The 111,164-nt window shown below is 46.7% G+C and overlaps 4 protein-coding genes, 1 non-coding gene and 1 pseudogene across 7 annotated transcripts; 4 read left to right on the top strand and 2 right to left on the bottom strand.

The window, feature by feature from the left end:
* Positions 1-1,807: 1,807 nt before the first annotated feature.
* LOC136405804 (protein CD300H-like) lies at positions 1,808-12,491 on the top strand. The gene is made up of 4 exons (XM_066385329.1): positions 1,808-2,035; positions 5,945-6,301; positions 9,712-9,766; positions 11,596-12,491. Exons 1-4 carry the CDS (start codon positions 1,996-1,998, stop codon positions 11,726-11,728), a joined length of 585 nt encoding a protein of 194 aa, XP_066241426.1. The 5' UTR covers positions 1,808-1,995; the 3' UTR covers positions 11,729-12,491.
* A 17,336-nt stretch (positions 12,492-29,827) lies between these two features.
* Positions 29,828-35,361, top strand: CD300C (CD300c molecule). The gene is made up of 4 exons (XM_066385203.1): positions 29,828-30,232; positions 30,826-31,170; positions 33,441-33,555; positions 35,005-35,361. Exons 1-4 carry the CDS (start codon positions 30,172-30,174, stop codon positions 35,150-35,152), a joined length of 669 nt encoding a protein of 222 aa, XP_066241300.1. The 5' UTR covers positions 29,828-30,171; the 3' UTR covers positions 35,153-35,361.
* A 6,025-nt stretch (positions 35,362-41,386) lies between these two features.
* Positions 41,387-50,182, top strand: LOC136405833 (CMRF35-like molecule 7). Its single transcript, XM_066385382.1, has 4 exons — positions 41,387-41,517; positions 46,824-47,153; positions 48,309-48,387; positions 48,964-50,182. Exons 1-4 carry the CDS (start codon positions 41,478-41,480, stop codon positions 49,097-49,099), a joined length of 585 nt encoding a protein of 194 aa, XP_066241479.1. The 5' UTR covers positions 41,387-41,477; the 3' UTR covers positions 49,100-50,182.
* Positions 50,183-51,152: 970 nt separating this feature from the next.
* On the bottom strand, positions 51,153-54,834 carry LOC136406607 (pumilio homolog 3-like; annotated as a pseudogene).
* Positions 54,835-68,296: 13,462 nt separating this feature from the next.
* LOC136406725 (CMRF35-like molecule 8) lies at positions 68,297-97,021 on the bottom strand. Of its 3 annotated transcripts, XM_066386803.1 has the most exons (8): positions 96,855-97,021; positions 92,983-93,327; positions 92,151-92,313; positions 75,720-75,814; positions 71,550-71,587; positions 71,026-71,133; positions 69,553-69,716; positions 68,297-69,372 (listed from the first exon to the last, which is right to left on the bottom strand). In XM_066386803.1, exons 1-7 carry the CDS (start codon positions 96,910-96,912, stop codon positions 69,582-69,584), a joined length of 942 nt encoding a protein of 313 aa, XP_066242900.1. In that variant the 5' UTR covers positions 96,913-97,021; the 3' UTR covers positions 68,297-69,372; positions 69,553-69,581. The 3 variants fall into 3 exon arrangements, with proteins under 3 accessions (XP_066242900.1, XP_066242899.1, XP_066242901.1); XM_066386802.1 differs by having other exon boundaries at positions 68,297-69,716; XM_066386804.1 differs by having other exon boundaries at positions 68,297-69,716; positions 92,151-92,265.
* A 1,255-nt stretch (positions 97,022-98,276) lies between these two features.
* LOC136407385 (small Cajal body-specific RNA 16) lies at positions 98,277-98,462 on the top strand. The gene has a single exon (XR_010751926.1). It is a non-coding gene; the product is annotated as a small Cajal body-specific RNA 16 (non-coding RNA).
* Positions 98,463-111,164: the final 12,702 nt, after the last annotated feature.

The following is a 111,164-nucleotide window of genomic DNA, read 5'->3' as shown; positions in this document are numbered from 1 at the left end:
GTAGAAAAAAGACTGCGCAGAATATGGATATGATTTTCTTTTGTTCTTTTTTGTTTTTTAATTCATCTAATCTGGGAGAGAGAGAGAAGGGAGTGAAGAGCAGGAAGCATCAACTCCCATATATGCCATGACCAGGCAAGCCCAGGGTTTCAAACCGGTGAACTCAGCATTCCAGGTTGACGCTTTATTCACTGCGCCATCACAGGTCAGAATATGGATATGAAGTTTTATACTTTTTCATGTTCCAAACCTTAAAAAGTTTAAATTAGGGGGAACAGTCCAACATAAGTGACAGAAGCAAGTGGCCTGAAAGAGCCTCTGCTTCTAGCAAACTTCTTTCTTCCTGGAGCTGCCAGCTGTGTGCAATTGCTTAACACGCTGTGCAGGAAATGGCCCTATCACGGAGAAGAGGGGGTTGCATACACATGCGCACGCACATACACATGCACAAAACCCCAGAAAATATGAAACACATTTGTACTCATCGTGCAGCACAAAATGAACAAGCAAGAAATATGTTTACTGAGACATCCAACTAAGGGAAGCTGTTTGACAACAGAACCCCGGAGCTGAAGAGCTTTCTACTCACATGAATCGAAGTTCTGGGGTGAAGCATTTCAAATTTATGTCTGCCTGTATGCCACGGCTGTCTCAGGGCACTGGTTATATTCCTGGCCAGGGACACCTGAGTTATCATTCAATACACTGCAACATTGCCACCCACGAGACTCAGCTTCTCATTCTACCACCCGGGGTTAAAAGTGAGGTTTGTCAAGTTTTCTCTGATGCCAGAGCAGTGGAGACTGGTCAGGGGCATGTGACCGAGACGGAAAAGCACTCAAGGCCTCTGGGGTCTCATGAGGACAGACCAGGAGCTGGGGCCTCCGAAGGGCAGAGCCCCTCAGGGCTGACCCAGCCTCACTGACTGTCTCACCCAGAGACAGGGCTGCTCCTGGGGCACACCGCCTGCAGCACACTGGGCCCTGCACTTAGAAGGACCTCATGCTGGGTGTGACACTTGTCGCCACCTTGAAATTCTTAATATTCCAGAACAAGGGCATTTCCTTGTTTCAGAAAGTTCGCTTTCTCGGTTGTAAGGTATGTTGTGTGTAGTATAAAGTCAAGTCCAGCTTCATTAAGCTTGTCTGCGTCAGGGCCTTTGACGGCCATAGGTAAATCAAGCAGCCCCCAAAGTTCAAAACTACCATAGGCATGACAGCACAGTTATGTGTCGGCATGGGCTGAGTAGTCATTAATCCATCAGGAAGTCTTATTAAGAGCACTCTGTGGGCGATCTTAGTGCATGGCCCTGAGGTAAGGACCAAATGCCATTTACAACCCAGTTTAGAAACCCCCATTGTTTATGGGCTGGGGTGAGAAGAGTAGTACTGCTTGGAGGGTTGTTGGTTTCACAGAGGTAGGTAAGGAAACTTCTATTGAACAGGATTAGGCCTGTTGACTAGGACTTGTTGGACCTAATGGTGTATGTACGACCAATAATATTATTTCCTATGTCATATTAATAATAATATATACTGGCTTATTACTCACTGGGCCCTATAAATAGCTGGTCTTGACCAGAGAAGGCCCAGACACGCCTGTTCTGCACGGGACCGCTCACGTTGGCCACAGGAAATGAGCCACTCACTCATAAAGAGCAGGACTTGCTCAGAGACCATGGATGAACCCTGCCTGGTCGGGGCCCTGCTATGACTTAGAGGAAGGCAGCAGGCCTGCCAGCTTATTAGGGAAGAGAAACAGGAACTGCATATTCAAATTTTTAGCACTGTTTCCCACTGGCCACATGCTGTCCAGAACCCCTTGTTTCCCACATTTTCAGAGCAGGTGAGAGAACAGAACCAAGCAGAGGCCGAGGAAGGAAACAGAGGCACACAGAGAGAAGCCGAGGAGGGGGACGCGTGAGCAGACCCTCGGCGAGGAGCCTGCAGCCCCAGGCCGGCTGCGGCTGCAGAGGTCACCCAGAGGGACAGGGCCATGTGGCTGCTGTGGGCCCTGCTGCTTCTCTGGGTCCCAGGTGAGCAGGATGGGCCTGGACGTGGCAAGGCTGTTCTGGCGGGACAGGGCGAGAAGAGGGTGGTGATGGGAAGGGGAGAAACAAGAACATATGCGAAAGGGGAGGAGGTGTGCACATGAAAGTCTAGCACAACCTAATTCCTCCTGGGAGAGGATGAGGGCTAAAGGGACAATGCTTTCCACACCATGAGCATATACGGGGCCCAAAGGAAATCTAGGCATTTTCATCATGATGACCGTAACGATTAAAATTCGAATACTCCAGAGAATGGGGGCAGGGGAGCAGAGAACTTGTCCTTATCGTACTGATCACTGTATTATCTGATTCCCCATGATCTGATTCTTATTGCAATCATTATTAAAACAAGAGACTGAAACTCAGAGAGGCACAGCTGAGATTCAAACTGAAGTACTTTACTTCCAGGATTATTGATCTTTTTTTAATACGATGTCAATTTCTACTATGCCTGCCTATCTATGTGTCCCAAGATGCTGAGTCACCTCCACCATATGGCCCTATACCTCTCAGCAGGTCTGGGCTGGCCCCACAGGTTCTGCATGATGGGTCTTTGGAAGGAAGGTGAGATAGCTGGGAACTTGTGGCCAGTCCTGGTTTGAGAGTTTCCATAAATGATGGTGGAAGAGGAAAGTCAAGGTTTCTTTCTGAGGCCCTGGTGGGTAGGGAGCTTACTCTGGGGGTTGGGTGGGGTAGAAGCTTGTGCTTGCTCTGTGTCAGGGTCTGGAGGAGTGTCAGAATAGAGGAAGGCTGTGGCTGTGACTCAGAATGTCCCTCACAGTGTTTTGCCATCGAAACCAGAGAAAAAGGCTCCCAGATCTTCAAGGGTGAGACTTAAACAAATTAAAGAGTAGGCTGAGTCAGAGTTCTGTCCCGGAAGCCACAGCCTCCCCTTCAAGAAATGGAGAGAACAGCACCCCTAGAGGTAACCGAGCCTGGAAGAGCAGCAAATGCACTGAGGATTCAGAGCAGCTGCCCAGGCTCCCAAACACCCCCCCCCCCCCACTCTGCCCCAGGTTGAGCCATTTTGTTTCCTGGAGCAAGGCTCCTCCACCTCAGCACTGTTGACATCGGGGCTGTATGACTGTGTTGTGGGACCTATCCCATGCACTGTAGGATGTTTATTCAGCAGCATCCTTGGCCTCTGCTCACTAGATGCCAGTAACAAACCCCCCTCCCCCCACACACACACATTGTGACAACGAAAACTGTCTTCAAATATGTCAAATGTCCCCGGTGAGGGTGGTTCACCCCTGGTTGAGAACCACTGCTTTAAGGAATTATTGGTGGGAGGGGGGACAGCGTTCTGAGGTAGAATATAAGTGAGTGGGCCATTTGAGCTCTCTCGCCGAAAAATAAAGTGAGAAAATGCAAGATAATGAAAATGAAAAAGTAAAAGTTATGGCTTTTCTTTTTATTTTAGCATAAAATATAGCAAAAGTCTTACAATCTGTGGATGACAATATACAGGTGGTTCTTCGGTTACAACATAGTTCTGTTCTATTAAAGTGAGTAACCTAAATTTTGGTGTAAATCGAAACACACCCTAGCCCAGTGGTTCTCAAACTTTTTGAAGTCAGGGCGCATTTAAAATCCTACAAATAATTGGAGGCACACTATATACAAATTTCTGAGAAATATGTTATAATAATTAAGTCAAATATTAAAGAAAAAATATCAAGTCCAAGAGTGCTTTTATGGTAATTAAACAAAATAAATATGACAAAATTAAATTTATTCTGACATTAAAAAACATTTTTATGTTATATTTTTTAGTTATGCTTTTTAGAATTTGTAAAAAAAGAGGAGTTAAAAATTTTTAAATGACAAAAAGTTATCTTTTTATATATATAAATATATTCTTAGTAAGATTTAGTAAATTTGGCAGGTCCCAGCACAAATATGTTGTTTTTTCATTCTTGTGTTTATGAGAAACATGAGCCTGATGTGTCCTAGTGATTTCTTCAATGTTTGGGCATATATTTGAAAGGCAAACTCTCATTTCCTCGTCAATACATTGAAGAATTCCTCTTTTTATTCTTAATTGTGTTGAGTACTGAAAATCCCCACCACACATATCATCTTAACTTTACACCAAACAAAGGATAGAAGAAACTTGCCTCAAGTCTTTCCAGGGAACATGGGGGGTAGTATAAACAATCCAGCACCACAGCTTGACAGCCTTTTGCAACCTAATCAGGCAAGTGAGGTGGGGGTTGGGCAGACTGTCATCTTACAGCCAATTCCCCACACCTCTGTCTCCCAAAAATCTAAACTCCAAAAAACTCTGTTGGTTTTTTGGTCCCCAACAAGCACATATTTCTCTGGAATACCACAGGGTGGACCCGGAAATCTTCTAGGGAACGCCAGTGCGCCCTGGTGCACACTTTGAGAACCACTGCCCAAGCTTAACAGAAATGGAACATTTGTGTTTTTAATAGTCCAAAATGGCATAGGTAAGCACACTGGGGAATGCCAACTCCCTCACTCATATGCTGTGTTACTGCGTATTCTTCTGCTGCACACAACCAAACTAGTTTGCCCGTATAGTCAGTAAGTACGACGCTAATGATGTAAGCCAAAACACTCATGTCTCAATTTTTTTAAAGCTTTTATGAAGAGTGAGTGCCATAAACTTGAAACATTGTAAGTTGAGACGGTCATAACCGGAGGACCCTGTATTGATTGCCTGAATGGCTGGATGGGTGGATGGAGGGAGGAAAGAGAAAGGGAGGGAGGAAAGGATGGATGGATGTGTAGATAGATGATGAGATGGACAGATAGACAGATAGGTAGGTGATAGGTAGATAGGTTATATGCACAATTCTTTTTCAGAAGTTTGGTCTTTTGCCAAAACCATTCTTAATAGCTGTTTGCCTTGGGTTACCCCTCTTCTTGTCAGGAGCAGAGCACAACAACTGTTCCTCAGAGTAATAAGGACCCCTCAGGTGTCCAGAGCTAGTGTGACTCTCCAGGCAGGAAACAGAGATTTTAGGGGACTGGGTCCTAATAATTTGGAACTGGAGCCTCTAGAGAGATTGGAGAAGAAGGGGCAATGGCAAAGTCTTAGAGAAGGCAAAGGACCTGAAGGTGAGGTCCAGGGCATGGCAAGGTTGGTGCGGGCTGCTGAGGAGTAGGGGAAGGAAGGAACCACTGATGGGACACCAGTGTGGAGCAAGAGGACCCTAAAGATGTTAAATGATGGCAAGTGTTACTGTAGGATTCTGTCCCTACAGAGGAAAATTAAAGTATGAATGCCCTTGAATCATGGTCAAGAAGACCCCTTTCTTAAATGGCCTCTTTATACCCTGGCCAACTCTCATGTCCTGTGTGACCTACACCTATGAGCAGGAGGTCCTACCTATACAAGCAAGGATTATACACTTGGGGTCCACAGGTGAGTACTGGGGACAGAGACATAAGCAGAAGCTGAAGGTTTCCTTTTAGTTCTCCACCATGGGCTTTATTTAATTTTTCCTGGTTCTCATTCTTATTTTCTGTTTTCTAGTCCATCCATCCATCCATCCATCCATCCATCCATCCTTTTATTCAGATCATACTTGGTGGCTTCATTCAGTTCTTGGTGATGAATGGATGAGGACAGGTGTCTTCTCTCAAGACTGACACTTCTGGGGACCCAGAACCTGTCTAGTACTACCAGTCTTCTCCTCCCCTTCACACTGAGCACACACAGGCTGGGCATGGCCACTTAAGTCTCAGGATCCCACAACAGGTATCTCCTTAGATCTCTTTGTGTCTGCAAACAGCTCATCTCTTGCTGGTTCCAGACCCCTCCTTCCTCCAGCCTCAAGGTGACTTCCAGAAGACCTGACATCAAAGGCCTCTCTGGCCCAGGATCTTCAAGATAAAAACAAGACTGGTTGTGTCTTCCAGGCTCTTTGTCTCTGAGCGGCCCCCGCACAGTGAATGTCACCGTGGGTGGATCCCTGACAGTGCAATGTCAGTACAAGAAGGAATACAAGACATTAGACAAATACTGGTGCAGACAGCCATGCTTACCGCTCTTCTCTGACCCTGTGAAGACCAACAGCTCCCAGGGAAAGGTGACGAGAGGTCAAGTGTCCATTGTGGACCATCCTGGAAACCTCACCTTCACAGTGACCTTGGAGAACCTCACTGTAGCCGATGCAGGAAAATACAGGTGTGGGATCTCCACGCTACTGGAGGAACAGGGGTTTCCTGGCTTCCTCCCAGAACCCTTTTTCCAGGTTCAAGTCTTTGTTTTCCCAGGTAAGACCCCCCTTCCTTCTGGTACCAGTAATGAAGGAATCTGAGCTAATCCCTGCAGAGCATCCCAGGAAATCTCCACTCAGGAGAGAGGAATTGGGCCTAGTGTTTGTGCATTAGAGATTCGGGACCAAGTGTGTTGTGTGAATGTGAGTGTGTGGGAGATGTGTGTGAGTATGTGAGAGTGTGAGGGTGTGTGTGAGGAAAGTGTGTGTGAAAATGGGGGTCAAAGTACCAGTCTGTGTTTCAAGTGTGTGTGTGTGTGTGTGTGTGTGAGACATCCAAGTTTCCTGCCACCGCCTCAGGTCTTGACAATGTCTGTGAGCCTCAAGGTGTAGGTGGGAGGGCCCTCAGGCATCATTGGATCCATCAGGACTGAGGATTGCATGCTGCCTTCCTGTCCTCACAGGGTTTTGTGCGTGCATGGGGAAGAGGGGTCCCTTCCAAAGGGACCTTCTTCTCACTTTCCTGTGACTGAGCTCTCAGGGTTAAAACCGCTCAAGACCTCAGGGCCCAGGGCCTAACCCGGGGTTTAGGGAAAACCTGGAGATGGTCCAGGATCAGGGCTGGCCCAGATAGCTAGCCCCATCATTCTGACAGGTGATCCCTGCTCCGGAAATCCAAGGCCAGCCCCAACCCTTCCTCCGGCCTCTCTAGCATCCTCCCGTTGGGCCTTACCTCAGCCTCTAATATGTGTGCTGGCCTCGGGAAAAACCCATTTTCTGGAGACCCTGGCCACTGGGCTCAATGTCAGTGGGGTTTGCTTGTGAGCATGGGGAGGGCCCAAGAGGGAGCCTCCAACGCTGTCTGTCTGGCATCGTCACTGGCTCCCAGCCTCCCCTGCTTCTGCTCCTCCTCCTCTGACACTCCTGACCAGGCAGGAGAGAGCTCAGCCACTGGTGGGCCTAACAAGGCAAAGGGAGACGGGGAGAGTCAGATCATAATTCTGCTAACATATTTTTCTGTTCAAATTGTTTCTTTTAATAAACCTTTCCTCCCTCCCTCCTTCCCTCCCTCTGTCCCTCCCTCCCTCCCTCCCTCCCTCCTTCCCTCCCTCTGTCCCTCCCTCCCTCCCTCCTTCCCTCCCTCTGTCCCTCCCTCCCTCTCTCCCTCCATCTCTCCCTTCCTCCCTTCCTCCCTCCTTCCTCTCTCCTTTCCTCCCTCTCTCCCTCCCTCCTCCCTCTCTCCCTCCCTCCCTCCCTTCCTCCCTCTCTCCCTCCCTCCTCCCTCTCTCCCTCCCTCCCTCCCTCCCTCCCTCTCTCCCTCTCTCCCTCCCTCCCTCCCTCCCTCCTTCCCTTCCTCCCTCCTTTCCTTCCTCCCTCTGTCCCTCTGTCTCTCCCTCCCTCCCTCCCTCCCTCCCTCCCTCCTTCTCTTCCTCCCTCTGTCCCTCCCTCCCTCCATCCATCCATCCCTCCCTTCCTCCCTCCTTCCCTTCCTCCCTCTCTCCCTCCCTCTCTCCCTCCCTCCCTCCCTTCCTCCCTCCCTCCCTCCTTTCCTCCTTCTCTCCCTCCCTTCCTCCCTCCCTCCCTTCCTCCCTCCTTCCCTTCCTCCCTTTGTCCCTCTGTCCCTCCCTCCCTCCCTCCCTCCCTCCTTCCCTTCTTCCCTCTGTCCCTCCCTCCCTCCCTCCTTCCTTCCCTTCCTCCCTCTGTCCCTCTGTCCCTCCTTCCCTCCCTCTCTCCCTCCCTTCCTCCCTCCCTCTCTTCCTCCCTCCCTTCTTTCCTCCCTCCTTCCTTCCATAGCTTGCTTTTCTTTCATGAGAGCTACATCTTCCCTGATTCATGTAAGGGTGATTTTGGTTCTTTTCTCTTCTGCCTCCTGCATTGTCTCAGCTTCCTCTCATATTTTTTTCTCTTTTTGTTGGTTTCTTTCTCTCGTGTTGCATGCTTTCCTCAAAAGGTTTTGTCTATATACACTTAAGAATGCAGCCCTGAGAAACTGGTTGTGAGCTCAGTGGTGGGGTGTTTGGGGGAGCTGTATGAGGAACCTCACCTTGAAGTGACTGCCCAGAGATTCAGCTCTTTTTCACCGGGTCCCTAAGTGCCTGAGTCTGGAGGTTCTTCCTCTGAGTCAGCACTGACCCAGGGAGTCTCCTGCTTGAGGGAGGACAAGCGAGGCTGCCAATGTCTTTGGAGCTGGGTGGGCTGAGGGAGCGGGGTTCCACTTCCCAGAGTACAGATTCCACTCCTTCGAGGCTGGTAGCATTTCCCATCAGCCGTGTGAGGTGCCTCTGCTTTCAAACTACCCTGTATTAACCTCTAGAGCAGTGGTAGTCAGCCTGGTCCCTACCGCCCACTAGTGGGCGTTCCAGCTTTCAGGGTGGGCGGTAGCGGAGCAACCAAAGTATAAATAAAAAGATAGATTTAACTATAGTAAGTTGTTTTTATAAAGATTTATTCTGCCAAACTTAGCGAAAACCTGACAGAAAGTACTTGGTAAGTAATTATTATTATATGCTTTAACTTGCTGTAACTCTGCTTTATAAATCTTATAAAGTAAAGTTACTTCCCTACTTTATAAATCACCATTACTGTGGAACCAGTGGGCAGTTAGAAAATTTTACTACTAACAGAGATACAACAGTGGGTGGTAGGTATAAAAAGGTTGACTACCCCTGCTCTATAGTCTTCTTCCAGGAGTGGAGGTCATATGTGGATGCACTGGCTGGGTTGGGGGGTGGAACTGAAGTCTAACTCTTTTTTTTTTAAGTGAGAGGCGAGGAGGTAGGGAGGCAGAGAGACAGACTCCCGCATGTACCTCGAAGGGGAACCATCTGGCAACCCCCATATGGGGCGACACTCTGCCCATCTGGGGCCGCTGCTCTATTACTTGGCAACCAAGCTATTTCAGCACCTGAGGCAAGGCCATGGAGCCATCCTCAGTACCCAAGGCCAACTTGCTTGAACCATTCAAGCCATGGCTGCAGGAGGGGAAGGGAGAGAGAGAGAGAAGGAGAAAACAGAAGGGTGGAGAAGCAGATGGTCGCTTCTCCTGTGTGCCTTGACCAGGAATCATACACAGGACTTCCACATGCCGAGTCAACACTCTACCGCTGAGCCAACTGGCCAGGGCAAGGTCTAACTCTTGATCTGATCTTCACACACTCCTGTTTTCAGTGAGATGAGAAACACCTACATGCTCAATGGCAGAAGGCAATGTGTCTTTTGTCCTGGTTTATGAAGTGTCCAGGTGGCTGCAGAGCAAGTCAGGATGGGGATAGGTAGGGATACTCCTCTACTCCGGCCAGGCCTGGATCTGACTACAGGGACAGGATGGTCTCAGCACATCTCTCCAGCCCTTTCTCTGAGTTCCCTTCACTTTGTGAACTTAGGACCATTGAGGTGATAGGTACCTAGGTGGGGAGAGTCGTGGATGGGGCACTGGGACCTAGTCCTCACCCTTAACCTCCATCACAGACTCCAGCAGCAAGATCTCTGTAAGAGCACCTGGACCTCCCAGCCAAGACCCAGGGTAAGTTGCCTGTGATCCAGCATCTTCTGCCATCTGCATGGCTTCTTCCCTTGTGTAGGACTTCCTGGAAGTGGCTTTCCTCAATGAGTCATTGACTCAACAAATATTCACTTCTTATGTGTCAGGAACTGATCCAAATGTTAGGGATATGATGGTGAAAAAACAGGCAAGGCTGTGCTCTCAATGAAGTTTCTTTCAAACGGGTAGATATAGACAAGGGCCAAATGGAAAAGTAGATAGATACATAGCTAGATAGATACATAGTTATACGTGTAGATAGATGATAGATAGATAGATAGATAGATAGATAGATAGATAGATAGATAGATAGATAGATAATAGAGGAAATGTCAATTAATGATAATCACCCTGGAGAAAAATTAAGCAGGTAGGTATCAAAGCACAGAGTGATAGGGTATGTGTGAGAAGGCGGTAGGCATCATGAAGGTTATTGAGATGCTCAATGAAAACAAGTAACAAGGAGACTGTCTTAGTCTGGGTTTCCTCAAAATCGGAGCCTGAGACAAGAATTTCAGTGTAATTAGTTTGCAGAGAGGTGATCTCAGAAAGTCTAGTGACGGGGAGGGAAGTAGGGAAGGCTGATGAAGTGTTCGTTAATGAAAAGACATCCTTGTAGCACCTGGGCTTGATCCCAGGTGCTGGGCACCCTCGGAGAGGCTGCATTCCCCAGACTGTCCCACTGAGCAGAAAGCCGGGTGGTGACACACACACACCTGTCCTCATGGAGGGCAAGATGGCAGGTTTGCTATTTTTATAGAGTGGTGAGCAAAGGCCTCTTAAATAGTGACATTTGAGCAGAGACATGAGGGAGGTGGGAGAGTCAACCAAGCAATAATCTGGAGTAGGAATGTTCCTGGCAGATGGTCACTCCTGGGGCCAGAATTCTGTAGCACTTCTGGCCTGCTCTGCTCAGCAAAGCAAACCACACATGCAACAAGGGGCAGGAGCTTGAGGTGAGAAACCATTGGCCAGTCTCAGACTGTCCACAGCTGCCAGAAACTCAAGTGGACAAAGAGGACACAGAGCAGGACACCAACAAGGTTCACTATACGTACGTACGTGTGAGGGGCTGGAATGGGGCGGTGCATGGGACCTGGGGGGAGGGGACGGGCTGAAAACTGGGCTTGGAGAGGTTGCTCCTTGGGGTAGAGGTTGTTGGGTGGTTTAGGCAGAATATCTGCTCCCATGGTTATATTTAAGGATGAATCAAGACTCTGAGTGTGGAGGGGTTATAAGGGAATGTTCATCCTTAAAGTTGGTCCCAGCAAGAGCTGGGTTCCTGCGAGCGCTGATGGGAGCCCGGGCCTGAGAGGGTCCTGCATCTGACTCCCCGTCCTCATGCATCTGCTGTGTTTGTTCTGACACTCGAAGTCCATTCTTTTTTTTTTTTAACATGATTTTTAATTTATTTATTCATTTTTAGAAAGGAGAGGGAGAGACAGAGAGAGAGAGAGAGGAGAGACAGAGAGAGAGAAGGGGGGGGGGAGGAGCTGGAAGCATCAACTCCCATATGTGCCTTGACCAGGCAAGCCCAGGGTTTCGAACAAGTGACCTCAGCATTTCCAGGTCGACACTTTATCCACTGCGCCACCACAGGTCAGGCCGAAATCCATTCTTGAACTAAATAAAGGACAGGAGTCTGTGGTCTTCAGTATGGGGTTGTCTGGCCCTGTTACCAACCAGTTTCAACACTGACTTTGAGTTTTGGGGCCATAGGACCTGATCTGAAAAGAAAGTGTGGGAAAGGCAGAACCTGGGCCTCTGGTTGAGGAGGAAACTCATTGTCAGTCACCATGTCCCTCTCACAGGTCCCTGCTCAGCAGCGTCCACTTCCTGCTCTTCATATTCCTGAAGGTACCCCTGTTTCTGAGCATGCTCATTGCTGTCCTCTGGGTGAACAGGCCTCAGCAGGCAATTTGTGGGGAAACACAGCCTGACTAAGACAACCTGCACGTCCTGGCCCATCAATGTCCTGACCAGAGACATGCCCGAGAAGAAGGAACCTCTGACCCTGAACCTCACATCCCTTTGCAACTTATTGCCAGAGACTTGATAAACAAACTTTAAAAAATATTTTAATGAAATCTATCACCTACACAAAAGTGTGCATATAATGTTTGAGAACAGTTCAAAGACTAAAAATAAGCATCTGTGTACCCACCACTTAGCCTACGAAATCAACCATCAGTAAGATATTTAAAGCCTCCACATTCTTCTTTCTGAACTCACCCTCCTTCTCCGACTCCCAGTCAACAAAATTTTTTGTGTGTGCCAGTCATGTCTTTTTCTTCTGAGCTCTGATAGGCTCATTGTTGTTTCTGAATCTTGCACAACAGAAATCCTACTGCTTCTAGCTCACCCACCCATGACAAATTGAATTTTCCCTCTGCTGCTGACCAGCATGACATGTCCAAGTCCTGAGTGAGAATGGTGTGGAATTGAAGAAATAAACTCAAGAGAGAAAAAGTAGGCGATCAGGAGGTCTCTGCAGGCTGATGGCATGCAAGAGCAAAGCGAAACCCCTGGTTTGCTTTATTATCTAGTGTAGAGCTCTGTGCAAAATAAGGAAGTCTCTGATACAGTCACATATCTGAGGCATAAACAGGAATCTTCCCAAGGTATAAACAGGAATTCTCTTAAGGCATAAACAGAAATCCCCCACCATGCATAACTGAAATCAACCAACAGCAGAATAAACAAAGAGTGAGAGGAAAAGCATGTAAATTGCCTCTAGCAACTTTATCAAGCAGGTGAGGTGGGAGGGTGGGCAGCCATGACTGTCAGCTTACTGCCAGTCCCCACACCTCTGTCCCCCACAAATCTAAACTGCAAGGACTCTGTCAGCTTGGAATCTCCCACATCCCTTCTCATTAGTGGATTATAGAGAACTCCTTCCCAGGCCATAGGTGTGAGAGCTACGGGGCAGCACAGGACATCTAGGGACTATGTGACTGAGCTTCCTGCCACTGGCTGGGTAATGTCATTTATAGACCTTCGTTGTAAAGGGGCCCGGCACTTTGCCCTGAGGTCAGCACAGCAGTGAGCCAGAAGTGCCGTGCTGACTGTGAGTGGTTCTCTGTTGCACCTGGTTGCTGTGTTCCTGCTCCAGAATCCCAGGGCTCTGCAGTACATGTCTCCCATTGGGGCCTGCCAGAGATGCCACATGGCATACTTGTCTTCCTCAGAGACTCCTAGCACTGTGGAAACGACCAGGTCAGGTGGCTCAAATGACAATGGCCACTCCTGGAGAGACTTTTCTTGCTCTGGGCCACACTCAAACTTGAAAACTTTTTGATCACCCAGTGAGTCACAGCCGTATTCCCAAGTGTGGCATGTGCCAGACCTTAAATTCAAAGAGGGCCACCGAGCAGTATGCTTTTTCTTAGAAGTTTGAAACACAAGACAAAAGAACTCATTCCAGACTATGGACTCCTAAAGATTGAATCAGAGGCCAACCCTTGAAACTGTAGAGTTTCTCTTTCTTCTGCTGGAGATGTATCTTATCAGGGCACCTAGAGAACTTGCCTCTTCCTGCACTTCCAACCAGCGATAAAGTGAACCAGCCTGATGTCTCTGTAGTGTCAAACAAAGTCCCCTCCCACTGCATTGTGACAGAATGTGCCCTGTTATCTTCCCAGGTAAACTTGGGTAAACTGCTCCTGACTTTCCTTCTTCATAGGGATGAGAAAGAGTGAATTCACCATGTCAACAGCAGCATACCAAGCACCAGATGCCGTTCTCATAAAGATAGTGCATCAAGAAAACAATTGCAATTAGGCTATCAATTGGTCGAGTTTAAGTTGATCCACTGTTACATGACAGGACCCATCTGAGTTTATTAGGAATCAGATTAGTGAATTAAGTAAATGTAAGGCCAGTGGCCACCGCCATGCCATGCAGATTCACACTGGATTCAGGCAGATGGTAAAAGAACTATGGAGCCAGAAATTGGTGGACCATTCCATTTATAAGAGTCTTGTAACTGCGGATGAGCAAACAGGCAGAAAAAACTGCTTCCCTTTTTCTCAGGGATCCCAAGCCTCGACTTCATCTCCGGTTCCATACCCCAGACTCATTTTCTAGACTCACTCTCTGGACTGTGGGCCAGGACCCAACAGTAAATGTTTTAAAATGTACCCAGAATTTGGTCCTGGCCGGCTGACTCAGCAGTAGAGTGTTGGACCAGCATTTGTAAGTCCCAGTTCTATTCCCAGCCAGGGCACACAGAAGCGCCCATCTGCTTCTCCACTCTTCCCCTCTCCTTTCTCTCCATCTCTCTCTTCCCCTTCCGCAGCCAAGGCTCCATTGGAGCAAGGTTGCCCCCCCCCGGGCGCTAAGGATGGCTCCATGGCCTCTGCCTCAGGCGCTAGAGTGGCTCTGGTTGCCACGAAGCAATGCCCAGATGGGCAGAGCATCACCCCCTGGTGGGCTTTCTGGGTGGATCCTGGACAGGTGCATGTGGGAGTTTGTCCCACTGCTTCCCTGCTTCTCACTTCAGAAAAATACAAAAAAGAAAAACAAAATGTAACCAGGATTTGTTTTAAAAGGGTGTAGTGAGACACACAGCCCTAGAAATGACAGTTATGAAAAAGGTTATACTCATCAATCCCACCACATAAAGCCACAGGAGGAAACCAGGGCCTGGCAGGAGGCATACTTTCTCCTGTGGGGTTTTTGCAGGGGTGGCAGGGAGGAATGAGTGCAGCAAGGTAAGCCAAGCAGGTTTCTGGTGGAATAGTCTGAATAATTTTGGCAGCCTCTGGGCTATAGGAGTGGCCCCTAGTCATTAGATAGGGGAGCAATTTGTCCCAGGCTGCAGGAGCAGGATAAAAGTAGCTAAATGGAAGGATTTGGGGTTGGTTGCTTTGCATATCAAAAGAGGGCTTGGCCCTGGCAGGTTGGCTCAGCGGTAGAGCGTCGGCCTGGCGTGCGGGGGACCCGGGTTCGGTTCCCGGCCAGGGCACATAGGAGAAGCGCCCAATTGCTTCTCCACCCCCACCCCCTCCTTCCTCTCTGTCTCTCTCTTCCCCTCCCGCAGCCAAGGCTCCATTGGAGCGGAGATGGCCCGGGCGCTGGGGATGGCTCCTTGGCCTCTGCCCCAGGTGCTAGAGTGGCTCTGGTCGCGGCAGAGCGACGCCCTGGTGGGCGTGCCAGGTGGATCCCGTTCGTGCGCATGCGGGAGTCTATCTGACTGTCTCTCCCTGTTTCCAGCTTCAGAAAAATTCAAAAAAAAAAAAAAAAAAAAAAAGAGGGCTTGCAGCCAAGTCTTTTACTATCTTGAGGAATTAGTTAACCTGGGAGGGGCAGTTTCTCCCTCAATTCACAAGGCCTCAAGATGGTGAAGTTCCATAAAATTAAGGTGACCAACTCTTTTACAAGGACAAAAATAAGTTGAAGAAAATGATACTGTAAATAAAAGAAATATTTTATTAATTGCAACAATAATATACTATAATGTGATAAATGCATAATAAGAACATTTGTAATATTTTATATTGTAATTATGCTTACATGCTTATTAATTTTTAATAATAATTGAAATAAAAACGTACTCAGATAATATTATTTAAATGAGTACTTTTTCATTGAATGAATACTTTTTGTCAATGTATCATCTTGTAACAATATATTGGAAATATCTGAACAAGAAATATCCTTCATATTGAATTTTACAGCAAGTGCTGCAGCTAGAGTATCAACATTCAATCTCGATTTTTCACTTGTCCAAAAATCATTAGCAATTGAAAAAACTCTTTCAACTGCTGCATTAGTTCCAGGGCAGCACAATGTAAATTGAACAAGAATAAATAATTTTTCACATGGAATACGTTTATTTTTGAAATGGTTGAATATTTCCACCCACCTTTTATCAATTTTAACGTGTTCATTTTCCCATTGTATTAATTTTTCAGAATTTAAATATACATTCAGTCTTCTAATTTCTTCAAAAAGACAATGGTCGTCTATTTTGATGTGTCATTTCTTTAGATAAATACTCAAGACAAGATTCAATAGACTTACAATGAAGTCAAAAACACCATTGAAAACTGTTATTTCCGGCCCTGGCCGGTTGGCTCAGTGGTAGAGCGTTGGCCTGGCATGCGGAAGTCCCGGGTTCGATTCCCGGCCAGGGCACACAGGAGAGGCGCCCATCTGCTTCTCCACCCCTCCCCCTCTCCTTCTTCTCTGTCTCTCTCTTCCCCTCCCGCAGCCGAGGCTCCATTGGAGCAAAGATGGCCCGGGCGCTGGGGATGGCTCCTTGGCCTCTGCCCCAGGCACTAGAGTGGCTCTGGTCTCGACAGAGCAAAGTCCCAGATGGGCAGAGCATCGCCCCCTGGTGGGCGTGCCGGGTGGATCCCGGTCGGGCGCATGCGGGAGTCTGTCTGACTGCCTCCCCGTTACAGCTTCAGAAAAATACAAAAAAAAAAAAAAAAGAAAACTGTTATTTCCCATGATGTTTATTTCAGACCATTCTTTGATATATTGAAAACATGTCTGGTAAAAATTCTGCACTTCTTTGATAAACTTTTCTGTTATGCCCAGATTTGATTCCTCTAAGTCTGACAATTTTCTTTTTATAATTAAAGGAGGAAATTTTTCTTCAAAACGAGATTTATATTGAAGAATAAAGTTATTCAAAATAAAACTAACTTCCGTAGCTGAAATTGTTCTAAAGTACCTGTTGTAAGGTCAGTGGATAATGGGGGATGGTCACTTGGGGAACTCAGACCCGCGAACTTTGGCTAGGACCGCCCACAACCAAGCGCGCCAAAGGAGGCTTCACAGGAACCGTTTGGAAAAAAGCAACCGTCTACCAGCCAGTGGGATTTCACCACGTCATGTTAGCTCAACTTCCCTAGAGGGACCACTTTAAATATCTCCCACATGGTTTAATCTGTGCAACTTCCCTGGCCTCCATCTTACCTCGGGGCCAGGGAACCTTGCCGGGCAGGATGCGCGCTCTGTACTCAATAAAACCTTTTGTTATTCCACATTTTGCGGCTCCGAGCTCCGTTCCTTCCTTCTCGACGGGGAAAAATACCTTACATTTTGGTGCTGAAAACCCGGGAGGAGTAGAAGTCTGCAAGGACCGCTCCTCTTCCTCATCCCCTCTGAGAAAGAACCAGGATCTCCGACCTTCTACCCACTTCAGCGCACGGTGCGGTAAGTCCCCTGCCTCTGCCTTCCTCTCAGTTCTTTCCTCCGAGACTCCCTGTCCGAAACCGTAGCTACATCAGGGAACTCTTTTCCGTCCGTCCAAATGTGTGTGCTTCGGAGACGTCTGGAGCACATCCACTTTACCTTTTACGTCTGTGGCCAGACCTTGAGATTTAGGATGCTAACACTCAAATCTGACCACTCCGAGGACTGAGGGCGGCTGTGGGGGCACAGGAATCTCCCTCCCTAAAGAAGAAACTGTTCTTCTTCTCTGCTGTGGCCAGGCCACAGAACCCACTGAATTAGCCTCCTGAAGGGACTTTCGGTTTTAACACCCTCACCAATTTAATTATTGCCAAAAAAGCTGGAAACTGATTGGAGATCTTACATTTACGGCTTCTAATAATTTGCGCACCTGTCCTTAATCTCTGTGTTGCCTGTTTGACCATGCAGGCCTTTTTCTGGCCAGAGAAACCTCACCTAAAACCCCCACTCCTGATCTTTCCTTCTCTGTGGACTCCAAACTCTCTCTCCCTCCTGTCTGACCCCCGGGGACGCCCCTCTCTCAGGACTTTTCTCTGGTTCCTCTGCGGACCTCTTTTGTACTCGGGTCTCTTCCCTCTGAGAGCCCCCTCCCCTCCCTTTGCAAAAACCTGTTTCTTATCCACCACTACCATCTCTCTTTCTCCTCCCCTGCTGGCCAGGGGTCCCTCCCTTCTCCACTGTGTTCTTAAGTCCCTCCTCCATCAGGCCTTTCTTGGCCTGGCATTGGCTCTTACACTGGTTTTCAGGACGTCCAACCCCAATTTCCTTGCAGGAAGTTCTGGCCCTGTCCTGCCTTTGGCTCCAGCGTTTCCTGCAGGATCTGGGTGCCAGGCTCTGCAGGAGCCCTCCTCCTCTTATACTCAACCCCCCCAAACCCCTATCCAGAACCTGTGAACACGACATTTAAAGTTTTTAATGGTCCCAACTAGTAGAAACAGGCCAAGGCTGTTTGCCTGGCCCGCATGCAGCAGAAGCTAACACTCTAAACCCCAACTCTTGTGGCAACCCTGAGACCAGCAGAGCCACCAGCAGTTTGCTTTAAGTGTGGCAAGCAGGACCACTGGTCCCGGCAGAGCCCCTGCCGGCGGCTGCCCACTGAGCCCTGCCCTGACTGCAAGGAGCCCAGTCACTGGTGGAGTGATTGCCCCTTTGGGCAACAGGTTTTTCCTCGGCACTTCTACATTGAGGACAAGCCGCCCGAATGGGAAGTCCAATCCAGCCAGGTGGGCGCATCGCTCAAACTCCTAGGACACGGCCTGGACTCGGAGAACCCAGGGTATGCTGCAACTAGTGGGTAAGTCAGTCCACCTCATTTCTTGTGGACACGGGGGCTGCCTTCTCTGTTTTGCCATCACACTCTGGACCTCTAATTCCCTCACAGGTCTCGGTTATGGGAATGGATGGGATCCTCTTCCTTTCCCCTTTTTACGCCACTCCTGACATGCAGTTTTGCCTCAAGCTTGCCTCCTTACAGGACCACATCCGCGAAGTTTCTCAACTCACGGCCACACAGATGTTCCTCCTAACACCCCTCAAAGCCACCACCTTCCGATCTCCCCCTCCCCACGATGCCCCTATTTAGCAGGAAGTAGCCAGACGAATAAACGGTGCCCCTTTTCTATTTAACACAAAAGGTCAGAATGTAAGGTCAGTGGATAATGGGGGATAGTCACTTGGGGAACTCAGACCCGCGAACTATGGCTAGGATCGCCCACAACCAAGCGCGCCAAAGGAGGCTTCACAGGAACTGTTTGGAAAAAAGCGACCGTCTACCAGCCAGTGGGATTTCACCACGTCATGTTAGCTCAACTTCCCTAGAGGGACCCCTTTAAATATCTCCCACTCGGTTTAATCCGGGTGACTTCCCTGGCTTCCATCTTACCTCGGGGCCAGGGAACCTTGCCGGGCAGGATGTGCACTCTGTACTCAATAAAACCTTTTGTTATTCCACACTTTGCGGCTCTGAGCCCTCTTCCTTCCTTTTCGGCAGGGAAAAATACCTTACACCCATACCTCACTTCCACGGGTTTTTGTAGAGACACCAAGTCCAGATGAATTTTGAAGAGTTTAATAAAGGAGGAGATTTATTAAATATGCCAGCTGCATATGGCTGACACGGGGCATTTGCAGACCCAAATCGTGTGCGCCAAATACATTCCAGGGGCTGGTTATATACCCTTGATCACACAGGCTGGATGGGAAGCATGACATCATGACAAAATTGTTAACAAGCCCACAACATTTGTTTAGGGGATACACAAACATTAAGACTTTCAAGGTAACACAATCAAAGATGTTGACAATCATTCAGGGTTCATCTTTCCTCCTTTGCCTAGAGGTATGTTACTTTCCAGATTCCAGGAAGGGAGGTATATAAATTCTGTTTCTTATTGAAAGAGGAAAGAAGTTCCTCAGATAACCTTTAAAACTAAATGACCCATTGTTCTTGCAAGCCAGAAACTTCTACGTTTTTCTCCCTCCCCTCCGCAAATGAAGGACAGGACAGGAAAGTCTGACATTTCCTCCTAGAATATCGATATTAATTTTTCAGCTTTTTAGTACCTTACTACAAAATGTGTTCACCTTCTATTCAATCTTTTGAATTGTTTTGTGAAAAATAGATGCTTGATTATGTACAAAATACATTAGTATCTCAGATATTTTATTATTGAAAAATGATTCCAGGATTTTAGAACATTTGTCTAAACTTAAAAAATATGAACGGAGAGGCTCAAATAATTGTAGAACATGCTGTATAGCAGGTGTTAGAGCAAGCCATCTAACTTTTGAATATCCGAAAAGCTTTTTGTATTTAACATTTGCTTCTTCACAAAATTGTTTTAACGTAGCAATATGAACAGTAAAACAACTAAAATGCAAATAAATTGTAGTTATTATTACTTCTACACCAATTGGCATGGCACATGACGTTATGTTGATTGCATTTGACAAAATATGTGCATTACAACCTATTCCTAATTTTACATACACATTTTCACCCCTTTGCATCTTTGCCCACCAAAATTTGTATTTGTATTATCAGCTGTTAGTGCAACAACTTTAGATTTCAAATTGTTTTCATTTATTATTCTGATCAGGGGTCAGGAAGCTTTTTGGCCGAGAGAGCCATGAGCGCCACATATTTTAAAATGTAATTCCATGAGAGCCATACAACGACCCATGTCCACGTTACGCATTATCCAATAAAAATTTGGTGTTGTCCCGGAGGACAGCTGTGATTGGCTGCAGCCACCTGCCACCATGAACATGAGCAGTAGGAAATGAATGGATTGTAATACATGAGAATGTCTTATATTTTTAACGTTATTATTATTTTTTATTAAAGATTTGTCTGCGAGCCAGATGCAGCCATCAAAAGAGCCACATCTGGCTCGTGAGCCATAGGTTCCCAACTCCTGGTATAGATTGTTTGACAAAATTTCATAAGTTTCGCCCTCAATGGATTCTAAATTTAAAATTTTTACTTGAATGCCCTTGGTAATATTAAAATATCTTACTATTACTGGATACAATTTAATTTCACTATGATTTGATGCATCAGATAAAATCGTTAGAAATACTGCAGTTTCCAAGTCCTCTGTAAGTATTTTGTCACAGTAATATTTAAATACTGATTTCAAAATAGCCTCACATTTTGTCCTGGTACATGAAAATTTTGCATTGTGAAACTTTTTCAATAATTTAGTTGTACAACCCAGACTACAAAAACTTTGTGAATTATGGTATGAAAAGCAAATGTTCCCTCCATTGCAGCAAACTGTTTTTCATCTTCAGAATAATTTGAAGTTTTAAAAAATGTGTTACTTTACAACTGGAAGCTGATGCATCTAATGATTGCTTCTGTTTGTTGGTGGTCAAGTGTTTCGTTATCGCTGCTCTGCCTCCAACTGCAATACAAAATTCTCTGCCGCAAATATTGCAGAAAACAATGGTATCTTTCTTTGATATGAGGAATGGAAATTCCTTTTTCAACTTATCATTGAAATGGCATTTTCTCTTTTTTGATTTTTCCATCCCTTAAATGAAATTAAAAATTAAAAATAAAATATAAAGCTACACGAATGATGCAAGCACATTAGGAACTGAAAACGTTACATTATATTAGATGAATTTTCTGAAAGCTAAATTAACAAAACTAAATATCAAACAAAACCACTAATTTAGAGTGATATTTGGGTGTATTTATAATTTAAAAATGTCTGTTTTATGCAACTATTCAATCAAAATGCATTATTAATAGATATGGTTTGAGCTTAGATTTCTACTTTAAAACTCAAATTTTGGGAAAATAATTGTAAATAAAATTATACGTATTTGGAAATTTTAAAATAGATAATGAATTAAGAAAATGTGAATTGTGTTTACCATGTCTATGATTGAATATTCACTGAGAAAGAAATAATCGTGAGTCTACAATGTCGTATGTGCCGTGTCGTGTTTCAGTACCAAGTACACAAAGCCATTTGCGCTCTCGGTATATCGCGCGCTCTCTCAAGGTCTCCTGTGTGTGCAGAGCGCATGCATCTCATAACCGCGTCTCGCCACACTGTACTGATCCTTGATGAATCATCATGTCAAATACAAATACGTCACATCACACGCAATGGATCAACTCTGCATGGATAGAATACGGACATTTACAGATAGTCTTCCAATATCAAAAAGGAGGAGATGTAGGAGGACACTTTTTGAGGGAGGATGGAACTTACAAAAGGACTGTCCTCTCTAAAGGAGGACAATTGGTCACCTTAAAAAATACAAAAATTTTAAAAACAACACATTTATTGGATAGTAATAGTAACAATTAGTAGTAACTTGTAGTAATAATTAATAGACATTAATTAGTAGAGATACGAGGGAGCTCACCACTCCTGCATCCTTAGATCTTGGAGTAGGGCATTGGTCCCACCCTTGCACTCAGAATATGTCATTGCTCATAACTCCCTGTCTTGATGAGGAGAGCATGGCTTCAGGGCTTTTCTACCATTATAGCTTTTACTCCATAGGTTTTTGAGTAAATGTGAGGGTTCTATCAGCTCTTAAGAATATCTATTCTGATTATGCAACTGTGGATCTGGGATGTGGCCACAGGTAAATCCACAGAGATGGAAGCTTGGGTAGAGATGCAATATACTTTTTTTTTTTTTTCTGAAATGAGAAGTGGGGGAGAGGCAGACAGACAGACTCCGACATGCGCCTGACCAGGATCCATTCAGCATGCCCACCAGGGGGCGATGCTCGGCCCTTCTGGGATGTTGCTCTGCTGCAATCGGAGCCATTCTAGTGCCTGGGGCAGAGGCCATGGAGCCATCCTCAGTGCCCAGGTCAACTTTGCTCCAATGGAGCCTTGGCTGCAGGAGGGGAAGAGAGAGACAGAGAGAAAGGAGAGGGGGAGGGGTGGAGAAGCAGATGGGTGCTTCTCCTGTGTGCCCTGGCCGGGAATTGAACCCAGGACTTCCACATGTCAGGCTGATGTTCTATGCAATTTACTTTTTGTTAGGTTAAAGCTGCGGGTGGCTGGTCCACTGGGGAAAAGGAAAGCCTCCTTTCAGCTTCTCTTGGCAACTGGCAGGTCGGTATAAACCCCTGACTAGGTCTGACTTGGAAGGAACTCCAGGTCTGGACTGTCTTATCCTGTATGAGATAGCTGACAGGCTAGAGCCTTCCTGCATCTATGGGTGGAGGAGAGCCTAACTATCACCGGGGAGAGCCGAACTGAAAACACAAGGCTGGTGTGTTCCAAAAGGATTGTTTATTTAAAACGCGTGGGTGCAAGTGTGCTGAGATGGACCCAAATGCCATGTCGGCCCCAGGGAGGGTTGGAGTAGGGTATTTATAGGTTAGTCAGGGGTCTTGGAAAAAGTGGCTGTATAGGTACAAAGTAGTATATATTTTTTGTACGTGGATTGAAGAGGCGCCACAGTTTCTCCAAATGGTTTATCTCCAGGATCAACTGTCTAAAGGAGGCCTGTACTAGTTCACAAGGTCCCAGGCCAGCCTGCCAGGCCGAGGCTTCAAGCAGGCCAGTCCCCCCTCCCTCCTCCCACTGGTTTGCAGTGCCCTTGGAATGGGTTGGGGGGTGGGGGTGGGGTGGGGGGAGCTGATCCCTAAAAGACTGCCATGAGAGGATAGTGCCTCTGGACTGTAACTAGGCTTTTACAAACACTTACTGTGATTTAAAACTCCTCTAATTGTTAGGTCCCTTCCCGATGTAGGCTTCCCCTGACTTGCAAAGATAAACATTTTGTTACATTTCAAAATGAAAGCCAGGAAGCCATTGAGGAGAGAATAGCAAGCCAATTAACTACAACCTCACAGTGGGGGAGGAAAATGTGCTGTTTTGAGCCTGGGTAAGAAATTGGGTGAGGGGCAGTTTAGTTTTAAAGGGGAATCTGGTTTAAAAGCCACTCTGAACCCAAACCTTTACAGTTTGGACCTTCTCCCATGTCCAAGGCACATGTCAGTCAGAACTGTTGCTGGTGAGGGAGCACTGGCCCAGTCCCTTACCATGGGAGCTGGTGGGGTGTAGGAGAGGAGGAGGAACCCCACACTCAGGTTCCCTAAAGAATCTGCAGGTTCAGCATCACTCTGGCTCCAGAATCAGGAAGCAAAGCCTGTGAAGTTCTACCTGGACTGTTAGCACTCAAAGCTTTTCACTCAACCAAGCCAGCTGGGCATTTATGGGTCTCACCTTGTAAAGCCAGTAGCCGCGGCCACCATCACATTTGCCTGGCCCATGCAGGTTCACATTTGATTCGAACAGACAGTAATGAAACAATGGAGCCAAGAACTGGTGGGCCATTACCTTTAATCCTAGCTTGCACCTGGCGGGCAAGAAATACACACAGTGGGAAAACACTTCCCTTTCCATTTAGGGCTCCCAAAGCCACTGACTTATCCGAGTTTCCTAGAATCAAAGGTTTCTACCTCACCAGCCTTACTGACCTCTGTTCCCCATCTCCTTCTCTCTGCACAAACTCTGCACAAACTGGCTTCTCCTTCAGCATTCTGCCATCTTGGCTGCTTCTCCTCTCCTCCACGTGGCCTTCCTCTGCTCTCCTACAGCATGGGCTCCTCCTAGAATGTAATCACTCTTCCCCCGGAACAACGTGATCTCTCTTTTTTCTAAAACCTTTTGGTGTGAAAGCCCTCCCCCAACACATATTAACATAATCACGCCCATCCCAAGCAAGAAGGGCAACTAATATTATCACCTGGGCGATGGGCTTCCACGTGGGCAGCGCCATCTTTAACAAAGTGAGCATAATATATTTTATCTGCCCAACACAGCTCCAACAGGCCCCAGTGCCCTTGCATCTAGCATTCTTCAGTGTGGGAGACTGTAAGCTGACAGGGTCCTTGCAGTTTAGATTTGTGGGGGACAGAGGTGTGGGGACTGGCAGTAAGCTGACAGGGTCCTTGCTGCCCATCCTCCCACCTCACTTGCTTGATTAAGTTGCTAAAGGCTAAGCTCTTCCCCACAACCTCTGATTATTTAAGTTGGTAAAGGCAATTTATATGCCCTTCCCCACAGCTCCATGTTAGCCATGGTGCTGGTTGTTTCCACTAGTCCCAAAGAGACTGGAGGCAGTTTCTTTTTACCCTTTGTTTGTGAAGTTAAGATGTTATACAGGGTACAGGGTTTTCTGCACTTGGGAAAATTCTTGGTTTGCCTCAGAAATGTGACTTTGTATCAGAGATCTCTTTGTTTTGCTAATGACTTTGCTCTGCCCTATAAATAAAACATTTTGTGGGTGGAGACTCACTCTTGCAAGCCAATGTTGTAAAGTACGGTACCCCAGATGCTGAAAAGTACTGTACCTCACTTCTGCGGGTTTATGTAGAGACACCAAGTCCAGATGAGTTTTGAAGGGTTTTAATAAAGGAGGAGATTTATTAAATATACCGGCTGCATATGGCTGACACGGGGCATTTGCAGACCCAAATCGTGTGCGCCAAATACATTCCAGGGGCTGGTTATATACCCTTGATCACACAGGCTGGATGAGAAGGATGACATCATGACACAATTGTTAACAAGCCCACAACATTTGTTTAGGGGATACACAAACATTAAGACTTTCAAGGTAACACAATCAATGATATTGACAAATCTTTCAGGGTTCATCTTCCCTCCTTTGCCTAGAGGTATGTTACTTTCCAGATTCCAGGAAGGGGGTTATGTAAATTCTGTTTCTTATTGAAAGAGGAAAGAAGTTCCTCAGATAACCTTTAAAACTAAATGACCCATTGTTCTTGCAAGCCAGAAACTTCTACATTCTTCTCCTTCTCCTCCCCAAATGAAGGATGGGACAGGAAAGCCTGACCTTTCCTCCTAAAATATTAATATTAATTTTGCAGCTTCTTGGTACCTTACTACACCATCAGCTTGGCAATGGGCCCTCCCGATCCCATTCTTTTTCTTTCTGTGTTTATTTTATAATCCTCCACCATCCCCACCCAATATCTGCAAAATTATGAGTCACGTTGGTTTGTGACACTTAGATACCCTCATTGGGTGATATGTTGTTAGAGGACTTGTCTTATTTCTCTTTTTCTGTGGTGCAAGGCCAGTGGCCGCCATGTTGGGCAGATAAAATATATTATGCTCACTTTGTTAAAGATGGCGCTGCGCACGTGGAGGCCATTGCCTAGGTGATATTAATGTGTGTTGGGGGCAGGCTGTGGGCAGGCAGGATCATTGTAGCCTGGGACTTGGTTTTGGGATTAAGCCTTTCCCACCCTTTTTGATGTGGGGTGGTACAATCCAATCATGCCTCAGAGAAGTGACTTTGTATTAGAGACTTCCCTATTTTGTATATTGGATTAAAGGTTTGGAATCTACACTATAAAATGGGGGCAGAACGGGAGCTTGCCCTCTTGGTTCCTGAGATTATCATTAGAGGAGAGATCAGAGAGGAGAGCAGAAAGAGGCCATGTGGCCAGGAGAAGCAGCCAAGATGGTGGAGTGTTGAGTGAGAAGCCAGTTTGTGCAGAGTTTGTGCAGGGAGAAGGAAGGAGATGGGGAACAGAGGTGAATAAGTCTGGTGAGCTAGAAACCTTTGATTCTAGGAAACTCGGATAAGTCAGTAGCTTTGTGAGCACTGAATGTGAGTGGGTTTTGGAGCCCAGTATGTGTATTACTTGCCTGCCGGGTACAAGCTAGGATTAAAGGCGATGGCCCATCAGTTCTTGACTTCTTTGTTTCTTTACCAACTGTCCATATCCAATGCGAACCTGCATGGGCCAGGCTGCTGTGATAGTGGCCCTGGCTTCTGGCTTTACACCGCCGTCATGGCCATGCAGGTTCATATTGGATTTGGGCACACGGTAAAGCAACCGTGGAGCCAGAAAATGGTGGGCTATTCCATTTATTAGAGTCTCGTAACTGTGGATAAGCAAATGCAAACACGCATGGAAGACTGCTTCCCTTTCTCCCTCCGGACTCACCCAGACTCACAGGCCCCCACAAGCAAAACAGCATTCCCCAGCAAAACAGGCTCAGCCAAAATCTCAGGGTTCCCAAACCCCTCAGCACTCCCTCTCTCTCTCTCAACTCTCCAGCCAAAAGCTGCTGGAGAAAAAAAATGCCTCTCCAGCAAACAATTGCCCCTAAGCAGGAAGGCAATCCTGCAATTTGCAATCTGCTGCCCTGAGGGCAAGCACCCAAAGCCTTCCACACACACAGGGCGCTGCCCCAATACAAGCAAGCAAACCTAAGAAATACTTGTTACAAACTTGTTTGCCCAATATGTGGTTTTTATTTTCGCAAAGAAGTCCAAACCTGACCTCAAATCTACCACACTCAAGACCAAATATCCTTTTCACCAAGGTGCTGTAGACTTTCCTCAAGGTCTAGCCCTCTGCCTGAAGGGAACTGGAGCGGTTGGTGACACAGCCTGATACTGAAGTCCAGAAGCATTTCTATTCCCAACCTCATGGGTAAGAACCAAGCAAGGTAACAAGAGCACTCTTGTGGCAGTTCTAAAAGCTGCCAATGATGACGCAAGTGGCCATTTGCAGGGCTTCACTGTGAACATCTTCAAGGACTTAGAAATAGTTCTTCTCCAACAGGACTGCTTGTCAGGTGCTGGGTCCCACTGAGCTGAGTCCGATATCCTGACCCTGGCCACCACAGGTATTAGAATTAGACCCACTGTATCCTGCTGGCCTTTCCTCCAGGCTGAGTCCACTCCCTCAGTGCCACCCTGCTCATTGGCCTGGGTTATCTGAGGCGGGATTACTTTGTCGCCTTTGGGGCCAACCAGATGTGATCTCAGACATTCGGAGGCCTGGAGCAAGGGCTCAAGGTACAACCAGGGTTTGGATTCCAGTGAGCAGTTCAGACTAGGGTAGATTGAGGCCTTAAGGACTGAGAAATAGAACCAATAAGAGATACATAAAAAATGAGCCAATTTCTTATTTATAGAGGCAGAGGAGTGCCACTATCTGCTGTCTGCAGGCTGGAAACCCAGCAAAGCTAGTTGTGTAATTCAGTCCAAGCTTGAAGGTCTGAGAAACAGGGGTGTGAACGGCAGAAAAAGATCCATGTCCTGGCCAAAGCAATCCGGCAGGAAGCGGTGAATAAAGTTCCTTCTTCACTGCACCCCAAATTGGAGATTCTTGTTGGCACCAACGACCATTTGTTGCCACACACAAACAGAGAACTATACCAATTATAAATACACAGCTCAGTGAAATTTTAGGAAATGTGTAGTGTAGCCATCACCCAGATATTCACATCCTGTGTGAGTCCCTTCCACATGCATGTGTGTGTATAGACATGGCAGAAGCAGTGATAGGACTTCCAGAGATGGGTCATAAAATACGCTGTGGCTTGCTCTCTCTTGGATCATTCACTGTGGGAGAAGCTAGTCACCATGTATGAAGTCACTCAATCAGCTCTATTGAGCAAGGAGCTGAGGCTTCCTGTCAGCTAGTAGCTGTGTGAGGCTGCCATCTTGGAAACTGATCCTCCAGCCCCAGTCCAGCCGTCAGAGGAGAGCAGCCCTGGCTGACATCCAGACTACAAATTTGTGAAAGAGATACCCTGAGCCAAAAGTACCCGGATTAGCACTCCGATATTTGACTCTTGGGAAATACAAGATAATATTATAAATGTCTTCAGCCGCTAAGTTTTAGGGGATTTTGTTATGCAGATTATAACTAATATAGTGGGACCACACTTGCCTTGGTCCAGTCTGCACAGCCAATTCATACTCCATCATTCACTCAACCACTCATTCACCTAAAGTCAAATCAGCAAATACTTATCATTAGCTGACAATTTGTCACAAACTGTGGTTGGGCACAGGGTCATTTAGGGATAAATAAAACAGATGCCTAATGTCATTATGACATAAGCTATATCCTAGTGGGGGAGAGGGATTAAAACCACCAAAAGAAAACTTAATAATCATGTTTGATGAACTACAGAGGAAATAAACAGGGATCAGTGATCCAGACAAATGGAGCAATCCCTTGGAAAGGGGATCAGGGAGGTCTTTCTGAGGAGGTGACTTCCAAGTAGAATCTAAAGGGCAAGAAGGCATAAGCAGTAAGAGAACTGGGGAAGAGGTCCAGGGAGAGTGAAAAGCAGGCACTAAGGTCTGGGGAGGGATGGACACTGTGACTAAAACATAGAGTCACTTTGAGACAGAGGGAGTGAGACTCCAGTCAGATCCACTCGGGCCGTGTAGGCCAAGCAAAGAGAGTGGTCTTATTGGAAGGGCACGTGGCAATATCAGTTGACTACTATTGACTTCTGTTGACTCCTGCTGATGAGTAGAGAAGAGGGGAAGAGAGGGCATTAGGGGGTTAAAAAAGAGGGATGTCACCATAGTGTTGAAAGGACAGAGGAATCTTGGAATATCAGAGAAAAAAGAGGGAAAAGGGCAGATTGGAGAGAGAGTAAGGATTGATGGGGAATGAAGAGAGGACGATTCCATATTACATTTTGGGTTGCAACAACTCTGGGGTTATTATCGCCTTGCATTGTGAGCAGATAGTGTCAAAAGGGAACAGAATTGGGGAGAGAGTGTTTAGGGGGAATGGAGAGACCGGGATCGTACATGACAAGGTTGAGAAACCAACTGAACTCAGGAGAGACATTAACATAGACCCTGTATCTTGCCTGCCTCTCCACCATTTCCAGGGTAAATTGGCTAAACCCATTGTATCATGAGAACAAGCCTGTCTGAATTAAGGCAGACCTGCCTCCCCACCTCCTGGGAAGGACCAGCGTCATCTCTGCACCTTGAAGAGACCCCTGGTCCTCACTGTGAACCACCAGCAGCTGGTGCCTTTGGGCAGGTCACTCTCTCTATGCCACTGGGTGGAGAGGAAAGGCCAGTCTCAGCTTCACAGTATCCCCGACTTTCCATTCAGCATCTTCACACCTCCGAACTCTCCTTGTCCATTCTCGGTCCTCTGTCCTGAACCTCACAGTGGAGTTGACCTTCAGAAGACAAAAGAGTAAAAAGTGAAGTACTCAGAGGGTTGGTGACATCTGGGCCACATCCGTGTCTGCAGAACAGAGAAACACACAGGAAGGAAGTCGCAGTCTTGGATGAGACCCCAGAACCAAGATGGGACCTTTGAAGGCATCTGAGGTTGTAGTGCCAACCTGCATGAGAAGAAAAGTTGGGGACCCCACAGGGTCATAGCTCTCCATGGGTCCCTGGAGCTACATGTTGGGGGGTTATAACACCTCTGTGGTCCGCACCCAGGCCAGACAGGATGAAGGGGTGTGGCCTTCATCCCCAGGACTATCTATCCTGACCACAGGAAGTGACATATTGCAGAGAGGGTGGGGACGCCCCATCAAGGAGAAAATGTCCCGACTCAGCTCTGCTGTGTGGAGATGTGTTTGGCCTCGAGAGGAGTGTGGTGTGCTCTGAGAAGGGGCAGCATCCTCACTGAGGGACAGTGGCCCGGTTCAGTCACTGGAACTGAGAGAAGCCAAGGGGACCGAGAGCCCGGGATCTGCTGCAGCTGTGCAGCTTCGAACCCCAAGCTTCCTGCTCCCCGACCAGTTCCAGCATCAGGCTCAACACCAGAGAGGCCCAGAAAAGCAGAAGTGGGTACGGGGAAATCAAACCCTGGGAGAGTAGGCTCGGCCTTGTCCACACGTAGGGCTTGGCTGTGTCTGGGCCGGGGAAATGACTGCAAGGCATGGGGCCCCGTGGCTGCCTTCAGCTCTGTTTCTTCTCCAGGTCTCAGGTGAGTAGGGCTGGGCCTGCACAGGAGCTTGGCCTGTGTAAGGAAGAGGGAGGACAGGGGTGGGGTGGGGGAGGTGAGGAGCAGCCCAGCAGGGGGCAGGAAGTACATATGAGGGAAGATGGGAGGCAGAGAAGCTTCCAGAGCTGCCTCAGCAGCAACCACAAGGATTCAGTGCACAAAGGAGAGGAGTCTTGTCCATGCACCGGGCAGAGCAGTACTGGTGAGAGAGGGTCTGCAATTGTCACCTTAGCTGTCATAATCATAGATGTGGTCATGGGACATCACGCACACACACTTATATACACATATACACATGTGTGCACTCTCACACACACGCATGCACGTGTACACACTCAGTTTTTTCCCATCGTGGCCCTTCTTGTCTCCATGGATACCTCTCCCTGTGTTCCCTCTGGGAGGAGGGAGCTGCTCCCCTCTCAACCCCTCAACTGGTCTGAGGAAGGGCCTGTCTCCTGCCATGGCCTCCAGACCCTGAGGGCCCTAGAGGGACCTGCAGCCCAGGGTGGCTCTGGTCTTAGCCCACCTGGTGAGGAGCCCATCTAATGAGGAGCTGGACTGGCTGTGTCTTTCAGGCTGTTTGTCTCTGAGGGGCCCCAGCCACGTGATGGGCCTCGTGGGGGGATCCCTGAGCGTGCAGTGTCGGTACAATGAGGAGTTCACAGAAAATAAAAAATACTGGTACAAATACTCATATTTGCGACTGGTGAAGGAGAAGATTGTGGAGACCACAGAGTCACAGAGAGAAGTGAGGCGTGGCCGTGTGTCCATCAGGGACCATCCAGCAAACCACACCTTCACAGTGACCTTGGAGAGCCTCACAGAGGATGATGAAGGCACATACGGGTGTGGGATCGATTTACCGTGGCACAATGAAGGATGGGACCCCTCCTTGAAGGTTGTGGTGACTGTGATCCCAGGTGAGCCGCACACACCCTCCCCCGTCCCAGCTCCGGGATGCCTGATCTGTACTTGGTCACCCTGTTGGTCAGGAAAGACATGGAATTGAAGAGTTAGGTGTGTGTGTGGGGGGGGGGGGGCAGTGATCAGGACACAATGTGTATGTGTGTTATGTTGTCTGTGCATGTGTGTGCACAGCTCTGCCTGTTCCAGAGCCCGCTGTATGCCCCACACTGACAGCCTCAGGCCTGGATCTCTCCTGGGTGGGGCTGGGTCAGAATGACCTTGACTCTGGGGCATGCTGCCTTCCTGTCCTCACAAGAGCCAGGCTCACTCTGGGAGACCCCTTGTCTCTCCCTGCACTTATTTTAATTGTCCCTATGGGAATGAGACGACTGGGACATTTTCTCTCTCACCCACAGGCTATCCTTGATCTGGTCCATTATAGGACATCACTGTGGATGCTTCCTGAAGCATCAGCCTCACAGCGTGGTCCTGGGGGTCTGCAGCAGCCATGAGAGGGGCCCAGGAGGAGCCCTCAGGTCCCCATATGGAGCTCCTGTGATGTTTTGGGGACCACCCTGCTCCTGCAGACTGCCCTTGTTTCTGTCCTTTCTCTGATGCCTTGTATCCATGGGAGGGAACCCAGAGAAACCCCTGAAATACCTACCTCAGACAAAAGAGAAGAAAGATCATCAAATGGACTCTCAGGGGTCATGGCCCCAAACTTTCCTCCATGTTCTCCAAACGATTCTTCTTGAACAGATCACTGCTTTTGTTTCCTAAGACCCGAATTAAGACCATATATTGCCTGACCAGGTGGTGGTGCAGTGGATAGAGCATCAGACTGGATGCAGAGGACCCAGGTTCGAAACCCCGAGGTCACCGGCTTGAGTGCAGGGTCACTGGCTTAAGCGTGGGGTCATAGACATGATCCCATGGTTGCTGGCTTGAGCCCAAAGTTGCTGGTGTAAGCAAGAGGTCACTCACTCTGCTGTAACCCCCCCCCCACTGGTCAAGGCACATATGAGAAAGCAATCAATGAACAACTAAGGTGCCGCAATGAAGAATTGATGCTTTTCATCTCTCTCCCTTCTTCTCTGTCCCTATCTGTCCCTCTATCTCACTCTCTGTCATAAAACAAAACAAAAATCAAAAAAAGAAACACAACTATCTGAGTGCATGGGTTTCTCCCTCGTGTTCCTGTTCTGATGTTGTCTCTGGGTCCTCTCACTTCCTGCTAGTGGTTCTTCCTTTCTCATTCTCACAGGGGGTTCTCCTCACATGCCCTTCCTGGGCTCTTATTTAGGAGTGAGGGACTGAAAAGCCACTGAGGCTTCCGGCTGTGGGAGGGGAGGGGTTTGTCCTGTGCCTTCCAGACCAGCCATGCTGTGTGTCTCTAGGTCTTACTTTCTGCTGATTTTCTCCCCCAGAGAGGTGTCCAGTGTCTGTCTGGCGCCATAGGCCCGGCTGATGGTTTGGGGCACTGAGTGCACATTCTTAGTGCACTGCTCTACCAAAATATCACAGACTGTAGCTCACAAACAACAGAAATGCATTGCTCGCCATTCCTGAGGCTGGAAGCCAGAGGTCAGGAAGCTAGCATGTGGGTCAGGGCCCCCTCCCGGTGGCAGACTTTTGTTGTAGCCTCATGTGGTGGAGAGGCCTCTCTTGTCAGGCCACCAATCCCATTGATGAGGCTCCACCCTCATGTCCTAACCACCTCCAAATGCCTTACACCCTGATACCATCCCATTGGGCTTCAGGTTTTCAACAGAAGAAATTGGGGACGCAGACATTCAGACCATAACATGTCCTAAGGGACCGTGTGTCCCGTCATTCAGTGCAGACTCTGCTGTGTGTTTTTGTTCCCCGTGAGTCTCACTCGAGCCAATAGCCCTGCCTAGGGGCCCTGGCCACCCGTCACTCTGGTCAGTTGCTACAGAGTAAATGTCACCCTGTCCCCTGCAGGGTTGACAAGAAAGAGAAAGATGTAGCTGTGGCCAGAATGTGACCTTACGCCAAGTGCTCTCCCCACGGACTCTCTAATCCTCTGTTGAGCAGGATGACTCTGCATCAGAATGTGCCCATCAGGCCACAGAGTTCCTGAGAGGAGCCTGGAGAGGGGGCCCAGGGGCAGGTCTTACCTAGCTGTGGCCATGGGGGTAGGTTGGAATAGCGGATCTATCCAGATGCCTGAGTGGCCTTGACTGGTTGAGTCAGAGTCACACTGCTGACAGAGTGGGGGACCCAAGGGGAGGACACGGGCCTGACATGTGTTCTCCTATAGCCCCCAACCACCTGAAGAACTCCACAAGCACCCTGGGCCCTCCCTCCTCCCTGCCAACAATCACCTGGACCAGTCTGACCGGGCAGAAGACCCCTGATCTCAGCCACCACCCTCGGTAAGGGGCTTGCATTCTGAGACTTTGACACCTGGTGGATTCTTCTCTACATAGTGGGTGGAGACGGGGAGGGGAGTTTCATTTCCTTTCTGGTCCCTCTTATGCATCAATCTCTCACCTGATTATGAAGCTCCTACTGCATGCCAGGCACTCTTCTCAGCTTTGGGATATAGGATGAACCACCCAGACAGCATCCTGCTCTGATAGAAGTTGTGTTCTTTTTTTTTTTTTAATTCAGTGAGGGGAGGGGAGGCAGAAACAGTCTCCTGAATGTGCCCCAATTGGGATCCACCTGGAAAGACCACTAGGGGGCAATGCTCTGCCCATCTGGGGTATTGATTCATTGCTCAGCAACCAAGCTCTTCTTAGTGCCTGAGGCAGAGGCCATGGAGCCATCTTTAGCACCTGGGGCCAACTTGCTCCAATCAAGCCATGGCTGCAGGAGGCAAAGAGAAAGAGAGAGAGAGTGGTGAGAGGGAGAGGGGTGGAGAAGCAAATGGTTGCTTCTCCTGTGTGCCCTGATTTGGAATCAAACCCGGGACATCCACATGCAGGGCCGATGCTCTACCACTGAGCCAACCAGCCAGGACCTACAAGTTGTGTTGTAAGGGGTGAATTCAACAATGAACAGATCGACACGTGTTAATATGTAAATATGCCATCTTGTGATGAATGCTTGTGGAAAATACGGTAATAAGCTTTGTGGAAGTTGGACATTAGGTTTACTACTTAATACACAATAATCAGGGAGGCCTTGCTGATTAGAAGCCATCTGTTAGAGACCTGCAGGACTTGGGGAGCTGGGCACTTATGCATCTGCAGACATAGGGTTCCAGCAGAAGGAGTAGTAAGTGCAAAGTCCTTCAAAGGAGCCTTCAAGGACCTCGGCCTAAACCAGGTCAGGAGCTCTGGTTTGTTGGCTTCCCCAAGCCGTGGTCACAATGCCATCCTGTTGAAGAAGCTAGGCCTCTCTAAGGGAAGTGAGAGCTGAGTGGGGTCATTCGTTCCTGCCATCAGCATCCACTAAATTACTGTAAGTGCTGACAATCTGGCCAGGCACCAATTACTTGTTTATTGTGCAGGCTATAGGAGAGCAGATATCCAACCAATAGCCACATTATTGATTCCTATATCTCAGATGGAATGACCTGCAAATGTGGAGGGCTTAGGACAAATCCTTCTCCTGGGCCCAGAGTCCACCTGAATCCTTGGGTCCTTCACATTATTCTGATGGCAGCCATTCCCTATGTCTGCAGTCCCAATTCTCAAGGGTAATTGTAGCCAGAGAGGCAAGGGGCAGTGGTTTTCACATGGGACTGCCCTGTCCATGGTTGATCTTTATGTGGATGTGTGGCCTTAGGACCTGGGCTGAGGGCAGGGAGGCAGTGGAGGTTACCTGGGCCTTCCCCTGAAGATGTGGCTCACTGTGTGTCACTGTGTCCCCTGCAGGTCCTTGCTCAGTAGCATCCACTTCCTTCTACTGGTCTTTCTGAAGCTGCCCCTGCTCCTGAGCATGCTTGGTGCTGTCCTCTGGGTGAACAGGCCTCAGAGGAGTTCCGGGGGAAGACGGAGTGCCCTTAGTTATGAGAACCAGTAACACCTGTTCCCGCCAATGCCCTATCCAAGCACACAGCCCCTCTGGTATATGGAATGACCTTTTGACTAATAAATCCTGTGTCATTGTCCATGTTTCTGTCAGAATATTCTGTAAACTTACTAGAAAGTTTTTTTTTCTTGCAATGTTGTAAGACAAACACACAAAACATACCTAATAAATGCATGCTCATTAAGCCAGGAACACTCTCCAACACTTGTGTGCCTACCTTGCCGCTTAAACAATACACATCATTAATACTTCTATAGCCCTAAGCTTCTCCTCTGAGGGACCAGCTCTGAATTTTACATCCATCATCTCTTCATTTTCTTCAGGGTTTTGCCATATATATCCAGATGTATTTCCAGAATATACATATATTTTTTAACAGTCCCCAAAGTTACTTTATTTATATTTTTTTCAGCTTTATTCAGATATAATTGGCTATAGCACTGTGTAAGTTTAAAGTATACAATGTTTTTAGTTGATACACTTATTTATTTTAAATGCAAAAGGATGACCACTAGGGTTAGTTAACCTCTCCATCATGTCACAATTTTTTGTGTGTGTGTGGAGAAAACAGTTAAGATCTATTCTCTTAGCAACTTTCCAGTATATGATATAGTATTAGTAGCTATTGTTACCATGCAGTACATTAGATCCCAGAATTCATCTTATAACTGGAAGTCCGTGCCCTTTGACTAATGTCTTCCCATTTCCCCAACCCCTGGCCCCTGCCAACCACAACTCCACTCCATTTCTCTGAGTTAGTCTTTTTCAGATTCCACATATAAGTGAGAGCATACAGTATTTTCCCTTCTCAGTCTGACTTATGTCACATAGCAAAATGCCCGCTGGGCCCATCCATGTTGTCACAAACGGCAGACTTCCTTCTTACTTGTGGCTGAATAATAAACAAACAAATAAATAAATAGGATTGTTTGGGTTTTGTGGTGTTGTTATTGAGTTGTATGAGTTCTTTATCTATTATGGATGTTAACCTCTTATCTGAGACATGATTTGCAAATATTTTCTCTCATTCTGTAGGTTGTCTTTTCATTTTCTTAATTGTTTCTTCTGCTGTGCACAATGCTTTAAGTTTGATATAATCCTGCCTATTAATTTTGCCTTTTGCTGCTTGTGTTTTTGGTGTCATATCCAAAGATTGTTGCCATGATCAATGTCAAGAAACTTTTCCCCTGTGTTTTCTTCTAGGAGTTTCATGGCTTATGATCTCATTGTGAAGTCTTTGATTTATTTCAACTTAATTTTTGTGAGTGGTTTTCTGCATGTGGTTGTCCAGTTTTCCCAACACCATTTCTTCAAGAGACTACCCTAGTTGTCTATATATGTGGGGGGTTATCTGTGGGCTTTCAATTCTGTTGCGTTGGTCTAGGCATCTATTTTTATGCCAGTACCGCACTATTTTGATTACTATATATTTATAATGTGGTTTGAAATCAGGACGTAGGACGCCCTCCAGCTTTGTTCTTTTGTCTCAGGATTGACTTGATTCTTTGAAGTCTTTTCCAGTTCCATACAAATTTTAGGACTGTTCTTCTATTTCTATGAAAAATGTCAGTGGCATTTTGATAGGGGTTGAATTTTGTAATTAGATGGCTTAGAGTGGTATGGACATTTCAACAATATTAATTCTTCTGATCCATGAACACAAATGTCTTTCCATTTATTTGTGTCTTAAATTTCTTTCATCAATATCTTATAGTTTTCAATGCACAGATCTTTCACCTCTTTGGTTAAATTTATTCCTGAGTATTTTATTGTTTTTGGTGCTTTGTAAATTAATTTGTCTTCTCTAGATTTTTTTTTTTACAATACTTTATTGTTAGTGTATAGAAATGCAACTGATTTTTGTATGTTGACTTTGTATAGAAAATTTACTGAATTTGTTTATTGTTTCTAACAGATTTTTGGTCTAGACTTTAGGGTTTTCTTTTCTTTTCTTTTTTTTTGTTTTTTTTGTTGTTGTTGTTTTAAGTATTGTAATTGTTTATTTTACTAATTGAAACTTCATGTGTGTCTTGTACCAAACACTAACTAGTCTTCTCTGGCATTTACTTTGGAGCAAAGATTAACTTCTGACTTTCCACATTAGACTCTGATTTTTTTTTTTTTTTTTTTGTCTGTTTCTTTCCCTCGAGCCTTATTAGTTTTCTCAGAGAGAAAACCTTTATGTACTCTCTTTATGTACTCTTTATTTTTTATTTTTTTATTTTTATTTTTTGGTATTTTTCTGAAGTTGGAAACAGGGAGGCAGTCAGACAGACTCCCGCATGTGCCCGACCGGGATCCACCTGGCACGCCCACCAGGGGGCGATGCTCTGCCCCTCTGGGGTGCTGCTCTGCCGCAACCAGAGCCATTCTAGCACCTGAGGCAGAGGCCACAGAGCCATCCCCAGCACCTGGGCCAGCTTTGCTCCAATGAAGCCTTGGCTGTGGGAGGGGAAGAGAGAGACAGAGAGGAAGGAGAGGGGGAGGGGTGGAGAAGCAAATGGGCGCTTCTCCTGTGTGCCCTGTCTGGGAATTGAACCCGGGACTCCTGCGTACCAGGCTGACGCTCTACCATTGAGCCAACTGGCCAGGGCCTGATTTCTTTTCTTTTTTTTTAATTGATTTTAATTTATTGTGCTTACATAGATTCAAGTGTCCCACCGAATATATCTCCCTCCCTCTGTCCTCTGTGTTCCCCTTGATTTCCCCTTTGTCCTCTCCCCCCAATGCCCTCCCCCTTTCCCTTCAGGATTTGCTGTCCTGCTCTCTATTAGGCTGTGTTTAGTACATATAATTTCACTAATCTCTTTTCCTTCTCTGATCCCATCCTCTCCTCCCCTTTCCCTCTGGTCCCTTTGATCCCACCTCTGCCTCTATTCTGTTCCTTAGTTCACATTGTTCATTAAATTCCTCGTATGAGTAAGGTCATATAATATTTTTCTTTCTCTGCCTGGCTTACTTCACTTAACCTAATAGTTTCCAGGTCCATCCATGTTGTCACAAAAGGTAAAATTTCATTCTTTTTCGTAACCATGTAGTATTCCATTGTGTATATGTACCACTGCTTTTTAATCCACTTGTCCACTGATGGACATTTGGGCTGTTTCCAGATCTTGGCTATTGTAAACAATGCTGCCATAAACATGGGGGTGCATTTCTTCTTTTGAATCAGTGATTTGGTGTTCTTAGGATATATTCCCAGAAGTGGGACAACTGGGTCAAAAGGCAGTTCCATTTTTAATTTTTTGAGGAATCTCCATACTGTTTTCCACAGTGGCTGCACCAGTCTGCATTCCCACCAGCAGTACAAGAGGGTTCCCTTTTCTCCACATCCTCTCCAGCACTTGTTATGTGTTGTTTTGTTAATGAGTGCCATTCTGACAGGTGTGAGGTGGTATCTTATTGTGGTTTTAATTTGCATTTCTCTAATGATTAGTGATGTTGGACATTTTTTCATATGCCCATTGGCCATCTGTATGTCTTCTTTGGAGAAGTGTCTATTCCATTCTTTTGCCCAATTTTTGATCAAATTGTTTACTTTCCTGGTGTTGAGTTTTACAAGTTCTTTGTAGATTTTGGTTATTAAACCTTTATCAGACATGTTGGTGAATATTTTCTCCCATCGTTTGGGTTGTCTTTTTATTTTGTTCATGTTGTCTTTTGCTCTGCAAAAGCTTTTTAGTTTGCTATAGTCCCATTTGTTCATCTTGTCCTTTATTTCACTTGCCCATGGAGTTAAATCAGCAAATATATTGCTGCGAGAGATGTCAGAGAGCTTACTGCCTATGTTTTCTTCCAAGATGATCATGGTTTCACGACTTACATTCAAGTCTTTTATCCATTTTGAGTTTATTTTTGTGAATGGTGTAAGTTGGTAGTCTAGTTTCATTTTTTACATCTATTTGTCCAATTTTCCCAGCACCATTTATTAAAAGGACTGTCTTTATTCCACTGTATGCTCTTACCTTCTTTGTCAAATGTCAATTGACCATAAAGGTGTGGGTTTATTTCTGGGTTCTCTGTTCTGTGTCATTGATCTGTATGCCTGTTCTTATGCCAGTACCAAGCTGTTTTGAGTACAATGAACTTGTAGTATAACTTGATATCAAGAAGTGTGATACCCCCAATTTATTTTTATTTTTCAAGATTGCTGAGGCTAGGCCCTGGCCGGTTGGCTCAGTGGTAGAGTGTCGGCCTGGCGTGCAGAAGTCCCGGGTTCGATTCCCAGCCAGGGCACATAGGAGAAGCGCCCATCTGCTTCTCCACCCCTCCCCTTCTCCTTCCTCTCTGTCTCTCTCTTCCCCTCCCACAGCCGAGGCTCCATTGGAGCAAAGATGGCTCGGGCGCTGGGGATGGCTCCTTGGCCTCTGCCCCAGGCGCTAGAGTGGCTCTGGTTGCGGCAGAGCGACACCCCAGAGGGGCAGAGCATCACCCCTGGTGGGCGTGCCGGGTGGATCCCGGTCGGGCGCATGTGGGAGTCTGTCTGACTGTCTCTCCCCATTTCTAGCTTCAGAAAAATACAAAAAAAAAAAAAAAAAAAAAAGATTGCTGAGGCTATTTGTGTTCTTTTTTGGTTCCATATAAATTTTTGGAATATTTGTTTTATATCTCTGAAGTATAACATTGGTATTTTAATAAGAATTGCATTGAATTTATATATTGCTTTGAGTAGTATAGACATTTTAATGGTATTTATTCTTCCTATCCATGAACACGGTATATGCTTCTACTTGTTTATATCTTCCTTGATTTCTTTTATCAAAATTTTATAATTTTCTGAGTACAGATCTTTAACCTCCTTGGTTAAATTTACTCCTAGGTACTTTATTTTATAGGTTGCAATAGTGAAGGGAATTGTTTCCTTAATTTCTCTTTCTGATAGTTCATTATTGATATATATAAATGCCACTGATTTCTGAATATTGATTTTATATTCTACCACCTTGCTGAATTCATTTGTTAGTTCCAGTAGTTGTTGTTGTTGTTGTTGTTGTTTGACTGAGACTTTAAGGTTTTCTATGTACAGTATCAAGTCATCAGCAAATAACAAAAGTTTTACTTCTTCTTTTCCAACTTGGATGCCTTTTATTTCTTCTTCTTATCTGATTGCTGTGGCTAGGACTTCCAGAGCTATGTTGAATAAGAGTGGTGAAAGAAAGTACCTCTGCCTTGTTCCTGATCTTAAGGGGATTGCTTTTCATTTTTGCCCATTGAGTATGATGTTAGCTGTGGGTTTGTCATAGATTAAACTTTAGGGTTTTCTACACATAAGATCATGTTGTCTTCAAACAGACACAATTTTTCATCCTGTTTTCTGAATGTATCCCGGGCAACTACTACCAAAGGACTTCCAGGGAGTGCACCTCCCTCTATGCTGACTCTAACACTTGAGAAGGTATACCCTCACCTGCTTCCTCAAACTGTTCTTCAAAAGTTTTAGCTACTGGGTGATAAATCGAGATCCTAGTTAAATTATATCAGATTAAGGATAAAATTTTTTCTTGTTACTTGTGAGGAAACCCAGCTTACCAATCTTTCCCTGGGTTGGTTTTATCTATTCTTTATATAGCATCTGAAGTTCTTCCTAGGGCACTAATAACCCAGTGTTAATCCTGGCCCAGGATTCTGTTCTCAGAACTGCATATACATTTTCTCATTTAATTCTTAGAACAACTTTCATGAGCTCAACCTACAGATGCAAAAACTGAGGCTCAGAAAGTTTGAATAAGTTGTCCTCAGTCATAAAGCTTGCAGGTGGTGCTTGAGGGGTTAGAACCTAACACTGTCTGTCCCACAACCTGCACTTAAGCACTTGGCTGTACCACCTGAACAAATGCACCTCTAGGTGTGCCAAGAAGACTCACTTGACACTTGAGTTGGGTCAGGGGGACAGTTCCCTGCTGCTGGGGACCCATTATTGTAGTGGGGAGCCATTTTGAAAGTTGCCATGCCTACTGTTGTGCCCTTTCAATCCAAGGTCCCATAGGCCAGATGACCCCTCCCTGACCCTTTTGCAGACATATCTCCCCTTGGCCCTCTCACCCTGCACAGTCCCCTTGCTTCCTCTTTTATACCTAGTGGGGACTCTAGTGTCCTCTGACACAGACCTACTAAGAAATGACTCTCCTTTTGCTGAATAATTAAGAGCAGGAAATACTCAGTCCTTAAAAGGAAGTAAATGAGTAAGAAACTCAAAGTTGGCGTGGACACGCAGAAAGGGCAAGCCTGGGCTCAGGCAGAGCTTCGGGCGCCTGGCTCGGACCTGAGCGTGCTCTCAGCTTGGAGGCCAGAGGGCGAACAGCCAGGGAGCAAGACCATGTGGCTGCCCCCAGCTCTACTCCTTCTCAGCCTCCCAGGTAAGTGCAGCGGGGGCCTCAGGAACTTAGCATGACAGGGGCAGGACAGGGAGCTGAGAGCATCTATCCCAGCTACAAGGAGAGGTGTCACGTCTGGGGAAGGGGAGGTGGTTTTGTTCATTCATTCAGCAAAAATGCATGGGGTTCCTACTTTGTGCCAGGCATACCTCAGGCCCTGATACATGAAGGGGAATGAGAAGTAAGACTGGTTGTCACAAAGAAGACCCTGAACAACTCGGTGGGTCACACACACAGGTGGATGACACTGGTGGCGGGACACAAGCAGGCACTGATGGAGGTGTGTTCAGAGGATGGGGCAGGTTTTTACAGGGACACCAAGTGACACAGACACTTGCAGTCACACACACTCACATACACACACGTAGTCTCTGTCATATGTACAATCTCCCACACAAACACGTCTCCCCCAGACGAAGGCTGAGCCCCACCGTGGTTGATCTGTGGCTCCGGAAGGGGAAAGTGCTACAGAGACAACACAGGGTGTCCCTCCTCCCTCCAACTCTGTGAGTAACTTGGAAAGGGGAAGAAGTGAGTCAAGGATGAAAGGAGAGCCAGCCTCCGAGTTTGCACTTACAGACTGCCATTCGCCACCCTGAGGTTACTTGTGTGGAATGAAGGAGAGAAGGTGGATGGCGTGAAGTGAGAATGGCCCAACTTCCGGTAGTACACTCTCTTATCTGCTGGGTTACAGGAGTCCCCAGCAGCCCTGAGAGGAAGGTAGGGCTCTGGCTTAGGGTAGGTGCTCGTAAATGTTTACAAGTGGAAGACCCTCCTTTCCCAACGAGGAAAGTGATGCAAGATGGCTAGGAACACAGACCTGTAACCTCAGACAGGACTTCAGAGCTTGGGCTGGAATGATGGCACAGGGACTTCAGCAGAGACACTTTGTCACTTGTCCCATGAGTGCAAATAAGACAGGCTCCAGCACCACTGCACATCCCATGCTCCACAGGCATCTCCGCGCTGAGCTCTCCCTGTGGCTGCTTCTGCCTTGTTTTGAGTGTCATTTGTCACCTACCATCAGCCCAGACACAAAGCTCAACCATTTCTCAATTTCGGGACAAGACGATTCACACAAGGATTTTGCACACATGGCAGACTTTCCTGAATGATTGACATGGGAGTAAGTTTACACCTGAGAGGTAAAAAAAAGAATGAACACTCAAAAGCCTGGTGCTTGTAATAAAGCCCATCAGCCTGCTTCCTCGAGTGCGGCTCCTCGCTGTTTGGCTGTTCCAGTGTTTCCACCTCTCTTTCTGCGAACAAACTTGGGAATTCACATTGACCTAATTGATGGTTCGATCCATTGCAATGGTATTTATAAAAAACCTCCTGCAATATATATATTTATATATTTAGACAGTGAGCCCAGTCCTACTGTGAGTGGCTCACTGTCAGATAAAATGAGCAAAGCTGGGTGGGTGAAGCTCTTGTTTTGAAGCGGGAACATCTCTTTTCTGTGGTCTATGGTTAAACCTCTGCTTTGCACTGCAGCCATGCTATTTTTCTTTTAGGAAAGAAAATGACCCTGCCAGCAGACGCTTGCCTTTGGTTTTAATTTACATCAATCACTGTCTCCTAATTGGCTCCTTTTTTATTTTTTTCAAAATTATCTTCATGGTTTTCTCAGTTAATAATATTGTAAATATTTTAACATAATAGAAATATGTGATTGAGAAAGTGAAACTTACTCCCCCACAAAACCCAATCTCAGCACTTACCACCATTAAAAGTTTAGAACATGTATTTTCTGGTTTTCTTCCCCCTTACATGGGCTATGAAAAAAGCCCCACAGAAATGGAATATATATACACTCTGTTAAGCAACTTTTGCTGACTGAGTAATAGTATATCTGGGACATCTTTCCCATCAGTATCTTATCTGTGATTGTCTTTTCCTTTTAGCCATGGTACAGAGGGACCCAAATAGGATATATTAACCTGATCTCCATTTCATGGCATTTGCATCCGTTCCAGTATTGACTATCACATTAGTACTGCAATTAGCCTCCTCATATTTGTTGTCCACAGGTGTGGAAATTATAAGTAATCCTAGAATGAAAACTGGTTATGTCCCAGATCTTTTCAAAAACAACCAAGATCTTTTCTTGACTGGTACCTACCAGGACCCAGGCACTGTGCAAGCCAGGGGGGCTGGGGGTGGGAAGAGAGAACAAACATGAGATCCTTGCTCTTCTGGACGAGCAACCTAGCCGGGAGACAGAGGGGGACTGCTAAGGGTCACAAGATACCACGTGACACTCAGGTTCCTATAAAGGGCCGTGGGTGCCATGGGAGGAAGCAGATCTGGTTGGGAAGGGCAGGAAGACTTTGCAAAGGAAACTGAGCCTTAAAGGGGTTGTCAAGGGTGATGAGTGGATGGGCAGGGATTGGAGAAGGAGTTTCCATGGAGAAGAAGGATGTGAGCAATAACACAGCCACCTGGGAGGACACATCGGAGTCAGGGGAAGAGAAAAGTAGCCATGGGTTATAGGGCAGAGTGGGAGGCAAGAGGGGCAGCGAGGGGCCAGATAGAGAACGTGAACCCAGCCTGGAAAAAGACGAATGCCAAACTCAGCACTTTAAATCGCTCTGAGACAGTGGAGTGGCTGCAGGAGAGGTCCTGAAAGATTTTTTTTTAATTTTTAAAATAATTTTATTGATTGATTTTAGTGAGAGAGGAAAGGAGATGGGGAGAAAGGGGGGGGGGAACAGATATACAGGAACAGATTGATCCTGTATATGCCCTAACAGGAATTGAACCAGCAACCTCTGTGCTTTGGGACAATACTCGAACCAACCGAGCTGTCCAGCCAGCGCTGAAAGATTTTTTTTTATCTTTGAAAAATTTACTTTTTAAATAAATTTTTAATTTTTCAATTACATGCAATATTATGTTAATCTCAGGTGTACGACATAGTTACTGTATTAGATATGACTTAGGAAGGGATGACCCTGATAAGTCTAGTGCTTTTCTGACCCCATACATACTTATAATATTACTGACTCTATTGCCTAAGCTGGACTTCACATTCCCATAGCTGTTCTGTAACTGCCAGTTTGTACTTCTTAATCCCTTCTCCTTTTCACACATCCCCTTGTCCCCCTTGCTAGCTGGCAACCATCAAAATACCTTCTGCATCTATAAATTTGTTTTTGTTTTATTTGCTCGTTTACTTCGTTTTTTCGATTCCATATTGAAATGAAATAATATAGTATTTGTCTTTCTCTGTTTGACTTATTTCACTCAAGATAATACCCTCTAGGTCCATGATGGCAAACCTTTTTATAAAAACCGCCCACTTTTGCAGTGCTGGTCAACCTGGTCCCTCCTGCCCACTAGTGGGCATTCTAGCTTTTATGGTGGGCCAATTGCAGCGTCCTTTGGTTGCTTTGCCACCACCCACCATGAAACCTGGAATACCCTCTAGTGGGCGGGAGGGACCAGGTTGACCAGCACTGCAAAAGTGGGCGGTTTTTATAAAAAGGTTCACCATCACGGCCTGAGGTTCATACATGTTGTCCCAAATGCAAGATTTCATTCATTTTAATGTCTGAGTGGTATTTTTGTCCATTTCAGATATCCATGTCTATCGATGGACACTTAGGTTGCTTCCTGAAAGATTTTTCAGTGCTCATGGTAATTGCAGATAAGGACTAGGTAGGGGCAATTTCAGGACATAAGTCTGGCCGCCATATGCAGAGGAGATTGGAGGAAGGGAGCAGCAGGAGTGGGAGAGCCTTCCCAGGTGCCGTTACTATAGTCCCTGCACCAGATGAGCAGCTGACCTGTTGACAGGCTATCACTGATGGAGCGGCCCCCGAATGGCTGGGGTTTGACACCTAGCCAAGTCACAGCAACCTGCAAGGCGGGATGCAGAACCACCATTGTACACACAAAGAAACGAGACTCTGAGGGCTCAGGTACCTCATCGCAGGTTTCCCAAGTAGTTTGTGGGACGTGTCTTTCTGTGTCCAACACTCCTTCTCTTTCTGCTCTGTCATGCTGTCCTCGTGGACAGCAGAGGAGGAAAGAAGATCATTTTGAGAAGCATTTTTCAGGGAGAGTTAATTAAGTCAGTTACCAGCCAGTCACGGAGGGAGAAGGAGGGATGGAATCAAGGAAGATGCCAAGTTCTGTGAGGAAGTGTGTTCATGCAGTTGTTGGTTTAAGAGCATTAGGTCAGTTTTGCTAATTGAATCCTACATTACTTTTTGTTATACATGACCGGGGTTATAATTCTGAAGTTCAGAAGTTCAACACGGTTCCTAGCTAAAATCAAGGTGTAGGTAGGTTTTATTTCTTCTAAAATAGAATGTTTTCTCACCTTTCTCAGACTCTAGGTCTGCCCATATCCTTGGTTCAAGGCCCCTTTCTCTGTCATTACTCCCTCTCTGACTCTGGCATTACCTCTCCATTGCTAGTTTGTCCACATGCTGCCTCCCCCCTCCCCCCGGAAGGAGGGAGAACTGAAGAGGAGAAAGTTCAGGGGGAGGGGGAGGGGCATTGAGTCTGTAACTATTGAATTTGGGGCGGAGGGATCGGCGTGTATTGTAAATGCTAGGCTGCAGCGGAGGGGAGAAGCTGGGCTACAGGGTCAGATTTGAGACTCATCAGCACAAAGACAAAACCTGGAGCCATGGAACTGGAGGGTCACTCCATGGGGGTGAAATAGAATGAGACAAGATGAAGGCTGGAGAGGGAGCCCTGAGTCCCACCCCCACCCCCACCTCGAGGTGTTCTGGAGCTGCTGGCACTGGTGCACAAGGACCAGTTCCAAATGGTTCTTCCCAACTCTGTGTCCAGTGACATCACACTGATCACCTGAAATCAGTCACTATAGAAAGAGGAAAATGCACAAACCAGAGAATTTTCCCTCCAGAGGGCTGACTGTTAAATTTTTTACCTTACATGCGGCTGGTTTCACTAAGATTTAAAGAAAGAAGAAGGGAAATCAGGAGAGGCCTCTGAGACAGTGTGGTCAGAGGGGTCAGATGAGAACAATTTTGAGGGGACAGTTAAGGATGTCAGAGGATCGCCGTGTCACCTGCTGTGAGCACATTTAGGGAGATGGAGATGAAAGAGGCCAGAGCATTGTCACTGAGGCAGCGAATGGGGAAGCTGGATGAAGGAGAAGATAGATCCGAGGGGTCAGCTAAGTGGCCGGGGCTCCCGGGGAACCTGGCGCAGCGCCTGATCATCAGCCTGGAGCCACCTGAGCCAGGGTCCTCCAGGTCAGGCCGGTTGAGGGGGCAGCGTCTGTATCTCGGAATTCTGTTTCCCAGGCTGTTTGTCCATCCAAGGCCCAGCGATCGTGAGAGGCCAGGAGCGGGGCTCGCTGACCGTGCAGTGTTCCTATAAACCAGGATGGGAGAGCCACAAGAAGTGGTGGTGTCGAGGAGCATACTGGCATAAGTGCAGGATCCTCGTTCAAACCACAGGGTCCCAGCAAACAGTGCAGAGAAACCGGGTGTCCATCACGGACAATCAGAGAGACCGCCTGATCACGGTGACCATGAAGGACCTCAGACGAAATGACCAAGATACCTACCACTGTGGGATTGAAAAGCCTGGAACTGACCGTGGGACATCAATAAAAATATTCATTAACCCAGGTGAGAACTTCCTCATCTCTACAATGAGAACCTGGTGCTCAGGACTAGAAGAGTGAGAACCCCGGCCACCCTCCTTCCCAGGGCGGAAGGGAAGTGACCGAGATCCTGAGAACCAGTGTGTGAGAGAGGGTTCAACAGACAGACGGACAGATGGGGAGGGGTGCAAGAGAAACTAGGGCAGAGTAGCCCGTGTGCTGTAAGGACTGGAACCCAAGACAGCAGGGCTGCCTCTGGGCGGAGCGAAGTCCAGTGAGGACCACCCAAGCAAAACGTCCCCAAGGCTGCCCAGTAGGGGAAGCCGAGATGTGTGGGGACACAAAAGGGATTGATTAAGACATGTGAGGGGACCCAGCCACATGTGGAGCTTCAGGGAGAAAGGTGTTTAGGTGTCTTGGGTGGGAAGCCGCGAGGCACCAGCCTGTAAGGCCAACAATGGCCTCCAGGGGAGCTGTTTTGACCGCAGTTACCTGGGGCTCAGCCAGGAGCTACCCCGTGTGACCACAGGTGGGGCCTTGCAGAGCAGGGTTTGCTAGACCCAGGACTCAGATACAAGGTAGATCATTAACACTCACCGCCAGGCTGGCCTCAGGAATCTATGACCAAGCTGTTCACCATAAACTATCTCATGGTTTCTCATAAAGATGTTTTATTCCTTATAGTCACTGTTCAGTATGGAACTGGCATGTACCCTCTTCTTCACCAGCCTTCTGGAGTGCTCCTCTCCTTTACCACCCCAATAAACAGAAGCTCCATTTCCAGAACTGTCTGTCCCTGAGCCTGGCTCAGGCCCTGCTTAAGCAAAAGGACCAGGGATTTTTTTTCCCCAAAACCAGCAGTCCCACTTAGAGGAGGAAGTAGAGAGGTTATGGAAACATTGATCTCTCTCCTCAGAATCCACCCTAGTGCCTACTCCTGTTTAATTTTTATTTCTTCTTGCCACACCTGAAAGTGATGAGAACAATGATTGTTTATTAGATTCAGATGACTCAATATGAAGGGGAGACGCCCAATAGACTTCTCCAAAGAGATGACTTTTCTGAATCCAGGGAAGTGGGCATCTTGTGGCAGGGCTGGCAGAACAGGGGTGGCAGCGTGAGCTATGTACCAACCCTTGGTCTGTGCCAATAACTCATGGCCAACTTTGCCTGTGTCTAGGTTCATCGACCCCAGAAAACCTGGTATCTGGGACAAATGGCAGCAACCACACAGGGGTGTCCTCCAGCTCCCAAACCCGGTGAGTGGCTTCAGTCCTTTCTCCTGCCCCTAGCTGGGGCCTCTTCCATGGGGCAGCCAAGCCTGGGAACCCCTCAGACCCTGTATAGTCACTGAGGCCAGAGCTCATCACAGCCAACATCAAGGCCCAAAGCCCCACCCCGTCTCACACCCCACCTGCCATCCTCCCATCCCAGCCCTCACCAGGAAACCGCTCTGCAGACCTCTCCACTATAAGCATTATCACCCCGTTCAGCTGTCAACAAAAAAAAAAACATCGCTGACCTGGTGGGTGCTGAGGGCAGATAAGACACAGGTCTCCACGATGCAAAGCATCAGGTGTCACAGAGCAGGAGAGTGACTTAGCGACTCAGAGCTGGCATGAGTGGAGCAGCAAGGGGACACAGGCCAACAGCCTGTCCTGGGTGACAGCAGGCACTCCTACTGGGCTGAGGAGGTCCATGGGGGTCTTCAGAGAAGGGCTGCTGGGCCGGGATCACAGGTTTGGCTGGGCTGACTAATGTCCCAGTGTCAGGGCACTGGGAGTGACAGGGCCTGGACAGGCCTAGGACTCTGACCGCTCTGTCCCCTCTGACAGGAACCACTACATGCTGCTGGTATTCGTGAAGGTACCCGTCTTACTCACCGTGGCTGGCGCTGTCCTCTGGTTGAAGGGGTCTCAGAGAGTCTCCAGGGAGCAATGGGAACAGCCTATCTACATCGAACTTGTCTGACCTGACCAAAGGCACAACCCAGTAGTCGACGGATGAAAAGACACTTGTGACTCTGGACCCCGTTTCCAGAGGAGACGTGGACTGTGGAAGGAACTCTTCTGAGACCTCTGGGGGCTGGCCAGGTGCCCTCCCTGCTCAGGGACACAGCTTGACTCCTCCTAAAGTGTCATCATCGCCGGGAGGGACAGCACCTCATTCCCACTTCTTTGAGTAGAAAATAGCTTCCCCAACAGCATAAGGGCTTGGGGCTTATGGTCAGGAGCAGTTGGTTTGGAGCCCAAATTCAGACCCTTGTGTCCTCAGTGCTGGAGGACTTTGGGCACAGAGTTGGACTGAGGACAGAGAGAAGCAGCAGAAATGTGAGAGAGACAGAGATGGAAATGGAGCAACTGGCCAGTGTCTGGTTCCTGAGACCAGCTCAACACCCTTTATGCCTGAGCTTCGGATATATGTAAAAGTTTTTAAAACTTTTTCTTTTCAGCTAATCAAGTTGGGTGTTGATGGCTCTTGCTCATTAAAACACTGACTGATACACACTGATAACCCACACACCACACCAAAGAGGGTAGTTCTGTGATGAGGTCCTGATTCTGGGGCCTGAGAGACTGAGAGACTGGATGTCCTGTCTGCCCAGGGAGGTCACTGCTCTGAGTCCATCGGGGCTCGCTGGGCCCAGCCCCGGGCCAGCCCTCTGCCCTGGCTCCCCCTGCATCCTGGCTCCCAAGCCCCTTGTAAGCATCCCCCATCTCGGGGCTGGGGCTTCTTCCCGGGGCCACGACTTGGGAGTCTGGCCTGTGCTTCTCTGCTCAGCTGATGTCCAGGCCTCCCCTGGGGCTGCTGACCTCAGAAACTACCTCAAGGCCAGGGAGGGCAGTCGTAAAACCTGAGGAAAATTTCTCTCTTTTAAGTCATGTTGTTTAAAAAAGGTTAACAGCCAGTTAGCTCAGTTAGATCACCATCCCGAAACCCCAAGGTCGTGGGTTTGATCAGGGTCAGGGCACATACAGGAAGCAACCAGTGAATGCATAGATAAATGGAACAACAAGTGAATGCTTCCCTCCCTCCCCCTTCTCTGTCTCTCTAAAGTCAGCCAATAAATTTAAAAAACTGTCTGAGGGAAGTACTATTGCCTGTCTTAAATGATGTCTTCAAAATAATCTTAATAATTAGAAATGTTGCCTGACCAGGTGGTGGTGCAGTGGATAGAGTGTCGGACTGGGATGCAGAGGACCCAGGTTTGAAACCCCAAGGTCGCCAGCTTGAGCGGAGGCTCACCAGCTTGAGCGAGGGTTGCTGGCTCTGCTGTAGCCCCCCCAATCAAGTCACATGTGGGAAAGCAATCAATGAACAACTAGGGAAACTAAGGAGCCGCAACAAAGAATTGATGCTTCTCATCTCTCTCCCTTCCTGCCTGTCTGTCCCTCTCTCTGTCACACAAAAAAATAAAATAAATAAAATAAGATTAGAAATGTCTGAGGGAAACGATCTGCCCCTTTCCAGCCCCTCACTCACAAAAACAACACTCTTGTACTTGTCACTTTGTGCCACATGGGTCGTGGGTCCTCACACCAAAGGGAGCGTCTCCTCACGTGAGGAGAAAGAGTCCCATTTGAGAGGCGCTCCTCAAACGGGCACCTATTTGGAATCTGTCTCTTTGGCTTCTCCTTTCCCCAGCTTTATTGAGGTATAATTGACACATAGAAATTACATACATTTAAGGTGTGCATGTGATTTTTAAAAGATGTGCAACAGGATGATTCAATATACATATACATCGCGAAATAATAACCACAATCAAGTTAATACTGCCATCAATATACAAAGTTACTTTTTGTTTGTTTGTTTGGTGTGGTGAGAAGCTAAGGTCTACCTTCTCAGCAAATTTCAAGTATCCACCAAAGTCTCTTTTTTTTCCTTTCACTTTTAGAAAGCTTTTATAAACAAATCCTTGTACAAAGAAGAAGCACATTCGCAGGGCACACAAGTCATCAGTAAGGCGGACCCGTCACCTTTGTTTCCCAAGCTGGGGAAACAGGTCAGAGGAGAAAAAAAATCATCCCATCTGGTAAATTGTTTCCATCAATAGTTTTTCAAGCAGTGTTTCTATTCCTTTACTGGTGTTTGATTGTGTGTTTGTTTTTCCTGAAAAGGGAATCAGGTTTTTCAGTCCAGCTTTGACTTGTTTGCAATGTCTTGATCAGAGCCCTTCGGCAGGCTAGAAAGATTGCTGGCACCTGAATTCACACCAGCCGGGGGCTTCAGGTTCCTCACACCAACACGCTCTGCAAGTGTTTTTGCAAAACAACCTTCTCTTCCTTTTTCTTTCATCTTTTTATCTCTCTATTAACCACGTCGGAGAACGACGTCCTGCAGGTTGTTCTGCAATGTGAAGCTCTCCATCCTTGCCACCTGGATGCAGTTCTGCTGCTGCCACGCTGGCGACGGCGTTCAGGACAGACAGACAGAACATCTGCAACAGCAGCTCCCAAAGGTCGGACTCCAACACACACGCACCCGTTCTTGGGTGCGACTTTGCAGGTAGCTTAACAGAGCTGGAGAGACAGATTCTAGGAGCACTTGACCACAAACCTTTGCATCTTTCTTACTGTGTGTGTTTCTGTCTCTGTTGAACTTCAGTGGTTTCTCTTACTGTCTGTGCAGGATCTCTGGGGCTTGATAGGTACCATGAGACCTTCCTTCCATATTTCTCATTTACTGTGTTAGACGAACTAATAATTTCTAATATGAGTGTCTGCTTCACAAGTATCATGAGTACAATCAAATGGCACCGGTAGAACCAAATAGGAGTGTTGGCTATTAGCCACCTTTTCCACATAAGTCTTTAATGTTTTCACAATCACTTTCCCATCCCGGCTATAGGCAGCACATGGTCACCCTGGTGCCATTGTGTGTGTATACCAGGCATCTCACCGCTTCACGGATGGTTTCAAACATTTCTGATCTTAGCTTTGAGGGTGCACAAAAAAGTCCAAGGGTAATACTTTATGCACCAGTAAGTGCTTAGTCACAGCTTCCTTTTGAGCCACTGGAGTGAGAATCTGTTTCATTTCATCCATGACAAGCTCGAGTGTTTCTGGCTGTTTCTCTAACACTTTGTCCAGAGTTGGGTGATCTGCCGACTTGTAAGGCTGAAACGTGCTCCCAGAGAGCTCCTCTGTCAACACGTTCCTGTGTTCCAAGGTGGCATTGTCATTGCACGAGTACTCCACGATGGCCCATGCTTCCACAGCTTGGAGCATCATCCTCACAGGGCCTTTAAAACTTCTTGTTATCTCTGCAATCTGTGGTTTACTCCCATACATGAGAGATTTCTTAACAATATTTCTGGAATATTTAGCTTTGATTAATTCAGACCCATTTGGGTTTCTTAGCTACTTATTCATCACTTTGACTGTCTGGCAAGAATTTCCTCTTTTTGTTGAGTTTATTTCCCTGCTGGAATGTGCTCTTTGGTATTTTATCCTCTTGCTGCTTGTTCGTGAACTGCTCCACACCTTTTTCCTTGGTTTTGCGGCACTTTTCTGAAAGTTCTTAGATTTTAAGGATGGTAGATTTTAGGTCCTTCGCTTGGGAATGTTTTTGAAGAATCAGAATCATTGTTTTTATAAAATCTGTTTTATTTTCTTGTGATGTCTCTGTACCTTTCCTTGTGAAAAAAAATTTTTTTTGTTTTGACTTCTATCATTAGCAACTCACACATATGCCCACCCCAGTCTTACTAATTTATAGTCACTATGTTGTACAAATTTATTCACCTTATAATGGGAAGTTTATGCTCTTTGATCAATATGATGCCAATTTCTCCACAGCTCTAGCCCTTGTTTCTCTGTGGAATGTTTCCCTTTGAACACTTGTGAAAACGTGTCCACCCTTCCCTTTGTCCTAATAGCTGGGCCCTGGTTTTCAGACTCAAGAGGCCACAGGAAGATGCCTCACCAGGTAGTGAGGAAGGTGGTCTGCCAGTTCCCATCACAGTAGCTGGAACCTTCCTCCCCACTGGGATGCTACAATCCCTTCTCTTTTCCCTTCAGCTAGTGACAAACTTTTTCCCACTTTACACTTGGTTTAGGGCTGTGGTCAATGAGTGGCCTGAAAATTCTACAGAGCCCAGAAAGGACAGAGTATGAGCCAGACCGAGACCTTTGAGTCACCTTGTTGGGGACCACGGCCCACAGCTCACCGCTCCAGAGACGCCCTGCGGTGAATACTTCTCTGGATCCAGTTTCCTGAAGATGCAGCCAGACTCAGATGACCAGCAGCTCTGTGGAAGGCAGAGCCAGTGCCCAGCTCATTACCAGCTGGTTCGAATGGGTGAGGTGCCAACCTCGGGCTCATGCTTTCCCCGCTATTTTTTAGTTAGTATTCAATGACCTCCCTGATCTCTTTGGAGACACTGTATTTGGGTTGTTACTCTTATAATGTAACAAGAGAATCCACTGGTGTGGACATCTATTGTCTATCTGTCCTGAACCCCACCACACACACACACACACACACACACACACACACACGCACACACACACCCCTAGAAACTGCCCTTTGGGTTCAGTGAAAACTGTTAAGCAAAGCTTGCCTAATATGTGTACTGTCTGTCTGGGGTCAGGAGAAAGGTAAGCATTAAGTAATTGGAGCTAGAGTAGCGTTTTCTAGCAACCATGTCTCCATTATGGAGCCTGATGCAGAGGCCCTAGTGCTCCTAAGCAACGGTAGGCTGGGACAGTTCTCGTGTGCTGAATTTAGCATGTGGTGTAACCAACAGCTGGTGGAGGTGGAGAAGTGGAGTGAGCAAGCACAGCTCACCCTCTTCAGAAGAGAGCGCGACTTCTGCTTCCCCGGGGGTTCCTCCTCACGGGCCTTCTGAGCAAACTGTGCCACCACAGAGGAAGTTCACTGGGGGCAGTGAGAAGGGTCCCCTTACCCAGACCTGGGATGTGGGGTTCTTTTCTTGAGGCTGGATACAACCTAAATGCTGTTTTCTTAATAAAGGAGGCTAACGGAATTAAGTTTCCAGCACTTTCCTCACCTATTCTCTGAAGCTTCTCTCCATGGCTCCCGTATCTGCCTGGCCTAGATCCGCATGCCTGGGTCAGCTTATGTCCCTACTTTAGACCCCTGTCCGCTATGAGTCAGGGAGTCAAGGCTCCACCTAAAATGAGGGTCCAGGTGCAGCTCTGGCGGCACTCCTGGGCTCCCCCTAAACTCATGCTGTGAAGGTTGACAGGGAAGAGGCCCAGGGCTCCCTCTGAGCACCACTCTGCATCCCCTGGCTGGAAGCTCACTACCATCTGTGGCCTGGTGTCATCTCCATCCCAGCTCCTCACCTGCTGGTCACTTTCCCTCAAACTTTTTTCTGAGCTTAGGAACCTGAAGTCCATGGCCAGGCCCCTGCCTACCTCCTGCTTTCCCCCAACCAGTCTCGTGAATCACCCTGTGTCAGCATAGCTCCATGACTGGGTTTAGCTCATCGTGGCCAGGACAGGAGGTGTCTGAGTAAGCATTAGTCCCGAACAGGTGGAGAGCTGTCCAGTGGAGAGCTCCAAGGATGAACTTTTGGGAGGTTAGGACTGAGGTTGCTGTTCCCATTGAAAACAGAAGATTGGGGCCAGGTCAGATCCTATTGCCTTATTCATTCATTTGTTCATTCATTCATTCATTCATTCAGCAAATATAACTTATAAAGTACTCACGAGGTCCAGGCACCATTTCTGGTGCATGTCGACTATTATATGAATGAGGAGAGCCTCTTACTGTCTGCTTCTATAATTTGGCTTGAAATGCAAGAGCCTGTTCTCACTCAACCACCCTCCTTTTATCACTGAAGAGGAAGGTTGAAGCTGAGGAGGGAGAGCACATGGTTCTGTGGCAGCCACCATTGGAAACTACTTAGAAAACATAGTTGGGAGAATTGCTTGTTGGCCTTTTGGCTAAGAAAGCATAGCTGGGATTAAAACAACACGCTACCACTACACACCCATTTAGAACGGCTAAAATCCAAACTTCAGTGTCCTCTGTAAATGAGAGATGACCACAGAACCTGTCTCTTGGAGCGATCGAGAGGATTGAAGAAGACTGCTGGTTAGCTCACAGCCCTCCATTTGCTCCCAGAAAGGTGTTTGTCTGCTTTGGCAGGTAAAACAGAAAGTACCTGAAAACAAAATATGCTTAGGAGCTAAGTGGGTCCCCAAGACAAAGCTAAACTCATAGGAGCTAGCTCCCAACCTGGTTTACACCTCAGTTCTGAGAAATAAGCCACCTTCTCTTTAGGACTTGGATGATTCACCAGGCATAAGTGGATGATAACCAAGCTGACATCAAAGAAGCTTCTAGATCCCTCAGGTGGAAGTGCTCAGTGGTGACAGCCCAGGGTGAGCCACCTGGGTCCACACTCAGAGCTGAGAACTGAGGGTTTCATGTGGTCTGCCTCTGGGCTTAGCAATGAGAAGGGGACAGAGAAGACAGCCTCTCTGGCAAATTCAAACTTCCCCACCACCAACCCTGAGTGCAGGAGAATTAAGGACATGTCTAATTGCACACTTATACTTAGTGAATTTCAGTTATTATAAATTATACCTCAATAGAGTTGATTGTTTTTAAACTTAACCAGTGTCGAGCCTAGCAGGGAAGAAAACTTATTGAGCCCATCTAATTCTGAGTCAGTAGCATCCTGCCCTGCACAACATCCCCCAAGTCTGACAACGGAAAACCCATCTCCCAACACTGTCTAGTGATTTTCCCTGGGGGCAAACACACCCTGGTGAAGAACCGCTGGACTGGACACACAGTAAGCCCTCTGCTCTGTCTTCCACATCTCACCTCCCTTCCATGTGTTCCATCCGCTTCTGGGGAATTTGTCCAGATCACAACTTATGTTTCCATCATTAACCTGCTCTTTAACACAAACATTCTATTTTTAATTTCAACTATTGTAGTGTTCTTTTCCCAATATTCTACATGATTATTTCTCAAACCTTCCTGGTTAATTTGAAATAGTCTCTGCTTGCTTTGTCATACTTTTCAATGGCCTCTTTTGCTTCTTTAAGCCTAGGAATCATACTTTATATTCTTCATCAAGTCATTTCAGCATCAGAAATCTTTGGAGAATTAAATCCATTATTTTGGTTCTACTGACTCTTCCTTATGGTGACTTATTTTTTTCTGCACTTGCTAATATTATGCTGGGAGCTTGCAGTTAGCTGAATTTAATCTGTGGGCTGAGGATACTTCCCTTTAGAAAGCATTTGTGTTTGCTTCTGCTGGTCACCAAGGAGTGATAGTCACGTGGCAGCATTGTAATTCCTCTTCCTGCTTAGGGTTTCCCTGACAATGTGTAAATATGAATCCCAGCCCCACGCTTAAAATTCTCAAAGAATACTATTAATATTATGATTGTTAATTTTGTAGGTGAAGCTGCAACAAAGACAGGTTTTTGTTATTTTTTTAATAATTATTTCCCTTTGCTCACAAGTAGGTAATTCCCTGTGTGCCATTGTGCTGAGGACATGGAAACTTGCGGAATTCTGATCTAAAGTGGCATTTCAGATACCACTCCTCAAGGTCAGTGTCTGTCTGTTGTTCTCCCAAAGTCTACAGCTCACCCTGAAACCCTGGCCTCCCTGCCAGGGCTGTGGCTCAGAGCAGCCACAGCTGCCCTCTGCTTTCACTGTTAGCAGTTCACTGGGGTTTTTGTTGATTTGTTTGGCCTGGGCAGCTGGTGCAAGTTCCTACTCTTTGCATCATCGTTGCAGTGTCATCTACACCCTGTGGCTGGTTCTGCCCCCCCTGGGGATCACATAGCAAACCGTTATCTCACTCGACCCAGGACTTCTGAGAAAGAATATCACACCAGCTCTCTCAAGTAACTTCCCAGATCCCCAACTACCAGGTCTCCCTTGAAACCTCATTGGCTGGTTAGACTCAGGCAACCACCTTTAAACCAATCACTGATAGGTGATGGGGACTATCTTACAGCTGGGGCATCCTCTCCTGATTCCAAGGGGAAGAGGGGAGATCCAGACAAGGGGCAGCTCCATCTTTGGGGAAGTGGGAGCTGGGTAGGTGGCAATCAAGACGTCTGCTGCAGAAGCCTTCCTGGAAGTCCTTTCTGTTCTCTGACTCCCCTCGCGTCTTCCTGGGTCCCTTGCCTTGGCTGATGCGAACACACAGGCTCCGTTCACCCATGCACCTCTCCAGCTCTCTGCAGCTGCAGCCTCGGGAACTCGACCTTTTTCCCGCTCCTCAGATTCCCAGGCCGGTCTCCATCAGGGCCGCAGCAGCTTCCTTTTGGCAAACAGAAGGCTCATGAGCATACAAGCCCCTCACAGCGCAAGTCTGGGATTAGCTGTGCCATTCAGGGATCAACCCAGGTGGCTGTGCCTCTGGCCCAAAAAACAAAACAAAAAAAACAAGTATTAAGACTTGATTCAGCCACCAATTTCTCTAGATTTATTGGGAAACAACAGACCCTCAAGCGCTGATGGTGCAGCTCTCCTTCCTGCTTTCGGGGAGGTATGTCCTAACCTCAGGGCATCCTCAGGGCAAAAATAGATGAGGCGCTGTGGGCACAGGCCTCAGAGCAGGAAGATGCAGAAATCCCACGCAGCACAGGCTGGAGGTCCCAATCTGGACGTGCTGGTGGAATCCATGTGACCCTTTGACAGTGACGCCTCGTTGAACCTCAGAGCCATCGCTGCTCACCCATGACAATCACATATTTATACAGAGTGGCCAAAGATGGCACAGATACCCTCTGGCTCCTGACTCTCCAGTTTATGCAGAAATTGGGAGGTTTCTGGATGTGTCTTCTGGTGTCTGATTTGGTGGTATGTACCTGTGTGGGCCCAGGATGTGCTATGATCTCCCACTTCCACCAACCAGCACTGGAAACCCCCGTAGATCGTGTTACCAGAGTAACAGAGAGTTGACAGCCTCTCTCCACCCCTGGTGCCACTGACTCTTCCCCAGAACCACACGTATCTCCACCACCCATCATATGACATCAGTGTTCCAAAGACAAGATGAACACTGATTAAATTGATCCTGACAAAGCAAAGATGAAGAGGGGGAAAAATCCAACATAACACATCCTGATCATCAGACAGGAAACAGGGGCAGAATCTTCACCTGGAAGGCTTGACCACAAAGAGGGAAAATTAGAACCTTGGAGTGGAGGGAGCTCTGACCACACATCAGGGATGACAGTGGAAGGCGAAGAATTACCGCATTCTATGGCCTTTACACCAGAACTTTGCATGCAATCTGCTTATTATGTTACCAAGTAAAGCTCAGCGTCAAGTTTACCACCCCTCTTTCAACCCTGCTTTGGAAGTTTTCTGTCATTCTTTCCTCTTTTTAACATTTCTGTCACCATTGCCTCTCCTAATCCTTGTAAGGAAGACACAGCCAGAGAGGGTGTGAAGGGAAGGCGGACGCCCAGGAGGTCCGAGCTGGAGCAGTGGGAGCCGGGTAATCTGCATCCGGACCAGCATGGTGGCCACAGCCAGACCTGGCTACTGAGCACCGGAAGATGGGCTGGTCCACATTGAGGTGTGGGGTAAGTATCAGATACACACTAGGTGTTAAATAATTATTAATAAAAATAAATAAAATATCTTCAATATTGTCGACATGATATTTGTATTGGGTTGAATCAAATATACTACTAAAATTAATTTCACATTTTATCCACCAGCAGACACAGAAGCTGGAGAGGGGGAATTCAGAAGCTGATGCCAACTCCGCTCCTCCTCAGCCTCCTGGAGCTGAGGGATAGGGCGGAGGGGCCCCGGCAGAGACAAAGGGCACTACAGTGGGATCTGAACGTGTGGATTCCAGTCCTTGTGCTGCTGTGACCTTCTCTGATTTCCCTGCTCCTGTCCTTCAGGCATCCTGCATTCAGTGAGAGTCTGGGCTGAAGGGCTTCTAACAGACTTTACACTGAAAATTTCTAGAGTGCTTGAGCCCTCTCTGTGTGTTTGTTGTTGTTGGTGGTGGTGAGCAGAAGGAGGAAGAGGAAAGCTACGAAGCAGGAAACTTGCTTATCTTGTTTACTTCCCCATCCCAGGCACAGACAGCACCTGTCTTTGAGATGCCTCTGCACCATCTAACTCCATCAACCTCAAAAGTACTTGGGGGATTGGTCCAACCCGACGAAACCAGGGTTCCTTGGCCACCGGAGGGGACAGGAGCATCTGAGCATCTGCAGGGCTCCGACCCCTCGTGCTGCTCAAGCACAGTCCCCTTTACTCCGTCCTTAGTGTCACCCCCATATGACTTCATTGACTTGCTGTGCTGAACCTAAAATTCACCAGAAAGGGGAAAAGCTCACAAGACAGAGGTCAGAGAGTCAGCCACACATAGGCAGATGCTCAGGGGAGAGAAGGAACTTACACCACAGTTTTAACAGCAACATTGCGAAATGTGTGCATACACTGAGCTTTAACAGCTCATGCCCTGCTTTCATGCCGGGGTCCAGCCCCGGGGGGGATCCAGGGGTCCCACAGGAGGAGACGGCGTCGGCGAAATTCGAGTGAGAGAGCCGAATTCTTTTCTTTCTCTTTATTCTCTAGTTAGCATTTACTGCCAGGCATCTCCACCAAATGCTAGTACAGCTCCTTTTTTATACCCACACACCAAGTTACAATTACATGGTATTAATCATTGCTTCTGTTTCACTATGTTTACATGTTTCCAGATAACAGTTAGTTTACATCTGTAAACTACAGATCAGGTGGCAAATCATTCAAAGTACAACTAAAAAAATAACTTGAATAGCGATAACATCGGTAAAAGCTTTCAAAGGATTAGTACTAACTAATAACTCAACTTTACTGTTGTTTGTGAGTCAAGGGGCAGAGAGAGATTAACAGACAAAATCATTAAGGACTAGCAAAGGACCACCGCTTGCTCAGGCAAATGGCCTGGAATTTATGCAGTGTCCTGGCTTTTCTCACAAGATAACAAAAGGCTTGCCCATTGAGAAACTGACTTAACATTAAGAGTAACTTTTACTTAAAGATATATAGAGTGCACTCGCAAGATAGCTTAGTAGCAACATAATTTCAGAAGACATTAATTGCTATTGCTTCTATGGATGCCTCCTGCCATACCTCTCATTATCAGAAGAAAGAATTTTTGGGAAAGTTTATAAATCTCATGAGTGTCTCACTGAGAAAGTCCAGCAACTGCCTTCAGTCATAAAACAATTCTCTTAGCAAAACATCCTTTTCTTGCTGACCATTCCTATCCCAGGCCATGCAACAGGCCATTCCATAACACCTTATCTAAGATTCTATTGTCTGGTTAAACTTTATTTATTTACTATATTCATACACTAGCTAAGTTCTGGCTATATTCTTTCTAACATGATTAATAATAAGAAATTCTCCTACAAACTTAACCCTTTACGAGGGATATCATAGCCAGCCTCTTATATCTATGAGCCCAGTTCAAGGGGCTTACAGGCTTTTCTGTGGAACTTACACCTTCTGTCTCATTTCCAAAGAAATTACTACAAATCTACAGGGAAAGTACGGTACTATTATCCCTGTGCCACAAATAATAGCACACACCCAGAAAAAGGGGGGATATAAGGCCAGATTAATTCAAAAGATTAAAGGGGGAAGTATCGTGCCTTTCCTTGCGGTGACTTTGTCAACCCGCAGCTGTTGGTCTTTACTGCGGTAACTCTATCTTCTTTTGCTGTGACTTTGTCAACCAGCAGTTGTGGATCTTCTTCTGCTGTGACCTAGTTAGCCAGCATTAGTGGATCGGCTCCCGACACTTTCACAATGTCCATCCCATCCATCCTTCCCAGGGGCTCCGGATGGTGGACAAGGCCAACCTCGAGCCCCATTCACAGGAATGCAGCTCAAGGAAGGTGACTCATGTCTATTTAAAGCCTGGTCCGGAACCCCAGCTCTGTACAAGTAGCACAGCCTTGGGCACATCCCCTCACCTCCTTGGGCCTCAGTTTTCCCATCTGTGAAATGGATGATGCCTGACCTCTTAGTCCCTTCCAATCCTCACTTTCTGTGACTCTGAGTTGGAACAGGATGCTAGTTTCCTGCCATCTGGGCCAGGCCTCCCTAATCACAGACCAGGTTGTGCTGCTTCTAACAGAGAATTTTTTTTCTTTTTTATTTTTCTGAAGGAAATGGGGAGGCAGTCAGACAGACTCCCGCATGTGCCCGACCGGGATCCACCCGGCATGCCCACCAGGGGGCAATGCTCTGCCCATCTGGGGTGTTGCTCTGTTGCGACCAGAGCCATTCTAGCACCTGACACAGAGGCCACAGAGCCATCCTCAGCGCCCGGGCCAACTTTGCTCCAATGGAGCCTCGGCTGCAGGAGGGGAAGAAAGAGACAGAGAGGAAGGAGAGGGGGAGGAGTGGAGAAGCAGATGGGTGCTTCTCCTGTGTGCCCTGGCTGGGAATCGAACCCGGGACTCCCGCACGCCAGGCCGACGCTCTACCACTGAGCTAACCAGCCAGGACCTTAACAGAGAATTTGAACTTGGAGGACTTGTTGCCTCAGATGATTGCAGATGGAGGGTGGTTTCTTCTGCAGTTAACCTCCTAAATCTCTGTCCCCAGCAAGAAAGATGCTTGCAATGAGCAGGGAGGGGGCAGGTGTTGGTCCTAAAGTCAGAGCCCCAAGAATGCAGGAAGTCCTGGATTTGCACACCTTCCAGGCCAGGTTCATAGGGGGTTCCTAATGTGGGCTCTGCTGGACTCTGCTGGTCTCTACTGGACTCTGCGGCCCCAGGGAAAGGGTGGGGGAAGGAGTTGCCTCTCTGACTTGCTTTCCCTGGGCTGTTTCTCATCTGGCTTCCAGAGCACTGAGCATCTCTGCTTGTCCATTAATAAGTATTAATAAGACACTTAAAAACAATTCCCAGAAGATAAAAGTGTGTGCTTCTGAGTTTGGCAAGAGAGAAAGCATTGAAGCTACTAGGCTACTAGTTGCCATGGATAAGGAAACTGCTGGTAAGGGCAGAGGTGGGACTTAGGAACTGTCCCATCTGACAAATGTGGTATGCCAACCACAGGTGGGGTGACTATGCTTTCCTTTGACACACTGAGCTCAGGGTGCAGAAATCCAGCAATTGCAGAGAGATAGTGGGTATAAAACAAGAGAACTCAAGGTTGGAGAGAAATTGAACTTTTTTCCGACACAACGACACGCACAGGGTGGATCAGTTGGGGTATTGGGAAGCCGAGGAGGAGTTTTTGAGTCCTTTCCCCTATTTCAGCCTTCCCCTTCTTAGTTGCATTGACCCTGAAAAAACAGAATTCCTTGGCACTGTCCAACCAGCTGATGGAGCAAATAAAACCAGTTTGGGGGTGTCCAGTATGCGTGATTCCAGACACAGCCACAGGGTGGAGACACACGTTGTCTAATGCCTACATGTTGCTCCAGGGCTGAACCATACCACCGGGTTTACCCAAACGGTAGACTTGCTGGGGTGTAAGGTTTAAAAACAAACAGACATAGTCTCGAGGTCATTTTCTAAACCTTAGTTAAGTCAGCGCTAGGTCATTTCTCTAAAGGATTTGGGCTAATTTAAAAATAACTTGCACTTTCTTGGACAAGTTGTGAATATACTGATGATCAAATAGCACCAGAACACACACAGCAAGATGCATAGCACCTCAGTGTATCAGGTTTATTCCAATAGAGATCATGCAAGTAAACTACCCACAGATGCTTCAGAAAAAAGGTTATACACATACACACACTCACAGAATAACAAATGTGGGAAAATATATTTTTTTTAATTAGGTGAATCTGAATAAAGGCTAAATGGGAGTTCTTTGTACTGTTTTCACAATTTTTCTGTAAGTCTGAAATTGTTTCAAAAGAAAGGATTTCAGAAAGCACTAAGATCCAGGAGTCCTGAAGACAAGATTCAGATTTCCATCACCCATCTGAGTGGCACTTGTCACTTCAAGGTACCTCTTTGACCCGCAGCTCTTCTTCTCCAAAACAAAGAAAGCAATCTGTTGTCATTCCTGGTCGGTATTCGACTGGGTGCATAAACCTCAGCTTATCCATTCTCCTAAAAAGAACAAGGAGAAAGAAAAGAAGTGAAATTGATTTTAAGAATAGATGTTATTATGCCTGACCAGGCGGTGGCGCAGTGGATAGAGCATCAGACTGGGATGCAGAGGACCCAGGTTAGAAACCCCCAGGTCGCCAGCTTGAGTGCGGGCTCATCCGGTTTGAGCAAAGCTCACCAGTTTGGACCCAAGGTCGCTGACTCGAACAAGGGGTTACTTGGTCTGCTGAAGGCCCTGTGGTCAAGGCACATATGAGAAAGCAATCAATGAACAACTAAGGTATCGCAATGAAAAACTGATGATTGATGCTTCTCATCTCTTTTCGTTCCTGTCTGTCTGTCCCTATATATCCCTCTCTCTGACTCTCTCTCCATCTCTGTAAAAAAAAAAAAAAAAAAAAAAGAATATATGTTATTTACCTCAATATATCCAAGATATTATCATTTCAACAGGCCATCACTGTGTTAACCTATCAAAAAGATATTTTATGTTCTCTTATTTGTGCCTAGTCTTCTCATACTCTCAGCCCATCTCAGTTGAGACTAGCACACTTCAAGAGCTAAAATACCCACTTGTGGCCAGTGTGGGTTGGTGCTGGTTCCCTAGGTCAGGGATTTTTAACCAGTGTGCTGCAAGAGTTTTTTTTTTTTTGGGGGGGGGGGGCGTTTCTGTATTTTTCTGAAGTTGGAAACGGGGAGGCAGGCAGACAGACTCATGCATGCGCCCGACCGAGATCCACCTGGCATGCCCACCAGGGGGCGATGCTCCACCCATCTGGGGCATCACTGTTGCAACCAGAGGGGGCGATGCTCTGCCCATCGGGGGCGTGGCTCTGTTGCAACCAGAGCCATTCTAGCACCTGAGGCAGAGACCATAGAGCCATCCTCAGCGCCTGGGCCAACTTTGCTCCAATGGAGCCTTGGCTGCGGGAGAAGAAGAGAGAGACAGAGCGGAAGGAGAGGGGGAGGGGTGGAGAAGCAGATGGGCGCTTCTCCTGTGTGCCTTGGCCGGGAATCGAACCTGGGACTCCTGCACGCCAGGCCGACACTTTACTACTGAGCCAACCGGCCAGGGCCCCACTGCAAGAGTTTTTAAAACATGCAGTACCTAACTATTTAGTCAGGGGCACAGACCTCTTTTCCTTAGATTGTCAAATTAAAAAAAAAAAATTACAACAGTGAACACAATAGCCGGCTGGTATGAATGCTGTCTTGAACCATAAATATATAGGCCATATAACAAGAGTTGTATCTTATTGGTCACATCACGTAACAAGGTTGTGTCTGATTGGTTAATTTTTGGTATCAAAAATTCTTATACACAAGAATAGGCATCTGATTTTTAAAAATAGATTTTATTTATTTATTTTAGAGGGGAGAAAAAGAGAGAAAGGGAGGAGAAGAGGGAAGCATCAACCCATGTCGTTTTTTGCATGGCCTTAACTGGGCAAGCCCGCAAGAGTGGGGTTTTGAACCAGTGACCTCAGTGCGCTGGGTCTATGCTCCATCTACTGCACCACCACAGGTCAGGGTAGGCATCTGATTTTTAAAAAGTCACTTTGGAGCAAAAAGGGTAGGTAATTACTATTATTATTATTTTTTGTAAACCAATCAAAATTATATCTAATTTTTTTGTCAAATTGGCAAAAAATATCTTTTTGGTGTGCCGCAGAATTTTAGTAATTAGTTTATGTGTGCCAAGAGATGGGAAAGGTTGAAAATTACCACTTCAGGCAACTCAACATCAAAGCCCAGCACTTTCTTTTTTTTTTTTTTTTTTTGTAACAGAGATGGAGAGAGACAGAGAGAGGAACAGGCAGACAGGAAGGGAGAGAGATGAGAAGCATCAGTTCTTCATTGTGGCACTTTAGTTGTTCATTGATTGCTTTCTCATATGTGCCTTGACCTGGGGGACTTCAGCAGACCGAGTGACCCCTTGCTCAAGCCAGCGACCTTGGGCTCAAGCTGTGATCCTTGCTCAAACTAGATGAGCCCGTGCTCAAGCTGGCAACCTCAGGGTTTTGAACCTGGGTCCTCCATGTCCCATTCTGATGCTCTATCCCAGGGGTCGGGAACCTATGGCTCGCAAGCCAGATGTGGCTCTTTTGATGGCTGCATCTGGCTCGCAGACAAATCTTTAATAAAAAATAATAACGTTAAAAATATAAAACATTCTCATGTATTACAATCCATTCATTTCCTACCACTCATGTTCATGGTTGCGGGTGGCTGGAGCCAATCACAGCTGTCCTCTGGGACAACACCAAATTTTTATTAGCGTAATGTACACGGGTTGTTGTATGGCTCTCACAGAATTACATTTTAAAATATGTGGCATTCGTGGCTCTCTCAGCCAAAAAGATTCCCAACCCCTGCTTTCTCCACTGTGCTACCGCCTGGTCAGGCTCAGCACTTCCTCTTGAAGAAGGCTTGGAGGCTTGGAAACCACAAAGGCAAGCAGCTTCCGTCCTCTTCTTTCTGTTGCTTCATGCTTACTCTGTAGCAATGAAGGAGTAGCCAGCAGTGTGAGTGGATTAGAGGAAGCACCAGGACAACAAAAAAAGCATCGGTCAGCATTTCACAACTACTTTCCCACAACAGAGTTCTTTCTCTTTCATTTTGTTTTCTTCTTTGTGTGTGCGTGTAGGTTGGGGGAGAAGGGGGAGGGGGAGGGGAGCAGTTTCTTCATAGAAGGATCCCACACTCCCTAACTCCTCTATTCCACCGGAGGCCATGATTCAGGGCTGATGGGTTCCCCTTCTCAGGTCAAGGCTCTGATCCTTCTGCATAACTCACTTGAATGCTTGAACATAAGAAGGATTTGCAGAGCTCAGTTTAGGGAACAATTGTTTGGCTTGGATTACAGGATATAGGACAATGGGGATACAGACTGCAATGTCTCCATGGGCAGAAGGAAGATTTTACAAATGTGGCATTTGTTATTATTGGGTTGTGTGATTTAAGTGTCTTGCCCTATTGGTTTATCCTCATATGAATAATTATATGTTATTGCCCCATGTTACAGTTGAGCAAACTGCAAGTTGGGTAATCTGAGACTCGTCTTATATTAAGGTGACCAACTTTTTTACAATGAAAAGGAGGACAAAAATAAATTGAAGAAAACAATACCATAAATAAAAGAAACATTTTATTCATTGCAACAATAAGACACTATAATATGATAATGCATAATAAAACATTTGTAATATTTTATATTTTAATTATGCTTACACGCCTATTAATTTTTAATAATAATTGTAAGAAAAAATACTCATTTAGATACAAATACATCTGTAAAGCCAGTAGCTATGGCCATCATCACAGCTGCATGGCCCGTGCAGGTTCACATTTGATTTGGACAGATGGTAATGAAACAACGGAGCCAAGAACTGGTGGGCCAGTTTTAATCCTAGCTCGCACCCAGCAGGCAAGAAATACACACAGTGGGAAAACACTTCCCTTTCCATTCAGGGCTCCCAAAGCCACTGACTTATCCGAGTTTCCTAGAATCAAAGATTTCTACCTCACCAGCCTTATTCACCTCTGTTACCCATCTCCTTCTCTCTGCACAAACTCTGCACAAACTGGCTTCTCCCTCAGCACTCTGCCATCTTGGCTGCCTCTCCTCTCATCCACGTGGCCTTTTTCTGCCCTCCTCTCCCTCCATGAGATCATAATCCCCCTTCCCCGGAACAACGTGATCTCTTCTTTTAAAACTTTTTGGTGCAAAAGCCCTCCCCCAACACACATTAATATAACCACGCCCATCCCAAGCAAGAAGGGCAACTAATATTACCACCTGGGCAATGGGCTTCCAAATGGGCAGTGCCATCTTTAACAAAATGAGCATAATATATTTTATCTGCCCAACAATGTCACATCATACAATGGATCGACTCTGCATAGATCGAATACGGACATTTACAGATTAGTCTTCCAATATCAAAAAGGAGGACATGGAGGAGGACACTTTTCAAGGAAGGACGGAACTTACAAAAGAAGGACTGTCCTCCCTAAAGGAGGACGATTGGTCACCTTACCTATATCACTTAATTTATAAGAGGCAAAAAGGAGCTCAAGCCCATGGGCACCTCCTAAGAAACCAAAGAAAAGGCTTCTCCCAATTTTTGCAAAGCAATACGGGTGCAGGTAAGATGGATCCCATCTGTCTTGGGACCCCCAGTGGTACCTACTTGGTCCACAGCATCCTGTATGTACAATACACAGCATGTTTTTAGATAACAGCAGAAAAAACAAGTGGGGCCACTTCATTTATTTCATACGCTCACCTTCATAAACTCACATTGTACATGAAATCTGTCATTTTTACAAAGTTCTGTGCCTCTTGTTCATGTGACCACAGATTCATTTTGATTTCCTATTTCAGTCTTCAATCTATCCAGGACCTCTGTGGGTGAGGGGAGGGAGGGCGGTGAGGAGGGGACCCAGGCTTGTTCATCTCCACGTAGGGAGCAGGATTTCTCAGGTCCATCCCCTCCCAGTGACCAGCGCGTTCAGGGTGGTACAGCCTTAGGCACCTTTACTGTCATACTTTAAGTTGCCCTCTGTGCAGTGGTCTGTCCTTGACCTTCCTGTTTTGCTGTTGATGTGCCACTCTGATCTCGTGCCAGTTACTCCACACCATGTTGATTGTGATAAGGTGCCAAGGAATTGTAAAACTTAGTATTAGCAATGCCATTTTAAAGAGGAAAAGTCAGGCTTCTTACCCCTACCTTTCTGTAGGAAAGGAAAGAGAAGAACGCAGGAGCTTTCTGGCTCACAAGGACAACTGGGTCATCTAGTCATAGTTTAGTTGATTCCTAGAATTCTCTGAAAGGGTGCCTGGGGCCACTTACCACACAGAGCAAAGAAGATAGAACTTATCTGAAAACCTTAGAAAACAATGTTTATGTACCTTAATCAAGAATTCCTGCCTGACCTGTGGTGGCGCAGTGGGATAAAGCGTCAACCTGGAACACTGAGGTTGCCGGTTCGAAACCTTGGGCTTGCCTGGTCAAGGCACATATGGGAGTTGATGCTTCCTGCTCCTCCCCCTTCCCTCTCTCTCTCTCTAAAAATCAATAAATAAAATATTTTAAAAAAATAATAATTCCTATACTTGGACTCACTCTCCCATCCTAAAATCATAAGAGTGACTTATACCTCTGGACAAAGGGTATAAGCCCCTCCTTACCCACTCCAACCAGTACTTGATTTTGTATAAAAGTATGCCCAGAACTGTATGAAGCCCTACATGACTTGGGACTGTGCCCCATGTAGCTAGCCAGCTAATTAATAAACTCAAAACGTCTTCTATAACCTGCCTTGGTGCCTCTATGTAACCCGCGGGTTAAAGCACACTACTTCACCACATGGTCACTCCGGCTTTCTGGTCCATCTTAACATCTGGTGGGACAATTGCTCCCTTTAATCTTTTTGAAAGGTGAAATGAGCGATTCACAGGGCTTTATTTTGTTATATAAATGTTGAAAAAATTTATTAAGTTCCTTTTTAAAAATCTAGTTGCCATGTTTACTGGTACTGCATTAAATTTATTGATTAATTTGGGAAGAATTGACATCTTTATGCTATTAACCAAAACCAGAGCCTAAATGGCCTTTCTTAGACTTCTGCTTTTCTGCACAGATGTCTTCTATATTCTTGGTAAAGTTGGTGCATTACTTTATGTTTAGAGAATCACTAGTGAGGTGGAGAGACTGAGCTGGCGGTTCCTTTCCCAGCAGTGATGACATCTGTCAGGCTGACCCCACCTGCTGGACCCTCCCAGCTTCTCTGTGCTTTTCCGGGGTCACAGGCAGGGCTTTTCTTAACACAGGATTGCAGATGCGTAGCAGGCATCATTTAATAACTTTTCTTCTCTCAAGATAGTTTAAACTTTATTGATATCTCTTCTGTTAAAATAATTCTATCTAAGAGTCCAGGGGAAGCAAGGACCCTGCCATTGCTGGTTCTGGTGCTGTAGGCAAGCGTCTCCTTGGACCTCTGTCTCCTCGTCTGGGAGATGCGGTGTCCTGAGCTCCGTGCCTCAGCGTCCTCCTGGCTCTCTGCCAGTTCTCCCACCCCAGCAAGCCCAGATACTTCCACGGGCTTTACAAAGCAATTTAGAGGTAACACTCTGTGCAAGTCACATCTTTCCCTGGCGTCCCATGGGACTGAGCTCCCAGCTCACACACAGCTGGAATGAGGCAGAGAAAAAGAGGAAAAGGTGACAACAGCCAGCGGGATGGGAGGGTATCCCACAGCTCCCCAGTGCAAGAGGGACAGCTCGCAGGAGCCCAGCCGGGGTTGGTCACCATGGAGGGGTGATGTGGTGAGGGTGGGGGCTGGCCCTGGGCTCCCCGTGGTCTGCAGAGACCTCCAGGTGGTGAGGCTGGAGACACGGGCTTATTTCTTCTTAATGACGCTGTACTCTGGTTCCTGCTGGGGGGGCTTCTGTGAGGGAATCATGCTGTCCTTAGAATCCTGATTCTGGACGTTGAATGCCACCGTGGTGTAGTGAAGGTCTTCCCTGGGGGCCTGCTGCAGAAAGAGACCCAAGACTCAGGGAGAGGTGAAGGAATCACAGACCCCCAGTCAAGGATGGGGAGCGGGGACACCCAAGGAGGTCATGGGGAAGCTTCATGGGGGGTGAGGCTCCAGCCTCCCTCACTGTCCTGCTTCTTTCTCCTAAAAGGACTGGGTTGCCAGATCCTGTCCACCTACCTGCTCCATCCCACCTGGTCCAGCCACAGAACAAAGTGCCTGTCATCAGAGCCGGGGGTCCCCAAGATCCACTTTAAGATCATTAGTCACCAAGTTAGAAAAACGAGGGTGTTGTAGTCTCAGGGCCATAAGTTTGAAGTTTAAATCTCTCCCCCATCTTCTCCACCAACTGTTCTTTAACCTCTGCTTGACCTCTTCCACGAAGCGGGAGAGGGTTAATTGGGGGGACCCTGGGAGACTTCTTCCACTATTTCACTTTTGAGTGACTCTGCTTAAGGATTGACCTGCAGCCAGTCATTGATAAAAACCTGAAAAGCAGACTTGATACCAAAGAGATGATGGAAACAGTAAGAAATCATAGGCTTTAACACTGGGTCCATGGTACATAGTAGGTGCTTCATAAAAGCTGTATTCTATTGGCTATCAGGTTCATAGCCGCTGACCATCTGAATAGCCCTCCATTCCCCAGCTCCCACCCCCACCCCCAGCCACAATTGTAGGGACTCACCCATCTAACCTTGAACCCTCTATGACTTGGATTGGGGAACTTTAGTTAAAAGCCCTGAGTGAATGTCTCTTGGATGCAAACACCAAGAAAGTGTGAGTGGGTGACCTTTGTGCAGACACAAAGGACTAAATGTGAACGGGCTTTAAGAAATTAGCCTAGAGGTTCTAGATTGCTCCTTCCTTTGTGCTTGTTAACTAGCAAAAGAAAAAGAATGTACTGACCCAAATTAGCCCTTTCTCCATGTCGCAAAATGGCCATTAGTCATTCTTTCCCCTTATCACCTGATTCCCTCCCTTGTAATCCTGTTACCTCCGTTCTGCTTCTGGTAATAAAAACTAAGAGAGGAGGAAATTCAGATCTTCTTTGCCTCCCTTGGCAAGCCTCCCCCTCTTCTTCTTGACATAAATTTGTGTCTTGAGTAGGTTTTTTCCATGAGACACTGGTAGTTCCCAGAGGACTGGAGTATTACAACAATGACATCAAGCTTTGGCAAAATCTACATCTGCCCTACTTTCTGTGTGGCTCTGTCCTAGAGAGACGCAAGATCACTGAGCCAGCCCCTCGCTTCCCTCTCCACCGCTGCCAGCCCTGTGCCGGGAGCTAGGTCCTTGCACTCACCACTGTGCTGTACTCCACCTCCACCTGCCTCGGGTGCACAGTCTCTTCCGGAAGGGGCCACATCGGCAGCTCCAAATTGGCATAGCAGGGCTCACTCTGCTGGGAAACCTGGGGTGGGCAGTAGGGACAGGGCTTGGCAACTGTCCACGAAGCCCCTCCATGGTCCATCCCAGAGAGCCCTTTGTCCCTCTTCTCTGCAGGCATCTCCCCTTTCGTCGATGCTCTGGGGGCCTGAGCCCCAGCCTTCCTGCCCTGCCTCTCCTTCCCCCACTCTGCTCCACTCTAGGCAATGTTTGAATGCTCTCCCATTTCACTTTCCCTGGAGGTGGGGGAAACAGACTGGCCAGAGCACAAGACAAGACCCAGTGGCCACATCTCCCAAGCATGTTGCTTCCTGCTCTGGGTGAGCAGCCCCCTCCTTTCACTGATGATCCACTCAGATCTCCACTAGCCAGTGGGACAGTCCAATCCCCACACCCCTATGCCCTGCCCAGTCACCCGACACTCCTGGTGGCCTCTCTTACCTGACTGGGGCCCTGGGGTGGCTCCGAATTCTCATCAGCTAAAGAGACAAGGGGAGAGTGAGGAGGTGCGTCCCAGGACAAGGCAGGATGGCGCCCCTTGCAATCCACCCAGAGAAAGGCCTTTCCCTAGAGACCTTAGTCCTGGGGACTTGTCACTGCAAATCTGCAGCAGGGCTGGGACTCAAGGCTTTGCTGAGCGGGTGGAATAGTGAGCAAGGGAATGAGTGAATGAATGAGTGAAGGAATAAGTGAGGGAGTCAACGAGCAGGCAGGCTCCAGCTTGGAGAGAGTGGCAAACAAAGCTGGTTTCAAAACAGTCACTCACAGAAAACACTCCCAGGAAAGGAGGAATGCGCATTTGAGAGGACCCACAGGCAAGATGAAAAGTTCTGGAGATCTCCTTGCCAACAATGTGAATATACTTAACCCTACTGAACTATAAAAGTGGTTAGCATGGTAAATGTTATGTCATGTGCAACAGCCACAATAAATTAAAAAAACAATGCAGCCCTGGCCAGATAGCTTAGTTGGTTAGAGCTTCATCCCAGAGCCCAGAGGTTTCTGGTTCTATCCTTGGTCAGGGCACATACAGGAACAGTTGTTCCTGCCTCTCTATATATATCCCTTCCTTTATCTATAAAAAAAATCAATAAAGTAAGAAAATTTTAAATAAAATAAAATAAAAGGAAACATCCTTACAAAGGCCTAGAGCTGCATCCAATTGTGTCTCCAGGGTCATCTGCTCTGCGACCCGGCTTTGGGGTCTGTCCCTCACACACAGGAGGCCCAGTGGTTCAGTGGGGTGGGATCACAGCTCAGGAGCACAGCCCATCACACTGCACCTGCAGTGGTGCTCGGCCAAGTCCTGCCTCTGAGCACAGCTCTGTGCGCCCTGGCCCTTCCAACCTGGGACACAGAACCTGGTGGGCCGCGGGTGACACACACACAGCCGAATGCCCTCGGGGTCAGGGCACGGCACCCCTGAGTTTGCAGCACTGGATGCCGCAGGTAGAGACACCGTTTGCCCCTCGGGGCTCAAGTCAAAGGTGCGATGCCCACAGTCAGAGATACAAGGTCATGTACAACCAAAGTGTTTGCTGAGCCAGCTCAGTAGACTTAACAGAACCTGCGACCATGTGCTCTGAAGTGTGAACACATTCTGTTTTCAGTGCTGCGTGCAGGCTCCATCCCACCCTCAGCGGGAAAGGGCAGGTATGGAAGACCCAGCCTAGCCCTGGTAAGGACAGTGACCCCAGCACCCAGCACGGGCCCGGCACACAGTAGGTGCTGGGAACAGCTCTGCTGTGTGTGAGAGAGATGTTACTCAGTTGTGTAAATGAGAGATGAGGGCGCTGAGGGCAGAACTGGAGGGGGTGTGCCAGGTCGGGTGTCAGGCTGAGGGGAGAGGAGCTGTGACAATGGGAAGGCAGTCCAGACATGGTCAGGGGACAGGAGCTGAGACTTGCAAAGCTGGGGAGGAAGAAGTGGTACTGGAACAGAAAGCCTGTCCACCATCACAGTTAAAAAGGTGGATTCCAACCACACACCGAGGAACTGTACAGTGCACGATTTCAAGAAGAACATCGGCAGCAGGGAAAATGATATCATATGTTAGGTGCAAAAAAAAAAGAGGCCCTGGCTGGTTTGCTCAGTGGTAGAGCGTTGGCCTGGCATGTGGAAGTCCCAGGTTCAATTCCTGGTCAGGGCACAGAGGAGAGGCACCCATCTGCTTCTCCACTCTTCTCCCTCTCCTTTCTCTCTCTTCCCCTCCCACAGCCAGGGCTCCATTAGAGCAAAATTGGCCCGGGCACTGAGGATGGCTCCAGTTGCAAAGGAGCAATGCCCTAGTTGGGCAGAGCAACACTCCCTACTGGGTGTGCTGGGTGGATCCCAGCCAGGCGCATATGGGAGTCTGTCTCTCTGCCTCCCTGCTTCTCACTTCAGAAACATTTAAAAAATAAAAATAAAAGAAGAATCATGGTATAAAGCTGTTGGGCAGATAAAATGTATTATGCTCACTTTGTTAAAGATAACACAAAGAGGCCGTTGCCCAGGTGATATTAATGTGTGTTGAGAATTGTTGTAGCCTGAGGCTTGGTTTTGGGATTAAGCCTTTCCTACCCTTTTTGATGTAGGGTGGTACAATCCAATCATGCCTCAGAGAAGTGACTTTGTATTAGAGACTACCCTATTTTGTATATTGGATTAAAGGTTGTGAAGCTACAGTATAAAGTGGGGGCAAAACGGGATTTTGGGCTCTTGGTTCCTGAGGTTAGCATGAGAGAGCGGAGAGAGTAGAGCCAGCAGCTAAAGGAGGCCACGTGGAGGAGGCCAGGAGAAGCAGCCAAGATGGCGGAGTGCTGAGTGAGATGCCAGTTTGTGTAGAGTTTGTATCTGGGATAAGGAAGGAGATGGGGAACTGAGGAGAATAAGGTTGGTGAGCTAGAAACCTTTGATTCTAGGAAACTCGGATAAGTCAGTGGCTTTGTGAGCACTGAGTGTGACTGGGTTTTGGAGCCCAGTGTGTATTTTTACTTGCCCGCCGGGTGCAAGGTAGGATTAAAGGTTATGGCCCACCAGTTTTTGGCTCCATGGTTTCTTTACCGACTGTCCGAATCCAATGCGAACCTGCATGGGCCAGGCTGCTCTGATGGTGGCCCTGGCCCTGCCTCCTGGCTTTACAAAAGCAAAGGTTTTAAGAAATATGTGTATACATAGGCATGAGGAAAGACTGGACCAACGTGGTTGGTTTTCTCTGGGTGATGGGAGTTCTAGTTTTTGTTTATTATGAGAAATTTATTCCTCCTTCGTGCTTCTACTTACTTTTGAATTTTCTACAACATGACGCCCATCCTTTTTCTATGCATCTTTTTTTAAAGGGGAACTTTTCTAGGTAAAAGGGAACTGTGGGAACCACTGAGACCCACAGATTTGAGGCAGGGCAGCCTGGGGAATGCAGCTCATGCAGAACGGAGCACCCAGTGTCGGCTCTTTGAGAAGAAGGTTCCGGGAAAGCTGTGGGACAGCAGATGGGGAAGAGAAAGTGGCTGACACCCATTCTTCTCCTAAAGGCCTGAGCCCTGCTGGGGGAGAGACTGGGCCTCATGGAGGAGTGGAGGGGAGGCTGGCAGTGAGAACACAAGGCAGTGGTCCCCCCCAAACTAACCCCCAGTATGGAGTGACTCCCGATTAGCACTGCAGCTGCGGAGAGTAACACTATTCCTGCTTGCCCCGACCTCACTGCAGCCTTAAAAAGGCTGGACGAAGACTCCCTGGAGAACCCCTCTGCTCTTCATACCAACAACTCCTAGCACAGGGAGCAAGCGTCAGACCCTCCAGGCTCCTGTGGGCCGCCTGCCAGCAGCGAGAAGGCCGCCTCACCTGTTCTCATTTCATTCTCGCCTAGTGTCTACTGAGCACCTGCTCCCTGAGAACCAGACCGGGTGCTGGGCACACCACATGTGCTCTCTTCTGATCTGAGCTCTGAGGGGGACGACTGGGCCGCAAGATGCCCGGAGCTTCCTGGGTGCCCATTGAGGCTGGAGATATTCAATAATACATTGATTCAACAAACGCTGATGGGTGGGAGGCAGGGAGGGAAGCAGGTGCTGATGATTTGGGGTAAAAAGGGCTATGATGGTGGAGATACAGAGGTACACCCAGGAGGCCCCCAGGCTATGCTTTGGAGGCCAGGAAACGGTCCCAGAGGAAAGGAGGTCAAAGGGCCACCCTAGGGCCCACCAGGAGTAAGGCAGGAGTGAGGCAGGTGCCCAGAGGGAACACAGAAAGTGAGCCTGAGGTCAGGGCCTTGGCAACTGACACGAACTTGGGAATGACTGACTTTAAGGGTGCAAGGATGGTGGGAGGGGTGGGCAGGGCCAGACTGTGGAGGGCCGTGACTGTCCTGTAGCGCCCTATGCATCTGAGGACAGAGGAGGTCATGGAAGGATTTTAAGCAGAAGAGGAACACTGCTTCGTGAGAGGACCCCCCAGGCCCTGTTGTGGGAAGGGCCTCCTTCTAGCGACCCACCTCCCACAGCCTGTATCCACCATACCAGGGTCACTTGCTCTGGGCCTACCCTGTACAGTCACCCAGGATATTCAGTCTGAGGGCATGCATTTGATGCCTACCCTGGGGTGGGGGGCAGAGGGGACAGGGTGCTGACTCACCTTTGATCCGCCTCCGAACCATTCTCCAGGCCAGCAGGGAGGTTCCCACCAAGAGAAGCAGCAACACGGCCGACAAGGAGAACAGCACTGGGACGCTGGAGGGAGACAGGGTGCTGGAGGGGGGCCGGGTGGTCCTGCCATCCCCTCTTTGTTTCAATAAGTAGATAAGTTCACATCGGAAAAAAAAGAAAAGCCAGTAGAACATCTCCCTACTATGCAATCCTCACCTAACCAATTCCCCGAGCCCAAACACACAGTATACTTAAGAATCTTTATTCAGACACAAGAAAATGTGAATGTTTGTTATTTTCCTCCTTCTTTCACACAAAGGAGGCAAAGTGTAAACACTAGCTTTTTGCTTAACAATATACCTTGAACTCTGAGAGGGTGGGGAAAACAAACAAACAAAGACAATACATCTTGGAGTTCTTTCCACATCAGTATGAATAGAAGTCCCTCACTCTTTTTTACAGCTGCATAGTATTCCATCCACTGCCTGGCTGGATCATCATTTATTTAATTTGTCCCATGTAGTGCACACTTCCCACCCACCGCCGTCTTCTGCAATCACAAGTATTGCTGCAAGAAAATCCCCTTGTAGCTCCACCACTGCACATGTGGGAAGCAGCAGCAGACTTACTAACATGAGTTAGAGTCCAGAACCCTCACTTGCTTGGGCCCGTTCTTTTATCTCTAGTTGACCTTCATACAGTTCTAGTGTTTTTCTTAAAGATCTATCTCCCCTCTCCCCAAATTGTCTAGGCTTCAAGTCCCACAAAGACTAACTCTGCCCCTCCATGTGCATACCTGCAGGGTCAATTTCTGGAAGTGGTGCATTTGGGGACTGAGTTTAACCTTGCCTGGTATTGAGTGGGCAGGAAGTTTGCAGAAGGGTTATCATGTAGTGAAGAATCTTTGCCAGCTGTTGGGGACTGAAAGCCAATGGGGTCTTTAAAGTTTAGATTTTTGGGGGACAGAGGTGTAGGGAACTGGCAGTAAGCTGACAGTCTGCCCAACCCCCTACCTCACTTGTTCTGTGAAGTTGTTAAAGGCTATTTTGCTATGGTGCTGGATTGTTTATACTCATCCTGCCCCCCATGTTCCCCAGAAAGACTGGAGGCAAGTTTCTTTTATCCTTTGTCTTGTGAAGTTAAGATGTTCTGTATAGTGGGGGTTTTTGGCACTTGGTTGAATTCTTGGGTTGCCTTGGAAATATGATCAGAGATCTCTTTGATTTGCTAATGGCCTTACTTTGCCTTATAGATAAAGCAGTAAGTGGGTGTTAAGTGTGCTTTGTTCTTGCCATCAGCATTGCAGAGGCCTCCTGAACTCATCCTTTTACTCTAAGCCTATTTTCTTAATTCTGCGCCGTTCCCACTCAGGACCTGGAATTACTAGCCATGCTGATTCGCAGCAAGTGGCGCCTAAACAGGGACCTGAGGAAGGAAAATAATAAACTAAAGGCAGGTGATGGAATTCCCCAAGTGCGTACAGTAAGTAAAGTTTTTGAATAGAGTTTTGAGAAAGAGTATAATCGGGAGTAATAAATTATGGGACATTTAGGGTCAAAAGTAAGGGATCTTTTTCTTTTTGTACAAATGTTTTTATCTAAGGAGAAGCTGTTGTCTAATCAGAGTGAGCTATAAATGGAGGGATATAAATTTGAGAACACCTTGAAGTCTGAGGATGACTGGGAGATAATGAAGATGTCGAGGCTGTGGCCGTTTTAACCTTTGCACCTCTGCTGCCCTCTGCTCTTTCTTATGCTTATTGGGTTGCTCCCAGGGTCTTTGTCTCAGACCTTTGGAGATTCTCGCTCCAACAAGCTTTAAATCAGGTTTGAGATATAGGGGATTACATCAGAATATATGCTGATATTGGGGCTTCATATATGCAAGGTCTGGCTATTGCCTCAGTGTTTCAGGGGAGGCCTCCAGGACAATACTTTGATAAACAGCAGAACAAACGAAAGAAGGAAGGTCAGGGAAGTACATCTGCCCATGGATCTTGTTTCCAATGCAGGGGTTTAAGATTTTTTGCTAGAAATTGCCCTGTTCCCACTGGATATCAGTCTTGGCCTCTCCTTCAAGGGCAGCCAGCTCCTAAAGCTCCAGACTTCTGCCTATGCTGTATGTAGGAAAGGGAAACATTGGGCGAATAAATGTAAATCTAAGTATACTGCTCACGGGCAGGTGATTCAGAGAAACAGACAATGGAGCCTGCCCCAGCCCTGTCAACTAAGTTTGCCACTCAGCTAAAATTGAGGTAGGGAAATCTCAGCATACCCAACCTGAACTGCCAGTTGCAGCAGCTATTGGAGTTTGATAATGAATAGAAGACTAAGGTGTTAGGAAAGTTACAGCTTTTCCTGTTATTGTCTAATTCTCTTCAATGTTTTAGCTACAATCCTCTGAACTATCATTTTGTTTCTTTCCTATTCTTTGCCTGGAAATTTGGACGGGGTACCCGAGGTGGATCTGCCTACAAAATTTTTTTGCAGCCGCCGAGATTTTTCTCAAGAAAGTTTTGATTAGTCTCATCCATCTTTTGTCCCTCTCACAAAATGCCCTAAGATCAGGCAGGCATCTTTCTAATCTGGTTGTGCTCTGAAATCCTGGGTTTCTCTCTGGTTCATCTGGTTCGTCTGATTCTTTTTTTTTTTTTTTTTTTTTTACGTTTTTCTGAAGCTGGAAACAGGGAGAGACAGTCAGACAGACTCCCGCATGCGCCCGACCGGGATCCACCCGGCACGCCCACCATGGGGCGACGCTCTGCCCACCAGGGGGCGATGCTCTGCCCATCCTGGGCGTCGCCATGTTGCGACCAGAGCCACTCTAGCGCCTGGGGCAGAGGCCACAGAGCCATCCCCAGCGCCCGGGCCATCTTTGCTCCAATGGAGCCTTGGCTGCGGGAGGGGAAGAGAGAGACAGAGAGGAAAGCGCGGCGGAGGGGTGGAGAAGCAAATGGGCGCTTCTCCTATGTGCCCTGGCCGGGAATCGAACCCGGGTCCTCCGCACGCTAGGCCGACGCTCTACCGCTGAGCCAACCGGCCAGGGCCTCGTCTGATTCTTGTTTCTGTTTAGTCTTTGTTTAATGTTGTCTAAAATGTGTCTCTTTTTAAGGCCTGAATTAAGTTCTTGCATGCAAAAATTAGAAATGCCAGCTCTGGAGAGAGACAAGATGACGCTGGAGTAGGCGGACGTACCAGCATCTACCTCCCAGAACCAAAGTGGATTACAAACTAATTTTATGAACTATCAGCTGGAAAAACCAACTTTGGACTAAACTAAAAGGACTCTTCAACCAAGGAACGCTGAAGAGGCCACACAGAGACTGGTAGGAAAAGCGGAAACATGGAAACGCGGAGAGGGCTGCCCAGCTTCTCGGAGCGAACGGCAGCAGGGAGAGACTCGCGTGGTGGGAAGTGAGTTTAGCAAAGAGGGGAAAGGGTCCTGAGCCCCAGGAACAAAGCCCCAGCCTGCAGCCCCAGAGCCCAGAAGAAGTGTAAGGACAGTATTTAGCTGGAAACAAGTCAGGATACTGTTTGTGAGAGAGTCTGATTTCTCAGACCCAGGATCCTTCTTAAAGGGACCACGCAGAACATCTCTCTCACAAACACTCACCCAGGGCTCCTGGGGACGGAGGGAGAGGGGAGAGAACCACAGTAACAGGAAGAGAGTGCAATCTAGGAGGCATAGGGAGAAACATTTTGGGAGATAGCCACCCTAACCCCTGGGACGAGTCACTCCCCAAAGCTGAAGTGAATATTTCCCCCGGAAACAGCAATACCAGCAAAGGGAAGCAGGAGAGCAGCCAAACAAGCTCCCTCGCAGCATTCAGAGCAGAGTCGCATAGAAGGAGGGAGCTTTTGGGTCTACAGTAGTGAGTCTTAGGGACCGAGCTGCAGCGCCCCCACCCACGCGGCTGAGGGCACGCCGGAGGGCGGGCGGCAGCCGGAGACAAAAGTGCAGTTCTGCTGGCAGGGTTGGAAGCCGGCTGGCCACCACTGGGCTCAGGTGTGAGCTCAATCTTGCCCAGCTAGGGAGAAGGGGGCGTGCAAAAGCGGCCAAGCTCAGCTGCCGGCATCCTGTAATCCAGCCTCCGGGAGAAGGGCGGGAAACCCAGAAAGAGTAGAAACCAGCCCCGGAGCAAGGGCAGAGGAGCACATCCCTGCCCCACCCGTGCAACCCAGGCTTGTGGTCTGACTTGGTAGCCGGCTCCTCCCGCGGGGGTGGAGCCAAAAGCCCAGAAGAGGCGGAGTTCTGCTACGGAGCTGAGCTTGGGCACGCAGCCCTGCCTGGTGGAAGAGCCAAGGCTAGCAGCTGTTCCTTGAGTGGGATCATCCTGCAAAGGCAGAGCGAAAGCTCGGAAACAGGCGGAGACCTGCAGCTGAGCAAAGGTGCTTGCTAGTGCCCTCAGGACCGAGCATAACGTCACACACGGGGACGGGGCAAAGGCCAAGGCCACCAACCCTTGTGCACCCGAGCACGTGATCACAGCCACTCCCGTGAAGAGAAAATGTGGAGGCAGAGAAATACAACACAAATAAAACAAGAGAAATCCCCAGAAAAGGACCTAAGTGAATCAGATATAACCAAATTACCAGATGCAGAGTTTAAAATAACGATTGTTAGGATGCTCAAAGATATTAGAACAACCATAGATGGCCATTATGAAAACCTAAATAAAGAGATAACAAATATAAAAGAGGACATTGAAATAATAAAAAAGAATCAGACAGAAATGACAAATACAATATCTTAAATAAAGAATACAATGGAAGGAATTAAAAGCAGGATGGATGAAGCAGAGAATCGAATCAGTGAGTTAGAGGACACAATAAATAAAGGCACGGAAGCAGAGCAGAAAAAAGAAAAGAGACTCAAAAAGTCTGAGGAAACTCTAAGAGAGCTCTGTGACAACATGAAGAGAAATAACATCCGCATCATAGGGGTTCCTGAAGAAGAAGAGAAAGAACAAGGGATAGAGACTGTGTTCAAACATATTATAGCAGAAAACTTTCCCCAATTAAGGCAGGAAAACATTTCACATGTTCAGGAAGCACAGAGAACTCCATTAAGGAGAAACCCAAAGAAACCAACACCAAGACACATCATAATTAAATTGCCAAAGCTAAATGATAAAGAGAAAATATTAAAAGCTGCTAGAGAAAAAAAGACTATCACCTACAAAGGAGCCCCCATAAGGATGACTTCTGACTTCTCAACAGAAACACTTGAGGCCAGAAGGGAATGGCAGGAAATATTCAAAGTAATGCAGAACAAGAACCTACAACCAAGACTACTTTATCCAGCAAGGCTATCATTTAAAATTGAAGGAGAAATAAAAAGCTTTACAGACAAAAAAAAAACTCAAGGATTTCATTGCAACCAAACCAAGGCTGCAAGAAATGCTAAGGGACCTGTTGTAAACAGATCAAAGGAAAAAAAGAATATAGCAAAAGAGAAAAACAGTTTTAAAGAAAAAAAATGGCAATAAACAATTACATATCAGTAATAACCTTAAATGTTAATGGATTAAATGATCCAATCAAGAGACATAGGGTAGCTGCGTGGATAAGAAAACAGGACCCATACATATGCTGTCTACAAGAGACACACCTTAAATCAAAAGATGCACACAGACTGAAGATAAAAGGATGGAAAAAAATATTTCACGCAAATGGAAATGAAAAAAAAGCTGGGGTAGCAATACTTATATCAGACTAAATGGACTTTAGAACAAAGACCATAGTTAGAGATAAAGAAGGTCACTACATAATGATAAAGGGAGCAATCCAAAAGGAAGATATAACCATTATAAATATCTACGCACCTAATATAGGAGCACCTAAATATATAAAGCAGACTTTGATAGACTTAAAGGGCGAGATCAACAGCAATACTATAATAGTAGGAGATTTCAATACCCCATTAACATCATTAGATAGATCCTCAAGAAAGAAAATTAACAAAGAAACAGCAGACTTAAAGGACATATTAGATCAACTCGATTTAATAGATATCTTCAGAACCTTTCACCCTAAAAGAGCAGAATATACATTCTTTTCAAGTGCTCATGGTACATTCTCTAGAATAGACCACATGTTAGGGCACAAAAGCGGGCTCAACAAATTTAAGAAGATTGAAATCATATCGAGCACTTTCTCTGATCACAATGGCATTAAACTAGAAATCAACCACAATAGAAAAATTTAAAAACATTCAAACACTTGGAAACTAAATAACATGTTATTAAACAGTGAATGGGTTAACATTGAGATCAAAGAAGAAATTTAAAAATTCCTAGAAACAAACGATAATGAGCATACATCAACTCAAAATTTATGGGACACAGCAAAAGCAGTCCTGAGAGGGAAGTTCATAGCATTACAGGCATACCTCAAGAAGCTAGAAAAAGCTCAAATAAACAACTTAACCCTGCATCTAAAAGAACTAGAAAAAGAACAGCAAGTAAAGCCCAGAGCTAGTAGAAGGAAGGAAATAATAAAGAACAGAGCAGAAATAAATGACATAGAGGCTAAAGAAACAATACAGAGGATCAATGAAACCAGGAGCTGGTTCTTTGAAAAGGTAAACAAGATCGATGAACCTTTAACAAGACTCACCAAGAAAAAAAGAGAGAGGACTCAAATAAATAAAATTAAAAATGAGAGTGGAGAAATAACAACTGACACAACAGAAATACAAAATATTGTAAGAAAATACTATGAAGAACTGTACGCCAAAAAACTAGACAACCTAGATGAAATGGACAAATTCCTTGAATCATATAATCTTCCAAAAATCAATCTGGAAGAATCAGAAAACCTAAACAGACCAATTACAACAAATGAGATTGAAACAGCTATCAAAAAACTCCCAAAAAAGAAAAGTCCTGGGCCTGATGGCTTCACAAGTGAATTCTACCAAATATTCAAAGAAGAACTAATGCCTATCCTTCTCAAGCTATTTCAAAAAATTCAAGAGGAAGGAAGACTTCCAAACTCCTTTTATGAGGCGAGCATAATTCTGATTCCAAAACCAGGCAAAGACAACACAAAAAAAGAAAATTATAGGCCAATATCCCTGATGAACTTAGATGCAAAAATCCTCAATAAAATATTAGCAAACCAGATCCAGCAATATATGGAAAAAATCATACACCATGATCAAGTAGGATTTATTCTTGGGAGGCAAGGCTGGTACAATATTCGCAAATCAATCAATGTGATTCATCACATAAACAAAAGAAAGGAGAAAAACCACATGATAATTTCAATAGATGCAGAAAAAGCATTTGATAAAATCCAGCACCCATTCATGATCAAAACTCTCAGCAAAGTGGGAATACAGGGAACATACCTCAACATGATAAAGGCCATCTATGACAAACCCACAGTCAACATCATACTCAATGGGCAAAAATTAAAAGCAATCCCCTTAAGATCAGGAACAAGGCAGGGGTGCCCCCTTTCACCACTCTTATTCAACATAGTCCTGGAAGTCCTCGCCACAGCAATCAGACAAGAAGAAGAAGTAAAAGGCATCCAAATTGGAAAAGAAGAAGTAAAACTATCATTATTTGCAGATGACATGATATTGTATATAGAAAACCCTATAGTCTCAGTCAAAAAACTACTAGACCTGATCAAAGAATTTGGCAAGGTGGCAGGATATAAAATCAATACTCATAAATCAGAGGCATTTTTATACACTAATAATGAACTGTCAGAAAGAGAAATCAGGGAATCAATCCCCTTTACCATTGTAACCAAAAAAATAAAGTACCTAGGAATAAATCTAACCAAGGAGATTAAAGACTTATACTCGGAAAATTATAAAACATTGATAAAAGAAATCAGGGAAGATATGAATAAGTGGAGGCATATACCGTGCTCATGGTTAGGAAGAATAAACATCATTAAAATGTCTATATTACCCAAAGCAATTTATAAATTCAATGCAATACCAATGAAAATACCAATGACTTACTTCAAAGACATAGAACACATATTCCAAAAATTTATATGGAACCAAAAAAGAACGCGAATAGCCTCAGCAATCCTGAAAAGGAAGAAAAAAGTGGGAGGTATCACACTTCCAGATATCAAATTATATTATAAGGCCATTGTACTCAAAACAGCATGGTACTGGCATAAGAACAGGCACATAGATCAATGGAACAGAACAGGGAACTCAGAAATAAACCCACAGCTCTATGGAAACTGATATTTGACAAAGGAGGTAAGACAATACAATGGAGTAAAGACAGCCTCTTCAACAAATGGTGTTGGGAAAACTGGACAGCTACCTGCAAAAAAATGAAACTAGACCACCAACTTACACCACTCACAAAAATAAACTCAAAATGGATAAAAGACTTGAATGTAAGCCGTGAAACCATAAGCATCTTAGAAGAAAACATAGGCAGTAAGCTCTCTGACATCTCTCGCAGCAATATATTTGCTGATTTGTCTCCACAGGCAAGTGAAATAAAAGATAGGATAAACAAACGGGACTTTATCAAACTAAAAAGCTTCTGCACAGCTAAAGACAATAAGAACAGAATAAAAAGACAAACTACACAATGGGAGAATATATTTGACAATACGTCTGACAAGGGGTTAATAACCAAAATTTATAAAGAACTTGTAAAACTTAATACCAGGAAGACAAACAATCCAATCCAAAAATGGGCAAAAGAAATGAATAGACACTTCTCCAAAGAGGACACACAGATGGCCAATAGGCATATGAAAAAATGTTCAACATCACTAATCATTAGAGAAATGCAAATTAAAACCACAATGAGATATCACCTCACACCAGTCAGAATGGCGCTCATCAATAAAACAACACAGAATAAGTGCTGGCGAGGATGTGGAGAAAAGGGAACCCTCCTGCACTGCTGGTGGGAATGCAGACTGGTGCAGCCACTGTGGAAAACAGTATGGAGATTCCTCAAGAAATTAAAAATCGAACTGCCTTTTGACCCAGCTATACCACTGTTAGGGATATACCCCAAGAACACCATAGCACTGTTTGAAAAGAAGAAATGCACCCCCATGTTTATGGCAGCATTGTTCACAATAGCAAAGATTTGGAAACAGCCCAAGTGTCCATCAGAGGACGAGTGGATTAAAAAGCTTTGGTATATATATACTATGGAATACTACTCAGCCATAAGAAATGATGACATAGGATCTTTTACAACAACATGGATGGGCCTTGATAACATTATACTGAGTGAAAGAAGTAAATCAGAAAAAACTAAGAACTATATGTTTCCATACATAGGTGGGACATAAAGATGAGACTCAGAGACATGAACAACAGTGTTGGGGTTACAGGGTGGGGGGAGGAGAGGAAGGGGGTTGGGGGAGGGGAGGGGCACAAAGATCATGGCTTTTCAGCATTTGCCATATTCCCCCCCTTAATCTATAGACAGACAGCAAATATTTACGTATGGTGTTCCCACTATAAAGACTGCTGTCTTAGGGACAAATGCTGATAAACTATTTCAGCAGTTCCTCCTTCTTCAAAGACTTATATGTAAACATAGAGCTCCATGTTTCATAGGACATACTCAAGCTCACTCCATGCTCCCTGGAGCTTTAGCACAAGGGAATGCCCCCCCCCTTTTTTTTTTAGTATTTTTTCTTTTCTTTATTTATTTTTTGTATATTTCTGAGGATGGGGATGGGGAGGCAGTCAGACAGACTCCTGCATGCACCTGACTGGGATCCACCTGGCATGCCTACCGGGGGGAATGCTCTGCCCATCTGGGATGTTGCTCTGTTACAACCGGAGCCATTCTAGCGACTGGGGCGGAGGCCATGGGGCCATCCTTAGTGCCCAGGGTGGATTTGCTCCGGTGGAGCCTTGGCTGCGGGCAGGAGGAGAGAGACAAAGAGGAAGGAGAGGGGGAGGAGTGGAGAGTTAGATGGGCGCTTCTCCTGTGTGCTCTGGCCAGGAATCGAACCCGGGAATCCTGCACACCAGGCCAATGACTCCGACGGGTCTACCATATCATGCTTTTTACTTAAAAAAAAAAAAATTTACATTTCTTTTGATTACTGATGAACAGGAGACACCAAATCTTTTCCACCTGCAAACTACTACCTTCTTTATTAGATCTAGCTAATAACACTGTTCTGTCTTTTTTCCAAATAGCTCCAGATATATGGAAAAGATTTATATAGGCAGATGGGGATCCTCAAACCCCTCAGCGAGATCTTCTGAGAATGGCTTTTAAGATACCTAGAGGCAGAAAAAGCCCAATAGAGATCAGGGGAACTACCAGCTTTTAGGATACACCCTTAAAGGCTCCAACACCCCAAAGGGGTCTCATAGGATGCCATCTGGGTCCTGCTTCAATAGTGGAAAGGAAGGTCATTGAGCTAAAGCCTGCCAGGCTTACATGCCTCTGCTGTGAGGAAACAGGGACACTGGAAGGTGGGCTTCCCCCTCGCACCTCTAAGGGAGGGTTCAGTCTCTTCCAGCCCTGCTCCAGCCACCTATGACCTAACCTTTCCCAGAAAGCTGGGGTTTGCCACTGAAGGCTGAAGGTGCCCAGGGCCGTCGGCCCCATCTACGACACTGTGGACGAGCCTAGGGTATTTCTTCCAAGAAGCAGGTAAACTGATCTCATTCGCACAAGGGCCACTTAACTATGTTTTGCCTGAATAGTCAGGTTTTTTATTCTTCCCTCAAAGATCTCTGTTGTGGGTGTTGATAGTCCTATTTTCTGCTGCTTTGCTTAATATATAGTGTTTCCTTTATCCCTCCTACCTCAATGCCCCACTCATATTTCAGGCTGGGACCTACTCCTAGTTTAGAGCTCTCTTTCCTCCTTTTGCCAACTTGTATTATGAATTTACCTTTGCCACCCAGCTTAGTGTATCCCAAGGTTCTCTTTCCCAGGCCACAGTCGCAGAGCTCCAGGGAAAAGCAACCTGGTCTCAACTCTCCAGGCAGAGGAGAACAGAAGCTCCATATCCACGCATGCTGTAAATGGCTTTTTCCAGTCTACCTGAATCATTACCAGCTAGAAGCAGCGGTCATTGGGACTTGGACATGAGCTGCAAAGTATAGAATGGTGACAACAATTCCAGTGCCATGTGGACTTTTCCTGTGGGTAACTTTCCTGGACTCCTGCTCCCTGTGACAGCTCCTAACAGACTGAACTGTGGTTGGGTTGCATTTTTCAGGGATTTGGCATGGTGATGGGGCCAACTTGGACTTGGGGAACATGTTAAGGACACTACTCTTTTAGGGATTCTTGCTGTATTGGCCAAGAGTTTGCTTAAAGGCTTTTAATCACTGTAAAAAAAATAGAGGACTGGATGAAGAAGATGGGACACATATACACCATGGTATATTATTCAGCTAGGAGAAATGGTGACATCGGATCACTTATAGAGGAATGGTGGAGTCTTGGTAGCATTGTGCGGGGTGAAATAAGCGAATCAGAAAAAAAAAAAGAACTGCAGGATTCCATACATTGGTGGGACATAAAAGCAAGACTAAGAGGCATGGACAGGAGTGTGGTGGCTATGGGGGTGGGGGGAGGGAAGGAGAGAGAGGGGGAGGGGGAGGGTACAGAGAGAACTGGATGGAGGGTGGCGGAGGATGATCTCTCTTCGGGTGATGGGTATGCAACAGAACTAAATGACAAGATAACCTGGAAATGTTTTCTTTGAATGTATGTATCCTGATTTATTGATGTCACCCCATTAAAATAAAAATTAAAAAAAAAAAAAAGAAATGCCAGCTCTAATATTGAAAAAATAAAATGATTTCATCCCTACTTTTTTTTTAAATTGGAACTTGTAAGGAGTGCTCATTTAAATTTAAATAAAATAGAATGTGGATCCTAAAGACTTGCTAATTTGGTTGAGCTGATGCATCTGTTATTGCTAAGTAACGTTGGGTTTTATTTTGTTTTCTTTTCTCTTGATTCACTCATGAAGCAGTCAATGAGGGGCAAGCTGTGAGACTTGGTGCAAGGTATATTTCCCTAACAAAGGTGTAAGTTTTTTTTTTTTACAATGAAAAGATAACAAAGGTCATACTGGATTTTTTCAGCCTTATGTGCTCTCTAGAATGCCTGTTAATTAATGGGGTAGAAATGTTTTGAAAAATATGGGAGTGTTACTTAGAAAAGTGTTTATTATATTTTGTCAGACTTTTGGAATTAACATGAGGATAGGTATTTCCTACAATCCTCAGAGTCAAGGCATTATAAAGTGTGTCCAGCAAATGCTTAAAGGTCAATTATAAAAAATAAAAAAGGAGGAGTCATATCCAGGAACTCCTGCAAATCTTCTTTGTCATGCTTTTTACTTTAAATTTTTTGTTGTTGTTGTATTTTTCCAAAGCTGGAAACGGGGAAGCAGTCAGACAGACTCCCGCATGCGCCCGACCGGGATCCACCTGGCATGCCCACCAGGGGGCGATGCTCTGCCCATCTTGGGGTGTCGCTCTGCGCAATCAGAGCCATTCTAGCGCCTGAGGCAGAGGCCATGGAGCCATCCTCAGCGCCCGGGCCAACTTTGCTCCAATGGAGCCTTGGCTGCGGGAGGGGAAGAGAGAGACAGAGAGGGAGGAGAGGGGGAGGGCTGGAGAAGCAGATGGGCGCTTCTCCTGTGTGCCTTGGCTGGGAATCAAACCCGGGATTCCTGCACGCCAGGCCGATGCTCTACCACTGAGCCTACTGGCCAGGGCTTTTAAATTTTTTAAATACTGATGTACAAGGCCATTCAGCAGCCAAGATACTCTGGAATCATTCAAGGAAAGCTTTCTCTGAAGTGCAATGAAGGGACCCACTCACAGGAATCTGGCAAGTGCCAGACCTTGTTCTCCTATGGGGCCGAGGATGTGTGTGTGTTTTTTCTAGGTCTGCTGAGGCTCCTAGGTGGGTTCCTGAATGATTGGTAAGACACCATGAGCCAGGATGAAACTCACTTCACAAGAGCTATTGTATAAGGCTTATTTTACTATGCTGTCATCCCTCTCTCTGTCAAACCTGTTCCCTCTATCAAATCCTCTTAGCACACTCCAAACTTTTTTCTCCTGCAAATTTCTACCTTCCTTCATTTGATCCAGCTGATAACACTGTCCTGTCTTTTTCCAATCAGCTCCAGATATACGGAAAAAGTTTATATAGGCAGAGGAAGATCCTCAAACTTCTCAATGAGATCTCCTGAGCATGGCTATTTTAAAGTCTATAATGACCAAGAGGAACAGGAAAAGGCAGACAAAGCCCAAAGAGATCAGGCAAAATACTAGCTCTTGACATATACCCTTAAAGGCTCCAATGCCCCTAATGGGCCTCATAAGACTCCATGAGGGCCCTGCTTCAAGAGTGGAAAGGAAGGTCATTGGGCTAAAGCTTGCCTGGCTTCTTGGCCCCCACCAGGGCCATGCCCTTGTTGTGGAAAAAAGGGACACTGGAAGGTAGGCTGCCTCCTAGCTCCTCTAAGGAGGGTTTAGTCTCTTCTAGCCCTACCCCAGCCACCTGAGACTTGCCACTGAAGACTGAAGGTGCCCACGGCCATCAGCCCAATCTCACGTCACCATGAACAAGCCTAGGGAAACCATCCAAATAGCAGGTAAGCTGATCTTATTTCTTATAAACATGAGGGCCACTTACTCTGCTTTGCCTGAATACTCAGGTTCTGTTCATCCCTCGAAGATCTCTGTTGTGGGTGTTGATGGTCTTATTTTCCTCCCTGTTTGTCATGAATCTGCTGCCTTGTTTAATACACAGTGTCTCCTTTACACACTCTTTTCTCCTCCTGCTTCAATGCTCCATACCTATTTTAGGCTGGGACTTACTCTCCAAATTCAGAGCCTCTCTCTCTCTTTCTCTCTCTCTCTCTCTCTCTCTTTTTGCCCACTTCTGTTATGAATTTACCTCTACCACCCAGCATAGTGAATCCCAAGTTTCTCCTCACCACCCCATGGCTGCAAAACTCCAGGAAAAGGCCCCCTGGTTTCATCTCTCCAGGTTAAAGAGAACAGAAGCTCCATCTCCCTACATGCTGCAGATGGCCCTTCCAGTCTATCTGAATCATTGCCAGAAATCCAATCTTGACACTAAGCTTGAAACAAAAGCTTAATGTGCTAGAAGCAGTGGTCATTGGGACCTGGACGCTAGCTGCAAAGTGTGGAAATGTGACAACAGTTCCAGTGCCTTGCAGACTTTTCCTGAATGTGTGTGACTCCTGCTCCTTGGGACAGTTCTCAGACTGAAGTGGGATTGGGTTACATTTACAAATAATGTGGAGCAGTGATGGTGTCAACATGGACCTGGTGAAATTATATAACATGTAAAGGACATTCAGAACTGCAAAAATTCTATTTTAGATCCATCTGTATTAGCTAAGAATTTGCTTGATAATCTAAAAGGCTTTAATCCCTTCATTGTATTAAGACACTTGTTTTGATATCTGTTAGTATTGGCTATTTTAATTTTGTGTTTATTTTATATTTTTCCAGTCTGCCTCCAAATCAGAACATGGGAAATAACATGAGTATGAATCACAGCACACGAAGTTAAAAAATAGAAAAGGGGGATATGCTGGGGACTGAAAGCCAATGGGCTCTTTGAAGTTTAGATTTTGGGGGGACAGAGGTGTGGGGAACTGGCAGTAAGCTGACAGTCTGCCCAACCCCCCACCTCACTTGTTCTGTGAAGTTGCTAAAGGCTATTTTGCTATGGTGCTGGATTGTTTATACTCATCCTGCCCCCATGTCCCCTGGAAAGACTGGAGGCAAGTTTCTTTTATCCTTTGTCTTGTGAAGATGTTATGTATGGTGGGGTTTTTCAGCACTTGGTAGAATTCTTGGGTTGCCTTGGAAATGTGATCAGAGATCTCTTTGATTTGCTAATGGCCTTACTTTGCCCTATAAATAAAGCAGTAAACGAGTGTTGAGTGTGCTTTGTTCTTGCCATCAGCATTGCAGAGGCCTCCTGAGCCCATTCTTTTTCACTCAGGACCTGGAATTACTAGCCTCGCTTTCGCAGCAGCTGGCTCCTGGGAGGGAGGCCCTAAACCCTCAGGATTTCTCATGGTATTCACAAACCCCTTGCATCACCCCTAAGATTATGGTAAGAGATGAGATGACTCAGGCTGCTCTGTCTGTGCAGTAGCCTACTCTTTGTCTCACTGTTTCACTACTAAACTCACTTCCACTTTAAACTAAAAAAAAAGAGAGAAAAAAGATAAGTCAGGAAGGTGTCTGGTCACCAGAAGGAACAGACATGTGATTAGAGATTTGGGCTCTGAGCCAGCCTGACCTTCAGGGAGTGCAGGGGGGCTGAGCATTGAGTTCAATCATGTGGTCAGTGATTCAACCAGTCAGTCTATGTCATGAAACCCAAATAAAAAATCTGGACATGAGACCTTGGAGGAACTTCCTGGTTGTTAAACACATGTTCCAGGAGGGTGATGCACCCCAACTCTACTGGGAGAGGGCAGGGAAGCTCTGCATTCAGAGCCCTCCCAGACCTCACTCTGTGTGTCTCTTCATTTGGCTGGTCCTGACTTTTATCCTTTACAGTAAAACTGTTATCATAACTATGGCACTTTCTTGTCTTCTGTCAGTGAGGTTACCAATAGTCAAAGCCAAGGAGGTTATGGAACCCCCAAATTTGTAGTGAGTTGGTCAGAAGTGCAGTGGCCTGGGGATCCCCAAGGTGCTCTGACATTTGAAGTCAGGCAGTCGTGTGGGACCAAGCCCTTTAGCCTGTGGGGTCTGTGTTAATCCAGGTGTCATCAGTGCTGGAAGGGAATCACAGGACACCAGGTGGTGTCTGTGAACCGCACAGTGGTTTGGAACAGCACGCATTTTTCTGGAAAGTCTATAAATGTTGTCAGATTCTCCTGGGGTTTGTGACCTCTTCCAAGAGTCAAGAATCACAAGTTTAGAAGAAAGAAACTAAGACTTCAGAATCATATAACCCTGTGTTAAAAGCCCAGCCTTCTTCTTGTAGCTACATGACCCAGAAATCACTTAACCAGTCCAGCCTCAGTTTACCCATCTGTAAAGTGAGAACAGTAGTGGTAGAGGGTTATGATGGGGAGCACATGAGAATGCTCACGGGAGGCAATTAGCCGAGCCTGGTGGGTGACGACAGCTCTAATTAAATGTTACTTCCCTTTCATCCACACTAGCTTCTCCTCAAGAAGTTTGTCTCCGACCCCAGGCAGGTCCAGCATGGACTCAGCAGCCCAAGCTTTCAGCCTGGGGCTGGTGCAAAGGGAGCCAGAAGCTCCAGCCAGCAGGGGCAGGACCCCCCCCCACACACACACACACACAACACCACCACCAGAGGACCACACGGCTGGGAGGGAGGTGGCCGCCCTGAGCTCCTCCTGATGACCAAGCCCACCTCCAGGACACGGGGACTAGGGTGCCTTGCCTGTGGTCCTGGGTCTTCTGGAAGTTATCCTGGCGGTTCGCACTGTAGGTGACATCCACTGTGACTGGAGTTGTGGACACAGTTGGAATTTTGGCTGTGACTGTCGTGGTCTTGGCTGTAGTAATAGTCGTGGGTAACACTATCAGTGGTGTTGATGGTGCGGCTGGTGCAGAAAACACAGATCAGACCCAGAGACCTCTCCTCCAACTCTCCTACCACTGGCCAACACCATTTTGGTTTGGTTTTACACAAAACACACTCTCAGGAAGGCCAAAGTCTGCCCAGGATTGTCTGGGGCCAAGTGAGCATTTCCTACTAGGACATGGGTACTGCCCCTGAGAGTCCTGATTCAGGCCTGGCTAGGAGGGTCATGGCCCTCCAGAGAGGCTCTAAGTCACCTCTGTACCCTGTCTTGTCCCCCTCCAGCGACTGCCACACGCTGCCTGCCAGAGATGTTGGTTCGCTGCAAACCAGACATGTCACTTAGAGCTACCACATGCTTAGCACCTTGTGCTCCTGACCTCCCCCATGCAGCTCAGGCTTCTGCAGGCTGACCCATTACAATGTCTCCTCTCCTCCACACACTGCCTTCTCCACCTCCCCTTCACCTGCCAAGCACCTTCTCATCCCTCAGGACTGAGAAGAGGTGCCAGCTCCTCCAGGAAGCTTCTCTCTCTCTCCTCTCTTCTCTCTCTCTCTCTCTCTCTCTCTCTCTCTCTCTCTCTCTCAGAGTTTGCTCTGAGTCTCTGATCTGATCCCTGCCCTGGCTATTTCAACCTGAGACTGTTTTGTCAGTCCGGAGCTAGGACGGGGGAGGGTGTGTGCGGCTCACCTGGAATCACAGTCACCACAACCTTCAAGGTGAGGTCCCATACTCTTTCGTGCCATGGTAAATCGATCCCACACCCGTATGTGCCTTCATCATCCTCTGTGAGGCTCTCCAAGGTCACTGTGAAGGTGTGGTTTGCTGGATGGTCCCTGATGGACACACGGCCACGCCTCACTTCTCTCTGTGACTCTGTGGTCTCCACAATCTTCTCCTTCACCAGTTGCAAATATGAGTCTTTGTACCAGTATTTCTTATTTTCTGTGTACTTCTCATTGTACTGACACTGCACGCTCAGGGATCCCCCCACGAGGCCCATCACGTGGCTGGGGCCACTCAGAGACAAACAGCCTGAAAAACACAGCCAGACCCAGCTCCTCATTAGATGGGCCAAGGTCAGGTTGCCCTGGGTCACCCCATAGGTCTCCCCATTTTACATCAGCCAGATCGTATCTTGAGTGTCCCCTCTTTCCTCTCTGTTACCCAGTGTTTTGATCCCACAGCCCCTTCCTCGAGACCCCAATTTCCTTTTGCTGCCCTCCCACCCCTCACTGACCAGGACCCCACTTGCAAACTTGTCAAGACCATAAGAACTCACTCCAGTGCCCTGTTCTCCCCGGAGGCCCTCAAGTACTATTTCAGTGTGCTCCCCTCACCCACCCCATCGCAGCCCCGTGTCCACGGTGCCATGACCACACGCGCCCCTCAGTCCCTCCACAGAGGCCGTCACCACCTCCTCTACTGGCCTGGGTGAGCACATGCCCTGCAGAGAAGGCCTTCCTGAGCCCTGTCACAGGTGTGACACTTACTGAGACGCTCACTAGTGATGGTGAAGGTGAAGTGAAAGAGCATGGAAGACGGGTTTATGTGTCAGCTCTATGACACAGCAGCTGTGTGTTCTGGGGCAGGTTACTTAACCTCTCTGAGCTTCAGGTGCCCATCTGTACAGTGGTGATCTGGTAGGCCTCATACTGCACTTGGGGCACTGAGTGAGATAATGGGTGTAAAATACCCGGTAAACAATATTAGGTTGAACTATACGAAACTGCTGATATCTAGCTGTTTTTGACCAAGAAACCAGGAATTCCATATGATTCAACCTAATAAAAATAGGTCATCCTCTGTCTAGCCAGATTAAGAAATAGCCACAGATAAAACCAGACCTGTGGTGACATAGTTGATAAGGCATCGACCTGAAATGCTGAGGTTGCTGGTTTGGGGCCCTGGGGTTGCCCAGTCAGGGCACAAATGAGAAGCAACTATGAGTTGATGTTTCCCTCTCCTCCCCCCACCTTTCTCCCTCTCTAAAAATCAATAAATAAAATCTTTAAAAAATAAATTACCACAGATACAGAGAAAATGAAGAGAATTAAGATGGAACTTTGCAGAAATTCTCTATAGATACATGTGAAAATCTGGAAGAATGTGTGATTTTCCAGAAAAACACAAATTACTAAAATCAACACAGACCAAGTAAGTGCTTAATAAACACATATCTGCTTTAGTCTTCCTTCATCACCCAAGACCCCTGTCCTGGTCCCATGTCCCGGATCTATACTCCACCTTTCTGCAGCTGTCCTCTCCTGTCAATCTTCTCTGCCAAGGCCCTGGCTCCCTCCCTGACCTTGGTTACCCCATCACCCCAACCCCAACCCCAACACCCAGTCCTGTCCATCTGTCCGTCTCTGGTGTCTGACTTCCCTTTGTGTTTGCTCTTATGTGTCCTCTCTCCTTCCCTCCCTCCCTCCCTCCTTCCCTCCCTCTCTCCCTCCTTCCCTCCCTCCCTCCCTCCTTTCCTCCCTCCCTCCCTCCCTCTCCTTTCTTTCCTCCCTCTCTCCATGTCTTCCCTCTCCCTCCCTCCCTCCTTCTCACTCCCACCCCTCTCCAGATTTGCTTTACTCCACTGTAAATCTGAACTCTTGGGTGAAAAAAAATGTCACCATTTCCCCTGAAACTTCTGCCCCGGGAGGGTGTTGAAAACCTGCAGTCTGTCCCCCACATACCTGGAGCCACGACACTATGCACAACCCTCCCAGTCTGGCGTCTTTATGCTTTGACTGGTCTAACACTTATCACCAACCCCTCCCTGCTAACCAGACACACAGGAACCTGGACCTGGGGCCAGGGTCCTCACCATTTCCCAAACTCTCCCACCAGAATGTTCCTCTGTTGTCCTAATGTTTACTTTAGGATCACAGTCTCCTCCCCTCAATCCCAGAGAGAGGAGTGAACCCTCCAACTCAGAAAGTCAGGAGAGGAGCACAGGCTGACACCTAGCCCAGGAGGAAGGAAAAAGTGAAAAGCCAAAGCAGAAGTTAGAGCATCAGGAAACAGAAAAACAGCGGATTTATTGTAAATTGAAAATGGACTTTTCTTTTGAAAGGGACAAACAATGAAACAGACATTCTAGTGGGCAGGCAAATCAAGAATAAAAGGGGAAAGATACATCCACAGACAACCACAAAGAAAATTAACCGGGGTCATTTGCAAGTCTCTACAAATAAGTCTGCAAACTTGGATGAAACTTGTAAATGCTCAATTTTGGCCCCCAATACATTTTTTAATGTAGACCAAGAATGATGAGTATTAGCATGGAGTCGTTTCCCAGTGGTGACTACATGAGATGATGTGGTGATCATTTTACAATGTATACTTATATCAAAGATCACATGTACACCATAAATGTGCACAAATTTTACTTTAATTATCCCTCAATGAGTAAGGGGGGAAGAGTTTTATCCTTTCAAAATAAAAAGGAGCGAAACCCAGATAGTGTCCCAAGTTAGTACCCTTAAACTTTCAAGCCACAAGCAATTCCAATTTCATTTCAGCATTTGCAGAAAAATACAGAAACAGGAAAACCTGCCTAATTCTATTTGTGTCATCAGCATGATATAGTGAGACTAAAATCTGGCCAAATCTCTTAATATAATTGACCACCTTAAGAATTCAGGGAGAGGAGTGTAATCATCTCCATAGATAATGAAAAAGCATCTGACCTCTGTTGCTGTTGATTTTAACAATGCTTCATAAACAGACACGTGTGGGCACCTTCTTCAGACTTAATGGGAAACACTGGACACCTGCCCCGGTCGCGGACAAGGCAGGAGTGACCATGCCACCTCGGTCCTGGGCATCAGCTCGTGGTCAGTGAGAGGGTGGTGAGGGAAGAGGCATCAGGAAGGTACCTGGGCTCTCCAGCCAGCAGGTCCCATGGAAATGCAGAACAGCGGGAGGGTCAGTAAACACACGGCCAGGATGAGATGACTGCTTCCAGTTAATTCACAAGTCATAGCTTTCTGATAGACAGCTAGTTCACAAATGAAATGGAAGAAATTCGTGGAGAGGAGCCTGGTCCTTCTCTCTGGTGAAAATCTCCTACCCCCCTTCCTCCCAACAGCCTTCCCTCTCTGTCCCCATCTCCCTGCTGGCTCTCAGCTCTGTCCCCTCAAGGGGCCCTCCCTACACACCTCCATGTCCCTGACACCATGGCCTGCTAACTCAGCTCCCAGGAGGGCGCCTCCCATCAAAACCCAGCCTCCCATGTGTGCTCAGGGCGACCACTCTCCCACACTCCCCACTGTGTCCTGCCTCCCTGCCTCTTCACCTCTGGAGAAGCCCTTCTCCGTGCCCACCCCTTTGCTCCAAGCCCCACTGTGGCTCATCGAGGGTCAGGCGGATGCCGAAGGAGTCAGACCCTCGCTCCTTGTGTTCCCAGAGCTCCTTGTGTTACCTGGTGGACAGAGCACCCCCATCCTGAGCTCAGTATAGAGCCCAGCCTGGGGTTGCTTCACTGACTGCCTCCCACAGCCCTACACCAGCCTTCCACTCTCCCTCCCACCCTTCCGCCCGCTGACCCTCCCCCAGCAGCCCCTCACCTGGGACCCAGAGAAGGAGCAAAGCTGCAGGCAGCCAAGCCGGGCCCTGCTGAGTCATCTCTGCGGCAGGCTGGTCCCTGGTTCACTGAAGGCTGGCAGCCAGCAGGCCACATGCCTCAGTCCTCCTTGAGGGGGCCGGCCAAAACGACAAGGCTCCTACTTCTGCTTTTCTCTGCTCCGCGGCTTCCTCTGTTAACTGCTTTTTTGGTTTTGTTTCTAGAGCTGGTCAGGAAATGGAGGGCGCTGAGGGAGCAGAGGCCGGGGGTGGGGGTGGGGTGGGGGGTGGCAGGGCTGGTTGAGAGCCCCCCCCTGCCGGAACCCAGCACAATCCTACTAAATCCCAGATAAGGCACAGTTCTGTTCACGTTTTCAGAGAGGAGACCTCTCCATTCCTCCACAGCTCACAGGCCTGTGTCCACCCTCTCTCTCATCCCCCAAGACCAGAGCTCAGGGCCGGGTTTCCTTCTGGTCGGGCCCAGCCACTCCTCCAACCCCTCTCCTCAAGGTCGGTGGTCAGGGTGAGACCTTGTGGAGAGGAGCCTTGAACAGCACCCACAGCTAGGCCACCCCAGGGAGCTCCCTTTCCATGAATATAAGCTCCCTTCCTCCAGCTCAAGGCCTGAACCCCCAAGTTGACACAATGACCTCAGAGTCCCTGAATGTTTTCTAGTCTTGGAAATGTGCCCTCAACTTGACCCAAAGTTCCTCAGGCTGTGACCTTGCTTTCTGTGTGGCTCAGGCTAGACCCAGCTCAGGGCAGGACACAGACCAGGGACTCAGCAAGCCCTACAGGCCACAGTAGCATCTTCCCCAGGAGAGTGCGAGGGAACCAAGGAGAGTCGCTGGCTGTCCTTCCGGAGGGCTCCACAAAGAGTTTGGTAGGAATCGGGAGGATTTCTATAGCAATATAGTCATAGATTGACCAACACTGTGAAGACCTAGATCAGGGGTCAGGAACCTATGGCTCGTGAGCCAGATGTGGCTCTTTTGATGGCTGCATCTGGCTTGCAGACAAATCTTTAATAAAAATAATAATAACATTAAAAATATAAAACATTCTCATGTATTACAATCCATTCATTTCCTACCGCTCATGTTCATGGTTGTGGATGGCTGGAGCCAATCACAACTGTCCTCCAGGACAACACCAAATTTTTATTGGATAATGCGTAACATACATGGGTCATTGTATGGCTCTCATGGAATTACATTTTAAAATATGTGGCGTTTATGACTTTCTCAGCCAAAAAGTTTCCCGACCCCTGACCTAGATCTTGACCTAGAGAGGAAAATGCAGAAGTGTCATACGAGGTGGTTTACTTGTCAAATACTAGTAGTTTCCCAGAACCTATACTTTACAATTAAACCACCAGAAGGCATGGCTATGGTCATGAATGTCATGGTTAAAAGGGAGACGCACCGATGGACAGGGGAAAGCCTCTAGTGTTACTCAACCTGCCCAGTTGTGGGTACAGCCTCACATCAGGCAGCCCTACCCTGACCCAAAGTAAATCCCAGAAGAAGTTCTTCCTGGGTTTTGAATTTGCAGTAACAGGTGCAAACATTCTTGCGGCACTTTGATTATCACATATGATACTACAAACAAGACCAAAAAGAAATACATAAATAAGAAAAAGAAAAGAGGAGCATACCAGACTGAGAGGCAGGAGTTGGGTTCTCCTGTGGCTCATCCACTTACCTCTGACGTGGCCTGAACAAAACCTGGGGCTCCTGTGAAATGTCAAGAATAATAGCTAATCCAAGGAATGAATAGTCTAGTAATTATGAAAATACTCAAATGTGAAGTAATAATATCTTTAGGCCATTCCTCCCTTCTCAGGATACATTTTTTAATTGATTTTAATTTATTGTGTTTACATAGATTCTAGTGTTGCCCCGAATGCATCCCTCCTCCCCCAAATTCCCCTCAACATTTCCCATTCCCCCCTCCCCATAGCGCCCTCCCCCCTTCCCTTCAGGTTTATCCCATCCTATCATCCCCTTTCCCTCTGTCCTCTTTTCCTCTGGTCCCTTTGATCTCTCCCCTGTCTCAATTCCGTTCCTCAATCCTCAAATGAGTGAGGTCATATGATATTTTTCTTTTTCTGCCTGGCTTATTTCACTCAACATAATAGTTTCCAGGTCCCTCCATATTGTTGCAAAAGGTAAGATTTCCTTCTTTTTCATGGCCCCATAGTATTCCATTGTGTATATGTACCACTGCTTTTTAATCCACTCGTCCACTGACGGACACTTGGGCTGTTTCCAGATCTTTGCTATTGTGAACAATGCTGCCATAAACATACGAGTGCATTTCTCCTTTTGAAACAGTGCTATGGTGTTCTTGAAGTATATTCCTAAAAGTGGGACAGCTGGGTCAAAAGGTAGTTCGATTTTTAATTTTGTGAGGAATCTCCATACTGTTTTCCACAGTGGCTGCACCAGTCTGCATTCCCACCAGCAGTGCAGGAGGGTTCCCTTTTCTTCACATCCTCGCCAGCACTTATTTTGTGTTGTTCTATTGATGAGCACCATTCTGACTGGTGTGAGGTGATATCTCATTGTGGTTTTAATTTGCATTTCTCTAATGATTAGTGATGTTGATCATTTTTTCATATGTCTATTGGCCATCTGTATGTCCTCTTTGGAGAAGTGTCTATTCATTTCTTTTGCCCATTTTTTGATTGGATTGTTTATCTTCCTGGTGTTGAGTTTTACAAGTTCTTTATAAATTTTGGTTATTAACCCATCAGACGTATTGTTGAATATGTTCTCCCATTGTGTGGTTTGTCTTTTTATTTTGTTCATATTGTCTTTAGCTGTGCAAAAGCTTTTTAGTTTGATATAGTCCCATTTGTTTATTCTGTCTTTTATTTCCCTTGCCCGTGGAGATAAATCAGCAAATGTATTGCTGCGAGAGATGTCGAAGAGCTTACTGCGTATGTTTTCTTCTAAAATGCTTATGGTTTCACAGCTTACATTTAAATCTTTTATCCATTTTGAGTTTATTTTTGTGAACGGTGTAAGATGGTGGTCTAGTTTTATTTTTTTTGCAGATAGCTGTCCAATTTTCTCAACACCATTTGTTAAAGAGGCTATCTTTACTCCATTGTATGCTCTTACCTCCTTTGTCAAATATCAGTTGTCCATAAAGGTGTGAGTTTATTTCTGGGTTCTCTGTTCTGTTCCATTGATCTATATGCCTGTTCTTATGCCAGTACCAGGCTGTTTTGAGTACAATGACCTTGTAGTATAACTTGATATCAGGAAGTGTGATACCACCCACTTTATTTTTCTTTTTCAAGATTGCTGAGGCTATTCATGTTCTTTTTTGGTTCCATATAAATTTTTGGAATATTTGTTCTAGATCTTTGAAGTATGTCATTGGTATTTTAATAGGAATTGCATTGAATTTATAAATTGTTTTGGGTAATATAGACATTTTAATGATGTTTATTCTTCCTATCCATGAACAGGGTATATGCTTCCACTTGTTTGTATCTTCCTTGATTTCTTTTATCAATGTTTTATAATTTTCTAAGTACAAGTCTTTAACCTCCTTGGTTAAATTTACTCCGAGGTACTTTATTTTTTTTGTTGCAATAGTGAAGGGGATTGTTTTTTTAATTTCTTTATCAGACAGTTCATTGTTGGTTTATAAAAATGCCTCTGATTTAGGGAATATTAATTTTATATCCTGCCACCTTGCTGAATTCATTTATCAGGTCCAGTAGTTTTTTGACTGAGACTTTAGGGTTTTCTATATACAATATCATATCATCTGCAAATAATGATAGTTTTACTTCTTCTTTTCCACTTTGGATGCCTTTTACTTCTTCTTCTTCTTGTCTGATTGCTGTGGCTACAACTTCCAGGACTATGTTGAATAAGAGTGGTGAAAGGTGGAACCTCTGCCTTGTTCCTGATCTTAAGGGGGTTGCTTTTAATTTTTGCCCATTGAGTATGATGTTGGCTGTGGGTTTGTCATAGATGGCCTTTATCATGTTGAGGTATGTTCCCTGTATTCCTACTTTGCTGAGAATTTTGATCATGAATGGGTGCTGGATATTATCAAATGCTTTTTCTGCATCTATTGAAATTATCATGTGGTTTTTCTCTTTCCTTTTGTTTATGTGATGAATCACATTGATTGATTTGTGAATATTGTACCAGCCTTGCCTCCCCAGAATAAATCCCACTTGATCATGGTGTATGATGTTTTTCAAATATTGCTGAATCCGGTTGGCTAATATTTTGTTGAGGATTTTAGCATCTAGATTCATCAGGGATATTGGCCTATAGTTTTCTTTTTTTGTGTTGTCTTTGACTTGTTTTGGAATCAGAATTATGCTCGCCTCATAAAAGGAATTTGGAAGTCTTTCTTCTTCTTGAATTTTTTGAAATAGCTTGAGAAGGATAGGAGTTAGTTCTTTTTTGAATATTTGGTAGAATTCACCTGTGAAGCCATCGGGCTCTGGGATTTTGTTTGTTGGTAGTTTTTTGTAACTGTTTTTATCTCATTTGTTGTAATTGATCTGTTTAGGTTTTCTGATTCTTCCAGATTGATTTTTAAAAGACTATATGTTTTAAGAAATTTGTCCATTTCATCTAGGTTGTCTAATTTTTTGGCATACGCTTCTTCATAGTATTTTCTTACAATCTTTTGATAACTGTTTCTATCTCATTTGTTGTAATCGGTCTGTTTAGGTTTTCTGATTTTTCCAGATTGATTTTTAAAAGATTATATGTTTCAAGAAATTTGTCCATTTCATCTAGGTTGTCTAATTTTTTGGCATACAGTTCTTCATAGTATTTTCTTACTGTTTTTGTATTTCTGTTGTGTCAGTTGTTATTTCTTCACTCTCATTTCTAATTTTATTTATTTGAGTCCTCTCACTTTTTTTCTTGGTAAATCTGGCTAAAGGTTCATCGATCTTGTTTACCTTTTCAAAGAACCAGCTCCTGGTTTCATTGATCCTCTGTATAGTTTTTTTACATGTGAACACAGCCCCTCCCATGGAGGAGAGGTGGAAACCAAAGTGACAGCCACAGCCTATGGCAACGCCTATGTCATTTATTTTCACTCTGATCTTTATTATTTCCTTCTTTCTACCTCTGGGCTTTACTTGCTGTTCATTTTCTAGTTCTTTAGATGCAGGGTTAAGTTGTTTATTAGAGCTTTTTCTAGCTTCGTAATGTATGCCTGTAATGCCATGAACTTCCCTCTCAGTACTGCTTTTGCTGTGTCCCATAAATTTTGAGTTGTTTTATGCTCATTATCATTTGTTTCTAAGGATTTTTTTTATTTCTTCTTTGATCTCATTGTTAACCCATTCGTTATTTAATAACATGCTATTTAGTTTCCAAGTGTTTGAGTATTTTTCAGTTTTTCTGTTGTGGTTGATTTCTAGTTTCATGCCACTGTGATCAGAGCAAATGCTTGATATGATTTTAATCTTCTTAAATTTGTTGAGACTTCTTTTGTGCCCTAACATGTGGTCTATCCTAGAGAATGTACCATGAGCACTTGAAAAGTATGTATATTTTGCTGCTTTAGGGTGAAAGGTTCTGAAGATATCTTTTAAATCGAGTTGATCTAGTGTGTCTTTTAAGTCTGCTTTTTTGTTGTTAATTTTCTTTCTTGAGGATCAATCCAGTGATGTTAATGGAGTAGTGAAATCCCCTACTATTATAGTATTGCTGTTGATCTTACCCTTTATATCCATCAAGGTCTGCTTTATATATTTAGATGCTCCTATATTAGGTGCATAGATATTTATGATGGTTATATCTTCCTGTTGGATTGCTCCCTTTATCATTATGTAGTAACCTTTTTATCTTTTACTATAGCCTTTGTTTTAAAGTCCATTTTGTCTGATATAAGTATTGCTACCTCAGCTTTTTATTCATTTCCATTTGCATGAAATATTTTTTTTCGATCCTTTGACCTTCAGTGTTTGTTCATCTTTTGTTTTAAGGTGTGTCTCTTGTAGACAGCATATGTATGGGTCCTGTTTTCTTATCCATGCAGCTACCCTATGTCTTTTGATTGAAGCATCTAATCCATTTACATTTAAGGTTATTATTGATATGTAGTTGTTTATTGTCATTTTATTCTTTAAAGATGTATTCCTGTTTTGCTATATTCTTTTTCCTCTTTGACCTGTTTACAACAGGCCCCTTAAAATTTCTTGCAGCCTTGGTTTGGTTGTAATGAATTCCTTGATTTATTATTATTATTTTTTTGGTCTGGGAAGCTTTTTATTTTTCCTTCAATTTTAAATGATAGCCTTGCTGGATAAAGTAGTCTTGGTTGTAGGCTCTTGTTCTGCATTACTTTGAATATTTCTTGCCATTCCCTTCTGGCCTCAAGTGTTTCTGTTGAGAAGTCGGATGTCATCCTTATGGGGGCTCCTTTGTAGATGATAGCCTTTTTTTCTCTAGCAGCTTTTAATATTTTCTCTTTATCACTTAGCTTTGGTATTTTAATTATGATGTGTCTTGGTGTATATATCTTTGGGTTTCTTTTTAATGGAATTCTCTGTGCTTCTTGAACTTGTGTGACTTTTTCCTGCATCAATTTAGGGAAATTTTCAGCTATGATTTGATTGAACAAAGTCTCTATCCCTTTTTCTTTCTTTTCTTCTTCAGGAACCCCTATGATGCAGATGTTATTTCTCTTCATGTTGTCACAGAGCTCTCTTAGAGTTTTGTCAGACTTTTTGAGTTGCTTTTTTTTTTTTTTTTTTTTTTTTTGCTGCTCTGCTTCTGTGTTGATCTCATCCTCTAACTCACTGATTCAATCCTCAGCTTCATCCATTCTGCTTTTAATTCCTTCTATTGTGGTCTTTATTTCTGATATTGTATTTGTCATTTCTGACTAATTCTTTTTTATTATGTCAATGGCCTTCTTTATACTTGCGATCTCTTTATTTCATTGTTCATTATGACCATCTATTAGTGTTCTAATAATTTGAGCATTCTAACAATTATTATTTTAAACTCTGCATCTGGTAATTTAGTTATATCTAACTCATTCAAGTCCTTTTCTGGGGATTTCTCTTGATTCAGTTGGGTTGCATTTCTCTGCCTTCCCATTTTGTCTGTGTATAAGAAGAGTGTGGCCTCTGTGTTCCCTAGGTGTGGTCTGTCTGCAGGCCCGCCACCCTCTCTGCTCCTGCCTTGGGCCTTGGGGTATGGGCGTTGCCATTGGCTGTGGCTGTCACTTCGGTTTCCGCCTCTCCTCCATGGGAGGGGCTGTGTTCACATGCCCAGGTCTACAAGCTTCATCCTTCACCCCGCCCCCGCACCTGGGCTGCAAACCTTGGCACCGTATGGGCAGGGGTGAGCACCTTTGCTCAGCTGCCGGTCTCTGCTTATACCTGGGCTTTGAACCAACCCCTGTAGGCAAAGCTGTGATAGTGCATTAGACTGCAAGCCTCAGCACTGTGGGCAGGTATGAGCACCTTTTCAGGATACATTTTTAATAAAAAGCAACAGAAAAATAGGATTTGAGCATATAAAGTAGGCTTTACATATAATCTATGGGACGCAATTTTCCTTGAAAACAGAGGCACACAATTGAACTTTGCAGAGAGAAAAGGGCCGAGGGGCCCACTTGCCTGAGCCTGTCCACAAACCCTAAGGAAGAAACAAAATGACATCAACTTACTACATGTTTTTAGAAAATTAAGGAAGTGGCATTTTTCCTGTTGCTACCTACCAACCACTAGCAGACAGGGAAAACCAGCCGTGGGTGCAGGACCTGGCCCCTTTCTCACGTGGGTCCTGAAACCATAAGGTCTGTCACTGGGTTGGGAGCCTCTTCCCAGTGTGAACGCAAAGGCTTGGGGTCCAGTGGGGAGGCCATTACTGGTGACAGGCTGGGGCTCCCTGGGCAGACTGGCAGCAGCTTTGAGTCTTGCAACCTGTTGGGGCCCCAGAAAAGATTTGGGGTGACTGAGTTGTGGGGCTTCTCAGCAGAACTTCCCCTGAAGGGTAGCACAAGTCAGAGCTGCCCTCTCTCCAAGGTAATTAATGGCTCCCTATTTTCTCTGCCTCTTCTTCCCCCTGAATGAGGGGCTCCAGTATGACCTAAGGGCCAAGGTTGCCCCCACCTGCAGCAGTAGAGTCGCAGTGGCCACATGACGTGGCTGCAGTGGGAGGAGCTTGACTGTGGGGTGAGCTGTGGCTGAGAACACCTACTACCAGCCAGGTGCTTTGGCTGTGGTTGGACAGATGTGACTCAGGGTCCATGAGGCAAACGGACTGACTGAGAAGCAGTTGGGGGAGGGGGAGGGAGGAAGGGGCCCCCACCCCTTTCTTTCTCAGAGAACTAGGAGCATCTGGTTTCCCTTCCCCAGGAGCCTGGGTGATCAAGATCAGCATCGATTGCCTGGCCCTGTCCTGATCTGGCCTGCCCGCCTCTCTGCAGGATGCTGGGGACTGCCCACAGCCCACTCTCTTGCCCACCTCTGGGGAAGCCTCCCTGCCAGTGTGGCTGGACTTTCCAGGCAGCTTGAAAAACCGATGTTCCAGTGCACCCCACCGTCCACAACCAGTTGGTCATGATGGCCCATCGCACGCTGTCCAGCCCATCCCAGTCCGGGTGCTCTGTGCTGCAGATGGAGAGGAAGAGGAAGCTGCGGGTGTGCAGATGGACGGCAGTCCCAGCCAGAGGCCTGAGAGCCCCACCACCCACAGAGCCAATGCCCCGGACAGGGGAACCAGGCCTGAGACTGGCTCTGGAGAGGGCCTGCGAGCTCAGCAGGGAACCTGTGGGCGTGGCTCAGGCGGGAGCACCCCACCCAGCAGAATCCTGTTCCTGGCTCTACCTGAAGAAGCAGTCTTGGGGCTCCTCAATGTCCCAGCCACAGGGATTGGGGCACCCACAGTGAAAGGGATGACTCTTCAGGCTATCCCCTCAGAAGACACCCCTCTTTCTCCAGGCCCCTCTGCACCCCAGCATCCCTCCCTGTCCCCTGCAATGTCTATTTCTGTATTTGACTACCTACACCGGGTGGTCACTGCCTGCCCTCCTTTTCATGGTTAGACTGTAAGACTTCACAAGGGAAGGGGTGGAGAGGGTACGGGGGGATAAATGGTGATGGATGGAGACTTGACTTGGGGGTGATGAACACAACAATGCGATGTACAGAAGATGTGTGGTAGAACTGTGCATCTGAAACCTGTATAATTTTATTAACCAGTGTCACCCCAATAAATTCAACTAGAAATAAAAGATCACAAAAGCAGGGACCACATGAGGCCCCCACAGCCCAGCATGATGTGCCCGCTGCCCTTCCCAGGGAAAGGGAGCCAGATTTGGGGATAGATACTGAGGAGGCCAGGGCATCAAACTCCACCACAGAGAGAGGGAAAGGATAGAACTTAGAATGGAGAGAGCATGTTAAAATCCATTCAGCGGAACACTTAAGGTTCCTGCCCTCCCCTGAACCTGCCCCCAGCGAGGGCCAGGTTCCAGCAGAGGCCAACGTCCTCACACTCAGAACGGACAGCAGTGGCAGCACCAAGCAGCTCACACCCAGCAACGCCCCCTCCCCGCTCCCCAGGGATGCCCACAGATAGTGGCGTCTAAGGGGGCTGCCTCTTCCCAGCACTGGCCCCAGGTGTCTCCTGAGTCACGGTGATGCCCTGCAATCCCTCCAGGGAGCAGGACCAGGGCGGGGGTAAAGGAGGACTCTGACTGTGGCAATGGGAGCAGAGCCTGGCCCCAAGCTGCACTCTAGCTGTTTGTGCGACCTTATACAGTCAGTTTCCCCACCTGTGAATTGGGAACGCCACTACACACCTGACCTGCTCCACAGGAAGCTCGATGGGAGAATGCAGACAGGAATTCATCCATGTCATTTAAGCTGTGGTCTGCTAAACTGCCACCATGTACCTGCATCAGTTTCTACTCCTCACGACTCAGAGAGATGAGATAACTTCCCTGCAAGCCATGTGTAATATGTGTCCACATTAACCCCAAAACTTCTGTCCACATACCATGACTGTAGGTCAAATAAATTTGTAAATATGATATATATGTTTGCTCGCTTATAGTTTTCATTGGGTCTGGGGGACAGGCTGTAAGCAGGCAGGGTCCTTATAGCCTAAGGCTTAGTTTTAAGACTAAGCCTTTTACACCCTTTTAATACTAAGATCTTCTCAACGCTAAGCTTTTCTCCACACCTTTGACTGTTGCATGATGTGGGGTGGTGCACTCTTATGAGGAATCCCAATTATGCCTCAGATAAGTGGCTTTGTATCAGAGACTTCCTTATTTGTATACTGGCTTAAAGGCTTTATTTAATTTCTACACTATAAAATAAAGGAGCCCAGGGGTTCTCTCTCTCAGTTCCTGAAATTAGCACCGCAGAAGAGAGGCAGCCAAGATGGTGGAGTGCTGAAGGAGAAGCCAGTTTGTGCAGAGTTTGTGCAGAGAGAAGGAGATGGGGAACAAAGGTGAATAAGGCTAGTGAGGTAGAAACCTTTGATTCTTGGAATACTTGAATGAGTCAGTGGCTTTGGGAGCCCTGAATGGAAAGGGAAGTGTTTTCCCACTGTGTGTATTTCTTGCCTGCCGGTGCGAGCTAGGATTAAAGCTAATGGTCCACCAGTTCTTGGTTCTGTTGTTTCATTACCGTCTGTCCGAATCAAATGTGAACCTGCATGGGCCAGGCGGCTGTGATGGTGGCCATGGCTACTGGCTTTACAATGACTCTGCAGGGCGTGAATGCACAGAGCCACTCCCCAGTGGCTCTGAGGGGCAGCGGAAGCCACCCTGACCGCTGACCCACTGCATGAGGAGGACGAGAATGTTGGGCGATGGGAATCATGAAGTCCCAAACTGACAGGCTTCCCAGGGAATCTCCATTTCCCTGCCTCCTCTGCTTCCTCCTCCCCCACCCAGGGGACTGCCTTGAGCCCAGGCCCGAGGAGAACAAAGCATGCCTCCTCAGCCCTTGAAGCTGCTGTGCTGACCAAGGCTGGGGGTGAACCAGCAAATGGTCAGTTCAAAAACCTCTCAGCAACCACATTTGCCCTTGAGCTTGAATATGTGAGCTTCTGACATTCTGGGGATGACCTCAACACCCAAGGCCTCAGCAAGGTCAGAAGCTTCCTCCCCCACACATCCCTACAACCATCTAGACCCCCTCACTGCTCATCTGTCCCAGCACCATGGTGGTCTTCCCACAGGCACTACCAGAAGCTGGTAGAGTGTGTGTGTTTCCAAGAGCCACTACAGGCAAGCCAAGAGTTAATAGTGCTTTGTAGGATATGAGTGTTAACTGTGGATGGGATGAGGCTCCGCCCCTGTTCTGAGGCAGAGTTGAGTATTGTACGTGTTGTCCATTAGTGAATGTGAACCCAGACACATGGCTTGGCTTGCTGAGTCTGGTGCATTCTGGTCACTTCTCTCTGGTCTCCTGTTCCCCTCTGACACGCAGAGACGTCTGGCCCACTTCCATCCTGAGTCTCTTGGTACATTGTACAATGAAGAGATTCCAAAAGAGGATTAATGAAAATTAGAGCATGAACAAGTCAAGCTTTTTGACATGCAATGCACACACAGGACAGGAAAACTAGAAAATTGGACTATTCTCTAGCCAGTGACAAGATCTCTAAAAACATGACTTCATGGTGTGGGTGGCTAATAGAATCCAGGTGTGAGGTTATGGGAACGTTACCTTCTCTCTTTCCCATAAACTCTGGGACATTAAGGAAAATTTCACTTAAAATAATGTTAAAACTAAGTTTGAAGAAATGTTCTAAAATTTGGGTTCTGGTAATGGTTGTACAATGCTGGAAATTTACTAAAAAATTGTTGAATTACACATTTAAAATGAATAAATGATGCTGTGTAAAGTATACTTACAATTTAAAGAAGCAGATGTGAAGCCCATTGCGAATGAGTCAAAAGACACCTCTGTCCACCCCTCCTCCACCCCTTCCATCATCTTGACCTCACCTGCCTTCTGCGTGGGTTTTATCCCCTCTGCTGCCCCATCCTCCCTCAGACCCCTCCCGGCATGATCCAATGTTAGTATGTTAAAGAGCTGATTCACTTTTCCTGCAAAGTGACAGGAAACAGGGGAGACCATCAACAAACCAAGAACCCAAGTGTGTAGTTAAGACATCCCAGCTGAGGAGCTGGGGGCCTGCGGGAGCGATGAATCAGAGCAGGGGGAAGGTGCTTCCTGCGGCAGAACTGACGGCAGGATCTACTTACCTCCCAGGCCTGGACGCCGGTGTTCCTGACTCATTCCTATCTGGTTCCATTGCACTCTGAATTCCAGCACCTTCCCTGTTCTAGCTCCTGATTGCCTGGCTCCAGATGCCTGGCTCCGTCCCAGCCCATCCCTGCTTGTCTGTCCCATCTCTGGTTGGCCCCAAGGGGACACATAGGAGGCCTAGAGACACAGGGTGTTGGGGAGAGGAGTGACCAGGGACTGGACTGTGGAGCTGGGTGGACTAGGTGGCTAACCCGGCCCTGCAGCAGTCAGGTTTTGGGGCAGTGCTGGGAGACCCAAGAGTTCCCGGTCTTAGTTCCTGAGGTGGCCAGAACCAGGGACTACAAAGTCAGGCTGTGGCACCCAGCAGCCAAGAAGCAGTGGAATCTGTACCTTACAGAGAAGCTGCTCCTCTTGGAACCGAGGTAGTCTGACTTGGCCAAGTCACGAGCAGCTCCACTGCCATCTGTTGGTAGTTGCTAGAACTGCCAGCTCTCTTGGGCTTGTTCCCAGGTACAAGTCAGGAAGAAGAGAGGCTTCAGTACATCCAGGTATGTGGCACTGATCCTTCCAGATAAGGCTCCATTCCCTTGGAAAGAGGGTCTGGGGGCCTCAGAGAAGCAGGCCGGCCCTCTGTGGAGGGGTAGAAATGGTGAAGAAGGAAACAGAACAGTGCCCAGTCTTCAGACCACGCCACCCAGGAGGGATGCAGGACACTAGATCTCAGGCTTTGGGGTGTCTTGGGTTCCTGGCTTGCAGCCAATGAGACCCAGTGGGTGCTCAGATGCCCAACTGGACCACCAGCTCTGAGGCCAACCTAGGACTGCCTAGCTGCCTATTAGGGTGAACAGCCTATTGCTGCACCTCCTGTCTCCATTGGACTGTCCCAGAAGAGGGGTGGGGCCGTGGCTGCAGTGGGGGTGAAAGGGCAGAGCCTCAGCCTGGGGACTGAGGAGGCAGCGACAGGGAGACAGGTCTCACACCGCCCTGCCCTCCCTCCTGGTTAAGTTCTCCACCACAAGGCTCCGGGGTGGAGGCTGCACCACCCCAAGGCCATGTGTGTGTTTTGGCACAGGGGAAGGGGCCCAAGAATGAGAACTTAAGCCCTGCAGAGGTTTCCAGCACTAGAGGGTAGGAGGCTCAAGTTGGTCATGGGCAGTTTCAGGGGTCAGGTGCAGGCTGAGTGAGGAGTGCAGGGCAGGTGGGGTGAAGCAGGCAGAGGCACGGTCCGATAGCCTCCCCATCCCGCTGACCGCCTGTCTCCACAGAAGCCGCCAGGCATCCCAACCCTGCATGCATCTTAGACTCTCTTGGGGAACTTGGTTAAAAGTGCCCATGCCCGAGCCACCTCCGCAACCTCCCTCCCCTTCTCCTACCCACTGTGCCCTGGGGTTCTGACTCAGCCTATCTGGGTGGAGCCCAACCCCGAGGAAGAGGGGGGGTAGAGGGTGCCGCAGGGGGCAGAAACAAGGCTTCAGACAGACCCTGGACACACCCGGGAGCAGGTGGAGGAAACACAGAAGTCAGCAGGGGAATTTATTTTAGTCTCAACCCCTGGACAACTGAAACTCTCTGCAGAAAATGACAGGGTTTCTCCAGTGGGATCCAACATGACAACAAAGCCAGTGGCTATGGGACCGGTGTCCCCACCCCAACATGTCTGCAGGGTTGGATCCATAAAGTTGGCTTTGGAAATGAATGGGGGTGGGTGGGTGGATGCTGGCAGTGATGAAGAGCGTGGAGTCCGGGTCTCACTGCCCAGCTTTGAAGCCCAGCCCTCACTCATCTGGATGTGAGCTCAGACTTTCCACCTCTACCCTCCTTTCTCCCAAGCCTTGGGTGTCTCTTTCTCACCTGCTTCTCATTATCCTACAATAACCACATCTTTCAAAGACTCAGTCTGAACCTCCCCACAAGACTTTGTCTATGGACCCCTGTGCCTACCCCTGCCCCAAGCAACCTCACACTGGGACAGGCTGCCCAGGACCAGAGGATCAAAACCTAAGGCCAGTGGACTGTTCCGTCCAAGAGCGAACACACTGCCATACTCTATGACTCCACCAGGGGGCACTCC

The sequence above is a fragment of the Saccopteryx leptura genome, chromosome 5 (genome assembly GCF_036850995.1).
Source record: "Saccopteryx leptura isolate mSacLep1 chromosome 5, mSacLep1_pri_phased_curated, whole genome shotgun sequence".
Lineage (NCBI taxonomy): Eukaryota > Metazoa > Chordata > Mammalia > Chiroptera > Emballonuridae > Saccopteryx > Saccopteryx leptura.
This window is presented reverse-complemented; position numbering and strand designations above follow the sequence as displayed.

Coding starts and splice junctions, on each gene's coding strand:
- LOC136405804 (XM_066385329.1), top strand. CDS start 1,996: ATGTGGCTGCTGTGGGCCCTGCTGCTTCTCTGGGTCCCAG. Junction 2,036..5,944: donor GCTGCTTCTCTGGGTCCCAG/GTGAGCAGGATG, acceptor TGTGTCTTCCAG/GCTCTTTGTCTCTGAGCGGC. Junction 9,767..11,595: donor CCTCCCAGCCAAGACCCAGG/GTAAGTTGCCTG, acceptor TCCCTCTCACAG/GTCCCTGCTCAGCAGCGTCC.
- CD300C (XM_066385203.1), top strand. CDS start 30,172: ATGACTGCAAGGCATGGGGCCCCGTGGCTGCCTTCAGCTCTGTTTCTT. Junction 30,233..30,825: donor GTTTCTTCTCCAGGTCTCAG/GTGAGTAGGGCT, acceptor TGTGTCTTTCAG/GCTGTTTGTCTCTGAGGGGC. Junction 31,171..33,440: donor TGTGGTGACTGTGATCCCAG/GTGAGCCGCACA, acceptor GTTCTCCTATAG/CCCCCAACCACCTGAAGAAC.
- LOC136406725 (XM_066386802.1), bottom strand. CDS start 96,912: ATGACTCAGCAGGGCCCGGCTTGGCTGCCTGCAGCTTTGCTCCTTCTC. Junction 92,314..92,982: donor TGTGGTGACTGTGATTCCAG/GTGAGCCGCACA, acceptor TTTCTGCACCAG/CCGCACCATCAACACCACTG. Junction 71,588..75,719: donor GGTTCGGAGGCGGATCAAAG/GTGAGTCAGCAC, acceptor TTGTCTCTTTAG/CTGATGAGAATTCGGAGCCA.
- LOC136405833 (XM_066385382.1), top strand. CDS start 41,478: ATGTGGCTGCCCCCAGCTCTACTCCTTCTCAGCCTCCCAG. Junction 41,518..46,823: donor ACTCCTTCTCAGCCTCCCAG/GTAAGTGCAGCG, acceptor TCTGTTTCCCAG/GCTGTTTGTCCATCCAAGGC. Junction 48,388..48,963: donor TCCTCCAGCTCCCAAACCCG/GTGAGTGGCTTC, acceptor CCCCTCTGACAG/GAACCACTACATGCTGCTGG.